The sequence below is a fragment of the Lycorma delicatula genome, chromosome 12, assembly GCF_047948215.1.
Source record: "Lycorma delicatula isolate Av1 chromosome 12, ASM4794821v1, whole genome shotgun sequence".
Classification (NCBI taxonomy): domain Eukaryota; kingdom Metazoa; phylum Arthropoda; class Insecta; order Hemiptera; family Fulgoridae; genus Lycorma; species Lycorma delicatula.
Genome location: NC_134466.1, coordinates 8,960,697 through 9,104,875, shown reverse-complemented (window position 1 = coordinate 9,104,875; position 144,179 = coordinate 8,960,697). Strand labels below are relative to the sequence as shown.

Below are 144,179 nucleotides of genomic sequence, written 5' to 3'. Positions count from 1 at the left end.
GGCTCCCCCCCCCCCAACACCAACATAGCAAAAGAAAAAATTCAAGGCCGGCAGTAGGAGTTCCCTGTCCTGCTGGGAGGACGCCTCCGATCTCGAACGTGGTTCTGTCTCCCGCATGGAAGAGGGGCTAAGAGAAGCCGGAGGGTGGTGCAAGTACGGACCTTCGGAAACGGAAGAAATGTTTGGTGTTTGACACTGGAGTTTTACTCCGGTATGTCAAAGAAACTGAGCTTACTTGTCCGCCAAAACGCGACCACTAAACTGGAAATAAAGGTCCATCTACTTCAAGTAACGTAATGGTGTCTTTGAGGGGCAGCGCCACCGGGATGGGTGGGAGGCTTCGGTCTTCCACCTTCAATGATCAGGTGAGAACTCCTTTGGAATGCCATTGGAGGGAATGTAAAACCGTAGTCCCGGTGGGGATCCTTTTGAGGGTTCCCCACTAGAAGCGAGGCGTCAAGACCAGAGTCCTGGTGAGAGTTTCCTTTTGGGAACTCCTCATTTGAGGCATTGCATGCAAAAAGATCGAGCTCTGGCTGTGTGGGGGGGGGGGGGGCTTTGGATTCGAGGTAGTTTGAGCACCCCCTCAGGGCTGAGTTTATGCTTAATTGTGTCTCCAGCTCTGGGGAGTGGGGAAACCTACAAAAAATTTCTCTTCTCCTAAAAAAGAAGAATAATGAAGGTTTCTTTATTTCAAATTCTATTATTTTATCTAATTGTTATCAACATCCTTGTAATGCCACATTTCAAATGAAAAGTAATTTATTTTCCTTTCTGTTTTTTCTCAACCTTATTCCCTGACCAGAAAGTTTTACAACTTCACACAAGCATTTTTAAGAATATCTTGATAAATACCACTCTGCTGTTTTCAATAGTGGAATTATAGCACCTCAAACTTTTGCCCAATAGTTCCTTCATTCAAATCCCCGTCTGATTAGGCACGGTATTTTTATATATTACAAAATTTAGATTCCATAGTCCCATGCACAAACTTGAGCTTATGTGATGAATTATTCAGCCAAAAATAATTTTAGGATATTAATTATGTTGTACGTACATTCTAAGAACATTGAATATGATTAATTTATAACTAGTAGAAAGGAGATGCTTCTGCGGCAAAAAAATAAGTTTATGAAAACTAGTGATTCTTGATTTATCATAAGAATAAGGATTTGATAGTATTTCAGGAACAATGTAATGTTATACAATAGTAAGTGAACAATTTCAGACTAGAATAAAACATTAATATACATCCACTAAAAGACAAACTGAAAATGGGGTGATCAATGTCAGGTATAACTTAGTTATTAGTTTTCTGATATCAACTTGCCCTTCATATCATATCTCTCCTTCCTTCTATTTGCCCTAAATATGGAAAATAGCAGATACAGTTTTGAAATATGAAAAATTATTATAATAATAAATCATATTACTTTATATCAAAGAACCTTACTGTAAAATTTTGTAAAAATCAATTGACCAAAAAACAACAATTTTGTTCATAATTGTAACAAAAACAGATGAAATGGTACAGCCAATTGAAATAGAACCTTGCTTTGTTCAGTTTATGGATCACATTTTATGTATTCAAATCAACTTCCAATATGTTAAAACTTCTAAAGAGTGGTTTTCAAAGCAGAAATAATGAATACAAAAAAGATATTGAAGATAAATTTTTTTTTGGTGTTTAGACAACTATCGGCAATACAAATATAATTTCTTCCATTTTCCTTTTTCTTTTCTCCCAATATTTTTTCATTCTTTCCATATGTGTTTGGTCTTTGTCTCTTCTGAACATTTTGTTTTGGCATGATTCTGTTCCTTCCTTACCATTTCAAACTCAACTTTGTGTATTTTTTGTCTGAATAGTTTTCTATCTTTCATTTCCTCTTCTTGGATCCCTAGTTTCTATAATTCTTTCTTCGCTTGGTTTTTGGTACCCATATTTACTCTTTTATCAAAGTTTAATGAATTTTTTTTTATTTAGACACCTTCTTATTACTTTTTTGATAATCTCTATTTCCTTCATACAGTTCTTGATTGGATTTCATTCATTTTGTATCCTTCTGCTGTTTTCTCAAAGTTTTCTTCTGCTGTATTCTGCAGTTTTCTTCAAGTTCTCAAAGTTCTCTCTATTTCCTTTATGGTTACAAGTCAGTAAAGAGTGTAAGGTTTCTCGTCTGTACAGCACCAATCGTCTTAGCAATCTGATGTAATGTCTGAGTTTGAGTGGTGTTTTTTATTGTAGATATTTTTGTTCGTGGAATGTAATTTATCCAGTTTGTTTCTTCTCTCTTCTGCTGTTGCTGTATCCATACTGTTGTATTTTATTTTTTCATCTCATTTGAACTACACGCCATTATGTTCTGTGCTAATTTTCTTTTTGTTGGAGTTTTTAATGCTGGGCATTATTTCTGATTTTTTAAAAGGATTATCTATAGGCCTTCTTTCTCAGCCAACTGTTTTAGACAGTTTACTTTTTGAATCTCTTCTTCCTCTGTTTTGCCGGCAAAGCCAGATCATCTGCAAAGACCGTACATCTGAGATAGATTCTGTTATTTTTTGTCCCTATCCGTATCTGTTATTCCTTTTTTGTTCTTTTCCCAGGTCATCAGTATTTTGTTTAGGATAAGTTTGAAAACCAAGGGAGAGAATCCGTTTCCTTGTCTTAAACCAGTTTTAATTTTAAAGAGAGCGCATGGTAGTCCTCTGAATTTAACTTTCAATATTGTGTTTGTAAGGGTTAGCTTAAAAATTTAATGATTAGTTTTTTTAAATTTAAGTTAAAGGTATTATCTAACAAAAATAAAGTTAAATTGATTCAACAAAAAAGTGACACTGATGACAAAATAAAAATTTAATGTTTCTCTAAGTGTGATACCATTTCTTGAGTTGATTTTTTGCGTGCATTACAGATCTGTAAATACAATTTTGGTGGTAAAAATATTTTTTTGGATTCAACTAAAGACTCATGAATAATATTTTTCCCATTTGGAGTTAAGTTGTCTCGTTTCTTCCACTCTTTGGTAACATAATGTTTATCCCTAGCTCAAATGTCCTATTCACAAAGAAAACACATGTACTTAGTATAGCCTAACTGCACGCCTAACAAAATAGTTATAAACTTAAAATCACCATATATGTTCCAGCTGTGTGTTTTATAATATATCTTTTCAAGAACGTCTTTCATCACATCGATGTCTCTTTCAAATTAATACCATAAGCGATCGGTATCAAAGGATATTTGTTACCGTTATGTAGTAGAACCACTTTTAAACTATACTTGGACGAATCTATGAAAAGGTGCCAGTTCTCAGGTTTACGAACTTGTATTAAGTGCAACATAAGCTCCTCAGTGCAATAAACCAAATTATTTTAATCAATAAAGTACCGAGAAAGTTCTTTATGTCGGCTTCGAAAGCCTGAAATTTCTGTATTTTTTTAAAAGTAAATTCCAACCTTGCAATCTTGATCCTAACAGTTTAAGCTTGATTTTTTGATAAATTTAAACCTTTAACAGAGTCATTTAATTCACCTTGTGATATAAGATATGGCTTATCGGAAGATAATTCAAAATCAAATCATTGTCTTCTTCAGTACTGCCTGATTCTTAATCGCTGCTTTCAAAACATACATTCACTGGTGCCTCAGGAACTGGAATAATTTCACTGAGGGGTACAGACCTGATTGCAGATTGTAGTGAAGGATATTTTAAAGTACGTTAAGATATTTTATAAATTCCAGACACAATTGTTAAACAAAAGTAACAATCGGTTACATGATCCTTTAGTTGACGCCAAACCATAGGTACACCAAAAGGCAAAGCCATCTGTGTACCTTTCAGCTACCCTCTTAAATATACAGAAAAATCAGTGCATACTATACGAGGAGCCGATGTCTTATCCTGATCACCAATTTTACACTGAAAGTACAAACGATATGCTTTTTTAATTAAAGGTATAATGATTTTTCTATTTGATTTCACGGTAAATTCACCACATGTATAAAAAGGCATCCACATCATTTACACAATTTCAAGGCATTAAGACACTGCACTGTTAACAAACTTAAGACAGCAATAAGACTGAACAAAATTAATTCATTCCTAAATACTGTGATTAATACAAACAACACACCTGTGTTTTCAGCTACATGTTTTGACCCGCACAGATATGATTAATCATGTCCATGAAGGCTCATTCTTCAGTATTAGATATGATGTCATAATATGTACTGTGATATAATTTAATGCTTTGTCTAGTATTGTTTATTTACAGCTTACAAATTACGTTAACAAAGTTAAACGATAAAAAGTGAGCTAACAAAATACAGTATAGGAGATTAAAATGCTAACTATATGTTGAAAAATGAAAAAAGTCATTTAATTAAAATTTAAACATTTTTCAAAAATGGTGGGTGATAGAAACATTCTGAGTTCATATTCATTTTCAGCATCAAAAAACAGATTAAAATCATGTATCCCATGTTAGGAAACAAAAATTATGTTTATCAGTGTAACTAACGATATTCATATTGACTGGGTCTGGTAAGAATTACTATGAATAAAACAACATAAGACACCTTTTTTTAAGTAGACAAGACCCATACTGTAGGCACAATTAAAGAATAAGAAGAAATTTATTAAGCAGTCTTCTATTACACCCTTATAATAATTGCTATATTTTTTATTTTTATGGTACAGTTAAGTTTCTCCATTAGTTTCTGCGTTAACATTTTAAATGAACATTATACTTCATCTTTCTTTCCTATCTAATATGTACATATTTTATGTACATGAACCGGTAGCGTATACTAAAGCAATTCTCATAAGATGTTTCTTCTAACTTAAGTCCCTTTTATTACCGTGCTATAATTTATTTATATTACGTACTTACTTTGCCTCTTTCATTACACTTTTTTTTTATCTCATGTTTACTTTTCTAGTATTCAATTAAGTGTGCTTTCTAAATATCTGCACTGCTTACTACATATCTTGTAACTTTTAATTTTCATCTTTTAAATTACATATATATATTCCTTCCCTGCCTACATGAAATTATTATCTAATTTCTGATTTACAATTTATTTAACGTTTTTTAAAATAACAATTTTTTTATTTAACAATTGTTTTTAAAAATATTTTATCTGATTGATGATTTTTTATTTACGAATAGATTAACAGAATTACTAGGTTATACACCATGGTGGTGGATCATTAGAGATCAGTATATAATTTACCTATTAAGGGTGGCTGATATGTCAATAGAAAGTGATAAAAAATACCCCTTCCCAATATAATTCTCCAAATTTCGGCATCATGTCACAACATTGTTTTATAGATGTGAGAAAAGCATTCAATGGTGTCAAATTGGATAAACAAATGAAATTTTAAAGAAATTAAAGAGTAGATTTAAAATTTAATAGATTCATTAAAGAATTGTACCTATATGAGAAAATAGATTTGAAAATAAAGGATATTAAAACTGAGTGGTTCGATCTAGAAAGAGTAACATAGGATGTTGCCTTAGGAACTATATATATATATATATATGTGAGTGTGCGCGCGCGCGCGCGCGCGCGTGTGTGTGTGTGTGTGTGCATATATACATATACATACATCCACAGTCACTTGTCCCAGGAGTAAGTTCTCAAATTTAAAAATGTGATTCAGGGCAAGATGAACGTAAACAAAAAACTTCATTAAACAGATTACCTATCTCACTTTGTTATCTCATTTGCCTTTTTCCAATATTTTTAAACAAAACTTTTTAACTCAAAGAACAAACGTGATTGAAAGTATGTATTGATGGTAACACATCGTTTCATACCAACAATTTTTGTAGAATTTGTACGATATGTAAGAAGATATAACCAGATTGAAAGAATTAAGAACTAATTTAAATACAGAGCGTTTCATAATGTTCTTCGAAGTTTCGAAAATTCATTAACAAAAAACTATTTCACTCATAAGAATAAATCAAGTACTGTACGAAAGAGTACGTCGAATAGTTTTTTCCACATAGGCAGTTAGTAAACCATTTGCTCGCTAGGCGTCGACAGTAGAGAAAATGGCTGTCACGGGAAGCGAGAAGTCGTTTTGTGTGTTAGAATTTCACTTGTCAAAGTCAGTAATTTCTGTGCAACGTGCGTTTCGGTTGAACTTTCATATGGAGCCACCAAGTGACATTCAATTCGTGCACGGTATAAACAATTCAGTGAAACCGGTTACTTTTTTCTTTTTTTTTTTAACAGTGTTGCAGAGAAATACCATTTACGTACTCCCACAAAGTGGGGGAGTGTCGGGCTCGTACAGGTTCGGCTTATCAGAACCTATGTATGCCAGTACCCTACCGACTAAAACTCCTATTTTACCCTATCTTCCCACCCGAGGCCGGATCAACAGTCAAGCATAGCACAACATCGGGGGTGACTTTTGAGCTCAGGGGGTCAAGAGTCCCCGTGCCTCATCACCAGCATCCATCCGCTCAGGTGCAGACGAGTGATGGCTCTGCAGAGGGCTGTCCTTTACCCCATTCGCTCTCTGTTTAGTTTGTCTTGTGGTCTTCCTAACCACCAGTAGTGTACGTTACAGGTCAGTTCTCTGTTCTGTTGGTTGCCTCTAGCTCCTAGAGTGAAGCGGCCAGCTCCTAGAGTGAAGTGAAACCGGTTGCTTGTGCAAGCGAGAATCAACCGGTCGTCCATCAACCTCAGAAGTCAATGTCGAACGTGCGAGTGCAAGTTTCATTCGTAGCCCGTCAAAATCGACTGCGGCTGCAGGCAGAGAATTAGGAATTCCGAAAACAACAGTGTGGAGAGTCCTCCGTAAACGTTTATTATGCAAACCGTACAGTCTTCAATTAATCCAGCGTCTTTCTGATGGAGATAAAACACGTAGGCTCGATTTTTGTTTACGGTTACAGGAAAAGATGTTGTTAGATGAAGGTTTTCTAAAGAAGATCATTTTCAGCGATGAAGCTACTTTCCATATTAGGGACAAAGTAAACCGTCATAACGTGCGAGTTTGGGAAACTGAAACCCCACACGCTTATGCGAAACGCATTCGGGATTCTCCGAAAGTAAACATTTTTTGTGCGATCTCTCGTGAGACAGTGTACGGGCCGTTCTTTTTTATGGAAATGACAGTAACCGGCACGATATACCTGGATATGTTACAATTATTTGCTTACGCCTCAGCTACTCAACGACTTCATTTTCCAGCAAGACGGTTGTCCTGCCCGTTTTCATAACGAGGTTCGACAGAACCTTAACACAACATTACCTCGGCGCTGAAGGAGACGTGCGTACGGACGTTCGTCTGAAGAATACCAACACATTATGCTGTGGCCACCAAGATCACCAGACCTCAAGCCATGTGATTTCTTTCTCTGGGGTTACGTGAAAGATAAGGTGTTTATCCCGCCGATGCCGCACGATATCGCTGAGCTAAGTGATCGCATAATCGATACGATCAACTCTATCGAAAATGACGTGTTAGAACGAGTTTGACAAGAGCTAGACCTTCGTTTTGATGTGTGCCGTGTCACCAGGGACATTTATAGATTTTTGAGTCCCTGCATCACCTCGTACAACTTTCATTTAGGTAAGAGAAATAGTTTTTTGTACGGAATTTTTTTAACTCCTAAGAACATTATGAAACACTCTGTATATTAATATTGGATACATACATTAACACCCCCGTTTTCACAATAAGTTTTTCTTTAAGTAAAAAGAAGCTAACAAAGTATTGCTTGAAATTTCTGGCTATTAATAATAAAAATTAAAAGAAAAAGCCAAAAAGTTTCCGTACTTAAAAATCACCCGGTATATTCCGTAGAAGAAATCCCTTAAATTTTGATAATTTATATTTAATTTTAAAAATTAAGTTTTTTTGAGTATCAAATGTGTTCACGCTTAGTTTTCCCAGTGTTCCATGTGTACCAAATTGTGTACATACTTGTTTAATTGAATGTACTAAATACACACTACTTTGTAATATCCGTTATTTTATTCCTTTTTGTACATTACTTCACAATGTTACTAACGTACACAAATCGGTTTGAAGTTTTGCGGTTGCAAAAGTAATTACTTAAACGGGTGAAAAACAAGCTAATGATCTAATGAACGTTTACCGTCGTAATCCAAGATGGTATATAACTTTTAATTAGTTTTACATAAATGTTTATAAAATTTATAGTTTACCTGGTAAATATAAACGATTTCTGTCTCGTAGCGAAGAATAATTTTACAGTAGCAAACGTTATCTTTGAGAAAAATAATTGCACGATTATATTTATTCCTGCTTTATTTTTTTGAACAATTTGGGATACCAGCTACCTTACAATTACGTTAATATTGTCGATAGTAAATCAGTTCCTTTTAGTTTTCATTTTTTCTGTCGTTTGTAAAAATTACTGTCTTATCTTTTAAAAATAAAAAACGGATAAAAAAGAAATCTAGTGATGAAGATACTGGCCGTGATGTACTTAAAAATAATTTTAATTTCTTTTTAGGTCTGCAAAATTTCATACGCAGTCATACTAAATACCGTATATTTCCGCAGATAGGACTATAGTTGAATCGTAAAAAAAGACCCTCAAAGTCCGAGGTCGTCTTATAGGACAGATACAAAAAAAATGAGATTGAAATTTATATAAATTGAAACAGTTATAAAATAGAACCGCAAAATCCTCGCAGTCATCATCTTAGGCAAATAGCACCACAAGTACATCCTCACTTATGTTGTCGAGAAGCTGGTCGTACTGGTCCCATTCTGTACCTAGCGAGTCGATTTACACTTCATCAGTATCCCGTAACAAATCGTCCTCAGCGCCATCCAAGCATCAGGAATCCCACGCTTTTTGAAGGATTTGATTATTGTTTCCGGTTTCACTTTTTTCCACGATTTAATCGTGAAATCGCATGGCACATTAACTGCTGCAGCCCGCATAGCTCCACCGTTCGTATACAACTTTTGGCCGCTCATCATCCAGTTATTCCGTTGTTCATGTGTGCGATCTTTGAACGGTTTATTCAAGAGACGTCTAAAGGTTGTAGCATCGAAGATAAACCATCCGGTATAACAGCGATCTTAGTATTGTTCCGTGCTAAGCGATTTTTAGCGTTCTCAATTACGCGACTGCGAAACATATCCCACACCGACAAACCGTGTTTCTTTATATTTCTTAGGGCATCTGGTCGCCTCTGCCGTACATTTTCCATTCACACTTTTACACCACTCCCATCCCTTTTCATGAAAACGTACGAAAATGCCTGGCGAGAATTTTATTTTAGGAGTAGTTTTCCTCTTGAAAATGACCGTGTGTTTTAATTTTGTTCCATCTGCCGTGCACGTTAAAATACTCTAAACTTGGTCTTTTCATCGTCTGTTCTTACTTTAACGGTTTTGACGCCCTTTTTTCCGCAGTTCTATTGCTTATCGCGTCGAAGGTAATCGGCGTATTAGATAATGGAAAACTGTATTTCTGCCTCATACAATAGCAAACTTGTGAAAAGTCGTGACTTTACGGTCAAGATCTTGTGGTAATTTACGCGAAATTTTTGTTTTCTGTCGTATTACCAGATTTTTTCCGTTCATGAAACGTTTGCACCGACCTACTGTCGCTTAAAATTCTTTGCTTTGTTCTGGATCGGCCCGTGGCCACTTCAATGAGTAAACCCTAATCGTATTTCTTGTAACAACATAACAGTTCTGCCTCTGTTCTTATACCCCGTTCTACAACGGTATTTTCTAAATCCGGCCTGCAAGCTATTCCTCTCCTTATAGAACGCTTTTTTAATAGCACCTTCATTCTTTCTCCAATAGTAGTACGGAAATGGTGGTACTGTCGCCTTTTTCCAAGATGGCGGCTGTCCGCCATCTTGGATTGGCGACTGTACCACGTCAGTGTTGCCAACATGATTTATTTTGTGTCGACAGCGAGTCAGTGTTACCAACTTGATTTATTTTTTGTTGACATGTTTATATATTGAAGAAATATTTCAAAGGTTGGTATCACTGTTGTGTGGCGGTCGATTTGAATTAAATAAATAATATTTAAAGTGAAAAAAAAATTCTGTCGGCTAGAGGATTCGAACCCGGTCATGACGGGACGCGACCGACTGACGCCTTAAACCAATCGGCTGCGGTGACTCCCTGATGTAATGAGTGAAAAATGTTCTACGTAAGCTGTGAATTTTAACGTAACATCAGTCTGTACACACACACAAACACACATGCACACACACACGCGCACACACGTACATATATATACACACAAGTGAATATAGACGTACCTCGAAGATGATCCTGGTCGTCCAGGCGATGGCGTCGGGAGGCGTTACCTCGAAGGAGAGAGGTTCTCGTCGTAGATCGTGCACCGGGAGGCGGTGGCGGCGATGTCTGCTGCAACACACAAACACACACACACACACACATACATATACACACAAGTGAATATAGACGTACCTCGAGGATGATCCTGGTCGTCCAGGCGATGGCGTCGGGAGGCGTTACCGCGACGGAGAGAGGTTCTCGTCGTGGATCGTGCACCGGGAGGCGGTGGCGGCGGTGGCGGCGGTGTCTGCTGCGCGTGTGTTTGCGTGCGTGCGTCAGCGGAGTGACGCAGACGTGTTTACCGTGCGAGATGCGGCGCTCGACTGAAGAATTGTGGGACCGACGTGGTCTGAAGTTGTCCGATTGACCAATCGCAGCGTTGGAATTCGAATCGGCGCATGCGCACTAGCCGGTAGTGCGTACGTGCCCACACATCTGCTTATCAACATCCGCAATCGGTATTCCAAGAATCGACAATTAATATTTATTTTAATTGCTTAACAACATCTGGTTGAGCCAATTATTTTTTCTTATCAAAGCCATAAATTATTATTATCAATATTTATTTTAATTGCTTAACAACATCTGGTTGAGTCAATTATTTTTCTTATAAAAGCCATAAATTATTTTTATTTTAATTTCTTATCTACTAATCACATCCGGTCGAGCCAATTATTTCTTATCAACGCTATAAATAATTTTTTATTGTTATCGTCATTATAATTAATTCCGCGAATTGAGCCAATTATTTTTTTTATCAGCCATAAATTATTCTTATCGTCACGAAAAATAATTCCAAGAATCGTATTTGCTATGGTACAGTAATATTAATACACACACATAGCCACCGTTTCTATACCATCGTTGCAGTCTCCGATACACGAATGCCTATCCTGCCCCTTCCCTCTTCATTTTCTCTCTTCTCTCTTTCGGACCGTTTTTGTATATGAATCGGCGCATGCGCACTAGCCGTTAGTGCGCACGTGCGAACTGGAACGTCGTCTCTAATAAGAGCGGATGCGATAAGGAAAATGTTTTTTTTTTTTTTTAATAATTAAAACCACAAGCCAATTATTTTTTTTTTGTTCTTATCGACACGACAAATAATTCCACGAATCGTATTTATTTTAATTTCTTATCTATAACTTGCGTTGGTTAAATCCGGTTGTGTTTGTATATAAGTGAAAAAATTTGTGTAATTTCATCATTCGCAATCTGTTATTGAAAGTGAATACATCGATCGCAGAGAGATCATTTGATTTCATCATTCGCAATCTGTTATTGAAAGTGAATTTTAATTTCTTACCTATAACTTGCGTCGGTTAAATCCGGTTGTGTTTGTAAATAAGTGAAAAAATTTGTGTGATTTCATCATTCGCAATCTGTTATTGAAAGTGAATACATCGATCGCAGAGAGATCATTTGATTTCATCATTCGCAATCTGTTATTGAAAGTGAATACATCGATCGGAGAGAGATCATTACATTTTCATCTTAATTAGCAAGGTAAGTTTTACTTTAATTAATTAAAAAAAGAAATACTAATGGAACAGTATGGTATTATCAAATAACTTTCAATCAAATCAAATCAAATAAATTATTTAATTAAATTTAAAAAAAAATACTTTATAAATTAAAAAAAATAAATACTTTTAAAATAAATACAATTAAAAAAATACTTTTTACAATTAAAATAAATACAATAAAAAATACTTTTAAACAAAAAAAAAATAAATAATATATATAATGAAAAAATGTCTTCTTCTTCTTCTGTTGTTATTCACTGAAACACACAAAAAAAACAATGTTACGATATATGTTATTTTAATTTGTTTCAGATATTACAAAAAAAATGGTATCACCGGTAGTTATCCATGCAATAAATAACAACGTCATCCGTCTTCGATGGGACCTGTCTGACTCTGAGGAGTTGTATCTCCTTTCAACCCTTCTACGGTATCAGAAGAACATCCTGAACTGTTTGAAGGAAGAAGGCAGACGCTTTGATGGCAACATAAAATGGTAATTAAAAAAAACGTTAATATTTTTTTGTAAATGTACTGATTTTTTTAAAGTAGTCAATATGTACTAAAATTATTCTGTTTCTACAGGTACGTTGCAGCAAATGTTGAATTGATGAAGCGGACACAACTCGAAGACGGAGTAGAAACAACATTCACAAATTTGTACTTGCATGGAAAAACTAGAACGGTGATAAATTTGGACGATAACACCGACGTTGTTGAAGAATCATGGATAGAATCAGTGGAGAAAATTATAGAGACACTGACCAAATTCATCAACAACGGCAGCGGATGGGTAATGAATAAAATAATTTATATTGATTTAAATATTATCCGTTACCGTCCGTTATATGGCGCCTCTAGCACATTCATAAAAACACCAAAAAAACTTGTAAAAAGAAAGGCAATAGTTAATGTAAAAAATCCGCATGATGAAAAATGTTTCCTATGGTCCGTACTAGCATACCTCTACAATCAACCTGGCAAACACCAAAGAACGGTTTGGTATGCAAGGTACGAACATGAAATTAACATGAACGGGATATCATACCCAGTAAAGGTAAAAGACATTGATCGCTTCGAGGTGTTGAACCCCACAATAAGCATCAATGTCTACGGCTATGAGGAAGATAACGATCGCGTGTACCCGGTGCGTGTTACCGAAAACCGCGATCGTACCCACTGCATACATCTATTGCTGCTTGCAGGGGAGACGAGAGATAAATTTCACTACTGTCTTATAAATACCAAACCAGGTAAAAATGGGCTATCTCGTCTCCTTTCAGGTCTTACAAAACATGAAGGTAGCAGCCAATATTGCCCTTACTGTTTGCACCGTTTCAGTTCATCAGACCCACATGTCGCTACACAAAACCTAAACCAACATTTGATCGAGTGTAAGCGACACGGTGCACAAAGGATAAGAGTACCCGATCCCGCTAAAGAAAAGGAATGCGTGATGAAGTTCAGGGACTACTCGTCCACGCTACGCGTTCCGTATACGGTGTATGCAGACTTTGAATCATTTGTACATCCGATGGACACTGCCACCCCTAAACCCAACACTAGTTTTACCGATAAGGTAGCCCATCATCTTCCGTCCGGTTACGCCTATGTAATCGTCGACGAGGTAGGGGAGATTTGTGAAGGTCCTGTAGTCTACCGAACGAGAACCGATGGTGAAAATATCGTTGAAAAGATGCTGGATGAATTGCTCGATCACGCCGATAGATTGCACAAAATTATGATTACCGAAAAACCGATGGTGATGACTCCCGAAGACACTGAAACATTTCAAAGGGCTACCGAGTGTTTTCTTTGTCATTGTGAGTTGAACGACGATCGTGTACGTCATCACTCGCATACCACAGGACGGTTTCTCGGTGCATGTCATAACGAGTGCAATTTAAATTGTAAGCGCACCGAGCATATTCCAGTATTTTTTCATAACCTCCGCGGTTACGATAGTCATCATATAGTTCAAGCTCTGGGAAAATATAAGGACGATGTAAAAATAAACTGTATCGCCAACACGTCCGAGCGATTACAGTCACTGTCCGTCGGTCCGTTGAGGTTCTTGGACTCTTTACAATTTCTTTCGTCGTCACTCGAAAAACTTGTGGAAAATCTTGTAAAAGATTGTCAGGACAAAGACACCGTATTTAAACGTCTCACAAACTGTTACCCGCTACCCGAGAAAAGAGATTGTTTAATCCGTAAAGGCGTTTACCCGTACGAGTACATGACCCATATAAACAAGTTTTTCGAAACCCAACTTCCTCCGCAGACGGCATTTTACAGTACGCTAAGAAGAGAGAACATAACGGACGATGATTACGTCCACGCTCAAAACGTGTGGGAATCGTTTGACTGCAATACGTTAGGCGATTACCACGACCTTTATCTTCTTAGCGACGTATTATTGTTGGCAGACGTCTTTGAAAATTTCCGAAGTACGTCTATGCAATATTACGGTTTGGACCCCTGTCACTTTTACTCCACCCCCCATTTCACGTGGAATGCCATGTTAAAATTTACCCGACAAAAATTGGAACTGTTGACCGACATAGATATGCATCTGTTTGTCGAAAAAGGAACACGAGGTGGTGTAGCCATGATTTCAAACAGGTACGCCAAGGCGAACAATCCCAACATTCCAGATCAGTATGACCCATCCGAACCCACATCCTGGGTTCAATATTACGATTGCAACAACCTTTACGGGACAGCCATGGTTGAGTCCTTGCCACATGCTAATTTTAGGTGGTTGAGTACTGAAGAGATTGACAATCTCGATATTAACAGCGTTTGCGATCGTGGTGAAAACGGCTACATCTTAGAAGTGGATCTTGAGTATCCACAAGAATTGCACGATCGTCACAAGGATTACCCTCTCGCACCAGAACGATTAGTACCAACCGATGATATGCTGTCCCCCTATTTGAAGGACATAAAGAGATGTCCCGTAAAGAAATTATTGACTACATTGTACGACAAACAAAAATACGTTTTACATTACAGAAACCTAAAGTTGTACACTCGACTAGGACTGAAAGTGAAAAACATTCACAGAGTTCTGGAATTCTCCCAGTCGCCTTGGTTGAAACCGTACATCGACTTCAATACTGAAAAGCGTGCACAAGCACGAAACAGTTTTGAAAAGGACTTTTTTAAGTTGATGAACAACGCGGTGTACGGTAAGTCCTTAGAAAACGTACGAAACAGAATAGACTTCCAACTGGTCACTAACGAACGTAAATTGGATAAGGTGATTGCAAAACCGAGAGTTAAGGCTTGGTACATCTATAACAAGGATGTCGTTGGGGTAAGTCTGAAGAAAACGGAGATATTCCTTAATCGTCCGATCTACATCGGATTTACCGTATTGGACATTAGCAAAATGATCATGTACGAATTCCACTATGACTACATGGTGGAAAAGTACGGTCATAATATAAATCTTCTAATGACCGATACGGACAGTCTGATGTATCATATCGTGACCGATAACGTTTACAACGATATTCTTCACGATATCGATCGGTTCGATACTTCAGATTACCCTCGTGATCACGCATGTTTTAGTAATACCAATAAGAAACAACTTGGTAAATTCAAAGACGAAATGAATGGAAAAGCTATTCGTGAATTTGTCGGACTTCGTGCTAAGATGTATAGCATTCTCGAATTCGACAAGAAAGAGAAGAATGTAGCAAAGGGTATTCCTCGAGTATCCATTGCAAAGGATCTTAGACACGATCTGTACAAAAAAAGTCTTTTTAATGATTCCGTTACGTATACAAGCGCGTACGGAATCATAAGCACTTTGCACAATATATTTTCCATTAACAAGTCAAAGAAATCGCTTTCACCTTACGACGATAAACGTTACATATTAGAAAATAAAATCAACACAGTTCCATACGGACATTACAGTATAAACAAAAAGAAACGTAAACTCCCACTCAACAATAACGACAACACTCCCCAAAAGAGGCCAAGAACTGTAAACGAAGTGCTCATAGCCCACGGTCATGACTATTGTAGACCAAGAACCGTAAACGAAACCCTAATAGCCCACGATCATGACTATTGTTAATAATTTTTATCATGCGGATATATATTGCCTTTCTTTTATTTAAAATAAAACCATTATGTAATAAATTATTGTAAGTGAAAAAAAAATTATATGTAAAAAATATGAAATAAAGTATATATCTAATAATATAAATGACTTTTTAATAATTATTACATAAATCACTTTTTTCAAAAAAAATTTAATGTAAAAAAATATGAAATAATATAAATGACTTTTCTTTAAAAAAATTATAATTACTTACATCAATTACTGCCGTCGTCTCCCTCTCTAATCCGATGGTATCCACACATATCCCGTCGACAGACGGGACAATTCCTGCTATATCTTGCTAATTTCCTCACACAGTCTTCACAGTATCGATGACCGCAACCCGACAACTCAACAGTAACCGATTCTGTTAAACAGATCGGACATCTGTCGGTTGTCGGGTTACCATCATCGGTAAAACGGTCCTTTTCAGGACCACCCTAAACCCCCCGAATCGATCACACATTAAATCTTTAACCGATCTGCACATGTGCAGATCGATTAATGATTTATCATTGTTATCGATACGGCCGGTGCCAAGGCCGGGATATAAGAGTGGTGAGGCGGGTAAAAAAAAAAATAAAGAAATAAAGATCCTTTTTTTCTCTTCCTATTCCTATCCAATCAAACACATACGAAATACGGTCAGTACAACAATGAACGTCAAGGTGTCAATAGCTAAAGAGCTCCATCGACAGGCGCGTCGAAACTACCCCACAAGACGCGTTGAACTTAAAGGTATTTCAGACCTATATCAAGCTGACCTTGTTGAGATGATACCGTATGCTAAATCGAACAAAAGTTATCGTTACATACTGACGATGATAAATTGTTTTTCTAAACTAGCATTTGCCGTACCGATTAAAACCAAAACCGGTACGGAGATCGCTAAAGCCCTCAAACCCATATTGGATAAACACAAGATGCGACATTTTCAAACCGATTTGGGTAAAGAGTTTTACAATCCGTCGGTTAAACGACTATTACAGTCGTACAATATAAATCACTATTCCACACATTCGGATAAAAAAGCGTCGATAGTCGAACGGTTTAATCGAACACTGAAAACGATGATGTGGAGAAAATTTACCGAACAAGGAACCTACAAGTGGTTAGAATTACTACCGAAATTGATCGCAAAATACAACAACACTAGTCATCGTACTATCGGAATGAAACCGAAAGATGTAAATAAGCGAAACCAAGCCGCTGTTTTACAGCGGTTAAATACGGTACTCTATCGAAAACCTACTTTACCGAAATACAATGTCGGTGATCGAGTGCGTATAAGCAAATTTAAAAAGACATTCGCCAAAGGCTATCTACCGAATTGGACGAATGAAATATTTATCGTACATAAGGTACATGATAATACGCGTCCGTGTACTTACACGTTGATCGATGTTCACGGTGAGGTGGTGAGCGGTAAATTTTACGCTGAAGAGCTCACTAAAACTAACGTTACAAATAATGTGTATTTGGTCGAGAAAGTCTTGCGAAGAAAAGGCGATAGGCTATTTGTAAAGTGGCAAGGGTTCGATGGAAAACACAACAGTTGGATACATAAGGCGGATTTGGTGTAGTGAATCGATCAGTCATAAACATGAAGTTGGAACGTCAACAGGTCGGTAATATTACGCTAGAAAACTTCGACGATTATACAGGAGCCGGGTGTGGAGAGGGGAAAAGGTCTCGTCATGGACCTCTTCTACCGAATACAATCAGATGTATTATCTGCGGACCGTCTAATTGCGGAAAAACAAATGTCCTATTCAACTTGCTGTTCTCACCGGACGGTTTACGATTCAGAAATATTTACGTGTTTTCTAAATCGCTGTACCAACCGAAATATAAGTTTCTAGAACAAGTCATGACTGGTGTCCCGGAGATCGGCTTTTTTGCATACTCAGAAAACGATCATGTGATGGCACCCGACGAAGCGGAACCGAACTCGATAATGATTTTCGACGATGTGGCTTGCGAAAAGCAACATAATATTCGCAAGTACTTTGCGATGGGGCGACACAACAACATCGATAGCTTTTATTTGACTCAGACATATTCCAGTGCCGGGAAGCACCTTGTACGGGACAACGCAAATCTCCTTCTTATATTCAAACAAGACGATCTCAACTTACGTCACATATATCAAGATCACGTAAATACCGATATGAAGTTCGATCGGTTTAAAAGTCTGTGTGGTGTTGCATGGAGAAAACCTCATGGATTTTTGGTTGTGGATAAGGAGAGCGATATCGATGCTGGACGATATAGAGTAGGCTTCGATGTTTTTGTAAAAGAGATCAGTTGATAGTCGGTAACAATGGCAAGCATACACACCTATGAGGACGGAACACCGTACGCTAACGCGAAACGTTTTAGGCAAAAACCGCAAAACAACTTGTGTTCCAAATATTTTAGCGACCGTCAGAAGTTTTGCGGTAACTACGTCTGTCGTAAAGTGAACTACTGTGAAAATAAAGACCGACGATGTTGGCGACATGTAAAAAGAATGAATCGTGACTATCCGTTGGTCGTTCTGTTGATGATTACTAGCGAAGGTACGATTTTCAATAAGCGTATATGGTTAAAATTTTTAGAAGAATGTGACAAATACGAGATGCCAATTGAACTGGTGATATACGATAAAAACATGTTCAACACCACAATTCGACACGGATGGAACTTTATTTCAAGATTTAGACCCTCTCCGCTCGTGTACAAAAAGCCTTTATTGGAACTTCGAAACCGACATGCATCTATGGACTACACAAACGTTTACATGCACATGTTGGAATACGGTAGTCGTCTAGAAGGAGCGAGATGCTGTATAGTGATCACGGAACGAACTATTCCGATCAGGTCGCCAAAAACGTTGTACCGCTTAGCGTTATCATACGGTAGAAAATGTTTTGTGGATACGGCTTACGGAGTACAATTTACCGACGACGTACCGGAAACATTACCGATAAGACGAGGAGGATTACCGTTCGACATCGTGAACAACAGGGCGCAGGCGCTCTTTTCTGGCGAATTTCTAAACGAAGCGCTACCTACGTTGCGATTATACGCCGATTCGTTCGGATTGAGGTACAACGAACGACGCGAACTGTTTGAAATCCAAAACGAAGATCTGCTGCGAAAATGGTGCGAATATGCAGGAGCGAAACCGGACGAATTTTGGTTGTTGAATAGCTATCTGTTGCATTTACATTCGGAAGGTGACCGTCATCCGATCAGACGACTTTCCACACGGTACTTGACAAAGGTACCACAACGCGATCACTCAACGGTTGTGGATATTCCGCTGTGGGTTGGAAATGTAAAAAGGGCTGTTGTCTTTAAAGACACAAGCACGAAACTCATGATACCGTCTATCGATCAGGGTGTGACACAATATTACCGCGAATTGTGCAATACCAATCGTCGTCTGACAAGAATGAATGTTTCGTTAATCGATGTTATACGTTTTCTACGCAGAACCAAAAAACATGCAGTGTTCTTTAGATCGGTGGAACTAGGATGGTGATGTGATCGACTGTTTTCCGATCATTCGTAACCACGATGTCGAACAAGAACGAGGTCGATATGCCATCCTCGTCATCGTCTGCGAAGTTGGTAATGGAAATCGATAGAATACGAGATTCGATTAAACGAAAACATCGCGCTATTACGCAAGGAATAACAGAATCGGAACAAGATATTGAAAAGCAATTTAAGCCTATTGTCGAACCGCTCCGAGAACTTAATCAATCGTTTAAACAAAAGTACGATGTTAAAAAAGAACAAGAAGAGAATGCAAAGGAGGAGGTGGAAGAGACACCAACGGTTATGAGAAGACTCTTTAAAACACCGACGTCGGAAAAACAGTTCGTGAAACCTGTAGACCCGTCGACACCGAAAACGATGGGGTTTCGTGCAAAACATTTCTTGGATCTTACCGTAACGGATAAAGGTAAAAAAATAGACAACGTCTACGGAGTTAAAAACATTGACGATCAATGGATGATCGGAACAAAACCACTCCAGTTCAAAGGAAATAAAATAGTTATCGACAACAAGACGTATAGCGGTTCCAAAGGTTTATATCAATTGATTTTTTTGAATGAGCCTGTAGATTATACAACCAAAGATTTAAATAACTATAAGAAAATATTAGAAACTACTGAGGCGCATAAAAGTCAAAATACCGGTCGCATAATTTCCAGTCGATCGTTAAAGTACAAGAATATTATCAAAAGACTGTTTCCTCGTACGCATCTTTCGTCGGAAAGCGGTCATGACGACGAAAGTCCAATAACTGGATCGGGTCTGTTGATGAGAGCGAAGAAAACGGTTAGACCGGATTACGTTTACTGGGACGATCCGAATGAACTGTGCGATAGACTGCGACTTTTATTGGCTTCGAAACGTGCGGGTCATACCGGTCATAATAACGAAATAGTTTCAATCGTAGAAGAACTGCAAGAAGGCGGATACATAAAGGAAGGTAGTACAGGGAACCTTTTATTTTAAACAGTCTGAAGATGAGTATCGACAAGTTCGGACGTTCTCGCGTTGGGAGTGCAACCGCCCAACCACCACCAACTCGGATTGTTGAAACGTTTGACAAAACCGCCGATGGAGATTTCGATATCAAAAAAAGACGTTTGTGCAACGTCGGACCGCCTGTTGAAGATGATGATGGTGCAACAATCGGTCACGTTAAGAAAATGTTCGTAAAGCAAAGCGAGTTGAATAATAAATTCTTACCAACGGTTTCACCGATGGACAACAACGCACTCTCCTTTTCAAAGAGGCGATTGTGCGATATCGCCGATCCAATTGTAAAAACAGACGCCGTAACTGTCGACTATTTACGGAAAAACCTTTTCGGTACAAATGAGAGGATTAACGCGAGAGGGTGCGTTATCGCAAATGCTGGTGCACCAATTAATACCACAGATCTCACTACAAAGTCATACGTAGACAAATTGACAAATGGGATTTTAACGATTAAAAACGGTGTTGTGGATATCCAAAATAAGCGAATATGTAGAGTCGGTGATCCTGTCGAAAAGACGGACGTCGTTACTGTCAACTATTTACAAAAAAAACTTTTCGATGAAAAGCAAATAATTAATTTGCTTTTAACACGCGCACTATTTAATTTTTACAAATTTGTATTAAACATTAATGACAGCGCTAACAGAAACTTAAATCAAATATCGCTTATGCGTATATTAACCGCTGACAATCATCACCAAAGCGATTCTGCAAACACAATCTAAATAGTAAAGATACAAAGGAGAATGAGGATGCGACAAAAAATATGGTGCGTCCTCCAATCGCTGATAAGACAATGAAGAATGATGATGTGAATAAAAATATGATACGTCTCCCGGTTTCGGAGGACGAGGATGTGACAAAAAATATGGTGCGTCCTCCGATCACTGATAAGACATTGAAGAATGAGGATGTGAATAAAAATATGATACGTCCCCCGGTCTCGGATGATGTGAATAAAAATATGGTATGATTGTCGAACATGGATCCAATGTAAGATGGTAGAATGTTGTAAACAAGTTCATTGTCTATCCGACATGGCAAGAGTGAGGAGGTCAAAATGTTCTCCCGTTCAAAAGGGTAAGGTGAGAAGATCTAAACGAATAGCCAGTCTTAAACGAGGCGGTGGACTGTTAACAACTCTAACAGCAGGAGCTGCAGGAGCGTTAGGATCCTATATCGGTGATAAAGCATTAAAAGGTGTCAAAAAGGTGGTGGGTACGGTCGTAAACAAAGGGGTCGATTTATTACCGATAGAGTTACATATTCCGGGATATCAGTACTGCGGACCTGGAACGAATTTAAAAAAACGATTAAAGAGAGGCGATCCCGGTGTAAACAAGTTGGACGCCGCTTGTAAAGAACACGATATCGCATACGCAACGTACAGCGATAACGAAAGAAGAGCGGCAGCAGATCGTAAATTAGCCGATAGCGCTTGGGAAAGAGTTAAAGCTAAGGATTCGAGTATCGCGGAAAAAGCTACGGCATTGACGGTTACAAACGCGATGAAATTAAAAGCAAAGTTCGGCGGTGGAAGAGTACGAAGACGAAGAAGACGAACAAAAAGGAATAATATAAAACGCCTTGTCGAAATGATGAAACGAAAAGCGGGCGCTGCAGGGCAGGGATTATACCTTAAGCCCTACCCTTTGACCGGATCGGGGATGGGCGGTAAAAAAAAACGTCGTCGCCGTCGTCTCCAATAAAGGGAATACCAGTGCGACCGCTATCGAACATAGAACTAATGTGGTACGCGAGAAGACTAAATATAACCGATTTTCGAGGGGTCTTCATGTTGGACGCATTACCTACACAACCGAAGATTAACGAAACTGCGATAGTTAATCTTGACCGCAGTACTGGTCATGGAACACACTGGGTATGTTATAGAAAACGTGGACGGATGGTGGACTATTTCGACAGTTTCGGTAATCTTCGTCCACCTAACGAATTGATACGTTATTTTCCACTCGATTCGATTATAAATTTCAATTATAACGCCAGACAGAGTATAAACACGGTTATCTGCGGTCATTTATGTCTTGAATTTCTCAGTCGTGATTCGTCAGCCTACAGGTAAACATGTTTTGCATAAGTGGAAATACGTCGTTCTTACACGCTACATTCTTTCCGCCATTGGATTTGTCTGATGGCGATTGGGAATTGGCGTTGATAAACTTAACCACATACAACTCGATTCCAAATGTCGAAGAGGGAATCAACAACACATTTACTGTTATACCAAAGAAACCTCAAAAACCGATTAAGCTGACACTAGCGACCGGATCGTACGAAGTGGATGATATCGCCAAACGCTTGAGCTATGAACTCAAAGACAAAAGCAAAATAGATTTACTTATGCGTCCGAATAACAACACGTTAAAATGCGAACTTAAATGCAGCGCTGCCATCGATTTGACATCAACGGATAGTTTAGCACCGTTGTTGGGGTTCGAGAAAACTAATCTGACGGCGAATATATGGCACGAGTCATCGAAGCCAGTTGCCATTAACAACGTGAACACCGTACGGGTCGAATGCAACCTTATACGAGGCTCCTACACGAACGGATCAGAGGGACACGTGTTGCACGAATTCACGCTAAGCGTACCGCCTGGTTTCAAAATAATCGAATCGCCGAAGAATATAATCTATCTACCGGTGAATACGAAGAGCTTAGACGATATCGCTATAAAGTTTACCGATCAAGACGGAAAACCGATTAATTTTCGCGGTGAAACCGTTACGGTGAGATTGCATTTACAAAGGAAAACGAAGTAAAAAAGAAAGCCAATAGATGGGGTTAATATACAACAGCGTTGGTACTAGTAGCGAAACGACACGCAAACCGATCAGTCGACGTGCAAACACCAAAGCGTTAACATCGCGTAACGTGTTGTTTCTTCGTAAACTTGGTTTTACAGTTTTGGTGAACAGTAATGGCAGGAGCGAATATGTTGGACGTCGGTGAAAGTGTTTCGTTCGATAACACGATCACACAGTACGAATATCATACCCATCTACCGTACGCTTCGTCGACTTACAACAACAACGATGAAATCCGGATTCCGATACACCAACAAGATGTGTACACTTTACCGCATAAAAGCTATTTGATGGTCGAAGGTGCGTTAACTACTAAAGCAGGCGATAAAAAGGCAACGGAATCGTGGTTAACAAACAACGCGATACCGTTTCTCTTCGAAGAGATACGATACGAGATAAACGGTACGGAAATGTGTCGCGTACAAAAGCTAGGAATAACGACAACGATAAAGAATATTCTTTCGTTGCGTAAAAGCGAAGAAAATATTTTGGAAAATTTCGGGTGGAAGTTCAAAGCGTCGGATAAGTTCGATTTGGAAGAAAACACGGGAAGATTTTGCTTCTACGTACCGCTGCGTATGCTTATGGGTTTCGCCGAAGACTACAGACACATAATATTGAACGTCAAACAAGAATTGGTTTTGCTTAGATCTTCCAACGACGTGAACGCATTAGTGTCTTCAAAAGAGGCGCCTGATTCCAAGTTGAAAGTGACTAAGATAGCGTGGAAAATTCCGTATGTTCACGTTGCCGATACGATGCGATTGCATTTGTTGAAGGTAGTAGAACGAGATAGACCGTTAGCTATTGCTTTTCGTACATGGCAGATCCACGAATATCCGGCTCTACCACAAACAAACATACATTCATGGACGGTAAAAACATGTGCGCAAACGGAGAGACCGAGATACGTGATATTCGGTTTACAGACCGACAGAAAAGATAAAGCTACAAAATCATTGACGAACTTCGATATGTGCGAGTTGGTAAACGTTCGTCTGTATTTGAATTCGCAGTACTATCCGTACGACAATCTACAGGGAGATGTGAATATGATGTATGAAATGTTCGCCAGCTTTCGGTCCGGGTATTATAACAAACCGCAGGACGAATGTCCCGCTTACAGTTTGGCGGATTTCAAGACCAGTGTACCGTTAATAGTTATCGACTGTTCCCGTCAGAACGAATCGCTTAAAACAGGAACAGTAGATGTACGTATCGATTTCGATACTAAAAACAATATACCGGCCAACACGACTGCCTACTGTCTCATTATACATGATAGCATCGTCACGTACACTCCGCTCAGTGGAATAGTGAAAAAACGTATGTAATGCCGGTGGTATTTGAGATGGATCAATTAGGTGGTGGACGGGGAGAGGAAGGTAAAAAGCAAATATTAGCTACGTGGCGACAGTTTACGAAATTGTTGATAACATTTAGCATATTTAAAACGGGTATTGCAGTTGGAATAATCGTAACACTGTTACTGGGTGACTTTTCGCATGAATCTTGTACAACGATCAAACCGATACGGTGTAGAGTGACTTTTTCTACACAATCACCGGTTAACATACCGTTAGTATGGTGTAATTCATCGTCTGTGGAGGTGTTGTCCATTTTTTACAACGCTACCGTATCACCACCATCATCTTCAAAAAACCTGTCTGCTGACGTAGTTAGCAACATCACTACATCGTTACCTTCAGCGAAGACTACAGTATTACCTAAGGTAAACATCGACAAAACCGCATTGAAGAGGAAAAACATAGTGAATGTAACGACATCATTACCTTCAGCGAGGACAACAGTGTTACCAAAGGTAAACGCTACCAAAATCTCATTACGTAACATGACGTTACATGCACATGGTGATGATGACTATGATGGTCCTCTAAACGAGGAAGAAGAAGATGTGGAGGGGGTAACCCCCACCACTTCTACTTTGAAAGTATAAAAAGGCTTAACCCGACTGCACGCATACAAATCAGTAGTTGTTGAGCATCCGTCATGGAAGGAAGTGGTGTATATTCGCCAGACGACGTTCAATCGTTTCTATTCATGAACGATTCTTTGCATAACATCAATCACCATCCTGAAGTTACGAAACCGACTGAGAAGGAGGTTAAATCGAAACCAACGAAGATCCGCAAAAGGAGAAATCCGCGTAAAAAATCTTATGATAAACCTTCTTCAGTTGAACACACGATCACAAAGACCAAGACCAATAAGAAGCAGAAGAAAAAGGAGAAAAAGAAGGTGGATAAGGGGAACGAAGGGATATCCCCCACCAACATTGTGATTTCATAGACATCGTTGGTGGTTACATATCGCCATCCTCATACACGGATGAGCGATCGTCATGGAAGGAGTTATCGAGTATCACGGCTTTCTCGGCAAACGAGGTGAGTTTATAGTTAAAGAACTTGCTGTTGTCGGTGATGGAAACTATATGATTCTTCACTTTCGATCACCGTACCCAAAGTCTGAGTTGACATCTAAATACAAACGGATGGTCGGATGGTTGGAGAGGAATTTTCACAAAATCGATTGGAATTACGGCGAAGTCGTATACAACGACGATATCATGAAGGCGTTATGTTCGCAGTTTGCCACAATACACACCAAAGGGTTGGAGAAAGTGGAATTTTTGCGACGGTTTCATAACGATGTTCGTCAGATACCGGACGGCGCACCGAAACCTAATTCAAATTATATCGTAAATTGTCCGTACCACACGCACAAGGAGAGTGGAAAATGTGCGTTACAAACCGGTTGTTTCTACATGGAGTGGTTGAAGATGTGTAAAAAGCCGTTGGATCTGGTGAGAGAAGCCGATCGATTGCGATCGTTTGCGAACACAAACGCGGAAAACAAAGAGGAATTGGCAAAAAACGGTTATTACTATTCCTTCAACGAATTGTGTGTAAAATGTTGTTGGTGTAACGAAAGGGTGGATGTGCATCACCACTCAACTCGTTGTCAAAACTGCATCAAGGAAAACGTACCGCTTTCGTTTGAACATGTTGTTCCACGTCGAATACCGCTGTAGAGCTCAGTCTGCTGCAAGATGTTGATGAAAAAAAAAAAAAAAAAAAAAAAAAAAATTAAAATAAAAAATATAAAAAAAGATTCGAGTGTTTTACAGTAGGCCTATTGGGGAGAGATTTCACTCATGTAAAAAAAAAATCTCAACGCGCCATGGTTGCTACCTCGTGGGTGGTGTGGAAACGTAACCGTTTTTTTAAATTTAAAATAACAAGCGGGAAATAACAGGAAGTACAGGGTCCATAGCACTGATAAGGTATATATATTTGTCGCTCTGCTCATTACATCATTCATTTCACAACACAGCTGCACATCAGACGAACATGGGTGAGAGAACATCGACATCATTCGAACTTGCTAAAGCAAGAGTGGTTACCAGTATTAGAAACTTGGTGCGTAGTATCTCAAGTGTGAAGGGTGCAGATGTACCCTTTTTAGAATCGCTTAGTGAGGCATTAAGAAATGTGAAATGTGCAGTAGAACGAGGTGTTATACGGGATGAAGATTTGACCAGTACACTGCGATGTAAAATATGTCTGATTGCACGTGTAGGAGCAACGATACTACCGTGTGGTCACACATTCTGCATAGATTGTGTACGGTATTTAATACAACACAACCTTCCATGTGGGATGTGTAGACAAGCGGTGACTGGCTATATAAAAATCTATTTCAACTAGTCACCTCATCGTCTTTCCCAAACTGTCCTTTTCAGGACAACAACACATTACACAAACAACACAAATTTACACGCGTAGACAAAACAAAAAACACTTTAAACCCCCATACAATAAATTGTAACTAATTATTGTTTTTTTAATTTAAAAAAAACGATATTTATTTACATTTATTGAATGTAGTGGTTCCAAGGCCCGTGACACGATATGATATTGGATTTATCCACTATCAATTGTGTTACAAACGGTGAGGAGAGTGTTTTATAGTAAACCTATTTTTTCCCCTTAAAAAACCTTCCGATGTGTAATTCCATCCGCAGTTTAGCGATGGACGTTGACATAGCCGCATCGGTGTGGACGATTAGATTTTTTCCAAATCGTCGCGTAAGAACGTTGCGTCATCTTATGAAACTTACAATTGCTGCGTTTCCTCACGCAACAAGTATTACCGCAGACATACACCGTTTCAATACGGTTAGAGTGGTTTTCAATTACGACGCCACTTACGCTGAACTTCACGACGGTTTACAAGAATATTTAGACAGTTTAAAAATAGATACTGTAGACGGATTGTGTAGACATTATATTCACTATAGTGACGACCCGATATAGCAGCGATGAAAACGTTTAGCGATTCGGTAAACGAATTGAGGTTTATTGCATCGTATATTTGCAAATATTGTTTTATGATGCTTACCACCCACTACGATGTTAATGATGAAATACATGCTTTCGATTGTAAGAAATTCGACTACTGCGGTCGTGGTCTACCAGAATACTTATGTTCGTGCGAATTGATTATTGAAAACGTGAAAAGAATGCACGCTATGGTACGTGCAAATAAATACGAAGTGTTATGGGAAAGTCCGTTTGCCTGTACAGTTATCGATCGTAACGAACTCTATCGGTTGTTTTGCAAAATTGTCGTGGAAATAGGGGGTAAGAAGGTAAATCACACTTGCAATTGCCATTCGAGTGTGAGCACTGCGAATGTTAAGATGGACACCGTAGCATTTATTAACGTTTTCAACGATGAATATTGTTTTCTAAAGAAGATACCGTTCAGGAGGTTGACCGATCTTGATATCGGTGTGAGCTACGTACTGTTGGAAATGAGAAAGATATTTACTCAATACGGCGAACTCCGTATTTGCGTAATATTGTTCGACGGCGAATCGGATGAACCGGATAGCTTTCAAACCTTATTACCAAAGACGTATACAAACAGATTTACCGACGATGAATTGAACGTTGTAAAAAATCATTCGATGAAATTAACTTATTATGGAAAGAAAAAACTCGCCAACGGTGACGTTGACGAGTTCAACGAGGATATAAAAATCAGTTTGTAAAATTTTGCACGAGTGTTTGTAGGCCTATTGGGGAGAGATATCACTCGCATAAAAAAAATCTCAACGCGCTGCAGTTGCTACCTCTTGGGTGGTGTGGAAACGCAACTCAAACAAATGTATTTTTTTTTTTGGTGGTGGTAAATGTTTGTTTATTTGTGATTACTGTTTTATAAGGAAAATATAATTTTTAATTGGCACGTGGGATTATTTATCGTGACGATAACAATAAAAAAATATTTATAGCGTTGATAAGAAATAAAAATAATTTATGGCTTTGATAAGAAAAATAATTGGCTCAACCAGATGTTGTTAAGCAATTAAAATAAATATTGATAAGAATAATTTATGGCTTTGATAAAAAAAATAATTGGTTCAATTCGTGGAATTAATTATCGTGACGATAATTTTAATTGGCACGTGGGATTAATTATCATGACGATAACAATAAAAAATTATTTATAGCGTTGATAAGAAATAATTGGCTCGACCGGATGTGATTAGTAGATAAGAACTTAAAATAAAAATAATTGGCTCAACCAGATGTTGTTAAGCAATTAAAATAAATATTGATAAGAATAATTTATGACTTTGATAAAAAAAATAATTGGTTCAATTCGTGGAATTAATTATCGTGACGATAATTTTAATTGACACGTGGGATTATTTATCGTGACAATAACAATAAAAAATTATTTATAGCGTTGATAAGAAATAATTGGCTCGACCGGATGTTGTTAAGCAATTAAAATAAATATTAATTGTCGATTCTTGGAATACCGATTGCGGATGTTGATAAGCAGATGTGTGGGTATAAATAGCCATTTGTAATCGCCGTAGTCTCATTCTAAAGCTAACTCTTGGACAAACAACATCATCATGACTGACGGTAACAGAAAAGATTTTATTCATCATTTGAATAAGCGACTTGTTGCTACCAACTTCGAAACAAAAAGCGTTGGTGATCTCACTATCGATAAACCTTATGAAATTGTATGGTTAAGGAAAATCGCTACACGTTATGGGAAGAGCATAGTATGTCGTTTACGAGATGGTGAAGAAGAACAACCATTTAACGTTTATTTACCAAGACGTTTTACCGAAATGCTTAATGAGGATGAATTAGAAAAAATGGTATCTATGAAATTAAAACTCGTATATAAAGGACTAATTGGTAAAGCTTTCGATGTAGCATTCGAGTAATACCAGGTAGCTATTTAAACTGTCCTTTTCAGGACAACAACACATTAAACAAACAACACAAAATTACACATACATACACAAAACAAAAAACACTTTAAACCCCCATCAATAAATTTGTAACTAATTATTGTTTTTTAAAAAATGTTTTCTTTTAAAGTAAACAAGATAGAAAACGATATTTAGTTACGTTTATTGAATGTAGTGGTTCCAAGGCCCGCGACACGATCTGGTAATAGATTTATCTACTATCGGATTTTGTTGCAAATGGTGAGGAGAGTGTTTTACAATAAATTGAAAAATTGTAGCTTCAAATCATACAAAATGCACTTGTCAGGATATCACCATACCTATCAGATGAATTTTTTTCGAATTGTGGAGGGGAGGTTGTGACATTCTGATTCGTTGATAGCAGGGTGTGGTAGTTGTGGTGGTGGGGAGGAGCTTATAAATACAGTGTAACTGAGTGAAGCAGTTTATTCGTTGAGAAACGTTCGAGTTGTAAACATGATTCAGTTTAGTGAAGAAGATGTACGCGTGCGCGTTGGTGACCAACAACTGACGACTATGTGTTTTAAATTAAAACACAGTTACGTATATATTGTCGATTTATCTGATTATGATTTTGATAAAAACGGTGATAACTTGACCATAAGAGTGGTTTTCAATGATGATGATTTCGGATATGGACGAAAATATTATTGCGAATTTGAATGCGGTGAACAAGCTATCGCACTTATTCACAGCAAAGAAGTACTGTTTTCTGGATTCTACGGTGACGACGGTAATGTAAAGGCGTTCAAATTAAATCGTTCGTCGAATATGAATTTGAATGCGTCCGTGTTAAAAAATCTCAATACGTCGCATCGAAAAAATAACGTACTCGCTGTAAACGTGTATGCCGCAAACGAAAGAAGAAGAGTAACAGCTAATGTAGCGACGGACGGAGGACTTTTCTTCAGAGGTCGTGATGAGGTAGATTGTTCCGCCGATGGTTGTGATGATGATACCCAACCGCTGTTGGTGGCGTACGACACAAATGAAAATTCAGAATTCGATTACGTTAAAACCAATCGATATATGAAAGGACGTCACATCGCTTCTCTTTATTTTATTTTATACAAGAATACGAAACGCAAAGAAGAGGATAAAGAAAACCGTCAACGAATATTTTAATTTCTACGATGTTTAAATAAGTCCTTTTAAGGACTACAACATAAATTAGAGTTATCTTGGGATTTTTTTTTTGTTTAACATAGATGTTCTTTCTTGTAAAGATATATATAGTCGAGTGTTTTGTAGGCCTACTGGGGAGAGATATCACTCTAAAAAAAAAAAAAAAAAAAAATCTCAACGCGCCGCTGTTGCTACCTCCAGGGTGGTGCGGAAACGCAACAACACTCTAAACCCCCATACAGTAATGAAAAACTATTTTTTAGAAATAAAATTTAGTTGATTGGCATTACTGGATGAAGGTTCCAAGGTCTGCGGTGTAACCCGACGTCAGATTCACCATCTGTTGTCGAATTACACCTGCGAATGGTGAGGAGAGTGTTCCAACACATAAATTCATTTCATAACTTTTTTTTTCCTTTTACAGATCCAGACACAACCGGATTTAACCAGTTACAACAACTCAAGTCACTTTTGTATTAGTGATCCGATAATTATTAAAAAAAACATTTTCCTTATCGCATCCGCTCTTATTAGAGACGACGTTCGAGTTCGCACGTACGCACTACCGGCTAGTGCGCATGCGCCGATTCGAATTCCAACGCTGCGATTGGTCAATCGGACAACTTCAGACCACGTCGGTCCCACAATTCTTCAGTCGAGCGCCGCATCTCGCACGGTAAACACGTCTGCGTCACTCCGCTGACGCACGCACGCAAACACAGCCGCCACCGCCTCCCGGTGCACGATCCACGACGAGAACCTCTCTCCGTCGCGGTAACGCCTCCCGACGCCATCGCCTGGACGACCAGGATCATCCTCGAGGTACGTCTATATTCACTTGTGTGTATATGTATGTATGTGCGCGTGTGTGTGTGTGTGTGTTTGTGTGTTGCAGCAGACATCGCCGCCACCGCCTCCCGGTGCACGATCCACGACGAGAACCTGTAACGCCTCCCGACGCCATCGCCTGGACGACCAGGATCATCCTCGAGGTACGTCTATATTCACTTGTGTGTATATATATGTATGTGTGTGCGCGTGTGTGTGTGCGTGTGTGTTTGTGTGTGTGTGTCGTAGCAGACATTACCGCCACCGCCTCCCGGTGCACGATCTACGACGAGAACCTGTAACGCCTCCCGACGCCATCGCCTGGACGACCAGGATCATCCTCGAGGTACGTCTATATTCACTTGTGTGTATATATGTATGTGTGTGCGCGTGTGTATGTGTGCATGTGTGTTTGTGTATGTGTGTGTGTGTACAGACTGATGTTACGTTAAAATTCACAGCTTACGTAGAACATTTTTCACTCATTACATCAGGGAGTCACCGCAGCCGATTGGTTTAAGGCGTCAGTCGGTCGCGTCCCGTCATGACCGGGTTCGAATCCTCTAGCCGACAGAATTTTTTTTCACTTTAAATATTATTTATTTAATTCAAATCGACCGCCACACAACAGTGATACCAACCTTTGAAATATTTCTTCAATATATAAACATGTCAACAAAAAATAAATCAAGTTGGTAACACTGACTCGCTGTCGACACAAAATAAATCATGTTGGCAACACTGACGTGGTACTTGCGCCAATCCAAGATGGCCGACCACCGCCATCTTGAATTAATGACGTCAGTAGTGACGTTTCAAGATGGCGGACGGTCGCCATCTTGGAATCCAAGATGGCGGACAGCCGCCATCTTGGAAAAAGGCGACAGTACCACCATTTCCGTACTACTTCCAATCTCTTACCGTTTTCTCTTTTATATCGAAAGCCCTTACTGTAGCACAGTTGTTCGATTCTTTAGCCTATTTTACGACTATTAACTTGAAGCGTACTTCATATTTCCTTCTTTTCCTTACGAAAATATGATATTCCACCTGTAGACACTGCACCTCTATGCACGAGCCGGGACTTCTCCAACCGCTTACCTCGAGCTCGCTACAAACTGAAAAACCGTTCGACACCAAAGTACGCCTCCTCACAACATGTATTGAAGCGGCTAGCCCTAAAAACCATCCGTGTGGAATTTCCGGAGGACGAGTGGATTCGTATCTACACTGACGGGTCTTAAGTTTCAGACGGTCGAGAAGCAGGGGCTGGGTAGTACTGCCGGCAGTTGTACCCAGCCCGTGGGACGTATAGCCGTAGGTGCCCCCCTCAGCAACTACGATGGCGAAGTTGAAACAGTACACGCCGCTGCTGCCGAACTGAAGAAGCTAGCTTCTTCTTTGAAAGCAGTGTTTTTGGTCGACTCCCAAACCACTACACATAATCTATCGCGCAACACCCGAACGGACTGCCAGAGGACGGTTGGGTGTACAAGAACACCGGAAAGCCTGGGAAATCGCGGGTGGACACTGATGTTACAGCGGATAACCGGTCATGTCAACATCCTTGAAAATGAGGAAGCCTATAAACCGGCCAAGTTAGGAACGACTATACGCCAACCAAGTTGCCCCGCGTCCTTGCGTTCATCCAGGACGCTGGTCGAAGCGGCGATCAACAGATGGAACGAACAACGTCTCTCCGAGACGGCTGCTGGTAGGAGGTGGAAGGAAGACCTTGGTCTCTGACGGCCCTATAAACCTCCCGATAAGTAAGTATATTTCCTTCTTTTCGTTGGTTCCATGATAGCCAATAGTTTACGCATTTTACGCTGATTACACTTATAGTATAAACTGTTTGAACACAAAACACAACCTAAAACGTAACAATGCTAAAGAAGTATTTTTCTTTACGCGTGCAACCATCGACTGCGAAAAATTATTGAAAATTATTATGACTTTCGAAAACTCTATCGTATTATTTAAATACGCTGTATCATAATACATTACATTGCAATAGTAAAAAAAAATAAATAAAAAAATTATGTTTATTGAGCTATTGAGGAAAAAACGATTAAATCATAATTATTTACTAGTACGGAGTAGGGTATGTCCACAAAATAGAATAGCCCAAACGACGCTTTTGTGAATAGTCAACGTCATTACCCGAGTGCCGCCGAATTAGTGCGAATAGGACATCGTACGTAAACGTTCAAATTGAAAAAAACGAGTAAATAATTATAATTTATTAACGTATACCAGGTTACAGAGCAACAGTACAGTGACATGATGAGTCAACAGTACTCTGCACAGATGCCAAGGCATCTGTGCGCAGTGTAGCGTGTTAAGTATAAATGTACCGGTAAATGTATAGTCTTGAAAGATTCAGGCTGACCGTTCCTGAGACGCGTGGTTAATTGAAATCCGACCGCCAAAGAACACCGGTAGCACAGTATAGAATTTAGATTCGTATAAAAGCCTTTACAAGGACTCGAACCTTAAAACTCTCGACTTCGAAAATCAACTGATATGCGATGACGAGTTTAACCGCTTGTTCGACCCGGCGTCTAGCGACTGATTAGTGATAACCTTGCTTCGCTTTCTTGTATAAACATTTAATTTGTTAAAATAGGATTTACGACCAAACAAAAAGTTAAATATTGCGCGTACAATCTAGCAGAGTCCATCCGAAATTTCACAGGTAGATTTCCTTATGTTCATCCACCGACTAAAATGTCAATTTCTAAGTGGAAGTGTTTGTTATTGGAAACTGGCAGTGCGGTTAAAAAATACAGCCCATCTACTGATGAAGGAAATGAGGAAATCATGAGCGCTTCATTACTGCGATCTCCGGTTAAAATTTTCATCAGCTAGATGAAAACTCTAATTTCCATTTTTATTTGTATCAATACGTAGCTTAGATCGGGAGATATTCAGCATTAAAGACAAAAATGTCCTTTTATTTTTAAAGTGGAATATTTTGGTCGAGAAAAATCGTAGAGATATACAGAAAAGAAACTAAATCTAAGCTTTAAGCGATTTTAATGCAGTTTTCTGAAAAAATTCGTTTCTCACATGCCTCGAACAAACACGAAGAAAAACTTTCAAATTTTTAAAACTTTTCTTGTCACCGATATTTTTTTTAATTTAATGATTTTTGAAATCTGAAGTATACCGCCAAAAAGTAGAGGTATTCAAACTTGATTTTTTTTTTATTCGTCTCTCTAAGCCTCTTGGTCGCAAAGTTAAAGCGGGTTGAATACAATCATTTTTTATCGTGAAATATAAATGTCCGTTTAATCTTTTGTACTAGTGTAGCAGGTATTTAATTTTAGTTTGAAATATCAGGAAAACATAATTTTTGCCTTTTTTTAATCAGCCATCGCCTTCCTAGACCACCGGAACGCCCCCAATTTTCTGTGGGCCTTCTACTTCCCCCCCCCCCACACTGATAAGTGCCCACAAGGAAGCGGTATCGCTCGCTTTGAGAACGAATGCTATACACTATACACTACTACATAAAAAGGAAGAAGGTTTTTGTTTGTTCGGAATAAACAAAAAAAAAAACTACCCGATCGATCGCAACCAAATATTTGCCCGTGTTTCTTGACAACCGAGAAGGTTTTTTAAATATATTTCATCTGGAAAAAAAAAATATATATATGTAGTAATGGAGATTTACCGGTTGAAGTACACACTTTAATGAATTGAATTAATGAAATATGAACTGTGAGTCACTGTGTGAGCTGGATTTGTACTGAACGATTCGAATCAATCGAAAGAATAATAGTACAAAAATGGTAGAGTTAAATTTACGTTAAATATCAAATAATTTTTAAAAAAATCTGTTGTAACAATAACGGGCTTCCCGTGAGGATTGTGTGTGAGGCTAGTGTGTTGAGGTACGCGAGCAGCTAGTGAGAGGCTAGACCGATAATCACCATCAACTGGTAACAAACGGGGTGCCTCTGGGGCGCTGTTTTGGGAAGTGCAACGGGATGCTCTTATAATATCTCTGCAAACAATAGTCCGATATTCAAAATTCAAACGGGGTATTTGTTAGTAGGTTGAAGGCTAACTTTTGCCGGTACAGTCTCGATCTAACCTATTACGGTTATTCGGAAATGTATATACTCGTAAATATATATATATATATATATTTAGGGAAGCTAAGTTAATATTTATTGCATTATTTAAATCAATCTCAATATTAACAGAGCTAAAATCATATTGATAATCACATTGATCTCTACTGGTTGCGTTTTAAGCCGTAGACCGAGAACCTAACTCTCTTGAAGGTTAAGATATTAAAAATACTCATTATTTCTTCACTCCCAAGGAAAGTGAAATCGTAAATTAAAGATTCATCCTCCGAAGTTCATACCTACGATAGTTCCAGAGGTTAAACAGAAAAAAGAGAGTTACTATTATTTTATCTTTTTTTTAATTTAGTTTCTTTTTCGGGTTTCTATAAAGTCTGAATAGTATAATTATTATTTATCAGTATTATTCTCACAACCGTGAGGTTGTGAGAATAATTACTAGAATAATAAAAAAATATTTTTATTTTATTTCATCATCAATTACAAAAAATATTGTGAGAAAAGGGTGTATCTCAAATTATCTAGTAACCACTCGGTTAACAGTTCTGATCACTTTTAAATTTATAACGAAGTTTTGAAAAAAAATCGTGCATCATTATTTTCAGCGAAGCGAGGTGATAGGTGATAAAGGTTGTAGATTGTTTACGTTTGTGGAGTTTAAACGATCATATTATAAATTTACTGATTCACCGTATTCATATTCAGATTATAAAAACAAATATCCCTTATACGCGATCGATTGTTCACGACAAGATGAATCGGTAAACCTAATTCAGTGAGAAAAGCTCCTTTAGATACTGGTGTGCCAAAATCGACTCTCCAAAGAATAGCAATAAGGAATAAAGTAAAATTTTTTAAAAGCACCCGGTTCATAATCTTTTGGAAGACGACCTGGATAGGAGAGTTTATTTTTGTTCGCTTAATATCGAGCATTATGAAGTCGATACAGACCGGCGTGAACGTGTATTCTCAAACGAATCTACTTTCTACCTCAACGGTACGACAACCAGGCATAACTGTAATTACTACAACACCGAAAACCCTCATATTCTTGAGCCGAAGCGGCTTAAATCAAAAGCCATTAGCGTCTGAGCAGCTGTTACCGTCAATGTTGTATCTTCCATTACAACATATCAGACAATACGATGACCGGAAGCAACACCTACAAATGTTAAATCGACACATAATGCCTCATTTTAGCGTTCCAGAAATGAGATACGCTATTTCTCATCGAGCTAGAGCCGCACCTCATTTTGCACCCGGTTAAACAGCTACTAAATACTCACTTTGAGGGTCACCGATCCGGTGACCCTCAAAAATTCCCTTCCACGGCCGGATCGGCCGTGGAAGGGAATTTTTGGACTGGCCACCGAGATCGCCAGACTTTACTGTCTGTGACTTTTTCTTGTGGGGTTATTTAAAGAAATTCCTGTAGCCAAGAGTTGAAGAGGCTCGTTGAAGAAGTATTTATACGAATTCCAACACATTTCTTTACGAATGCGTACACAGGATTTATAAAACAGCAACCGGAGTGTCGCTGTTATGGATTTCAGATTGAATAATTTCTTTATTAATCGATACAAAAATTTCTCATAATTTTACGAGTTGTTTTTATTTTGTAATCGGTCTGTTTTTAATCGTTTTTACTAGCGAATAAAAAAATGTGGTTTATCTGAAATCGATGTTTTTATTTGAAAGCCGGCATTTTGTTTCTATAAATCCTAGAAAGCTGAAATTTTCCAGAACATTCGTTAAAAGGTCTGTCAAGTTTAAGTAGAATCGGTGGGGGAATGGGCTCAAAAGCGTACACATCTTCCTGAGACGCATTTTTATATATTATCATGTACACAGAATGAGATCGCAGTAATCGTGTACGTCAATCAGGTCACCTAAATTAAAAAGAAATTGCATTTTTGTCCGATGAACGTAAATATGTCTGGTAAATAGTTTTTTTTGTAAAAAAAACTTCTGGTCCAAACGCGACTGAAAATTCGGGTAGTAAATTTAAAATTCGATAATTTATTAAAGCTACTTATAATGCAAATAATTATAGCGCAATACTGTAAATATTCCATTAAGCGCGTCTTTGATCGATACTTGTCAAAAAGTGTTACTTCAGTATTTATCTTTTGTCGGTAGGGAAATGTTAAAAAGCGAGTTAAATGAAAACCGATAAAATACTTTGTATTTAATAGCGTAATGAGAACGGTACGATGTTATAAAATTGTAGAACGGTCTCAGAAAGAAATGTTAGGCTTAAATATACAGAATAACATGAAAGAATGACATATGCGGTTACATGTTTTTAATGCTAAAACATGTAACAGTTGGAATACAGACCGGAAACGGTGGGTTATATCGGAATTAGGTCGAGCATCAATGGCGGCAGACCGCATGTTCATTCTGTCAACTGTAGCGACTCGATGACAGACATTCGCTATTATATGATTTCTATACCTCTTTTAACCTAATCCACCGTTTTTTCACAGAGAATTTTATAAAAAAAAAAATAAATCTTGCGATTAGCAAAACGGCATCTAGATATTTTAAAAATCGATAAAAGAAAATAAATTTTGAACTAAGATGAATTCACGAAGACATTAATTAAAATGGAATTTAGATAAACTTAAAGAAGCTTGGAACAAGATAGAAAGAGGCAAATCAATCGTAACATGAACGAATTTTTAGAGAGAAAAATTCTGTTTGAAGGGTCCTCAGCCGGTTTTTAAAAAAAAGAAAAAAACTTTTATTCTGTACATAATAATTTATTTCATAGATTATGTCAGAAAAGGGTAGGTATTAATCCGGAGACAGACATAAAAGAAATTGACTCAGCATTTGCCTGGCTTAATCAAGGGAAACCGTCGATGAAACCTTGATGAGAATGTTTTTAAATTTCCTAATTTACATACAATATATATATATATATATATATATATATATATATATATATAACCTATGACACTCCGGGTAATGAAAGGATTCCAACACGGGGTTATACAACTAAATCGGTTCAGCCGTTCACCTGCTACGGTGGAACAAATATACATACTTACATACACCCTAAATACAATACACTCTTTTTTGGGCAGTCGTGTAATTATTAGAGCATAAACCACAGTGAGTATTTTTTTAATGTAAATTACAAATATTTTAATTTTTTAAAGATCTAAATTTATTGTATTAGAAACAGTTAATTTTTACAAATTTTTAAGATTTTTTTTTTTTTTTGTTTTTCATAGACTTTATCGAATCAATTTTCTCAGAATAAAATTTTCCACATGTTTTCATAATAAAATTTATGCATTTAACGAAGATATTGAACTTCAAACCTAAAACGATGTTTTTGGTCACCAATTTTTCTCTTTTACGTTGGATATTATGAAAAGACGGTAATATAGTTCTGGAACCTGTTTTATTCGATTTTTAGGTCAAAAAACATATGAAACCGTCAGTTTTACCTGTAACATACTGAAATTTCACCGGATTAACTGAAATCCGTGCGAAATTTTTCCTTAGCCGTAACTCGATAACAAAGCGTTTTCGGGGTATTTTTTGGTTTTACGCCCCCCACTTTTTTCGCATTTTTTCACATAAAAATTACTTAATATAGCATTTTTTATAATAACCGGTAAAAAAACATTAGAGAATACGCAGTAACATGCTGTTTTATAACGGTCATTTTAAACATTCTCCGTATTAACGTATTTTACGTATTAGAAATATAAACTTTATTGCTTATAATTATAAATTATAAAGATAATCTTATCAAATTAAAGAACGCTCGCTTCGTTCGCTAACTTTCAGTAATTAACAGTAATGTTCTGATTATTTAAACGATAAATAATTGCAATAATTACTGAATCACTGCATCTACTTTTTTTTAACTTCCGGGTCAACCGTTAGATATTGCTTCAGAGGATGAGATGAATGATTTGTAGCGTGTGTGAAAATGCCATGCCTGACCGGGATTCGAACCCGGGACTATTGTTCGAACACGAAATCTATTATTTAAATAATCAAAACATTACTACTCAATGTTAACGAGCGAATCGAACGTAGGTTAAGTTTGGTTAGATTATATTTGTAATTTCTCTGCAAATACCAACCGATTTGGAAGAATTCTGCCTCTTTATTACTTTCTTTTTGAAAATGAGAACTCGTCTATTTCTACCGTCATTCCTGGACCACCTTTTTAATAAATGATCAGCACACACAAACACACACACACACACACCTCAGGTACATTTTACAATCCGTTATCGCTTGCCATTAACCTACGCTCGCTTTGCTCGCTCACTTAGACTAATTAGCCTGTCATATGTAAAATATGTTGTTTATATCTTTAAAATGACCGGTATAAAGCAGATGTTAGTGTGTTTTCTCTGATGTTTTGTTCATCGATTATTATAAAACATGCTACATTAAGTAATTTTTATGTGAAAAAAATGCAAAAAGTGAGGGGGCGTAAAATGAAAAAGTACCGTTTTCAGACTATGTTGGTATGAACTTCTTTCTTTATTTCAAGCTCTAGAATCAGTATCCAGATTATTTCCCTTCCCTTTTGAATCACCTGAATACATACATGCATGTGTGTATGTATACCGCTATACATATTTATATAGCTTATGACAACCCCAGAAACGTAAGGATTCCTACGCGGGGTCATACATCTAAATCGGTTCAGCCGTTGAGCTGCTACGGTAGAACAAAGATACATACATACGTACTCCTTTTTGGGCACTCTTGTAATAACCACTATACAAAAATGTTATATATATAAAAAAAGTGTAGTGTGGTTTTTGTAGTTAGTATTCTATTTAATTGCGATTGAATATTAAAAAGGCGTCAGTGAAAATTATTTGATCGCATATTATGTACACAGATAAACAAAGATGCAGAAAATTATGGGTTTTTTTATCAAATTTTAGTTAATATTATTTAAAAATTAATTCGAGTAATATTGTTTACGTAAAAAAGTTTTTTATTTTTTTTTTAATTAATCGGGAGACAATTTTCTAAACGGTCCGATAGCAATGGAAACGTAATTCCCTTTCTAGTAAGATGAAAAAGTATTTTGTTAGATAAAATGAAAACAGCTGTCATTATGATAGATTTTAAATGAAATAAAATTACATTTTAAATAAAAAATCTGATGTGGACATCACACGACTTCCTTGTACTGTATAAGTTGCATATACACAATTTTTCTGGTTAATTTAAACTTATTTCATTCAAAAGTGAGGTACGATCCTCCCCAGTTCTTTAATAAAAGTGCACAGATACACGATCGCTAAAATATTAGTTTTTATTAACGTCAAATATTTATACGATTATTAATTGAACAATCTTACCTGAAATATTAGGTTAGAGTAAAAGGCCCTTGATTATTCTAAATAAATCTTTTACCAAATAATCCAATAATAAAAACTGATTATTCTACACCGTAAGATCAAAATTAATATTTGTAACCGGTATAGAGGAGTTCACTAAACAGAATTGTTTAATTACTCGTATTACGACACACCAGATATCTGAAATACACACCAGAATTCTTGTGCATATTATTCACAAGTGAAAAAAAAATTCAATAATCACTTTAAATCGAATGCAATTTGAAAATGTATTTTATTTTTCTGTCAAATAATTAAATAAAATGATTATTTTTTAAATAAATATCAATTTTTGTAAGAATTTGTTAAGAAAATCCAAAAATAACACGATTATAATTTTCAATCGATATTAAATAATCAGATGTTTCACCAAATCTATTACATATACACATATGTAATAATGCATATTAAATTACATTTACACATTTTTAAAAATACATTAAATTTTATTTCACTAATAACTTCTGATTTTTTTTTATTATTACTGAATTATTACTTACTGTGAACGTTTTTTACAATCACGGGTTAAGAATTATTAAATCAATATATTTAAATTGAAAAAAAAGGAGATGTGCCTAATTAAAATTTTAATTTCGATTGCAATCAAAAAGGGAGGTGTACAACTAGACGTTATAACAGTGATAAATCAAAAATTTCAACATCCTACGGCTAATCGTTTTTTAGTTATGCGAGATACATACGTACGTACAGACGTCACGCCGAAACTAATCAAAATGAATTCCGGGATGATGAAAATGGATATTTCCGTTGAAATATGAAAACCGAAACGTTTCGCAATCACAATACATCCTTTACTTCGTACAACGAAGTAAAAACAATCGATTAAAGGATTAACCTAAATAATATCCATTTAGGTTTTAATTCAATTTTTTTAATCAAATAGTACATACCGGTACGGTACACAGCCTACATGTGTTTCACGCTTTGGTCGGTTCAGTTATGTCGAATCTATGAAAATATTTGGTTTAATGAATTTCTGATACTTTAATTTTTTTTTTTAATGCTCTTTATTTAAAATAATTACAAAACCTTACTCTACATAAATTACAGCGACAAATATTGGAAGCGGTTCGATACGTTTTAAGAACGACCCGTAAATATTTATTAGAGTTTTTCACCTGATATCTGTACAGACGCTTGTTAAACACTCTTAAGTTTTCAGGGTAGTCGATACTTCTAGGTAAGTTTTTTTTGTTAAGGTAACCCCATAAAAAACGGTCTACTGTAGTAATGTCGGGGGAATGCTCAGGCCGATGAACCAGACCAGCTCGACCGATCCGTCGATCAATGTATTCGCGGTCCAAAATTACTCTGGTGATATCGAATAACGTACAGGAAAGCCATCATGATGAAACCGCATCGTTCTGCTCTTCTGCAAGGGTAGTTCGTCGAGTAGTAAAGGCGACTGATTTTCTAGAAATTCTGTTTATGTTTCTCCTTTCAAATTTCCATCGGAAAAATGCTGTCCGATTAATATACAGCCTATGATTCTGTACCGAACATTGACAGACCGTGGATGTTGGTATTCTACTTCCGTAACCACCGTGGGTGTTTCACCGCCCAATAATGCATATTATATCTGTTTACTGCTCCACGATTAGTACAACCTGATTCGTAGGAAAATAGAACATTAAGAAAAAAATGTCGATCTGTACTTTTTCCAGCACCCATCGACAAAACGCTACTCTTAATTCAAAGTCGTTTCCGTGCGATTCCTGATGCAGTGAAATACGGTACGGATGGAATTTCAGGCGTTTTAATACCCTGGTTTTTGACATCCCACAGTCACGCAAAATTCTCGTTGAACTAACATGAGGATCTACAATGACCGCAGCAGCCACCGCTATCGCATTGTTTTTTGTCGTCACAGTATTTTGACGGTTCCTATTTTTGGTACCCGCACTTCCAGCATCGTTAAACCGTTTTACAATTCTGAACACAGAAGGACTGTAGTATTTCTACCGGGGAATCGTAGAGCACACAAAGTTACTGTCTGATCAACATTTCGGTAACAAACAAAATTACCTCCTAGGTAATTTTGTTTAATAAGAGAAAACCCCGTTTTTTCTCTTATTGTAAATCGTTCCGATAAATAAAAACTAAATAGTTTAGTATTTATTAACAGTCGGCGAGTAACAAAGTAATAAAAAAATTAATCGAAGACACTGATAAAGTTCACTTAGACAAATGTCATTTGCATGTTGAACATCACTTTTAAGCTACTTTAAAAATTACGCTGGTGTCTACACGCTTAACTTCTTTTTCTTCTTCATTATTGTTAGCATTGATCGTTTTTGATTTAAAATTTTAACATTAGCTGGATGTAACTCGACAGCTGGGACAGAATTAATGAAACTAAAAGCACCGGTTTACAGGCTTACAGAATATTTGAGGATGAATAACTAAAAACCCTGAATGATTCTGAATGAAATTTCAATTTTTTTGCAAAGAATTCTATCCTACAACAAAAAATATAGGTTCCTATTTAAAAAATATTAAATCGTTCTTGAAATGACCTTTATTTCCCCTTATCAAGGACAGCAATTCTCCTTTAGTGTCGTCGGGGTGGTTCCAGATTTTAAGTTTTTGAGGTTTCCTCTCGAAATATGTGGATTTCGAGATTAGGTTGTGGTTTCTGCAGAGATCGATGAGTCTCTGTTCGTTTTCATTTGTTCTCATTTAGGCGGGCCATTTTCCGATGATCATAGTATCTTCTTTCTTTGCTTAGTTTAGCGTTGAAACCTCCGATTAATTGTTTAACGTGATTTTCGGGGATGTTATTTTTGGTCTGTCGAGAAGGTCCCAGAACTTTTCTGTTTCTTTATGGTCTTTTGGAAATTAGATTTAATTATTAACGGGGGTGTAGTTGTTTATTACGGTGTAAATTTTATTAGATGCTTTTACGGTGAGCGTTGAGAAATTTTTGGGAGTTGTGACTTGAATTCATGTGCGAGTTTATTATTTTGAGATTGACCGAAAAGCCTGCTCCAGACTGTGAGACATTTTTCATCAGTCTCTAGGAATTTCTTTATAGAGCATATATTCTTGAGATTTCATGGCGTTTATACTGACGTTTCTAATTTACTGCAGTCCCATGATGAGAATTTTGTGTCGGTTGATTAGGTCAGTTATTATTTTTAGTTTACCGGTCTGTATAATTGAGTTTGCAGTGTATGCGGAAGTGTAGGTGATTTGCTTCGGTTTGATTTTGATCTTGTTCATGTGTGCAGTGTTGGGGCGTTTTAAGTGGCAGCCCATCACATCCAAGTATTGCATTCTCTGAACTCTGATGTTGCTTGGTTCAGTCGGTGGACTGAACCACCTTAAGTCCTTTCATGCTTGACTGACAAGGAGTCACCTGCAGTGGAATTAGGTCCCAAGTTACAACAGTAGATGTGATCTAGTAACGTGATCGTGGGGTATGATTTGATGATAGATGAAGTTGCGAAGTTTGTTTAGATTCGGTTCACTGAATCTTATTTTGAAGAAAAGTCAAAAAGTCCGATCCTAAAAATTATATCCTCTTTATTGTTTATTAAATTAGAAAACGGGTTTATTTTTAAAAGGAAAAGGAATCTGAAAATTTATTTTAATAAAAGATTTTACTTAACTAAATACTTAGTGATTTCTTTTCTTTTTTTAATAACGAATCTTTTTTAATAGGTAAAAGTCGACTTTGTTTGAACCGTTAATACTTAGTTTTTAAAATGCGATTTACAATATAATCAATAATTATTATATTAATATAAAAATTATGCAGAATTTAATTGTAGTCGAGCATAACAATTTGTCAATATGTAAGCAACCATAATATGTTGTTATGTATGCATATCTTAAGCGCTTTGATTAAGTGGTATTGTCTGTAATAGAGAATTAGGTAATAACACAACACTGTAATACTAAACAGGGCATATATATATACTCAACCTTCTGTAAAGTCAATTACATCAAATCCCATCAGTGTTTAACAGTGAATCTTGTTATTACTAATTTAACAATTACGTATTTATAACGATTACATTATTTTATTAATTAACTTTGCGATAATAGTAATTATTTAGAAACTGACATTTTGAAAATAAAATAAAAGAAATAAAGACAAACTTTCAAAATTTTATTTTTAAAACAATTCTCTTTTAATAAATTACTTAACCCTAATAAATAATTACAAAGTGATCCTCATCGACTACTGATTTTCAATTTGCTAGTAAAATACACAAGGTCTCTCTCTCTCTCTCTCTCTCTCTCTCTCTCTCTCTCTCTCTCTCTCTCTCTCTCTCTCTCTCTCTCTCTCTATCCTTGTAAACCCCTTAGCGACTAAAAGGGCTGTCTATGAAATACTAATAAGTAAATAATAAAGTCCTTTTCATCGGTTAAAGTATTCTAAGTAGTATTAAGTAGTTTTCTAAGTAGTATTTAATATTGTATGAAATATAAACCGCCAAAAAAAATATGTAATTAGATAGGTTAAACATACCGTATTAATTTCCACTAGTTTTCACAGATCCTGCATCTTCAGTCCGTATTAAATTTTACGTATCAACTTTTTTCATTTTATTTTAAATTTTGAAATTTTTTTTTAAATTAAAAGGATATGTTTTAATGTAATAGATATTGAATTTAATACCGACTAAAGATGCAGGATTTTGCAAAAACTAAACTTAACTTAGTTATTGAAAATTAATATGATAAGTTTAACTTATCTAATTACTGGGTTTTGATAATAGATATATATTTGGGTTTGAGGTAAAGGTTTCTTCATATTCTCCCAGGGATTTAGGATTACCCACCAGGTTGGTCTAGTGGTGAACGCGTCTTCCCAAATCAGCTGATTTGGAAGTCGAGAATTCCAGCGTTCAAATCCTAGTAAAGCCAGCTATTTTTACACGGACTTGAATACTAGATCGTGGATACCGGTGTTCTTTGGTGGTTGGGTTTCAATTAACCACACATCTCAGGTATGGTCGAACTGAGAATGTACAAGACTACACTTCATTTACACTCATACATATCATCTTCATTCATCCTCTGAAGTATTATCTAAACGGTAGTTACCGGAGGCTAAACAGGAAAAAAAAAGGCTTTAGGATTGCATAACTCTGATAATATTAATAGATCTGGCAACACTTGCATGCTTTTCAAAGGTGAATATCACCGAGTATTTTTTGAAAAGGTTATGATTATATTTGTTTATTTATTTTAAAATTATTGCGAATTAAAAACGGGTTAAAATAATTCTGCGCCTATTACAGATTTATCAAAAGAATGATTGGCCTGAGCCTTAAAAAACTGAAACCGACTAACTATTCATGAGATGTGTGGTTAATTGAACCCCGATTACCTAAGTACATCGATACCCGCTATCTAGTATTCAATTCTGTACAAATATAACTTAATTTTACTAAGATTTGTACCTAAGAATATTCAACTTCAAAAATCAGATGTTAAACGGCCGATTTGCTAAAATGATTTTACCGTTAGACCTACCCCGATGATTTTACTGTTAGCGGGTTCTACTAACTAATTAATTAATTTTTATAGAATCAACCATAAAATTACACTACAGACACTGTTTACACAATTTGTTAATTACTATGTGTGGGGTTAAACAACTCAGAACCCTAACAGCAAATCACCGCTTTAATAATGCAGAGTGTGGAGTGCCACCTCTTTTTAGCAGCCAATCTATCTGAAAAGTGTGGCTTGTTTATGCTGTATTGTAGAGCTCATAGAGTTCTTGCCTAATCAATTCTTTCTTATGATAAATCAAACCAGATTTATATTTTCAAATTTTTTTAAACCTTTTTTTTTAACTTTTAAGGCCCCAAAGGACCACTTTAGTCAGAATAATTGAAGTCTTTTTTCCCGATCTTTTGGCCTTTAAGTTCTTAGCTTTTTACTTTCTCCCGGTATTTAGTCATTCTTAATGATCTTACTTTACGATCCTCTTTTGAATAAACCCTTTTTGTATAATTAAAATTTCTTACTTTAAAGTCGGTATTCGGATCTTTAATAACAAATTTTAATTTTTCGGATTTATTAAGTAAATCTTCGTAAGTCAAATTTAATTCTTGCATGTCTTCTTTAATTTCTTTTATCCATAATGGCGGATTTTTTTAAGACCAAAATCTATCGATAATTCTTTTAGTAATCTATCCTGCGGTAATCTTAACGAGTGTGCGCAGAAAGAAATTCGCTTCTTTTTCATAGTATCGATTAAGGATTCCAAGTTTTCGTATAGAAATTTATTAGGCGATAATCTGTACCGATTTTCGTGTTTATATTTTTTGTTTATGCGGGTTCTAAGAATCCTGCGTTCGACTTTAACCAAAGGTTCGGTCCTATTTTTCTAATTTAATCTAAATAAAGTCTCGCTCGCGTAAGTAATTACCGGTTTAACCGCGGTTTTGTAACGTCTAATTTTAGTGTTAATCGAGAGCGATTTTTTGTTGTAATTATTTTTGGTTACTTGTAGCACTTTAAATAATTTATTAAGTCTTTCGGTCCGATTTTGTTTTTCGCTACGATTACAAGTAATGATGTCTTCAAGATATTTAAATTTTTCTACAAGTTCTACTTGGTTTCCGTTAATATTCACAGAATTAATAACTAAAAGATCTATAGCAATCATTTTAGTCTTTTCGTAAGAAATTTTAAGTCCAATTTTATTCGAAAGTTCTTTTATACTTGTTATTTGTATTCTGGCTTCTGCGATACTATTAGCTAATAAAGCTAAGTCGTCGGCAAATCCTAGGTGATTTAAATTTAAGTTATCTCTTTTGTATCCTATGTGAATATTTTTTGGATTAATTTTAAACCGTTCGCGCATCAGAAATTCTAGTGCAAGATTAAATAATAAAGGCGAAAGTCCGTCGCCTTGTTTCAGTCCGGATTTTACGTAAAAAGGTTCGGAAAATTTGCCACGAAATTTAATTTTAGATTTTGTATTTGTCAATGTTAAACCGATCATTACCGATTAAGGATCCAATCCGAGATTTCTCAAAATTTTTAACATCGAAGGCCTATGTATGCGATCGTACGCTTTTTCTAAATCGATAAAAGAAATAATCATATATTTTTGCTTTCTATTATAAATATCTATAAGTAATTTCAAAGTAATAATTTGACCTGGACAACTGCGTCAAGGCCGAAAACCACCTTGGTAATCGCCTAGCTCGCTTTCTAGTCGGTCCTTAATTCTATTGTAAATAATTCTAGATAAAATTTTATACGTACAATCTAATAACGAAATTCCACGATAATTGTCCGGATTTGTCATGTCGCCTTTTTTGTGTAAAGGATGTATAACAGCTGTCGTCCAATGTTCTGGAAGTTTTTCGGATTCCCAAATTTTAACCAGAGAATTATGCAAAGATTTCTTAAATGATTTTAAAAACTTTATATATTACTTTATATTTTAAAAACTCTATATATTTTTATATTTATATTTGTATAGTTTTTATTATTTTTTTTATTTTTATTTATACTTATATTTTTATAATTATATCAATTTTTTCTATTGTACTTCATCAGTTATTTATCAATATTATTGTTTAAATATGGTTCCAGCCAAAGTTATATCGGCATTTTTTTTTTCAATAGGAAGTGCATTTTATTAGAATTGAGTCTGTTCATTTAGCGTATCTTTGTTTTTTTGTTAGAATTTTAAGTTACATCTTGCGCAAATTAATGTGAACAAGAGTATATATTCAAAAATAATTAAATTTACACTGTATAAATATTATACAGTGTTTATTACTTTATTTTTTAGTATTTAATATGTCCTCCTCGGTCTTTAATAACTATTTCAATTCTCTTAAATATTGAATCGATAAGACTTTTACATATTTATTCAATTTCTTGGTTGTAAAACCACGCCTTTATCGCAGCATAAACCATCTTCTCTTTGGTAGTGCAGTCCATTTTTCTCGGTCTTTTTCTTCACAATCGCCCGCTTTTCAATCGGGTTCAGGTTTAGTGAATTTCCAGGCCAGTCCAAAGATTGAATCCCTTTTTGAGAAGTGAAAAGCTTTTATGAGTGGCAGGAAGACAAATCTTGTTGAAAAACAGCCATAACTAACTAAAAATTATCGCTTATTCACATTAATTTGCACAAGACTGTATAGCACTTTTTTATCCGCGCGTAGTACATCAAAGGTTTTTTTATACTGGTACATGCTGACCGTATTACTCTCAAAGATTTTCAATTGTTCATTGTATCTTGATTTAAATCATTTTATATGTATATCCACCGTGTTGATGATAAGAAACTTTAATTTTCTATGCGTACACAAAATATGATCGCATTTTAACAGTATTGAACATTATGAAGCGTGGAAACACACAGCACTTAAATAAAAAACCACGATTCAAATCCATTGCTATTTTCAACTATAATCCAAATTCTGCCTGTATAATAAAAAAAAACCGCCAATAATATCATAAGTCGATGCCAGGATAGATAGCGGCAAAGGTCACTGAAGATGTTCATAAAAGCGACTAGAAATGTTTTGAAATATATTAGTAAAAAAATAATTTTTTAAATTTAGTTCGGTTTGTCATTTTAAAAGTAAAAAGTTTTACATTATTTTTCACAGAATATTGCGGATAAAAAAGGAAATATTTACCTTAAGAGTCACACACTTTAAGGTAATAAATTAAATAAATACAAACTCTGCAGCGCCAATATTCTAAATCAGATCTAATACGTGTAAATAAATCTTTATTCTGATCTGAACATTATGTAGATTACATCATTGTAATTTAAATTATAAATATTAAAAAAAATTGTAAGATAAAAAATAGTAGTTTTTAAATATTGCTAATTTAAATACAAACACAGGAAATAACGGTATAGTAAATAGATAAAATATAAAAATTACTACAAAATAATTCACAAATCAGAAGCCAGCGCTGAAAATTATTTGTAACATATTTATGTACACGTTGAAAGGCATGCAGATAATTCGTTTTTCCTATTTTGTTGGTGTTGTTTAAAAATTCATCGGTAGAGTAATATTTTTTCCCTAAAAGAAAATTTTTTAATTATAGGAAGGTAAATTTGTGGGAAGATGTTTCAGATGGTTCGACAATTTATTAAAAATTACAAAGGACAAAATAAGGGCCTTTCTCATAAACCAAAGAATTGTACTGAGTTACACAAAAACAGTTCCATTGTTTGGTTTACTAAGTAGATATTGTTAGTTTTTAAAATAAGCGACCAAAAATTTTTACATTTTAGTAAAGATTTCACATTCATAAATATAAACACAAGAATGTTATTAAATATTAACTTAATTAATTAACTTAACTTTAATTTTCTATATGTAGTTCTAAACAGTTCATATTTATGAGCACCAGATAATGATCTTTACATTCATACATATCCAGTGGCGGCTTGTAGCTAAAATTAGTGGGGATGCTGCTCCAGAAATTTTTTTCTGGGCCTTTTGAAGTGCATGGTTAAAGTTTTCTGTAAAATAAAAGAACAAAAAAAAAATCAAATAGAATAGCTGGAAGCAGGATCATAATGTAATTCTACACTTTATCGCATTCAACAATATGGTACACAGTTTTTAAATGCATTGTACTTAATACACATAATATTTTTCAGTATTATTTGATAATAACTTAATAAACTGTCCGCTTAAAAACACTGTAGTCCAATGGTGCTTAATTTAAATTTCTATGAACACAGAAACAAATATATAATTACTTTTTACTAATTACCTTCTCTTTCGCCCTTCCAGAATATTTTTCGACAGATTTGGCAATCAAAGATCTCTTGTTTTCCGCCATCTTCTGAAAACTAAAAAAAGGGAACAAACCATACACATGTGGAGTAAAAAAAACTAACTACCTTCCACCAGTATACCAGGTCGGCACTGCAGAAGTAACACTACTCTCTCTCCCTCACAGCCTCGCATTCAGCTTCCTATGTATGCATGCACACAACAGCCTAACACCACACTGGTATAACTGTAAAGCGCCTAGCTCCATACAAAGATTTTTGTATATTTTTCTTAGACTGGGGAATGGCTACGGACATTTAGCTTAAGGATTATATATTGTACAAATATAAAGAAAGAATTAAAGAAAAAAAGACTCATTATATTAAATGTTATCAGTAATATCGAGTAGAAATAGGAAGTGCTGCAGTTCCACAGTGCCTATACGCAAGCTACCACTGTACATATCATTCTCATTCTTCCTCTGAAGTACACCTCACGTGGTTCCTGAGGCTAAACAGAAAGAGAGAAAAGATAATGAATAAAATAAAAAAAACGAGGCAATAATAATTATAAATGGGGCGTCAGTGCCCCATTTTTGTCTTAAAAACTAGTCTGATTTTAGCTAATGGCGGATTTTGGTTAATGGCATCACTGGATTAATTTTGCTTTAAACGAAATCAATTTGATCATTCCAAATGAAGTTGTCATCTAATAACACACCCAGAAATATTGCTTTATAGACAAAAGAAATGCTATCACTTTCATTGATAGGAATTTTGTCCACACAATCGCAATGTTAAATCAGCCTGAGAAGCACAATACAACAGTTTTATCCACATTTAATGTTAGATGGCTGCAAATTCATCCAGTGAATAATTTTTTTCATACAATCATATAATTTTTAATTCCTTTTAAAAAATTATATTCAGATATAGATATAATCCTCCTCTATGAATCATGAGACCTTGCCGTTGGTGAGGGGGCTTGAGTGCTCAGGGATACAGAGTAGCTGGACCGAAGGTGCAACCATATCGGAGAGGTATCTGTTGAGAGCCAGACGAAGGAATGATTCCTGAAAGAGGGCAGCAGCTCTTTCAGTAGTTGTTAGGGGCGTGAGTCAGAATGACTTAAACGGCCATATCAACATCACTCAGTCCTCTGAGTACTGCGCAGCCGAAAGCAATGGAAAACTACATCTGCTTTTTTTCCAAGAAAATGTGGCTCTCTGCATTTTCATATAGCAATGATGGAGGCGCCTTCCTTGGTAAAATATTCCGGAGGTAAACTAGTCCCCCGTTCGGATCTCCGGGTGGGGACTACTAAGGAAGGGGTCACCAGAAAATAAAAAAATAACATTCTACGAGTCGGAGTGTGGAATGTTAGAAGTTTAAAAAAGGTTGGTAGGCTAGAAAATTTAAAAAGGGAAATGGATAGGATAAATGTGGATGTAGTAGGAATTAGTAAGGTTCAGTGGGAAGAGGAAGGCGACTTTTGGTCAGGTGATTTTAGAATAATTAACTCAGCTTCAAATAATGGGCAGGCAGGAGTAGGTTTCATAATGAACAAGAAGATAGGGAAGAGAGTAGAGTATTTCAAAACACATAGCGATAGAATCATTGTAATAAGGATAAAATCAAAACCTAAACCGACAACGATTGTTAACGTCTATATGCCTACAAGCGCCCATGATGATGATGAGGAAAAGTGTGTATATGAAGAAATTGATGAAGCAATTAAACACGTAAAAGGAGATGAAAATTTAATAATAGTTGGAGATTGGAATGCAAGCATTGGAAAAGGCAAGGAAGGAAATATAGTGGGTGAATACAGGCTGGGCAAAAGGAATGAAAGAGGGGACCAACTTATAGAGTTTTGCACGAAGTATAATTTAGTAATTGCCAACACCCAATTTAAAAATCATAATAGAAGAATATACACTTGGAAAAAGCCAGGCGATACTGCAAGGTATCAGATAGATTATATCATGGTTAAGCAAAGATTTAGAAATCAACTCGTTGACTGCAAAACTTACCTTGGAGCAGACATTGATAGCGACCATAATTTGGTGATAATGAAATGTAGATTGGGGTTTAAAAACCTGAAGAAAAGGTGTCAGATGAATCGGTGGAATTTAGAGAAGCTTGAGGAAGAGGAGGTAAAGATGATTTTTGAGGAGGACATCGCAAGAGGTCTGAGTAAAAAGATAAGGTAGAAAATGTAGAAGAAGAATGGGAGAATGTTAAAAAGGAAATTCTTAAATCAGCAGAAGCAAACTTAGGTGGAATAAAGAGAACTAGTAGAAAACCTTGGGTTTCAGACGATATATTGCAGCTGATGAATGACGTAGAAAATATAAGAATGCTAGTGATGAAGAAAGTAAAAGGAACTATTGGCAATTAAGAAATGCTATAAACAGGAAGTGCAAACTGGCGAAAGAAGAGTGGATTAAAGAAAAGTGTTCAGAAGTGGAAAGAGAAATGGACATTGGTAAAATAGACGGAGCATACAGGAAAGTTAAGGAAAATTTTGGGGTACATAAATTAAAATCTAATAATGTGTTAAACAAAGATGGTACACCAATATATAATACGAAAGGTAAAGTGGATAGGTAGGTGGAATATATTGAAGTTATACGGAGGAAATGAATTAGAAAATGGTGTTATAGAGGAAGAAGAGGAAGTTGAGGTGGATGAAATGGGAGAAATAATACTGAGATCTGAATTTAAGAGAGCATTAAAAGATTTAAATGGCAGAAAGGCTCCTGGAATAGACGGAATACCTGTAGAATTACTGCGCAGTGCAGGTGAGGAAGCGATTGATCGATTATACAAACTGGTGTGTAATATTTATGAAAAAGGGGAATTTCCGTCAGACTTCAAAAAAAGTGTTATAGTCATGATACCAAAGAAAGCAGGGCAGATAAATGTGAAGAATACAGAACAATTAGTTTAACTAGTCATGCACCAAAAATCTTAACTAGAATTCTATACAGAAGAATTGAGAGGAGAGTGGAATAAGTGTTAGGAGAAAACCAATTTGGTTTCAGGAAAAGTATAGGGACAAGGGAAGCAATTTTAGGCCTCAGATTAATAGTAGAAGGAAGATTAAAGAAAAACAAACCATCATACTTGGCGTTTATAGACCTAGAAAAGGCATTCGATAACGTAGACTGGAATATAATGTTCAGCATTTAAAAAAAATTAGGGTTCAAATACAGAGATAGAAGAACAATTGCTAACATTTAGAGGAACCAAACAGCAACAGTAATAATTGAAGAACATAAGAAAGAAGCCGTAATAAGAAAGGGAGTCCGACAAGGATGTTCCCTATCTCCGTTACTTTTTAATCTTTACATGGAACTAGCAGTTAATGATGTTAAAGAACAATTTAGATTCGGAGTAACAGTACAAGGTGAAAAGATAAAGATGCTACGATTTGCTGATGATATAGTAATTCTAGCCGAGAGTAAAAAGAAGAAACAATGAACGGCATAGATGAAGTCCTACGCAAGAACTATCGCATGAAAATAAACAAGAACAAAACAAAAGTAATGAAATGTAGTAGAAATAACAAAGATGGACCACTGAATGTGAAAATAGGAGGAGAAAAGATTATGGAGGTAGAAGAATTTTGTTATTTGGGAAGTAGAATTACTAAAGAAGGACGAAGCAGGAACGATATAAAATGCCGAATAGCATAAGCGAAACGAGCCTTCAGTAAGAAATATAATTTGTTTATATCAAAAATTAATTTAAATGTCAGGAAAAGATTTTTGAAAGTATATGTTTGGAGTGTCGCTTTATATGGAAGTGAAACTTGGACAATCGGAGTATCTGAGAAGAAAAGATTAGAAGCTTTTGAAATGTGGTGCTATAGGAGAATGTTAAAAATCAGATGGGTGGATAAAGTGACAAATGAAGAGGTATTGCGACAAATAGATGAAGAAAGAAGCATTTGGAAAAATATAGTTAAAAGAAGAGACAGACTTATAGGCCACACACTAAGGCATCCTGGAATAGTCGCTTTAATATTGAAAGGACAGGTAGAAGGAAAAAATTGTGTAGGCAGGCCATGTTTGGAATATGTAAAACAAATTATTAGGGATGTAGTATGTAGAGGGTATACTGAAATGAAACGACTAGCACTAGATAGGGAATCTTGGAGAGCTGCATCAAACCAGTCAAATGACTGAAGACAAAAAAAAAAATAGATATAATTATGTCATCTGTGAATACGGTTGCGATGAATTGCTCATGATTTTGAGACAGGTCATTAATAAACAATAAAAAATACAGAATCTAAAAACCTCTGTGGCACTCCTTGTTGTACATCTAAAAGTTGGGATCTAAATTTTACACATGTATTTATATCAAAATATGAAATTTCAAGTACTTGTTTATGGTCGGTAAGATTTTAACCGACTGTAAGTAACTCCTCTGTTACCATAGCAATTAAGCTTTTTTTCATCAGTAAATGCGGATCTAAATTGGGAATGCTTTACTGAGATTACAAAGAATTGAAAACGGGTTCTTTGTTATCTAAAGAATTAAAAATATTTTCTAAAAACTGGGAATGGCTTGTGATGGTAGGCAATCTTTTCCTAAAATCTTTATGATCGCGTTGTAAATACATTTTACAACTAATTATTCTTGTGAAACGAAGATTAAAAATTATCATAAAAGTTTGAATGTAAATAAAAAGACTTAATTAATGCTTTAATTCACATTCTACTCTCCTTTTCTATTGTTACAGCCCTTGACCACCTTTGGCCTCCTTAAAAACAACACTACAAGCCTTCATTGTCAGAAATAGTCTCTTTTCTGTATTTGTATTTCTCATGTACCCAATTTGCATTCCAAGGATGTCGCACTGGTTTCACAAGTAAATTTTTATACGATAAATCCTTACACTCAATTTCCTGACAAGGAGAACCAGGGATTCTTCAGTTAGGGTTACCGTATGTTATCCAAAACTACATCATTTTTAGGTGCTAGTTACTCATCTTTTCAATCTTCTTCCGTCCTGCTATATAATAACAATCTACATACTGCCATTCATTTCCCACAAGTCGGTCCAAAGAATTATGGAAATAAAATCTGCTGGCAGAGCTGACCAGCTGCATAAACAAAAGGTCTGCCCCCTTCGACAGAAAACAGTAAGCATTTACTGGAATTTATTGATGAAACTTATTTATATCAGTTTTCCTACAAGTGCTATTTACCAGCCTTGAACTCTTTTAGTTCATCATTTAAATTATAATTTTTACGTGATTTTTATAGATATACATATAAAATTACAGGAAAACAGTTGTAGTGGCAAAACTGCTTTCTCTCTGCACCACTTTATTGCTATTACATCTCAACATTTATTAATTTATTTGTTTAAAATTTACCAAACAAAAGACCAAACAATAATTATGATTAAATATTTTAAAAAGCCTCACAAATTTAACAGAGCATTTTTGTGTGCAGTTTTAAAATTACTTAGAATTCAGTTATATCCATAATTTTACTTTGTCAATGATTTTTTAAATATTACCGATTAAAAAAATTAAATAAGAAACCCTGAATTTTCTTCAACTCATTCAGCGTATATAAATATGTGCTCACATAATTTTCAATAACGCTTCTTGAATGGTGAGTTATTTTTTATATTTAATGTCTTCATATTAACCTTAATATTATTTCATGTTTGCCCCTACTTTTTTTTTAATAATTAATTATTTTACTTTGTGATGCTACTCTGATCAAGGTCTGATTATGATTTCCATTCATCCATCCAGGCAAATGTTGGGGAGTTCTTATTTTTATCTATGGAGTAACATATCGACCCATTCCTTATGTGATCTCATATAATGTACTCGTATTATGTACCGATCAGAATAAAAAATTGATTTATTTATTGAATAAATGTTATTACTTCTTCTTGCTATTCTGGGTAGGCATTACATCTGTACCAACTTTTAAGCAGAAATCATAAACACCTCTTCAGCAGTCTCCCCACATTTCTCTTTCCTCTTTGTTTATAATTAATCGCTTGCTTAACCCATCTATCATTATCTAATCTAGATATATGCTGAAGCCGATTCTCTTTGAAATGCACAGTTTGTTCATTAAGAGAGACTATATCTAATTCTCTTCATATATCATCATTCTTAAATTGGTCCCATCTAGAACAACCTTTTACTGATCTAAGAAATCACATCTCTGCTGCCTGAACCTTTGACTTAGTCCTCACACGATCAACCCATACCTCACTTTCATGCACTATCAGAGGGACAGCCATTACTTTGGTATGACTTCATCATTACATCTGTTCTAACTTTATTGCAAAGGGATCTTCATATTGTCCCACACGTATTTTGAAAACTCTGAATTTTATTTTCTGCGTCTATATCTGTTCAATCAGCTTGTTTTCCAAACTAATTTTTGATCTTATTGGATCCTTGCCCCAGAAAGTTGTATGTAAGGCCTTTGTTTTATTCATTAATATTTTTAAATTATACTGACCGCATATTGTTTTCAATTCACATAAAGATCTCTCTATAGCTTCTTCTGAGGCTGTATAAACAGCTGATCATCTGCAAAGAGCAATTACTCTTAAAACATTATTTAAAACAGTTCTTCTTGGACTGAATGTTATACAATAATAAATATTACTTTTCCATCATCTCAAACATCGCCAATGTGAATATTGAAAAGTGTATACGATAAACTACATCCTTGTCTAATACATATATTAGTATCTACCAGTCCATTGTTGTTAAGGCCATCATTTATTACAACTTTTGTTTTAATATATAGATCTTTAATCACTTTCATTAGATGGAGCAGATAACCCTTTTTTATTACAATTTCCCAGAGCTTCTGCCTTAAAACGCAATCAAAAGATTTTTCATAGTCAACAAATGCAATATGTGATTCCAAACCAAACTCTCTCCTCTTTTCAGTTACTTATTTAGGTATAGTTACATTATCAATGCAAGATCTACCTCTACAAAAACCATTTTGTTCCTTTCTAAACAAAGCCTCAGAAATCCATTGAAGACACACATTTAAGATGTTACCATACACTTTATAAACAGAGTTTAATAGGCTTATTGCTGTGTAATTTTTGCATTTTGTTCTGTCGCCTTTCTTAAAAAAATGTATAACCTCTGCAAAATTCCAAGATTCAGGTCTTGTGCAGGACTTCTAGCAAATATTATAATTATGCAACAAACTAAAATGAAGTATCGCTCCATCATACTTAGCAACTGGACATTTATACTCTCTATACCATCTGCCTTTCTATTTCGAGTTAGTCTCAATGCGATACAAAGTTCCTTAAAAGTTATATCATCCCAATTATAAGCATATTCCAATTCATCAGTTTCCTCTATTACATCATCTCTGTACCATAAATCACAATATTGGGGGATCCACTGTTCAAGCTTAACTGAATCTGGGCAACGTCCTTCTCAGATTTATTGAGAAGTTTCATCATCTTAAACCCAAAAGTTTTCTTCCATGCAGATTGCTTTCCACTGCGCTTACAAATCTATCCTGACTCCTGGTGTGCTTTAGGAACTACTGCCTTACAATGATTTGATTTCCTTATAAATTTCCTCATTTTCTTCTGTTATATTTTGTAACATCAACAGGTATGCATGTCTTTTCCCTGGAATGTTCTATCTAAATCTTACAAAATACAATATTCCAAATTACACTATTCCTGATTTACATCCTTAATTGTTTCAAATGCCATCAAACATTCTTTCAGCTGGCCTCTGGTAAAAATCATGAATAGAAACCTGCAAAAAATGTACTTTAAAAACTTTTTTTTTTAATTTTATTACTTCACTGATATAATTCACACATGCATAAATATTAACAACTATGTGAATATCTTATATACATAGAGGATGTAAATTGAAACATTTGAGTAATTAAAACTCTATGAACATACATCAAAATTTTCTAAATAATGAACAAAATTTAAATCATACTCACTCTTTAAAGATATTATAAAAAACAAATATTTTTTCACAGATAGCTGACACAGATATTGATTTATTAATTTCTTCTAAAACATGTAAGAGAATATTTTAAAAATCTATAAATTTTCTTAAAACATCCTACATCATGGATATCAAAATTTAAAACTATTCATATTACTACATACAATTTTGTATTTATATATTTTTTTCTATATTTCAGGTGATTATCAAGTGTCAAATTTGATAAAAGCTGCAGTCATATTTCCTCCAACGAAAGGCTCACGACAAGACGCCAACATTTCTTTCTCAAGTTTTAAACAGTCTTTCACTTCTAATGTCAATTACTTGAAACGAAGGTAATTCAAATTGTTAATCAAGTGTTATCTTATAATTTAAAAAAATTATTCCTAATTAATTTAGAGAGAACAATCAATTAATTAACTCAAATCTTGGCATAATCTACTGTAATCAATTTTTCAAATTGCATACATTATTTACATTATAAAATAATAATTGCCTTTCTTTACTTAGATGATTACAGATTTTTCCATGTACAACACACCATGAAATTTTATAAGTTGTATTTATCTTCTAATGTAGAACTAGATGTCAATACAAAATTCTATCTAAAAATTCACGAAAAGGTTTTTTAAGTAATGTTAAGTCTGTTTTTACTTGGTAGATAGCATCACTAAAAACTATCTAATTACAGTACTAACTTCTTTTATTTTTTAATTTTATTTTTTTCTTTTTTTTTTTAGCTTTGACAATTAATTTAAAACAATCATTACGTTGCATATGGCTTCATATATCAGACAATAATCATTTACTTTAAATATTTAGACTAGATAGTGACTACTTTAGCGATAACATTTTTAGTTTTAAAATTTTGTAATATAGATTTTAGAAAATTTACTGATTATGATTTTCATCCTATTTTAAAATGTCCTACTTATGTATTGTTTTAATGACATCATATTTACTTGGTAGATAACAGCACCGAAATATCTAGTTAAATTAATTTCTATAAAACTGAAATTAAATTAATATTTAATTAAATTTCTGATTTATGATTTTATTTGATGAAACTATATCATTAAATAATAAGTATGGCAATCTTTTTCAAGTTGACTGTCACTCTGAAAAATGCACATTTCCAAGGCTGCTATACTTATTTTGGTAAAAATATCCACCAGTGCTGCCATTTTTTTTTTCTATTTCAATAAAAATTTTGTACCTTATTACTAATCTTTGGTACCAATTTCATTTTGCAACTTTATTTTTGAATATTTCAAAAAGTAAAGAGGTCAATTTGTGTCTATAGCAACCATGGATAACAAGACACCAGTTGATGTATCAGAATGTTTAACATATTTAAATTGAATTATAATATCTTTTACTTACTAACAGCTGATTGTATTTATTTTTAATTCTACGACTCCAGATATGTTTGAATACTATTTGTATTAGTTATACTTTTTTTTAACATAAATTACTAAAGTCACTCTCTTCTGTAATAAAATCACATTTTATTGATAATTATACTCTGAATTGAGATTTTTAATGTAAAATTTGAATTTAATATTTTTAAGAGTACTTGTTATTAAAATCTAACTAAACTTTGTCAGGAAACAATGAAAATTAATTCTCATCTTATCATAACACTTTTCAATTACCTTTATTTTGCTTTTATTTGGTAATTTTCAAAATATACATACTTTAATTTCAAATTTAAAGAAAAATGTCTATGCTACATACAACATAAAAATATACAGAATTTTATCTTTAAAATAATACGTAATTTAATACAAAGAAATTAAAAATAAACTATAATATTTCATCTTAAGTGTGGCATTACACTGAGACATCATTTGATGTCTCACAGCAGTATTGGATTGTGAAAATGAGACATCAAATGATGTCTCATGGCAGTCAACCTGTTAAATAACAATTTTTTCACTCCAGTTATATTATTTAAATATTAATTTTAAAAAATCGGAAAAATCACACGATAAGGTATACAGAACATATCAAAAGAGTAAATTAAACTTGATTATCCTAGAATTTCTTGATTACTCAAATATAAGAAAAAAATTCATTGCTTGTTGATCCAGATTATAAAAATTTTATGTTAATGTAAGGTCCTCCATAAATGTATTTTCATTAGCATTAATTGGGGTGCAAGTCGATTTATATTCTTGCTCCAGAAGTTGATCACCAGAGCATATAATTTCATAATTACATAATTAATTATAAACTGAAAAGTTTTTTTAATTTAATTATAGTAAACTTTATTTTAAGAAAAGAGTTAGAAAAATTTAACATATGTAACAACTACCTTTTATTATCATTAAAAACCTTTCAGTCCCCAAGTTCTTAAATATTATCACAACTTGCTGCCGCGAATAATTCTTATTCCAAGAGCTGAATATCCATTTTTTTGTTTTTTTTTTCTTTATTACAAGTTATAAGTTATGCTTTTCCACATTTTAGATCCAGGGCTACAATTTAAAAAAATTGTACACATTTCTTGATAGTTGTACCTATGAACTTTCGAAAAAAAATTATTGAAAAATATTTAAAATGAAGAAGATGGAGCAAAAGAACAAAGAAATATGCACTTTTTGTTGTATAAAAAAGAAATATGCACTTTATTTTGAAAGTGGGAGTTGATTTAAAAAAAAGAATTTTTTGGATTATTATATATATTCATTCAAAAATTCACTTTAATAAAGTTTTCTTTAAACTATTCTGAAGAAAATCAAAATTGGCTTTTACATGATATCCCCACACCCAGAACAAAGTTTGAAAAAAAAATGAATATGATCAATGCCAAAATATAGAAATATTTGAGCCAAATCTGAAGAAAATCGGTTTGGTCAATTCTAATATAAAGCTAAAAACAGTGTGACACACATATGCATATGTTTTTTTGGTCTAGATGAATTAACTGGCTTCTAAAATTTAAAGATCAGCAAAAAAGCCAATACACCATTTTTGACATGATCACCATACGTTCCCCTTTAATATTGCTTTTCTAGCTATATTAAGGAAAGTAAAATCATTTAAATAATAATTCGGTTTTATTATAAAATTATTTTGAAAGAAGTAGAAATAACCTTTTTATTTATTTTCCTAATGTGTATGTTGCAAACGGTTTAACTAGGGAACAATAACAACCCCTTGCTATGGCCCGATGAGATGAGGACGATATATATGACATGTAAATGAGGTGCAGTCTTGTACAGGCTCAGGTTGACCATTCCTGAGATATGTGGTTAACTGAACCCCAACCACCAAAGTACACCAGTATCCACTGTCTAGTATTCAAAAGTAACATCCATATAAAAGCAACTAACTTTTACTAGGCTTAAACCTCAGAACCTTTGACTTCAAAAATCAGCTGTTAAACAACAGATTTGCAATGTAACCTTTAATTCATTATTTATAGCATTATTAGTTTATTGAAAATGAAAATGGATTTTTTAGAAACACATTATTGAATTTTGAATTGATTTCAATTGAATCAGAATTAAACTCTTTTAAAATTGTATATTACACATTTATTTTGTTATTAAAAATTTAACAAAATATTTTTATTTTGTGTTTTCAACTCCCAAGTCTTTGGGTTTTACACCAATTTTCTTGGAAATTAACGAAGATACTGTTCTAAGATCCATTTTTTCAACTTTCTATGTTTGATTACATATAAATCATTAAATTTGCTCAATAATTTGTATTCATACAGCTTTAATATAATATTATTTGAACTTAAAAGTAGAAATCTAATAAAATATTTTGTTTTACCATAACTCAAAAACTGAGTGTTTCGATACATGAAAGTTTTTCATTATAAATAAATAAATCCTTTCTTTATTCTGATCAGTAAACAATAATACAAATTACTTAATTACTTAGATCACATTACCCATGAATAGATTACAAGTCCATAGATAAAGAAAAGAAACTTCCCAAACGTTTGCCTCAAACATTAATATTGTAAATTATTTGTAGATATATCACCTATAAAATTTTTTTGTTAGATGTAGAAAAATTAATAGCTAAAAAAAAAATTTTTTAATTATTTTATTACAATATTTATGTAAATTGTAATAATGTATTGAAATAAAACTATTTAAATTTCTTTAAATAGCTTCTCCTGTGCAAGGCTCTGGCTGTTTGTCCTCAATAAATCATCCTTACATCTTTTTTTGTGGTCTGCCTATTCTTATAAATGGAATATATCTATTTATTATTGTAGTAATAGTATTTTATCGACTTTGGAAACTAATCACCTTCCATGCATTCTACATGATTATTCCAGTTCTGTTTATACTGCATAATCGATTTCTAGATACTCCACTCAACAGCTCTGTTAGATATTCTGTCTCTAAATTTAAAACATCCTTTGACTTAATCTTTGGAACATCATTTCACCCATCACTTTCCTCAAAAAAATCTTTTTTTCTAGTACCAAATTTTTAAGTCAGATACCATTAACAGAATAAATTTACAATTTAAAAAATTTTAATCGAGTTTCCTTTGATAATTTTTCTTTAAGAGTATTTTAATATGTATATATTAATTGTTTGACTTAGTTCAATATTTTTATAGATTTCATAAGAAATATTACAGACAGAATTATTGAAATGTGTATTTATTTATTTTTAGCAACTGCTGGCTAACCATCTGATTATAGTTACTAATGAGTGATGAATTTTATAGCGAATGAAAATACCATGCTTGAACAGGATTTGACCTGGGACCTTCAGATGAATGACTGAGACATTACCACTCTGCCATGGATGTACCTCTTGTTTCAGTCACCAGTCTTCTTCTAGTCTTTCTGGAGAAAATTAATTATTTGCAATCCTCAAACAGTTATTGATTAAATATATATACATACATACTGTATCACAAGGTTTTCCCGGGGCTTTTGTAATTTATTCTATTCATGAAAATAACAGAAAAAGTTCACATAAACATATAACTGAAAATGTTTAGTTTCCAAGTTACAGCTTCTGAACGATTTCGTTCAAATTTGAGTTACCCCTATAAAATGAGATCATAATGAAATTTGTAGGACGATCATATTGAAATTTGTAAGGTGCAAACTAGTCATTTCTTATTGTTTTTTACCTGAAAAATCAATTTAAATAGTTCCTAGAACCATATCTGCCATAGTTTTTGGAAATCTGGAGTGAAAAACAATAAATTGGGTTAAAAACCTTGTTTTTTTATGTTTGACATACTTTGTTAAATGGATAATAAACACATTAAACTTACAAACTAAACTTGTAGAGAATTTAATTCCAAACAAAATAGTGTAATATAAGCAGAATAAAACGAAGAAACGTTAGAAAATTTCGAATTTTATTTAGAAACAGTACACTAGACCAAAGTGAATTATACGTACCAGTTAATAAATGTTCAAAAATGAATCCACCATTTTCATGACATTTCTTGCCACACATCTAAGCTGCTTTTGTTGCTCTTTTTAGTTCTTCAGAGCTGTCCTTAGTTGCTCAGCCGCATCCGTAATGCAGACAAATATTCCTCATGAGAATATATTTTTATTTTGTATTCAATATTTTTCATCCATTCCCAAACACAAAAATCTAAAGGTGTTAGATCAGGCAATCTTGGTGGCCGGGAGTGTGGACCTCCATAACCATTTCTCAGGAAAGTGATGATGTTAAGTGAGTAGAAACGACACAAGAGAAGTGGGGAGGCGTGCCATTGTACTGGAAGTATACTTTGCGTTGCAGCGCTAGAAGAACATGTTTAAGCAGCTGCGCTAATTCTTGTTGAAGTAAGTACAAGTAGATCTCAGCACTTACGTAGTATGGACAGTCCAAACAGCTGATTACAAAGAAGGCCGCACCATACATTGATGCTAAATCAGTGTTGAAAATTACTTTCCACTGTTTCATGAAGATTTCTTTCTTTCTGCCCATTTACGAGTGTGCTCATTGAGTAAATGTTTGACACCATGTCGAGTGAAATTTGCCTATCTTGTAAAGTTGCTGATTTGTACTTTACTAGTTGTGGAAACTGCAAATAAAGCGGACTGTCTCCTCGGTGTAGGTTTTGAATTTACTGTTTATGATAAGGATAAAACTAATAAATAAATTTTCTTTATTGATTTTCATTTTACATTGTTATATTTCCACTTTTTTTTCTTTTTTTTTAACAGTAAATTCTGTTTTTACAAAATTTTCTCATCACCAACAAAGAATTTAGTTTTTGTTTTCATCAAATAAGTGTTTTTCTGACAAATCTAGTAATGTACTGTTTCTAAATAAAATCTGACTTTTCTAACTTTTCTTTGTTTTATTTAACTTATCTTACACAGTTTTGTTCAGAATTAAATTCTCTGCAAGTTTTGCTTAAAAGGTTTAGGTGTTTATTTCTCATTTAACAACGTTATTGTACATGAAACATAAAAAACAGAGTTTTTTACCTCAATCTGTTGGTTTTCATCCAATATTTCTGAAAAACATTTGCAGATACTCTTCTGGGATCTATTTTATACAATATATATATATATATATGTATATATATATATATATATATATATACAGAGTGTTTATAAAAATCAATTCAAGAATTCAGGGAATGGTTCCAAACACCAAAATAAAGAAAAAAACTTTATCAACATATATCCGGAAACGCTTAGTTGACCACCTACCTGTCATTTTGTATATTTAAAATAACAATTTCTCTCTCAAGAATGGATAATTGTATCAGGCTAAAATTTCATACACAGCTAGGGCACCTATAGGTTCACTTGTATTAATATAATAATCTGATCTCTCAATTCTACTTCAAAATGGTGGCATTGTAAACTGTTTAATTGTTAATATCATTGCATTTGCTGGTTTATTTAAATGTTATGTTAGAGAAAAAAATGTTAAGCGTTTTTCGACAGAGAAAATGACACCTTATTTATCAAATCTGTTCATAAATAACAATGTTATGACAAAACTTCTTGAAGTGAGTGAGCGCTCTAGATTAAGAAGTAGTTTTCATTTCATTTCCTCCCGAATTAAGTTAAATAACTCGGCACGATCTCAACTGGAATAATTTTATTAATGCTATCATGTAATAAATTATAATAATTTAATACCATTGCAATCATGAAAATATTATTTTTACCATTTTTTTTTTTTTTAATTTATTAAAGGATTTGATTAAATAGGTTTCAATTTCTTTGTCATAAAACCCTTAACATGTTTTGTTATTGCATAATATTTCAATACACCAAAATATTAACAATTAAACAGTTTACATGGCCACCATTTTGAAATGGATTGAGAGACCAAGTTCATTATTTTTATAGAAGTAAACCTCTAGATACCCTAGCAGTAGATGAAATTTCAACTTGATACAATTAACTGTTTCTGAGAAATACATTTTTACATTAAAAATACAAAATGGCGGATAGCCGGTAAAATAAGCGTTTTTGGACATATGTTGATAAAAGGTTTTTCTTTATTTTGGTGTGGAAAACCCATCCCCTGAGTTCTTGAAACGGGTTTCATAAACACTCTGTATATTGTAGACTTTTATAGTACATAAAAGTGTAAATCTATATGATATTTCTTGATAATTATTTTTATATGTCGTTGTGAGTTGTCTTATTTAAGAGTTTAGTGCAATCAGGTTTTCATCCGGTGATTTGTCATCGGAACTAGACGATGTACCGGATGGACCGACTCAAACTGCACCGACTGCCCCTGGGGTCGGTCCACAACCACCTGCGCCTACAGGACCGCCGCCGACGCAAAGTTCTACAGATCTTTCACTTAACTTAACAAAGCAAAGTTCAAAGACGACTAGCGCGCCAACAAGTCCAGCTAAAACTCGTGAATCATTATTACAACGGGTTCAAAGTTTAACTGGTGTTGCTCGGGATCAAGGAGCATCGCTCATCGGTAAGTTTTTTTAAATATAAGTTTTCCCTTATTTTTTATCCAGACGTTAAGTAAATTTTTTCTGTAGGAAAAAAATTTAATATTATAAGTCAGGAGTGGACAACCTGTGGCCCGCGAGCTTGTTCAAAGTATATTTAGTAACTTGTATCCAAGCTGTACACGTCGTAAATCGCAACCACTTATCGAAATTGAACTTACGCAAGTAAAGACTATAGTTACAGCGAGTGATTTTAATATTAAAAAAGTAGTTATAATTACTAGTATATTTCTTTGGATTTTGAATTGTGAACAAGATGAATTTTTATCAGAATCAAAAGGTAATCTCGATTTTTTACACACTACTATTATTTTCATAACCTTAAATTTTTATGCTAGAATGGCAACCAGTAAATTAAGAAAAGTTTTTTATATTTTTTTGGCTTAATAATATCGCCACTGAAGCTGAAGTGGTTTAGAAAATCGCGTATTTCAAGAAAACTGCAAAGAAAGCATTTTTGGTTTCTTTAGGATTGATTTCAAATTGATTCATTTCAAACTGAAAATCATCTCTTTTTCCCTGATTTAGTATTTAGGTGTTATGATCCATTCTTACATTTACTTCAACATACATGAAATATTTCCTCCTTGTTCAAAGCTACATCCTCCAAAGTATATCGTTTAATATATACATATGCCCATTTAAATTCCCCTGGAATATTTACTTGTTCACAATTTTTATTAATGCATTAAATAATTTACATGATAAAAGACTTCCACACTTTATTCCTTTATCTACCTCAACTCTTACATTTATTTTAACCTAAGTAAATAAGAAATAACCCCAATTTTCCTTCCACACTAGATACCGAATAATAATGTTAAATATTGTATTTTTAGGTGCTGCCGTGTCCGGTGCTGCTGGTCGTCCACAGTATAATAAAGATCGTTGTTTTACACTTCTTGTCATCGATGATCAGAATACGGACTGGTCAGTTTTGTAATTTTTTCATTCAAATTTATTTTTTCTGATTGTAAATAATTTGTTTAAAATGAATAATATTAATAATAATGAAGTAAGAAGTTAAATCACTGATCATCACACATAGATGCACAGTAAGACATATGGAGAAAAGATTTATTTTCTTTTTTCGATCTTCAGAGGGGAACTTTTTGTAGGCTTCATGCAGTCTCAAATCTCATGGTAGTGACTACCAGAAAACTTTTCCCCTTCTACTACATGGGATGCTGTGCTCACCTTGCAGTATTATCATAGCACAACCATGTATCTTATGCCCATCCACATCGCCATTGCTGGCCCTGTGCCTCAAATCCATCGAGGTCTGGGTTTTTTGTTTATCTCAACTTTGGAGCCAGAACTGCCTAATATGAATGTAGCCTCAAAAGAGACTCAGGGATTCTTTACCCATGGATTTTTTCCACTGTCTTTGTTCAGATGGTCTTAAACAACATTTTGGACACCACATATCATGATTGTTTGGTCTACTGCATAGTCCCAGTGATGTTCAATCTAGAAATACTGAAGATAAATAATAATAATAATAATAATAATAAAAACTTGAATATTTAGAAAGATATTATATTTACAGATCAACATAATAAATAATTGCATATGAAATTATAAAAAGTTAATTTTGAACATGATGTAACTATTTTAAAATTGATATTAACTGTATTCAGCATTTAATTCAGTTGATCATGACAATTATTAGATTTAAATGTAATAATAATACATTTCTTATTCTAGTATTTTATAACTTTACATAAAGACTTGGATTTGAAAAATTTATTGATGTTCATATTAAGCTTACTGTTGATTACTGTTATATAATATTAAACTACTGAGAGTCTGCTTTACTAATAATTAATTAGTCCAAAAACAAAATAAATATATACATTTTATTGTTAAGTGATCATATATCTCTACATCTTTCGTGAAATAATGCAGTAAACTTGTCACAATTCAAACTGTGTCTGACAATAGAATTGATAATAAAATAGAATTCCTTGGTATCTATTTGATGCCGATTTAAATTGAAAAGTCAAATCAATTACATCAATTTAAAAATGCTTCGTTACCTAAGAAGTTTTTATGTGCTCAGAACTCTTTGTGATATTGATCTATCTAGAACTCTCTGTTTTGCATTTATTAGTTCAAATTTGATTATGGATTAGTGATTTAGGGAGGCACTTATTATACAAGATTAAAGTGAATAAATTTACAATTTATTCAAAAAAATTATTTATTCAAATTATAATGAATAAACATAGAATTGAGCAACCTTATTTAAGTGTTTTTGATCCAGATTAATTGTTTATAAAACATTTTATTCACATTTAGCTCCAAAATTTTTTAATCTTCTACCTTTAAATATTAAAAAAATTGTTGATAGGACTAAGTTTTTGAAAATGGTTAGCAATTTAATATTTCACAGGATGATGACTCTTCTTTGTATAATACCGTAGAATAAGCGCAAAAGAATTTTCCAATCTATAACTACTATTATCAGTAATAATTTATCTATAATAGATTGTAAACCGATAGTGTTTTCCTATGTATTTTATATTTTACTTTAATATCAATATTATTATACAAGTTCAAATTTATATTGTATTGTTTGTTTATTTATGTATTTTGTACTTTACTATTATTACAATATTATTATCAACATAAGTTTAAGCCTATTACTGTGAATCACTGTGTTACTGAAATTCTGTAACCAAATTCAAATTTTTTAGGAAGACAAAAAGAAAAAGTCTAAGAACGTAATTTTAAGATTGTGTAAATAGGTTAAACCGGTTGATTAGCTTCTGGCTCTTTACAGCAGATTGGAAAATACATCCTAAACAGGTTTTGACCTGATGTCTTCTTATTAATCCTTAGCAAAAATGTATGTAATAGATAGTTATGGGTTTTGCAATTGTTATATTGTATTAATATTAGAAGATATTACGTAAAATATGTATTTTAAAAATATGGATTATTAAAAACGTATTATTTATTATTATTGATTTATTAATTATTGATGTATTTGTAGGTGAATTTTTTTTATTATTTATTAATCAATATTAAAAAACAGGCTGACACCCAATAACAGTTACCGAAATCAATTTTGTTGAATATAAAAAATAACATGCCTGACCAGGATTTTACTCCAGAACCTCCAAATTAAAGGCTGAAATGCTAACACTCCGCCACATAGATCAATGTTGTATATTTATTAAGAAAAATGAACTACTAAAACATAAAGTATAAAAATACTTCACTTATTAAATATTATTTTAAATGTTTGACATAAAATAAATAAATATTTTATTCCAGTCAATACATAATAGTAGATTATATAGATCACATCAGGAATGGGTAGATGTGCTACTATACAGGATAAAAATAAAAGGAATTGCCTAGATAAACCAATGGAAGTTGTAGTCTTTGATGTGACAGGCATAAAAAAATACACAAATAGTATTATAAGATAAAAAATTGATGCGATTAAAGTTATATTAATTATTTAAAATATAAAGACTTGAAGTTACTAAATATAAAAAAAATAACTACAGAATAAATCAGAGGTATGACTGAAAATTTTTTGAGGTCACATTTATGTATTTGCTGAATGGGATGTAGAAAATTCAAGTTTTTTTAATTTTTTAAAAATGTATTTATATAACACTTCTAAATGGTAAAAGACATTCTATTCAGAGCTAACAGAACAGTAAGATGAACATAAAATTTAGTGTACTTGTTATTCTAACAGTATACCTTTCTTGTAAAGTGGGATAATAAAAAGGTGTTACTTGTAGGATTCTCCTTATATTTCCTCCACTTTGATGGACTTGACATGTAAAAACACTAGTATAATTTTCAGCTGCAGGAAGATGGCAACAAGAAACAATTTTAACTACATTTTTCCAAGTAAATTTGGCATGAGATGCTTTACATTCTTGAAAATGGTAATGCTATTTTTAGGCATGTCTTATGTCTGGTTATCTATAATCATTTTGTTATTTTATCTAATATATATATATATATTTAAAATAGTGCACAGTTACTGCATGACACACATGCAGACAGATATGTGGAACTATGTCAGCAGGAGCACATGCTAGAGGAGAAGTGATGAAGCCAGTACTTTTAAATATAATTGGAAAAGTGGCAGCTGTGGCTGTTGTGGGAAACATTTTCATCCATGTAATTTACCGATGTAAATTATCATGTAATCTAAATTGATAGCCCCATGACACGATGGTCCATTGTAGATTAATTTGCTTGTTTTGAAGTTTGAGTTTGACAACTGAATAAGATTTTGTTTTGTTGTTTAATTTTTGCAACTTTGACAGCTCTCTCTCTCTCTCTCTCTCTCTCTCTCTCTCTCTCTCTATATATATATATATATATATATATATATATATATATTCAAAAAACCAAAAAACAACAATTTAACCATGAAACACAGTAACAGAAAAACCTAAAAAAAAATTAATACCGGTAGTCAACTTTTACCAGACCCTGCATCATCAGTCATTACATAATTGTATAATTACATCTACAAATAACAAGAACAAAAAATTAAAAAAAAAACTTGAAAATTTAGAAAACATAAACTCTAACAACGACAAAATTTGTAACAACACAACTTCACCCAAGTGAAGTTGAATGTCGACTACTGGTGTTAGTTTTTTTAGGTTTTTATGTTACTGTGTTTGGTGTTGAAGTTATTTTTTTCAGTTTAATTGATACGGTGGTCAGTATGTTGAATTATTTGAATTTTCAGAAAGTTTTATTTATATATTAATTGTTCGGTATTCAATTTAATAAGTACTTTTTAAATTACGAATAAAGTATCATTCATACGAATGTTTAAAATAAATACTTTTTTTAGGTCAAAATATTTCCGTGGAAAACGTCTTCATGGAGATTTTGATATAAGGGTTGAACAAGCTGAATTTAAGGAACTTTCATTAGCAGCTAGTGTAGAAACTGGAACTACAGTCAGTATGGCTGTTTATCGCAATGGAACAAAGGTTGTGAGGTAAATATTTTTTGTTAATTTGTATTTTATTCATTATTACTCCTCTCCTCTTTTTTACGTAATTTCATAGCTACATTATATTTTATACAAAACATTTTTAAATCAGCTTAATTGTTAATTGTACTTAAAAACTAGTAACGTTATTAAAGTTTCTTATATTTCTAGTTCTGACACAGTTTCTTTTAAAAGTGAAGAGAAATTAGGTACTCCCGAGAAAAAACCTGTATGGGAATTATCATCGCATATTTTAATTGCATTAAATGAATAAAAACATTAAAAAAATATAACAAAGTCTCTGTGCTGCCTATAACAATAATACTGTATTGTAATAATACTCGCTTATTATTTACAATAAGAATTAACATCCATCCTATGCCTGTAAACCCTGATACCATTAGAATTGCATAACAATAGAAGAAGTTTCGAGTATTTTAACACTCCATTCTAAGTATTTTTCTCTCCGTTAACTGCATATCTTCACCCAGTTCCTTTTTATTTATTTCTGTGGATGGTGAATGTATTTGTAGCATGCGAAAAAAATGCCATGCTTCACAGGATTCAAGACCAGAATTTTCTGAATGAAAGGCAGGCTGTACTATCACATCAATGTGGAGGTCAGATTATCTATTTTCATCCTGATTTTACCCTATTTTTCAAATACTTTCACTTTTCAAAACATTTTTTTAACTTTTTTTTTAATGAAATATAGCCTTAATTTTTTTCTATCTCTTACTTTTTTCCATCATTACAAAATCTTTTCCCAATTTCTCTTACTAAATATTCTATGACATCCTTCCTTTCTTCAGCAACCTTAGAATCCAGAAATCACTCTTTTTTTTATTTCAAGCATCCTTCTAGCAAATAAGTTTTGGATTATATATAAAGGGGTTGTAATCAGATTCAAACGGTTCATACAGAGTATTAAAATTTTACATTATAATGAATTAATTGTAACCTATTGAATTTTTTCATTATTTATTAATTTATAAAGAAAATAACTGTATTTTATCCTTGTTTGAAATTTTGAATAATATAATAAATGTTTTAAGAAAAAAAATCTGTATTTTAATATACTAAAATAAACTCTAGGTAATGAATTTTATTACAGATATTAATTTGTTCCCCTATCAAGTTAAAGCAGTATACATATATAAGTGTAATGCATTATTTTATTACAGAAAGAGAAACATCTGTAGCTTTACACTATCTGTCCTGTCTTTCTTATAGTTAACACAATCTGAGATAAAAAAGAAAACAGTCAGAGTTTCTTTCACTTAAATTAACGATATTCATGAGTCCCAGTGGTGAACTCACTTGTAAAACTGAAATAAATAAATCTTTCATTCTGATCAGTAAATAATACATTATATAGATCATATTGTGAACGGATAGGTATCTTTCTGCACGGTTAAAACAGAATTGCCCCAACATTTGCTTGGATGGATTAAGGGAGACCATAGTAAAACCTTGATCAGAACAGCCTCATAAAACACACATTTAATTATATAATAAAATAAAAAATATGTGTAATTAAAGTCTATATTAATTATTTAAATTACAAGTATGTGAAATTATTAAACACATGAAGATACTAAATACAAAAAATGTTTACAAAATAATTCACAATTAAGAAGTTTTTAATAATAATGATTTGAGTACATATTTATGTACACCTTCAATGGCTTACAGAGAATTTAGGAATTTAAAAAAAATTAAAATACTACCATTTAAAAATTCAGTGACAGTAATATTGTTTTTTTTTGAAGAAGAAGATCTTTGAATTGTATTTTAAATAAATTGGGGATACGATTTTTTATAATGGTTTGGTAAATTATTAAAGCATAATAAAAGCTCTTTCTTTTGAAAGACAAAGTATTGTATTGACTCATAAGAAAACAGAACTGTTGTCTGGTTTGATAGAGGTGGAGTTGTGTACTTTTTTAACTGACTATTTTTTTTTTTAGCAAAGATTGCACTTTCATAAATGTTCAGATATAATGTTAAGACTCATGTTTCATGTCATCCTTATTATTTGTAAAAGTAAATAAATATATAATCTGTATAGTTCTTCTTATTCATTGTAGAATAAATAAATTTTTATATATTCAACTAGCCTTGTTAACAGCTGATATATACTCTCACAACTCAGCCATTCTTGAGCAAGTGAGATTGTGATAGCTAGCATGCGAGTTACTAGTTATCTCACCCTTTAACTGGAAGATTATGTATTTGAATTTAGATACATTTAACGTAATTCCATTTTTGATTAACCACAACCTAATTTTAAATAAATCCTCATCAGTAGATTTCAAAACTCGGTGAAAACTTTTTTCTGTATAAAAAAGGGCAGTTTCATCTGCATATGAGGTCAAATGACCTTGAAATTTGCTAGAACAAGTCTGAAATTAATATCTATTCATCATTTAAGACAATTGAAAATATAATTTTATTAACAGCTATATGTAACATGAATGATATATATGGTAATTTTCATTCATGTAGAATCTTATTAGGTTCTGGTAGCCAGGCAAATTTTTGCACATATAATTTTGCCCGAAAATTAAACTTAAACTTATTAAATTTTATCTTCCTATTTTAGGTATAAACAACTCATTATCGCAAGCTGAATACAGTATTTAACCTACATTGCAGTCTCAGTATAAGAACTTTTTATTCAAACTGCAATGTACTGTTTTATCAGATTAACTGACAGCCTTCCCTCATCCACATTTCAATCTACCTCATAATATATTCCTAGCAGATCCCTATTTCAACATATCAGATAGCATTGATATCCTGATTGGAGCTCAATTCTATTTGAATCTTATCTTTCCAGGGAAATTCATTCAAAATTCCAGATATCCTGTTTTAGAAACCAAGTTAGGATACATAGTTAGTGGTTGCCTTCCTAATAATGTCAAGGGCAATAATACTGTTGCATCTTTTCTTGCTCATATATAAAAATCTCTGAACTATACTCGAGAAATTTTCAAAAATTGAAGAAATTAACATTGATGTGTCAGTTAATGAAAGTTGTACATGGGAAAAAGATTTTCATTCTAACACCACTCGAAATAATCAAGGCAGATGTGTCGTATCGTTATTATGCAAGGCTAGTAATATTCAACTAGGTGATTCTTCTGTTAATGCTAAAAATAGATTCTTATCTTTAGATCCAACCTTAAAAAAGACTATTCTGCTTTCATTCAGGAATATTTAGAACTAGGTTACATGTCTTTACTCAATTCTGATGATTTGTGAATTAACAAATTGAACATATGCTATTTACCCCATCACCCAGTATTTAAGCCTTTCAGCATGACAACTAAATTACGAGTTGAGTTCAACAAGATTTATTTTCCATCATGCTTAGATTCAGAATCTATAATTATGTCATTGCTTCGAACATAGCTAAAGTGTATTGACAGGTATTAGTTAAACTTAGCGATTCCATTTTACAACGTATTCTTTAGCGTGATTCTCCAGATCAAAAGATAAAACACTTCGCATTATGAACTGTAACACCACTATTGCATCATACTTAGCTACAAGATGTTTATTTCATATAGCAAGTGAAAATGAAACATGATTTTCCATTAGTTTGTAAGGCCATTTGAAATGACTTTTACGTTGATAACCTCATAACGGGTTCAGGTAACTTAAATGAAGTTATTCAACTGAAAATTAATATTTCTAAATTATTACAACATTATAGATTTTAACTCCATAAATGGTTCTCAAATAATCACTTCATTTCTTCTTCTGATCTCAATTCTTCCATACTTTCAAATCAAGAACAGAATTTACAGACTTTAGGAATTCTATGGAATAATTCTACACACACACATTACTTTTTCAAATTACTTATTCTAATGATTCTAAAATTCACACTAAAAGAAAGATTCTTTCTATTATAGCAGGTGTGTTTGATCCTATAGGACTCATCGGTTCTACACTGTTTCCTATAAACATTTTATGCAATTATTGTGGCGACTTAAAATTGATTGGGACAAAATATTACCCAACACAATATTATCACAATGGCTCAATTTATACAATCAGTTGTATTTAATTGAGTCGATTAAATTAAGTCGATCCATGAAACCTAACGATGATAGTAAGGTTAATTCAATTCAAATTCATGAATTTTCTGATGCCTCCGTTAAGGGTTATGACTGCTGCATCAACATACGAACTGTATTTGCCAAACCGTACAATTTCATCTAATCTACTTTGTTCTAAATCAAAACTTGCCCTTTAAAACAAATAACATTACCAAGACTTGAACTATGTAGTTAGTTACTACTTAGTAGTTTATTATAGAAGACAATTAATGCCTTAAATGTACATTTTGATGGTACATTTATATACATTTTCTACAATAGCACACTTTATTACATTCATGGACAACCATCTAATTGGAAAGTATTTATAAGTAATAGAATTTCTGAAATTCAAAGAAATACTTCAAATGCTAATCGGCATTACGTCAAATCTTATGAAAATCCAGCTGAAGTATTGTCTAGAGGTTGTACCCCAAGTAAATTAATTAATATGTCACTTTGGTGGGATGGGCCTTATTGGCTTTTTCAATCTTCATCCAGTGGCCAAATAATAATATTACTTATAATAACTATAATATGAATTCTGAATGTTTAATAGAAAATACAGTACCCGTGAAGAAAAGATTAGAAGCTTTTGAAATGCAGTGCTACAGAAAAATTAAAAAAATCAGACGGGTAGATAAAGTGACAAATGAAGAGGTAGTGCGGCAAATAGATGAAGAAAGAAGCGTTTGGAAAAATATAGTTAAAAGATGAGATAGACTTATAGGCCACATATTAAGGCATCCTGGAATAGTCGCTTTAATATTGGAGGGACAGGTAGAAGGAAAGAATTGTGCAGGCAGGCAATGTTTGGAGTATGTAAAACAAATTGTTAGGAATGTAAGATGTAGGGGGTATACCGAGATGAAACGACTAGCACTAGATAGGGAATCTTGGAGAATTGCATCAAACCAGTGTAATGACTGAACACAAAAAAAAAATACATTTTTAACTCAAATTGAAGCCTGTCTCAATTCCCGTCCTATTTTCGCTAATTCCACAGATCACAGAGATTCAGAACCCCTATCACCGGGACACTTTCTCATTGGTTGTCCACTCGCCTCTTTGCCTCAACATAATTACCAAAGAATTGAAATTAATTGCTTAGGCCACCAACAACTACACCAAAAATTTGTGCAGTCTATTTGGAGACAACAGTCTAAAGACTATCTATATTATCTTCAACGATGCAATAAATGACATTTCCCTTCCCATAACCTTTGTGTTGAATATTTAGTATTAATTGCCGATGAAAACTCCTTACCCGTGTATTGGAACTTGGAATTGTCACCCAGGAATATCTAGGTTTTGACACCTAGTACGAGTTGTTGATTTAAATGCAGTTAATGGTCAATTAAGAAGACCTGTGCATAAATTATATTTGCTATCAATCTCCAGCGATTGACTTAAATAATATTTTTAAATAAACATCGATAACATATTTTTTTAAATGATAATGATATTCTGATCGATTTAATTATTTATACGCTATTGTTATTGTGATTTGCTCTCTCATAATATGATTGTTAATATATTCATAATTATTGTATTACTATTTTTAACCTAATTTGCATATTTGTATTAATTTAATTGTATTTTCACATTTATGTCGCTCTTACAGATTAATTACTATACTACATACATTCATACACACATATATACTACATACATGCACACATGCATATAACGTATATACATACATTATAAGATTATTTATTTATATATATTAGGTGCGATAGACACCAGTGATAATTTATCGATTGATCTTGAGAAAAAGATTTCCCTAGATTTATTTTTTATTAATTCTATTTTTAATAATTATATTCATGAATCTGTAAGGAGCGTGAGTTATATACCGGCCATTGGATACATCTTCACAAGACCCACGAACAACATAATAGAAGAAATCCTAGATCTATATGATTGTAGATATAATTGAAAATATTCAGATCATTAACTCTGATCAATATATATATATACTGTTAAATGAACAAGAAAACTTGTTTGGTAAACCAAGTTTAGATATTTATGACCATTGTAACTATTATTTATTACATTTTTGTATAATTATTTTAATACTTATGATAATTGAATGTGAATATAATTTTAAACCGATTATAATTTGTTATTTATTAATTTAGTTATATTATTGTTACTGGAGTGATATGCGTAATTATTGAAGTCATGTAAGGTGAAGTATACGATAATTACATAAACTAACATTTGTTATTATCATTAAGATGCAATATTGTAGATTTTATTATGTACTTATTATCCACAATTTGTGTGATTCATTTATTTAGAATTATATTGTTATAATAAAATAATCAATCATTTATGAAGCTCATTGTGATTACAAATCGGTATTTATTAATGTTATTATTTATCATATTTCATTGTTATTATATAAAATAAAAAAATCAGATGATTTTTTTTGACAGGCAGTATATGTTAACATATTTCATTTCATTATTATTTGTAAAAATAAATAAATATGTAATCTGTGTAGTTCTTCTTACTCATTGTAAAATAAATAAATTTGTCTATATTCAGCTAGCCTTGTTGACAGTTGGATGGTTTGTTAACAACCAGATTGGTTTGTTATTCAATGAATCTTTAACACATGGATAAATTAACATTTATAATCGTCTAAGTATCACTACATAATTTATACTTATAGGTATCAAACAGTGATCTGACATAATTGTATTTAATATATAAAAAAAACCACCAACAATTGAATTCGACACGTTCAAGCGCTTTCAGAAATTCCATCTTTAGAAACTCTTACATTCATTTTATTTACAACATTAGTTAAAACTTGTAATGTAAAATTATAAGAAAATTGGGATATTTGCTTAAAACATAACAGTTGGTTGTCACATGTTTTAAAATTATGTCAACATAAACATCCTGTCAATTTGGCGGTCTCAACTGTTGTGTTAAAAGGGAGGTGGATCATCAGTCTTTCAGTCTGTTTTGCAACTTGAAAACTCATTCTTAGATTTTGAGGGAGATCAAAGAGATGATATTATATGGGAGTATTCATAAACATAGTAGATATTTAATAATGATAGCAAGTTTAGCATTTAATAAAACACTTCACAGCAAAGCAGTATAATTTGATTTTATTGAAAACGAAATCAATTTGTTCATACCAAAAAAATTTATCGTCTAATAAAACACCCGTAAGTTTTTCTGCATTTCCATCGCTATTATATACATATAAACACAGCAGTATATCTGTCAACTGAGGGAAGATAATGAGTATCAATTGCACTCCCCATATTCCCTAGTAAGCCTGGCATTAGTATTGTCTTGTAACATATATCATTTTATCTAAAACCTTTACAGTTTAATATAAAGTATGAAGTTAACAGAACCGGTTTGAACATTTTAAAATTAAATTGTTGGTATAATCGCTGTTAAATAGCAAGTTAAATAAAATTTTTTCTGTATTTCAGTTCTATAAATAAGTTATGATTTCAACGACTTGATACAAACTTGGTGTAGTCATTCAAAATAACTATTGTCAGGATATAGTTATTGTATTGCAACTTGGCAAGAATTACTTGTAAAAGATTCATTTAACTTGATTTATCTCTGTACATTTTTTCAAAACAGATTGAGGTTTTATTAACATGGTGTAAATGTAATTAGTTTTTTAAGTATAAAATTAATATAATTAGAAAAAACAAGATTGCACTTAAATATTATTTAAATACACTTTTTTTTAAACTTAAAATCTAAAACTAAATAGTTATTTCAACTTGTTAGATGATCATCTTCAGTAAACACTGGGGAAAGAGTATATAAAAAAAAATGAATAACTGAAAAAAGAAAAAAAATAATAGTATAAGGAACATTAATTGGTAAATGAAATACCGTAAAACAAGTAATTTTAGAATATAGTAAAAAATAAAAATAAAAAATACAAACTGATGTTGTTTTAGGTAAACCTAGTAGTGACTGTTAAATTACCTTAAAACATATAAACTGCTTAAATCTCCAGTTCAGTTCACCCGCTATCATTTGATTCATATTGGTCAGATAAATAAAATATATTTTGAGAAAGATAAAGATGATATGAACCTTAAACTAATCAAAGAGATATTCCCAACCGCAAACAAAATTTTAATGGTAGAAATGATAGTTTAATGTTTTTATAATTGCTAAGGATTGAATGGATTTTTAAATCCTTTTGATCAGAATTTCAGTGATATAAAAATTTTAATTAAGAATTAAAAAACTAAAATGAGAAGAGCCTTCTTTAAAACAAAATAATATAATGAACTAATAAAGATTGTTAGTTCACTAATGTAGTTATTAATATCAGTAACTAATGAAGGTCACAAATATATTTTTAATGTAAATAAAGATGCTACTTATACTTGTTAGATAATGTACCTATGTAATTCATATATTATATTGCAGCAGTAATGCAAAAAAAATTACATGTTGTTCGTTTTATGTTATCAACTCATTAATCCATTAATAACTACATATACGGTTTTGTGATTGATTTTAAATTTTAAAAATGTGTTATTATTTGTTTTTGAAGTATATGAATTTTATTTATATATATATATATATATTCTTTTAAATACTATTTCAGATCATTTCGGCCTGACTTTGTTCTTATGCGTCAAAATTTACGAGATGCTGGTGAAGACTACAAAAATCTTCTTTTAGGTTTCAAATTCGGTTGCGTACCGAGTATTAATTCTCTTCATGCTATTTATAATTTTCAGGTAATTATAAAATTTAAAAAGTTTATGCCGGTTTTGTTCAATAAATTTTTTCTCAGTTTTGTTCAATAAAGGGGTTACTTAAAGACAAAATATTATTTGTTTAATTTATGTAAATAACTTATTAATATATATAATAAAATATGTTAAAAAAAGAGATCAATCTGGTATAATAAAAACTTTACAATCAACAACTTTATAATCGGCTTATACCCTTCAAAGAAATCCCCATTGCTGACAATTTTTCCCAATTATGGAAGAATGTTTCCTGAAAGCATTTTTGGAGATGGCATGCAGCTGTTGGATTGTATTTTACTCAGTCTTGTTCATGTTTTGAAAATGACATCCTTTCAAGGTTACCTTCAAGTTGAAAGACAAAAACGTGTGCTGAGGCCAAATCTGGAGAGTAGGATAGGTGAGGTACATTTGTTGTCCTGTATTTTACCAGATAATAGCAGATAAGAAATTGGTAATGAGTTGGAATATTATGGTTTTGGTTTTCAGCCGTAATTCAATTCTAGTTTTCCCATAGCCTAGGCCGCTTTCTTCAAACACCACCCCTCAGTGCTGTAAAATTTCCATGTAGAACTCCTTGTTTTCTGTCTGACTGTGTGGAACAAATTCATAATGGATCGAGACTTTCGCCAAGTAAAAAGTCATGTAGATTTTTTTTTAGTCAGAATGATCATTTCCTGATTCACTATAAAAATTAAGATCTTGGTTACTGTATCTTAACTATAAACCGAAGTGTCATTTCCTGCTTTATTGTTATTCAGAAGTTTTCATCATTTTCACCAGTTATTATTTTACTCTTCTCCAGAAAGTTGATAAAGGTTATGTCACTAGCGTACCAAAAGACAATAGCCATAGCTGTCCCTGCTGTTAAAATGGTTTTCATTTTCGTTGGAGCTAACTCTCTGATAGAATCCTATGTTTTTGACTGTTCCTTGGTTTCTGGTTCAAAACATAAACCTTGGTTCTGATGAAATAAGAGTATAAAATCTTATTTTCACTAGCTGTTATGAAACGGTATAAACATTCCTCACAATTAAATCAAAACAGATCCAAATCATGTAATAATAGATATGTTTACTCATCCAAAACACATGTTTGATTGACTGTGAGAAAATGCGATTCCCATCTTCCCGGATACTTTTGGCTTGCGTAAATATTTGTATAAAATATGATACACTCTTTCAAACTTCTGAAGTCTCTATTATAATATAATGAACTTTTATTTCAATATTTTCTGCAATTATAACCTCAATACACAGTCCAAAATGTTCAGCATCATTTGAACTTATATGACCGTACAAATAACTAACTAAATTGTTTGTAAATTGTACTAATTAATAGAGCAATCTCATCGTAATGTTTATTTATCTCAACTTTAGTTTCCTGTGCTGTTTTTTCTCTCAAAAAAAAATATTTGGTCTCCATACAAAATTGTTTTTCATCCATTTTTTTCCAAATCCATAATACTAATCAGCTCAAATGGCTGCCAACAACCGAATTATGAATGTATCTTGCTGTAACATGATGCATGCTCTTAGTGGCAATGCAGAAAGCTAAGAATGATCTCAGCAATATACTATGAGCGCCATTTCTAGACTTTGAACAGGTTTGTCAAACACCTCTTGTATAGCGTATGAAAAGTGTATAGCCTTACCAGAATTCAGACCTAGAATTCGGGATGAAACACTGAGCTGCTATCAATTCATCATGAAGACTATCAAATAAGAAAAATAGTAATGGGTGTTTTTTGCCAATCCAAAGTCAGCCACAGTTGTTATAAAAAAAGTTATGTATTAGATTAAATTATTTTGATTACATTTATAAAATAATGTGAATAGAAAAACAATAATAATAAAATTAGTAATATTGGAATTGCTACAACAATAATGGATGAGGTAATAATTTTATGTAATTAAATCTATTTTCCTAATCTGTATGTTTCAATCTGTTCAACTAGTGAACAATAGGCAACCCCCCCTGGCCCAATGAGATGAGAATGATATTTATGACATGTAAATGAGGTGTAGTCTTATTCAGATTCAGGCCGACCACTCCTGAAACTTGTGGTTAATTGAACCGCAACCACCAAAGTACACTGGTATTTACTATCTAGTATGCATATCCGTACGTAAAAGCAACTAACCTTTACTAGGATTTGAACCTCAGAACCTCTGACTTGAAAAACAGCTGTTAGACAGCTGATTTGTTACAAGCTAACAACTACATTAGCCTGCGAGCTAATTAAATATGTATAACATTTTTTACATGCATGAAATATGTCAATTCAGCCTGCAAACAGTTATCTTATAAACGCAGTTCATTCAACCAGATAAATTCAGCAGTACCTTGTGCATCACTGTAGTACATAATTTGTTTTAATCATATTTTACCATATGTTAATTATCTATAACTATATATACAAAGAGGAAATGACAGCATTTATTACTATTCTTTCTCAGTGTCGTTATCTGATAAGGTGATTAACTTTATAATAACTTATACTTTTAATTTCTTTTCAATCACTTCAGGTAAATTGGGTTTTCTCTTTGCAAATTTATTTTCAGATTCTGTATCTTTATTTCATAATTTTAAATAATAGTAATGTGTGCATTAAAACAAAAAAAGATAAAATATTGACTTTTTTACAAATTAATTACACTATGTAATAACTTAAATAAAATATTGATTTTTTTTTTACAGGATAAACCGTGGGTTTTTGCCCATTTGATATTAATACAACGACGTTTAGGAAAAGAAAATTTCCCATTAATTGATCAAACCTACTACCCTAATTACAAAGAAATGGTAAGTTTAATTTTTTCTTATCGGTGTTAATATTTAACGTAATTTGCTGTTTTATTTATTTTAATATAAAGATTGTTGTTAACAGAACACAAAATTCACAGCTAGAGTTTTTTAAGTTGTTTAATAATGTAATTAAAAAAACATTGTTTAACTTAAATATACAATTTATTATTTATTTTATATTTTTGGAGTTGTGTGACCTTCAGATTGTCTAATACTTCACAGAATTAATAACCGATTTCAACCCAAAAATACTAGCGTATAATATTATACATAAAGCACATCTGGAAAGTAAGTAACATTTTCTTCTACCACCAACACAGCTATGAGCATGCATGTCATATTCTTTCATTCGTTAGCTTTGACATCATTACAGATACAATGACATTTATTTTCAGTCGATTAAACATCATTTAAAATGTTCAAGTCAGTTGAGAATCCCACCGATTTTGGAAATAGGGCATTTATCCAATTTTTAAATGCAAGAAATGTAAAAATATCAGATTTTATCAGCAAATTGGTGAAGAAGCTATGAGTAGTGGAATACTTAGAAAGCTGGTGGGACAGTCAACGAGGAACTCAGTAATGTGCATGACAAACAAAGGTGTGGATGCTCTTCTGTCGTGAATAACGATTTGATTATACAATTGGATGAAAAACTTAAAGAAAATCAATGGTTTTCAATTTCTTCATTATGTATCGAGTTCCCTAAAATTTCACTAACAGTTTTTCATGAAATCATTACAAAAATTCTTGGGTATCACAAATTCTGTCCCATTTTGTGCTGAAAATGTTGACGGAAGTTCACAAAACCAAACGATTAGACCCTGCTCAGTCTTTTCTTATCCGATACAAAAATGAAGGTGATAGTTCTTTGAGTCAAACAGCGATCGGTGATGAGAAACTTTGGTTTCTCACATCGATGCAGAATTCAAGCAGCAGTCTATGGAAAGGCAACACAATCATTTCCAAAATAACAGATGTTCTAAAACCACCACCTCAACACAAAAGTTTGTCTTCTCAGATAAGAAAGGGTTTTGTTGGTCGACTTCTGGCCAAAAGGTGAGACTACAAATGCTTTGCTTTATTGTGAAAACTATCAAAAAAAATTTGCTGTGCGATCCAAAACAACAGGAGAGGCATGCCGTTTAGGAGAGTCATAGGGTTTTATTGCTTCACAAAAGTGCTCGTCCACATATTGTCAGTAAAACTCAAAGTCTGATTGAACAATTTGGCTGGAAGCTATTGAAACACCCACCGTAGAGTCATGACTGCCATGTGTCTTTCCATCTCAAACGATTCCTTGCTAGTCAGCGCTACGATGATGTTGTCGATGTAAAAAATTGTGTTCACAGAGATTATCTTCATTAACAAACTGTTCTTTAAAGAAGGAATATAAAAACTGATTACCAGTTATGAAAAGTTCCTTAAAAATGGCAGAAGTTTTGTAGAAAAGCTGTTTAAGGTATGGTCTACCATGTAATAATGAAATTATTCTGTTGAAAAGTATGTGTATTTTTAAAAAAAAAACCAGTACTTACTTTCTAGATATGCCTCGTATCTTATTAATGATAATGTCAAGTCAATACACATATACAGAATAATGTATATTGTATAATACAATACACAGAAAGTTCTGTATACTTTCTAGTTTAAAGCATCCTTTGTATTTAATATAAACTGTTATATAGATAATATTGTTTTTTTTTTTTGACAATTTAATTGGGTTCTAAACACAATCAATGTGAATATATGTAAAAAGTAAGAAATCAATACATTAAAAATATTCTATTTACTATTAGTTTTACAATTTGTTATTTTAATTTCAGCTTTGCGCACCACGTTTTCCAGTTGTATTTAAAATAGGACATGCACATAGTGGCCTGGGAAAAGTTAAAGTAGAATCGAATACCGATTTTCAAGATATGTCATCTGTAGTTGCTGTCGCCAATACGTATTGCACCACAGAGCCGTACATAGATAGTAAATATGATATACATGTCCAGAAAATTGGGCAAAACTACAAAGCATTTATGTGAGTATTTACTGTGTATTAATTATTTTTATGTATATAATTCCTGTTATTGTGTTTTCTGGATTTGGTGATCGATCATAGATCTCTATTCTGTTCTACACCTCCATTACTTCTGTTCAGTAATCATTTCCTTCTCTATATTGCTACTTAAAATATCTTCCCATTTTCCCTAACATCTTTTCCTTGGTCTTCCTATTCGTATCTTTCAGTTTACATTCTAATTTAACATTTCAACGCTGTTTTTTTTTAACTCGTCTAGACCGTGATCGTCATGTTTTCCATAACCCATCCAATACATTTTCATAATATTTGAAAGCCCTAACTGTAACATAATTTACGTGATGCTTCTTTATTTAGCCTATTATCCTTCTAAGAATTTCATTTATAAATAAATAAATCCTTTATTCTGATCAGCACGGAAAATAGATCGTATAGGAATGGATACATATCTTACTTCATGGATAAAAACATCTATTTGCTTGGATGGATCAAGGGAAACCATGATAAAACCTTGATAATAACAGCGTTACAAAATATTCAGTTAATTATAAAATTAAAATAATTGTGATTAAATTCCATAATAATTATGTTTAAAATACAAATATTGCATGAAAATACTAAGTATAAAAAATTCTTCTGCAGTTCTGCGAAAGAACAACTTTTCATTGGTTTTAAAATATTTTTTTAATCTGGCTTAATATTACTAACAATAGATACCACAGATAAAGAAAAGGCAACGTTCTAACTTGCAGCATCACACCAAAGCACGCTTCAAATGCCCTGCTCAAATTTGTTTGATCTTAAATTGAGCGTAACTCAAGAATGACTCAACCAATCGTAATAACATTTTTATACACACAATTACAGATGCACTACTAGAGCGTATCTAAATTTCAATAAAATTTATTTAATAGTTTTGTAGATTTTTGAGCCGCAAAATTTTATACATAGTCCTACAATTATGTATTAAAATATATAAGGAAATCCCAATTTAAGTAAATGTTATTTTTGTACTCAAATCTCAAAACATAAAGTAAATTCATTTTCACCTTTGATTTTAATCCATTTATGCAACCAAATTACTTTTGCATGCAACCAAAAGTAATGCTATACTTTTTTTTTTGAAAAGTCTGAAAATAATTCACAATTCATAAGATTTTTGAAATTATTTCAGTACATATTTATATACACATTTAAACAAAGATGCAGAAAATTAAAGGTTGTTTTATTTTTAATTAATTCCGGGCGAGTGGGAATTAACTCCATATTGAAAATTGCTTATAACTTTTTTAATACTTAATTAATTTTAAAAAATCATAAGTAATTACCACTCGAAGTTAATGGACACAGGTTCTGTATCAGATGTTAGGAGATGCGGTCGCCCCTCAACATCCAGGACGGAGGAAAATGTTCAAGTGGTTCAGGAAATGTTCACTCAAAGTCCTTAGAAATCACAAAGACAGGCATCTTACAAAAGCGGTTTAACCCGACACACAATCCAAACTGTTCTGAAGAAAGAGTTGAATTTTCGTCCATGGAAACCATATTACTGCCAGGAATTATTGCCAGAAGACTGTGATAATTGGTTGGAATATGGGGAGATGATGCTTGCTTGGTATGCTACTGGTTCGATATTTTCAATAATATCCTATGGTCAGATGAAGCCATGTTTCACGTTGGGGGGTTTGTTAACCAGTACAGTTGTTATTATTAGGAAACAGAGGATCTGAGGATGGCTGTTGAAAAAAGCCAAGGTGGCCCAAAGGTCACAGTGTGGTGAGGTATGACATCCATGTAAGTTGTGAGTCCATTTCTCATTTGGGACACAATGAATGCTGAACAGTACCTTTATATACTTGAAGATTATGTTCACAGTATTGTATCCACATAGGACAGTTACAATGACTAATCTTTATGCAAGATGGCACCCCACCTCCTGTCTGTGTTTTTCCAGCATCCTGGAAAATTGGTATCAAGCCAGTTTTCCAGGATGATACCAATCCTGGAAAATTGGCTCCACACCAATTTTCCAGATACTGGTTGGGATCTCGTGGTCAGCAAGGAGTCCTGATCTAACACCCTGTGACTTCTTATTCTGGAGCTGAGTGAAAGAGGAAGTTTATCCCACAACACCAAAAATTCTTGATGAATTGGAGGAGCAAATTCACCAAGTTCTTGGAAACGTACCACTGGATTATCTGTAGAAGTCTGTCACAAACATTTCCATTCGTTTACAGAAACTGGTGGATAATGATGGTGCTTATGTAAAATTTTAACAATGCATAACAATTCTATCGTTGTAATGAACAAATTTTTTTTTTGTTTCATGAAAATTAGTTAAGTATTAAAAAAGTTATAAATGATTTTCAATAGGGATTTAATTCCCACCCTCTCTATTATTTAAAAATTCATTGATAGAGTAATGTCATCACTGTAAAATAAAATTTTTTAATTATATTTTAAATGGTTCAGTAATTTAATAAAGTATAATAAGTCCCTTTCTTGTTGTTGGACTACACGAAAACAGTTCTGTTATCTGGTTTGATAGAAGTGAATATTGTTATTTTTTGAAAAGAATTTTTTTTTTTTTAGCAAACAGAAAAATTAATGGACTTTTTAAGCCACAGTATTAGTCTCAATACTTTACAATTATTTTAAAATTGTTTATAATGTGAATATATAGAAAGTGTGGCTGATAAGAAAGTAATGTTTAATATTATTACAAATAGTATGCCAGAAAAATGTTATAATGAAAATAAATCTAAGGAAAATATAAAAAAAAAATTTTGTCATTCTGTTTTTGGTAAAAAAAATTACCAGTAGTTTAAAACTTTTTTTGCATGTTTGTAATCTACTTTGTTTTTAATATTTTTTTACTTAAATTGGGGTTATAGGTTACATATATTTATATATGTATGTAACAATTAGAAATTGGTTAAATCACGATGAAAAACAATCAGCATGCTGGGAATAACTGTATATAATTGATTATAAAGACATTAAAATAATAAATATCTTTCTTTTATTCAGGAGGAAATCGATTTCTGGTAATTGGAAAACAAATACAGGTTCAGCGATGTTAGAACAGATACAAATGACCGATCGATACAAAATGTGGATTGATGAAGTTTCATCATTATTTGGTGGATTAGACATGTGTGCATTAGAAATGATAACATCACGTGATGGCCGTGAATATATTATTGAAGTTAATGATAGTGCTCTAAATTTGATGGGTGATTCACAAGAAGAAGATCGAAGACACATCGCCGAATTAGTAACACAAAAAATGCAGGTTTGTACGCTATTTAAATCCTTTATTTTAAACTTTATTTTTGACTTTTAATGGTGTCTGTGTAATTTGTTAAGTGCACAGATATCATTACTTTAGATAATTATTTTATTTACAGAAATAATGCTTAATAATGGACCCACCTCTAAGTAGCATGATGTCCGAAATACTTTTGTTATTTTCATAATATGAGGATCATTCAGTAACTAAAGACGCAAATAACAGTTAGACATTATGATACTTTCAGAACAGTAAGTTGGTAACTGTGTAATGACTTTTGATACTGTTAAAGTAAAGTGTTTTATGACCTCAAAATTTCATTTTACGATCACAAGTTCTTTTGAGGTTTGTGAATTAGTTGAAGAATGTGCAGCGATCCATTTTCTGCTTTTCAGAGGTAAAAAACTGGTTAACATTTACCCTTACATGATCAGATAATATGGACAAAGTTATATAAACTGCAGAAATTTAAAAAAACAAGTAAAAAAATTTAAAGATATTCGAACTTCAGCGACTGACAAGCACTATTCTGGACATCAAATTGATGTTTCTATTCCAGTGTTTGAAACTTTCATAGACTCTCTTATCCAAGAAGATCAATAGATTACAGTTGAGCTAATAACTGAAAAGTTACAATTGTCAGTATACCAACAAGCTCGAGTTTTGTAAAACATCCACAAAATAGGTTCCAAGAGAGTTGACAGATGACCATAAGGAGATAAGATTTTGCATGTGCACAGAGCTGAAACAATCGTAGCAGGGAAAGATAATGATTTTTTGTACAGTATTCTAACCTGTGCATGGATTTACCATTATGAATCCAAATCAAAACCAAATAGACAAAACTTGGAGTGAAAGTTCACATGTTCACCTATCAAGAAATAATTCTAAATCCAATCATCAGCAGGAAAGATTGTGATAACTGCCTCCAGGTTGCAAAAGGCCCAGTTTTTGTCAGATATCTAGATCGTGAACAGTAAACAGTGCATACTATTTCGATATGCTTAAGTGAATCCAGCTGTGTGGAAAAAATGCCCTGGATCTCAGCTCAAACATGTCATTCTGCTTTACAAAAGCACCTGGCCTTACACAGCTCAAATAATTCAAAAAACAGTTGATAAATTGCATTGAGAAATAATTATTTACTGCCCACCATTCAATTGTGACATGACCACATCAAATTTTCACTTTTTTGGTCCACTCAAGGAAGCAGTTTGTAATAAGATGTGTAAGGCAACTACTTCAAAGAAAATGTTCTAAACTGACTTGATATCAAGACAAAAATTTCTTTGCAACAAGCATAAATAAGCGGATTCAGAGGTAGGACAAGATTACTAATATTGCTGATGATTATGTTGAAAAGGGATAAAAATGTTGCATTAATTAAATAAACCGCTTTAGCTCCAGAGCAATTTGCATCTTTATTAAATTACTCTCTTATATGGAATACATTATAAACAACCAATATTAAAAACATGTGTAATACAAAGTGATACATTAAATATGTCGATAAAATTTTTGTAATGTAAAAGAAAAAATTTATTGTTGATTTAAGTTTACAACAAGCTAATGCCCTATAACAGCTGCCGATGGATGATAATGATTTTTTTGTATTGTGTGAAAAACAGCATACCTTACATGTCTTTTACAATCATACCTTACAACTTCGAACCTTCGAATAAAAAGCAGAAGTTGCTAACATTCTACTGTGGATATCAACGCAATCTAATTTAAAGTGAAATAGAATAATTTAAAAAATTATATAGTTTTCTTAGTAATATATTAGACACACTCTGGAAATTGAAAATGATAATGAATTTCACTTTTTGGATAAAAACATAAAAAAAGGAAAAATTAACACCAGATATTTATCAAAAACTAATATAATATTGAGAAATAAAGAATTAAATTTGATAAAATACTTACTAATTGATAAAGGTTATATATAAAAGACTAATAAATATCAATTTATATACAAAAATAGAAAAGAAATAAATTTACCACATAAAAAGAGATGATAAATAATTTTTATTTTCCTTTAAATTATAAAATTGTATTATCAAACCAAATAAATTATAAAAATAAATAAATTTTTTATTTATCTGTAATAAGTTATTCAAATTTATTATAATTAAATAATTATAAAACAAATAAATTATAAAAACTAATAATGAAAAATTAAGATAAAGTAATTAATTATAAATCTAATTATGTTTATAATAAAGTTTTGCCAATGACTTGGCAAAATATCACTGCCTTTGTGATATCAACAAAGTTAAATCACAGATATTAGAACTTCAAAACATTGCAAATAAAATGGGCCTCAAAATATCATTCAAAAAGACAGAAATAATGCCCCAAAAACCAACACGATTAAAAGAAGTAAACATAAACAAAAATAAAATCAAAATATTAACTCGATTTAAATACTTGAAAAAAATAATAACAAACAATCTAAATGAAAAAACCTTGATTCAAATAATAAGAAACAAACAACAAACTAGCTAAATCTCAAAAATGAACCTGATACACTTAGAATAAAAAATGCCTGTCAATAAACACAAACATAAGGCACTACAACACAGTTATAAAACCAGAAGCCACTTATGCAGCAGAATCACAATAGTACAGTACAATTTCAATTCGAATAAAACTGAGACAGGATGCAGATGGATTAGAGAAATAAGAGAGAATCTGACACCACAGAGAAAATAAAATTAAAACAAGAAAATCAAGAACAAAAACACTAGCTTTAGACTCACAAGAAAAAACTCACAACATGAACATTATCAACACACACACACACACACACACACACACACACACACACACACACACACACACATACACACAAACATTTTCAACTAGAAAGGACACAAAGATCAGAATGTATGAAAAAGTACAGGGAGGACTGCAAGGCCCAAACAATCCCATCAAAGAGACTTAGATAATGGACTGACTAAATCCTATGCGGTCATAAAAGGTAATAATAATAATAATAATGAAGTAGGTATTTACAAAAAAAAACAGAATGTAGAAAATAAAATTGAAAAAATTCTTTATAGGAATCAGAAATAGAAATTTACAAAATTGTTTTTGGAAATATTTACTAGTTATAAATATAGAAAATGTTTAAATTAATTAATGCAAGTCTGTTTGTTTTCAGTATGTTTTTATAATTTTTAATATATATGAAGTGTGATAAAAAAATAAGAATTTTTGTATTTTGCTCACATCTTTTCGACAAAATTCATCTTTTTTCCCATAGTATGGTAATTTTGTTTTACTATTTTCAGCCACATTAGATGTGTAGTTCAAATTTTATATATATTTTGTTATTGGTGGTAATTTATTTAGTTTAAGATGGAACAAAGGATTTGCTTTAAATTTTGCAATAAAAATGGAATAAAGTGCGTTGAAGTGGTGAGGATATTAGAAAAGACTTTTGGTAAGATTGTTATATTGACATTGATGGTACAAACGGTTTTAAGAAGACCATGAAGATTTCAAAAAGGTTGAAAGTCATAACACATCAATAAACAGTAAAAATATTTACATAATAAACAACATTGCAATCAGTAATTGTTGAAAACTTGGTGGAGAACTTGGAATCTCTTACGGCTCATGTAAAACAACTTTGACTAACATTTTTAATATGAAAAAATTACAGCAAAATTTGTTTCAAAACTATTTAATTTTTAAAAAAAGCGACATCGTAGAACAATTCTTAGCTGATATTGCTGATGATTCAGAATCGATCAAATGTATCATAGTATGTAACAATACTTGGATGTACATTTATAAACCACTGAATTGGTCTAGCGGTGAACTCATTATCGCAAATCAGCTGATTTCGAAGTCAAGAGTCCTAAGGTTTAAATCCTATTAAAGGCAGTTACTTTTATTCAGATTTGAGTAGTAGATCAGGGATACCGGTGTTCTTTGGTGAGTGGGTTTCAATTAACCATACTTTTCAGGAAGGGTCAACCTGAGACTGTACAAGACTACACTTCATTGCACTTCAAGGCTAAACAGGAAAAAAGGGTGTATGTTTATGATATTGAAACCAAAGTTTGATCATCTTGATGGAAGCTTCCTGAAGAACTGAGACTGAGGAAAGCTTACTGAGTTTGATAGAATATGAAGGCTTATATTACTCTTTTTTTTTATTACAATGGTAGCGTCAATTATGAATTCTTATTGCATTGTTGTATGGTCAACAAACACTACTATTTAGCAGTTTTATGCTATTTATATGAGACAGATTGAAGAGAATGATCACAAATATAAGCAATTCTTGGATTTTGCATCACAGTAATGTTCCAGCTCACACTTCACTATTAACTTGCGATTACTTAGCTAAAAGTAATACCATATTGATGCCACACCTTCATATTCTCCAGACATGACATCCCGCAGTATTTTCTTGTTTCCATTATTTTCAAATATTAATATAAGTGGAATATAAATATTCCATACTTTCAAATGCAGAAAAGACATAAATTAGTAAAGTAAAATTAAATACCAATCTCCATGGCAGAGCGGTAGCAGTTTAGTTTTTTATATGTTCATCCTAGGTTCCAATCTCGGTCAGGTATGGAATTTTTTATATAGTAAAAAATGTCTATTCCATATTCTTACACACAAACTTAAAACTTATGTAACCTATAACTTATTCTTCAGTTAGCTTAGAGTTCAAGTAAACAAACTGCGCTTATTGAGTCACAAGCATTCGACTCACAAGCATCTCCTGTAAATCCTGATTCATATAAAAGAAACTAAAAGGACATTAATATTCAATAACCGCGTGCTGTTATATTTTAAATTATTATACATTTTTTAAATTTAAATAAATTATGTCATTTTATTTGAGTTATTTTAAGAGTTATGAAATCGTCAATTGTCTACAAACATTAAAATTTCACTAATATCTTAGATTAAATTTCTATGACAATAAACCAATAATAAATTCAATTCAGTTTTTGTCATCTGATTGCAAGAAATCCATAGTGCTGTCAGTATTAAGAGATACAGTGGGACACTCAATTTTGTTTTCTATTATATTATCCAATTCCCAATTGATCTGCAGGGTTTTGTTTTTTTTAGGAAACCATTATTTATTAGTAGATTGTACACTGAAGCAGTACAACTTTCACTTAAGTTAACAGTTCATTACCGACATCTGAAATCAACCCATTGGATTATTTTGTAATTCGCTGTTGTAACCGTTTAAAAATGATGTGTTTTTACGCACAACTTAAGGGCTTTTTTGTGTTTTTTTTTCAGAGGGGACATTAGAAATCTCGCACTATTATCAGTTGAACCAGTATCAGACATGGTGTCGAAATAATGATACAACTCAAACCATACAGACATAAATCTAGGAATACACTATACTCAAATCCCAGTAAACTTAAAAAAATTGCATTATATTAACTTTAAATAACATTAGAGCAAATAAATAACAGAAACACAAAAATTTAAACACGAGAACAAAAGAGCAATCATATGAAAAGATCAAGGGTTTTAATAGAACTGAGAAAGCATAATGTTGTATAAACTTTTAGTTACACAGACTACTATATAACAAATTAATTATACGGTGACTGCATATATGAGTAATGATTATAGTTATGTACATAAATATGGCCGTGTTGTGAATCGGTACTGATGCAAGGGATGTGATTCAGCAGAATCATGGCAAAGTCACTCATACAAAGGCAACAATTGTTTATTCTTCATTCTATAAGCTAAATAAATACAGTATAAATTAATCAACCGCTAAAATAAATCACACTTACTTGTAAGAAAATACACCAGTGAAAAGAGCAATAAAAATATTAGTTGATAAATAAAACCTAAACATGTCGATTAAATTAGAAAAATAATATATTTAATTTAAATTATTCATATTATACCGTAATTTCAAATTATGGTGCAGTAGTTCCATTACCTGAAAACAGCTTGAAAGAACAATAGAATAGTATATTTTATATCAGTTATTGAGTCGGTAAACATACCTCTATGTAATTTTAAAGTAAGTTTTTGATTAAATTATTTATATATATATATATATAAATAAAATTTAGCAAATGCTCCTCCTACCTCAAAACATCATTTTTTATGAGACGCTCTTGAAAAAGCTCCCTAACTCTTGAGGAGAAACTCAAAATTTTAAATGACACATTCAGTTAAAGAACATTAAATAATAAAAAATTTGATTTAAAAAGCTTAAAGCTACAACTCTAACCAAAATGGCAGCCATTTAATGTTTTTTTATTTTATATTTAGTTTCAAAAGTAGTCTACATTGCCTAAGTAGTGACATTATACCAAAAAAAAATAGATTGTTTTGAGGTAGAAGGATTTACTAGATTATATTTTTTACTTTTACATTATTAAGTTGTTATTTTCAGGTATTATAGATCGCTTTTGAAATTAATTTGAAAAACTTTAAATAATGACTACCATTCTGGTTAGGGCTGGTGTACCATGAAGTTTTTTATGTCAAAATTTTTGTTTTTAAATATCTTAAAATGATGTGTCACCGTCTTTTCCATTTAAAATTTTTGAATTGCTCTCCCATTTTTGAAATGTAGTAGCCTCAATAAAAAAAAAATAGATTGTTTTGAGATAGGAGCATTTGATATTATTATTGTAAGTTTTAACTAAAAAAATGATTTAAGGAGGCTACTTTAGAAAGACTTTTACTGTATTTTTTTACAGGCTTGTTGTCGTCCAGGTAGTACAATGACAAAAACTACATCTCGAAGTTCTGTTTCAAGTACAACTGGTATTATTGGAGGTTCTGTTAGCGGTACTGAATCTCAGGATGAAGAACGTCCTGGTCTTCCTGATTTACCAGCAACAAGCACTAGCCCTCAACCGCGTCGAGATTCTCAAGGTAATAAACCACGACGTTATAGTTTACAACCACAACGAAATATTAATTATTAAATCTGATTTAACTTTTTAATTATATTTTTTCAGATTCAGTTTTAATTATTTTTTAATTTTATTGTTACGTCATATAACAAATTAAAAGTTTTTGTGTTTCACGTAATGTTCCCATCATTATTATAATTTTTATGGAAAATTTTAATTCTTTTTTATGCTCCCCTACTATTTAATGTTAGAGAAAACATGTTAAATAAATATTTTATTGTTTTTTATTTTTAACTATATTTGTTTTATATGTTGATGTAAAACATTTAATATTGTGTATGACTTTCCTGTCAAAACTAATTTCAATCTGTATCTTTCAGTAAAAATAGACTTTTAGCAAGTAACTAATTCGAGGCAGAATGAAATTTTTGGAAAATTTTTTTGGCATCTAATTTAAGAAACTAAAGTGTTTGTTTAAGTTCCAGACAGGGTTGGTTTTTTTTTTATTAATGGTTGAAGGATCAAAAATTCATTTTTATGGATAACTCAAAAACTCTATAAATCCTAGGTATTCAATTTTTTTGTGTGAAAAGTAGATCAAATTCCTAACAAAGCAGTTTTTGGAGTAACTTTCTACAGCCAAAGTTGGTCAAGTATTAAAATTTCCCTTTAAAACACTATCCATTTTTTAACCCTTTTGAAAAGGTCACATTTTCACAAATAGATTTTTAACAAAGCCTCTGAGAAAATAAAAGTTATAAGGTTTCTCCCTATAATTTAGATTCTTTCTTAACCTAACTCTTAGAGATAACTCTAGAGTTAGGGAAATAACTCTTGAGATAACTCTAGAGTTAGGGAAATAACTCTTGAGATAACTCAAGAGTTAGGGAAGAAAGAATCTAAAGAGTTAGGTTATCTAAGATTTATCTCTTTCTTAACTTCCTATCTTTAACAGTTACTGGGATATAGTATTTTAAAAGGTTTTTAAGGCTTGAAAGTAGTAATAATATTGTTTTCTTCTCTTCTTCATTACCGGGATTCTTCCATCATTTCTTCAGTTTCCCTACAGCTCTTTTTCCTACAGTTTGATAAGCTAAGGTAGCTGCTACTATCCTCTCTCATGCCATCTTAGTCAAGCGGCTGGACCACCTTTGTCTACTTTGTTTTATTCTGTCATATAAAGGTTGTACTGAAAGCTCTCTTCGTATATCCTCATTCCTGATCCTATCCCTTCATACGAACTCGTATGGCACACCACTGCCCAGATATTTAAAATGCTTTACTTGCTCAATTACTATCTTTGTACATCTTGGACACTTCTTTAAAGACCATAATTTTAGTTATCGTTGGTGATATCCTTAAATTATATTGCTTTCCACTTTTTTCGACATAAATACTGCTTTCTGCAATTTGTCTTCGCTTTCCTGTGTCAAACTTTATCATCAGCATACATTATAAAGAATTTATCCAAGTGTTGACCAAGAGCTGTTTTCCAGATTTTACCCGCAATTTCCATGTACAATATCTTATCAACATATATATTAAATAATGTTGGCGATATCAGCAACCCAGTCAAACACCTTTATTTATTGGGATGGCCTCCATTAGAAGGGCACCATCCACATCAACCACAATCATTGTCTCCTCATATAGACCATTCAAAACCTGAATTAAGAGTGGTGGGAATCCTCTCACTTCAAATCTAAAGTTTACTATTTTGGAAATGGAAACCACCTATCAAAAAAATTGGCTTATACAGTTATAATTGTAAAAAAATCAAAGGACATAGATTCTGATCTATTTAATGCAGTAGGTTTCATTAAGTATAAAGATCTTATTCAAAGGTAATTTACAATTACAAGTACCTTTTTGTTGGATGAAATACGGTAATTTTTTTTTTTTCAGTTTAAAAGTTCTGTAAGTTTTTCTATTTTATCATGAAGAGATGGTTTAAAATTAAAATTAAAAAAAAAAATATTTTATCAGTTTGATATTTTAAAAATTTCTTTGTAAAATCAATATTTATTTGACTTATTAAAAAGGATTAAAATATCTTGATTTTCCCAAAATGTCAAAAATTGAAAACCAGTTCCCTAATCTCTTTTGTATATATGGCAATATAAAGTATAATCAATACGCTTCAAAAGAACCCATCAGATTGTTCTAGTGGTGAACTCTTTATCATAGATCAGCTGATTTTGAAATCAAGAGTTGTAAGGTTCAAATCCTAGTAAAGGCAGTTACTTTTATGTTGATTTGAATAGTAGATCGTGGATACCAGTGTTCTTTGGTGGTTGGGTTTAATTAACCACATATCTCAGGAGAAGATTTAAAAACTTGGTAATATTTCAAATGACCTCAAGTCACTTTAAAAATAGTTTTGTATGGGAATTGATCTATTTAGCAGAAAAATTACTTAAATAACCAAGGATTTATTGTTTTTGAGTTATTAAAAAAAACACCTCTACAACTACGATTCTTTAGTTTCTTAAATTACAAGCCAAAAGAAACATTAATGTTTGGAAAAATTCTGTTAATTAATTAAATCTTTATACCACAACTTTATACTACTTTTACTTTACTACATGTAGTTAATGAATTTGCTGGAAATTGGGAGTCTGTTTTTATATATAGTACTTTAATTTTATTTGTATATTTGTCAGAGAATTATATAAATCTATATTATATTTCTCAGTTTCTTATACTTTATTAAAGAAGTAATCGACCGATTGAATCTAAATAATATATTTTTAATAAATGATTAAATAGTAAATGAATGTCTTATAATTTAAAAAAGAGTCTTATAATTTAAAAATTTGAAATCAGTTTTTTCTCAGTTTCAAATGTATTATAAAGATTGTATGATTGTATTATTTTTTAATAGTCTTACTAGAAAACAGTTGTTGACAGCAGTAGTATCTAAAGTGAAGACAGTTAACATAATTGCCCATCTTTGTAATAGGCACTTTGAAGAACAATTAAGACCATTCATCTATTGGATATTGAGCGTTACAGATTATGTAATTTCTCAGTTGGAATATAACAGAAAAGGTGAGCTAACTCAAGGGTAGCAGAATGGTGACTGATTATAGCAAAGATTATTGTTATAAAAGTTGGTAAAACTGTTGAGGGGCATTGGACTACGAACATTGTTTGGAGGGAAGGAAATGTGGAAGAGGTATATATTACGGCTAACTTGGAGTTTACATCGTTAATGATGATAAAGTAAAGATTATTAATAACAGATCCCAAAAAGCAGAGTCTGTCTTTTGATAATTTTAATTCAGATAATTTGGGTTAACAAGAGATCTAATAAAACAAAGGTACCAAATATACTAATTAGTATTGCTATCTAGCCAATAGTACTAGACATCAGAATTATATAACTAGTGCTGATATGAAATATTTGAAAAGAATAATCGGGAAGATGTGAAGAGATGACAAGAAATATAGTAGTCAGAAGGGTACTTGGAAAGACTCCCTCCATTAATTGATATTTCTAAAATAAAAGAGCTGAAATAATTTGGGCATGTGTATATATAAATGAAGAATGGCTATGTAATGAAGGTAATTAAATGAGACACCTGTGAAAAATAAAAGTAGGGAAAGACCAGATCACATCTGAGAGAATATTGCAGATGGCCGTCGGAAGAGCTTGGTTGGAGACTATTAATTAATTATAAGTATAGAGAATAGTTGGAAAATCCAATGACTAGTTGTACATAAGGAGCGGATAAAGAATATTAAGTAATTCCCTAGCTGTGCCACTATAATTTTTATTTTTAACATTCCATATATTTCTATTTATGAAAATATATTATTATAATACAAGAAAAAGCAATTTGAGCTCAGAAATATTTTAAAAAAAGTTAAGTCTAGGATAACTGCTATTAATTTTGGCCTGCAGTCAACATTTCAATACATATTTATTACAACAAATTTTTATTATAGTTAATACATTTTTTGAACATATTCAATTTTCCAAATTTCTAAAATTTGGAAGTAGTATAAAAAGTTTAATGAAGGTGATTTTACACTTAAATTATTTTTTATGGTTAAAAAGTTTTAATTAAAACAAATTTTCTATATTTTTAAATTTTTGTATAAGAAATTCTGCTGAGATTATTTTCATTTTCCTAAGAAAAGAAGCTTAATTTAAAAAAAAAATAATTATGACAAATTGTAGGATATATTTATAAAAAAAGTGTATCACAAAGTTCTCCCAAGGCTTTCAGAACCTATTCTACTTGTGAAAATAATAAAAAAAGTTCATATAAACATATGTAAGAAAATGCTTTGTTTGTGAGTTACAGCTAATAAAAGATTTTCTTAGATTTCTGTAATTCTGGTGAAATGAGGCGTAATAAAATTTGTAGGACATTAAGGGGCATTAGTGACATCTTATGGTTTTTGACCTGAAAATTGGATAAAATAGGTCCCAGAACCGTATCTGCAGTACTTTTTAGAAATCTGAGGTGAAAACCAATAAATTGGAGATAATTTATTGCTTTTTATGTTTGACATACAATAACTTTGTTAAACGGGTAATAAATACAAAAAAAACTTTAAATAAAACTTGTAGAGAATTTAATTCTGAACAAAATAGTATAAGTTGAATAAAACAAAGAAAAATTCTAATTTTATTTAGAAACAGTACATTAGACCAAAGTGCATTATGTGTACCAGTTTATTAATAAATGTTCAAAAATGAACCCGCCATTTTCACCACATTTCTTAGCGTGCTTCTGAACTGCTTTTGTTGCCCTTTTTAGTTCTTCAGAGCTGTCCTTAAGTTGCTCAGCCTCATTTTTCAGGAAAATGATAATGTTAAGCGAGTAGAAACAACACAACAGAAGTGAGAAGGTGCGCCACCATGCTGAAAGTATACTTTGCATCTTGTCACTTCAAGCTACTGTGGCAATTCTACTTGAAGAAAATGCCAGTAGATCTCAGTATTTAAGCGGCTGGGTAATATAAACAGTCCAAACAGTTGACTGTGAAGGTCACACCATACGTTGATGCTTAATTGGTATATGTTGATGCTTAATCGGTGTTGAAAATTCCCTTCCAATGTTTCATGAAGATTTACTTTTACCCATGTATGCCCATTGAGTTAGTTGTTGACGCCATCTCATGAAATTTGCCTCGTCGGTAAACAAAACATACTTGTACAGTTGTCACTTTGTATTCCACCATCTGCAGAACTCCAAGTGAAGCAGACCATTTCCTGGGTGTAGATGTTGAACTGGCTGTCTATGATAAGATTGAAACTTGTTTTCTTTAAGTGTCCTCCAAACCATCTAATGCAAAACTCCAATCGGCTTAGAAAGACATTGTACACTGATGCCTGGACTACACTGACAAGCAATGATAATAATTTCATCCATAACAACGTCGTGTTGGACAGGTAGTTTGTAGCCGGTATGAATACTAGATAGGGAACCTGTTTCCCAAAGATTGCGAAAAATCATGCTAATTGTTTTGGGATCTGGAATCCTGCGATTTGGAAAACGTACCTCATATTCTACTGTAGGAGGATTAGCATTACCATTACACACATTATGGTTAAAACAATAAGATATCACTAATGCCCCTTAATGTCCTAAAAATTTTATTACGCCTCATTTCACCAGAGTTACAGAAATCCAAGAAAATCTTTTATTAGTTGTAAATACTCGTAAGTATGACATTACTTCAATAGCAAACCAATCACGTTTAAATTAAACTTCACTGAAAACCCTTGCAAACAACACCACAGTTCATGTACCTGATATGTTTAATGTACCTTACAGAATGATTTAAACACTAATACGGTATTGCACATTGCTGATCAGCTATTGTTATTTTATTACAGACTTTTAAATAATTTTTCAAAAATTTATTGTACATCTGTCATTAATAAAAAATTATTATCTAAGTAAATTTTATTTATTTATTTTACAATTGTGTAATTCCCATGTTTTTTTTTTTAATTTTTTTAACAGTAAACTTTGATTTTAAAAATTTTCACATCAAAAAAATTTGTTTTGTTTACATTAAATTAATACTTTTCTGAAAATGTAGTAATGTAGTAAATAAAATTTGAATATTTCCAACTTTTCTGTGTTGCATTCAACGCATCTTACACCATTTTGTTCATAATTAAATTCTCAACAAGTTTTGTTTGTTGTATAAGTTTTGTAAGTTTATTACCCGTTTATCAAAGTTATTATATGTCAAACATTAAAAATAGGGTTTATTAACAGAGTTTATTGTTTTCATCCCTGATTTCTCAAAAAATACTGAAATACAATTCTGGAACCTATTTTATTCTTTTTTCAGGTCAAAAACCATAAGAAATCAATAATTCTGCTCCTTAATTAACGTCATCAAAATTTCAGTATGACCTCATTTCTTTTACTAACCATAAATCATAAACCATGCATTTTGGGATATATGTTATTTGGTTCTTCTCCTTATTTTCACGAGTAGAAAAGATTATAAAAGTCTCAAGAGAACTTTATGATAGACCTGTTTATAGAGTGTCTCATAAAGAAACAGAAAGAATTTCAAAACATATTCTACAAGTGAAAAGAAAGAAAAAATCTTGTATAGATATGGATTCCACAAACACTTCGTTTTTGAGTTGGAGCTTGCAAAAAAATTTCTTTGATTTCTGCACCAATGGCAAAATAAAGCAATTTAAACTTAAATTGAGTAGTAAATTAATGGTTTCATATGGTTTTTGATTTAAAAAGAAATGAATAGAACAGTTGAAAAAATGTAACTTCAATAATTTATGAGAAAATTGTTGTTAAACTAAATTTTTTTAAGGCTTTAAGTACAATAAGTTCATTAAATATTGCTAGTAAACAAATAAAATTTGTAGATAATTTATTTTGTAGAAAAAGGTTTATTAACTGAACATGAAGAAGACTTTAAGAAATTTGATTATTATTAAAAATTAAATATATTGATACATGTTAGAACTTTATTTAAAAAGTTATTGTACTTAATCCTACAAAATTGTATTTTGTGATACCAGTTTTTTGTTTCACAATAATTCTCTCAAATATTACAATAGATATAGTTTTTTATCCATTTTTTAGATCAGAAACCGTAACAAAACCATTAAATTTACCTGTTAATTTAAGTTCTATTGCTTCATTTCATCCTTAGAGCAGAAATCATGGACATTTTCACAAACTTGAAAACAAGGCGTTTCCAGACTCATGTATGAACTTTTTTCTTTATTTTCACTTGTGGAATTTATCCAGAAATTATTTAGGATTGTTCGTGAGAAACAGTATATATATATATATAAAACATGCTGACTATAATATTTTATTTGACTCAATAAAGAGAAAGTAGTACACCATATTTTAATGCACTGTAACTTTTAGCAGTGTGGGCATGAAAAGAGAATGGATGCCTTATTTTGTAACACAAACTTTCTTTAATATTAGTTTTCCAATTTGTGATCAGCTTGCATGCTATTAGCATCAATACAAACCTGTAATCGCAGACACATTTTCACACGATTTTGCACACTGTTCATGTGAAACAGCAGTAAATTCCTTCATGTCCTTTAGATCCTGTAGGGTATTGTCATTGTGGCAATAAATTTTGTCCTTTAAATAGCCCTATAGGAAAAAGTCTAGCGGGGTGAGGTCAGAAAGCAGGCCGGCCATTCAATTACCCTGCGACGTCTGATTCAACGTCCAGGGAATGCTTGGTCCAACCGATTCCGTACTGTTGTGGCATAATGAGGGGGAGCTCCATCCTGCTGCCACCACCGCCGATCAAAGAAGTTTCTCTTGGAATAAAGGGTAAACAGTGTCCCTAATGAGCTTCAGATAATTCTCACCGTTGACGCCAACTTCAAAGAAGAAAGGGCTGATGACTCCTTGGTACATAACACTTCACCAGACCGTGATGCTGGGACTTTTATCGTCATACTCGATTACTGTATTTGGATTCTACATATATCAGTAAACACAATTATGTCTGTTTACACTTCCAGACTGGTGAAATTTGGCTCCATCAATCCACACCAGACTCTGTTACAATTGTAGGTTCTTTTCCGACTTGGTGAGCCACTCTTCAGCAAACTGCAGATGGCAATCAGTAAAAAAAAAACCCTTATGGAACATTGCAATATGAAATGTCTGCTATACATTAAAAGTTAAACTCTTCAGAAAATGCATTTCCACTAGAGGTTATGGTGATTTAAACTGTGGTCTACTACTTATAGGCCACCGATATATGAAAGTTTTTAAAATGAGATTATATATTAATTAATGTATTTTTTTAATATGAAAAAACAAATAGTTATAAGTGTATTTGTATATTGTAAATTATTATGACTAGTTTGACCGATTCCACTAAAACAACTAACACGATAGATATTGATTGATGTTGCTTTAAGAGTTCAAAGTAACTCTAATAATGTATATTTATATTCACACGTACCTAAGATAAAAGAGATTAAAAAAAATATTAGTTATTAGATTTTAAGTGTAATAAATATATATATATATATATATATATATATATATATATATATATATATATATATATATGCAATATTGCACAAAAATAAGTTTACTAATTATTATTATTTTGGAGTCATTTATAAATTATGTCATGGATCTAAGTTTGAAATGGATTCAATGGCAATTTTTTCAAAAATGTGTCAAAAAAGGTTAAAATTTATCTCTTTTAATATTATTTTCCTGGCAGCAGCAATGGCTATAAGGAAAAGTACGGTGATCGGTTAAAGTTTTGGGTATCAGTTTTATTAATCACAATGTTTCATAACCCTCTTTAACCGAAATAAAAAGTTAAAAAAAAAAAATTAGTAGAAAACTTTTCAAAAGAATGTATGTATGTTGGCCTACATTTTGATAAATATCTCTAGACTGTCTGAAATTAAAACTTGAAATATCAATAAAATATTTTTATATATGGAGAAATAACGGCATTAAATTTTAAACTTAATCAAAGAAGGTGAGAGTACAGCCATTTTAAACTTTCACTTTTTGGGGATGGTAATATTTTAAGTACAGAGATAGTAAATACTACATGAATTGTTTACAGTCCTGAAATTTTATATTAGAGGAGAAAAAATAATTAGCATAATTGTTTTAGAAGTTTTTTAAGTACTTTTTTAAAATGAATTATTAAAGTCTCACGAAGCACGGAAATAATATTTGCTACATAAGTTCTAACTTATGTTAAATTAACGAATGAAACGCAATCCTTTCTTTTCTTTACGTTAGAGGAAGGGCTCTGGCAATCCTCCACCCCTGTTGCTTCTGAGCCAATGGCTTTTGCTAGTAGTTCTCTATAGCCCTCATACCTTTTTTAGTACGATACTGCACTTGGCACTGGGCAGAGATGATCCCCCTCAGCCTTCATTAAAACCACGACTCGTATTTGCATATCAGCTGCTGATTCTCTGGCCTCCTCAGGTATTTTTATGCGTGGTTATTGCGTTTGATTTCGCCTTCCTTTCAGACTTTTCTCGATTGTCTTCATTCTTCATCTTCGGCGGTCGTTGATATTTTCGTTCTTCTTTTTTTGCATTCAACTTTACGTTTCGCCGTGTGTGATCCTGTTCACAATTTTTTTTAGGGCTTATCCTGTTTTTAACTAACTAGTTATTTCTACACGTCCTGTTATTTCCTTTCTAACCTACTTCTTTCTACTTGTCTATATTTTATATCATCTGCCTAACGTAAGAGATTTCTTCTTTAATTGCCTGCCCGAGTTTATAACTATCCGTTTAATCGTTTAAGTCTACCTCGTATTTTACATCTAATTCTAACAAAGGGGACCCCGATTCGGAAATCGTTCTTTAAATGGAAATTTTCTCAGATTGTCGTTCCCTCACGCCCTCGGACAATCTTCCTCTGTTATCTATCATATTCTTTATTTATTAGAATTTGCGTAACGAATAACTAAACTTATATCGGATATCCTATATAACTTATATGCAGATATCTTCTAATCCAAACCGTACATTTACGTCCCATAATTGCCGCATGGACTGCCGTCTTTCTTCTTCGAAACCTTCGCAACAAGAAGCACGTATGTTCGACGGTGTCCTCTAATCCACATCGCACACGGTTCAGACTCGCCACCGATCCAAACCCGCGCTGAGCTTACTATTGAAATCCCCATGTCCAGTCAGCGTCGTGTATTAGTCTACCGTGAACTGTGGGCCGCTTTTTCCTACATCTTTTTGTTACATCTGGGAAAATCGATTACGTGTACCGATCCTTCCTTGAGTTATCCCATCTGGTTTGCCGTTCATCTTATCCTTTTTCGATGATTCCATTTTCCCTTCGTCAGAGTATCTTCTCATCCTTACACGCTCATATTTTCTTTCGTTCTCTTGCTGTTATATCAGTCGGCTTCACACCATCCACCACACGTACCCCGCATCACCTGAAATTGTTCAGGTTTGTTATGACGATCTATAGAATCGATCGTTGTACACTCAACAGGATTTTCCTGAAGCGTATCAACTCCGTTGTTTGTGCCCAGATCGACGCTCCGTACAACATGATTCCTTCCGCCAAGCCTCAATATACAATTGTCAGCGTCTGGAAATCAAGTCCCCGCTTGTAGTTAACTACTCGCCGGGTTTTTTTGAACGCATCGAAAGCTCTTCCGCGGACCTGTTTCACGTGCTCCTTGTACTCTCTCTTCTCGTCCGTTTCCATTCCTAAGCGTCTGGGTTTTGGCATATCTTATATTTCTCCCCCAATCTTCACCAACGGCTTTCTTTGCATCGTACCCTTCATCATCATCGTCGTAGTCTTCTCAGCACTGAAACTTATCTCGTGCTGTACACTCGATCTCTTCAATATCTCAATCGCTTTCCCGGCTCGTTCTTCTAATTTGTTCCGCAAATCGGCCACAGCGAGCCGGGCATCGCCCGCGTAGGCTCTTAATTTACGTCCTTCCGACAACCGTAGTCACAGGAAAGAGTTGAATTCTACGATCTACAAAAGTGGACCCACGACGCTTCCTTAGGACACCCTTTACGCAAATGTTTCTTCCATTCGGCCGAACCATGCCTCAGTACCCCTCACCCCGTAGAGGAAGACACCCTCCATGTGACGGTTACGGTTGCCACGCCACAACTCCGTTCCTAGCCCTGATGGACTATACTGGAGGTCATCTTCAAAACCTCGGCAAAAGGCAACTCTCAGCCTTGATCTTGCCTCAGTCAGAATGCCACATGTGACATTCCTATCGGTGTATTACTACCTAAAGAACACGTTGAAAACAAAACACATCTTGTCATAGTCTTGAACAAGACTAATCTGATAACCGAAGGAACGTTTCTACTCCCCAATGTCGGTATATAAGTTCAACACGCAACTTCGTTGAACTAAACGAAAACAAAACTAATAACTAAACAAAAAAAAACATAAAACAAAAAATATTAACAAATCAGAAAAACATAAAACAACAAAAACTTAGATCCTAAAACACCGTAAACCCAGGCGGAACCCTAGGCCCCTTCCGCAATTCTCTCCTTTTCCAAGTAGACAATAAAGTTTTCCACAATTGTGATTCGGCCTGGTTCCTCCAATTCGCACCGAGATCAAACGTCGACCCGATAATATCGAGCCAACAAATAGTCTCCGTGCGTATTTACTCGTACTTTTCTCAGTCATATAGCGCATGGAAAGCGTGAGTCAACTGGTATGGACGCATACCAGAATCTCAGACCGAATCGTTGCAACAATTTGTCCCTGAAGGCGCCATGCCTAGAAAGAAATTGCGTCACATACTTGTTCAGGATCACCCAAAAAGCGACCCGCAAACTGGCATCTGAAAAGAGATCGTGTGTGTAGCCTCCCCACCTTCCGGCTGTAAGTCCGGTATGACAGGTCGGCCCGCCGGTTCCGGATCTTTTCTCCTTCACCCTTTGCCTCAAACCCCCGGTGATGGAATTGACCCCAGCTACGCTGTTCCCAGGAACCATCATCAGGACCCGGGACTATCTTTTCGGTTTTTTAACATTTCTTTTTTGTTGTATTTAACTTCCGCCGCTGTAATAGCTCCCTGCCCCTTATGTAGCTCTTGGTAGGGGGAGCCCGGCCCGGCTACGCCGTTCTTGGGACCCATACGTCGGACCAGAGCGATCGTCACTTTCCATTCCAGATTGCAGGTATCTATGTAGTTTATCGTCGTGTCTCCCTTCGAATTGACGCTCCTCACGTTCTCAGTCAGGTATTCCCTAACGCCTCTGCGGACCAGAGTCTATAATCCTCCCCCTTTGTCGCAATGATGTGGATAACTAGGCCTTCAACTTATCTCCACTGTTGGGGGTCGGCTACCATACAGGCGACTTTATTCTCTGGCGTCAGAGTTAGTAGACAGCTATCCCTTCGCACATCCGACCATTTAGGACATCGGAAAAACGTGTTTTTCGGGGAATCCCATTCCCCGCAGTATATACACTCACCAACCGGCCGCCTGTTAAAGCAGTGCCAAATTCTCCGTGTCCTGATAACATTTGGGTCACGTGATAGTAAGTCTTCCTGTGTCTACGCTTGAGCCATATGTTCAAATCTGGTATTAATGCGTGTGTCCACATTCCCTTCGTAGTAACAGACCAGCTTTCTTGCCATTCCTGACAGAGGAGTTGACTGGCTGTGTTCTTGGCTATCCCTCCGTACACTTGTTTCCTACACAACGCCTGGAGGTATATTGGGGGCATTCTAGTGATTACATTTGCCGCCTCCATGGAGATGGTTCTATACCCTAAGATCACCTTCAAGGCCACTCGATGCTGTAGTGCCTCCAGCTTCTTCACGTTCTGTTTTATATTCAACGCCGCAAACAATTTCGGCACTGCATACAGTATAATGGCCCTGACTGCTAACATTTTTAGTTTGTCTGGCGTTTCTCCCACTACCACCCCATTTGGTCGCCCTAAAGCATAAGACCGAATATATGCACCACAAACGGCTATTGTTCCTTAAAACGGTTTAGCGACCAATATCCATACTTCCCCGGGTTCGTACGCCTATTTCGCCAGACTTGAATTGCCTGCTTGTCACCTGACAGCAACTAAGATTGTGTGTTTTTCAAATTCCCCTAGTAGCCAGCTTTTTGAGAGATGTAACATCGTACTATTGCAGTAACAGCAATTTTCTAACTGTTGCACATTCTTGATTAAGCTAAACACTACTACACTTTGCATTCTGCATTCTTATGCTCAAAAAATTACAGATTTTTTACAAGATCACACAGTTACCACAGTACAGCTAATACGAGTATGCATGTCCCCTTACTTCAGGCAGTATCGACGAGTTATACCAGCGACACACTGCACACCAGGATCTCCCAGATATGCAGGTCCACTTACTGACATAACCTGGACCCTGAAACCTACAACCAAGGTCCCCCAGGATGGATGTTTAACACAATTACACACTACCATTTACACCATAATGTTTATGGGAATCGCCCAGCTTAAACAAAACCGCATCTGCCCCAGAGGAGGAACAAACAGTAGTGTTGAGCTCTCAGCTACTAAAACCCCGCTCTGTTAATACAGTGTGCCCCAATACCGTCCCACAACATTACTCAGGGGTATGCTGCACTTGCCACAGGACTTCAGACTAGCTCAGGGAACCCTAGATATCTCAACATAATCCAAGAAGGGAATACAGCCATAAAATAATCTTTTATATTTTTATTAATATCTCTAAAGCGACTTTACCATTAAATTAAACAAAATATTTCTGCGCATAAACTCTTAATTATATTCAGGTTTTGGTGTTTTTCAAATAAAAATTTGTCAAAGATAAAACCAAGAAGTTATGCAACCCTCTGCTGGCTTTATTTTCTGATTATAATTGGCTGTTAGGATTATTTGAGTGCAACAGCAATAACTAAATATATAAATTATACAATATTTTTAACGGTTGCTTTATTATAGATTTATTTATAAAGTAATAATTAATTTTCAGATGACAGATTTTAAAAGAGATTTAGTACGATGAAATTCATAACATTACATGTATCATGCCATTACATAACTTTTAAAAAATAAGTTTGCCTCTTCATATTAATACAAAAAATATTTTTAATTTATTATATAGAGTATTCAAAAAGTGACACAACCATATGGAAAAATGAGTAAGTTACAATACTTGTTGGAAGTGGCCTCCGATGTGTGATTGACATAATTGAATAAAACGTTGCATGCTCTTAAACACATGTAATGTATGTTGAGGAATTACAGCAACACATCATTCAATTTCATTCTGCATTTCAGGATTTGTGTGAGGATGAGTTTTGTAAGCAGCATCCTTAGGGTATCCATACAAGAAAACATCTGTAGGGGATAAAATCAGGAGACCGAGGGAGCCACAACTCCTTCAAAATCACTTTTCCATGAAAACACAGATCCAAGAAAGTCATATTGTTGTTGACTGTATAAGCCATAACATCGTCCTGGTGAGACTACATGTACTGCAGCCGATCTGCAGTTATAGTATTTACAGATTGTTGCACCATCTGTATGTAGTGCTCACTGTTCACTGTGCCATGAAAGTACGTCATGAAGATTTGTCTACATAATATTGCACACCAAACACTTTTTGCCCGTCCAGAAGAGACTCGTGCAGCTGATATTCCTTACACCAAATGTGTGAATTCTGTGCATTCACGTATCCATCAAGATAATGGTATGTGGCATTACAGATGATATGAACCACTGGCATAAATCTACACATTTTCCAGTGTCTGCAGGTAACAAATCATGTATCTTTAAACAATGTTATGCATCTTTATACACTTGTGCAATGCCGTGTGGGCACTGCCAACAGAGAGACCAGACTGGCTAGATAGGCATCGCACAGACTTCTTGGGACTAACAGAATATGCAACTTGCATGTGACCAACTATTTCTGTGTTAGCACATTCTAGTGTTGCCACAATCCCTGTCTCTTGGAACTTCTTGTACACCCGCTTGAGGAGGACCTGTTTGGTGCGTCTCACCATACTTATCTGTGAAGGCACTCTGGGTCTGGACATAACTGGCACATTTAATGTTTGAGAGATAATGAATATAATCTGCTGCTTTGTATACCCCATTTTTCCTCTGTTAAACCTGCAACAAAAGAAGAAAACATTCTTCCATATGGTGCGTCACTTTTTGAACTCCTGTTATATCCTTTTCTGACATAATAATTCATAATTTAGATCAATAGGGGGATTAAAAGAGTTTGATACACATGTATTAAATTAACTATTTTATGAACAAGAATGTCAATTGCTCATTTTATGAAATTTTTTTTAAGTACGTATATTACAAAATTAAAATAAATATACACTGGTTTTTATGGTTTTGAGAAGTTTATATTATTTAAATTCTGTTATTTAGCAGTGTTAAATTTATTGAATTAAAAGGATCATTTGTTTAATGTATCAGGTACTTTAATCATCAGCAGTTTAATGTAGAGGAATAGTACCATAAGAATAGGTTTTTAACAAGGAATAAATTAGAGGCAAATGAAACTTTGAAATAATGTTTGTTTTAGTATGAAATTTAAGAAATTGAAGACTCCCAAGTGTCAGATTGGGATGGTTTTTTTCTATAAACAACTGAAAAACTATAAATCGTGTATTTTTTGTGCAAGTGGATTAAAATTCTCAACAAAACCTTTTTTTGAACAAGTTTCTGCAACCAAAATTGAATCTCTGAGGTATTAAACCCTTTCAGAAACTCACATTTTCACAAATAATTTTTTAACAAAAACTTGGATCTAAAAATATGATAAATAAAAGTTGTTAGACTTTTAATTCTTTATAATCTGTTTTTTGTATGACTTTTTACATCCAAAACACTGATGAACATCTATGTTGAAACAAACATTTTTAGTAATTTTTACTTCTACTCATTTCATTTTATGGTTGAGGAAGTTTATATGATTGTTATTATTATTAAACTTGACCTGCAGATGGTCTTCAGCTACATAAAAAAATAAATACGTATTTATTTTTTTTTATGTTTAGAATCCTTGGATTCTAAATATGATTTAACATGATCCTGTTCTAAACATCATATAACATGATATAAAATTATTTAATGGTCTGAATAAAAAATGTTCTTATTTAAAAGGATAAAATAAGTTAGTTGTTTTAACAAAAAAGAATAATTGAATTATTACAAGTAAATATTTGAAAATTTAAAACAGGATTGAGGTATAAAAATGTTTTTATAAATATGACATGACATAATCTGTAGATCACCTGTTTTAACAATTAATCTGCGACTTTTTTTTTAAATTAAAATTTTACAAGCAGTAGTTTTTCTTAGAATTGTTAATATTTAGCAATATATATGATTATTTATATAAATAATCATATATTTGTCTTATATCTTATATATATATATAGTTTAATATTAATAAAATTGCAATATTCTATTGATATATTAAATTTTAGATTAAGTTTTACACAGTGTTCCAAAGGGTGTTGGCAAACTTAAGGGACTTAAGTTCAAGTGAAGAATGACCTATCTTCCTTCATTTTTCTCTGTCTGCCATTTTGTGTTTTTTTGTTTTTTTTTTAAATAAAAATTTATACATAAGATCAGATTGGTGTACATGATGTTAACATCATCTACAAAATAAATTTATAAAATGTTAAAAATTTATAAGTTAAAAATTATAAAATGGTACGATTTAAAAATTTAAATCCTTTAATCATTAATATTTTCAAAAATATTAGTTTTAAAAGAAATGTTTTATTAGATAAAATGATAGCCTTTTATGAACAAAATGATACATTATTGGTTCAAATCGGTTGATAAAACTGGATGTAGCTGAAATTGTTAAATTGGATAGTATTATAAGATCTAACAATTTTTTGGCTCTTTAACTTACTAATTATAAAGATATTATTTATTATTTTGAGTTCAGTTAATGAAGGAATTAAAAATAGATGTAAGCAAATTGTCAGACTGCATAATTTTTACGATCCTCTTTTAACAAGTTCTGCCAATATCTCGGTTATTTATCAACCGATTTAATGAAGAGATGTCATTTTGTTTACAATAAAAGGCTTAACATTTTATCTAACAAAATATAATTTAATATAATTAATATTTGTGAAGCTATTAATGATTATAAACTTTAAGTAGGTGCCATTTTATAATTTTATAATTTATTTATTTTGTAGATGTTTCACCCACTGGGTTGGTCTAGTGGTAAACTCGTCATCGCAAATCAGCTGATTTCAAAGTCGAGAGTATGAACATTCAAATCCTAGTAAAGACGGTTACTTTTATACGGATTTGAACACTAGGTTGTGGATATCTTTGGTGGCTGGGTTTCAGTTAACCACACATCTCAGGAACGGTCGACTTGAGACTGTACAAGACTACACTTCATTTACATTCATACATATCATCTTCATTCATCCTCTGAAGTAATATCTTACGACGGTTCCAGAGGCTAAACAGAAAAAGAGAGAGATGTTGTACGTAACATGTACACCAAATCTCGTTAAAATTTCTCTCAATCCATTCTTAAGATATACAATTTATCTTAAAGCAGAGAGAAGAAAAATGAAGCAAGAATGGGCAATTTGTCTGCATGTACTGTTTTTTGTTTATTTTCATGTCCTGAATCAGTCCCTTCAAATTTGGCCAAAATCTACCGGTTCACTCTGTATACATATCCTTGTATGTTAAATGTTAATAATTGGATTATTTTATTTTTAAGTATTATGTATTCATATAAATTAAGTTATGTGAGACAAATTTTTATAATGGTCTGTGTTTTTGCTGGTTTTTATAAATTATTTTATTCTGTTTTATAACTAAAAATAATCAGATCTGTAATAAAATATTTGTCGTATTGTAAAGTAGTTTCATATAAACAGTTAGTATTATTATCCGTGTTTAAACTTTGCTTACAGGTGAACTGTAAGTTCTTTGAAAACTTGCTGGTATTATATTAATATATCATTAATTTATTTAATTGATAATACTTGTGTTTTTTTAAAGATCAAAGTATTTATGTCAAATGTATGTGTAGGTGTATGTATAAGGGAAATCCATAAAATAATGGTAGGTTTTTAAACGGTCATAAACCTTGGAACAAATCATGACATGATTAAGTATATGTTAAAATGTAGAGAAACACCACAAATAAAAATCCATTTTTGATAAGATCTAAAGCCATGGAGGAAAGGTGAGAATTCCATTCTTCTTGTCTCAATTATCGCTGAGGAAACGTTTCATTTACTTGTAAGTAATTCCCCGATTATGCAAGAGAAGCTGCATTTGAATGAATGAATAAATGTTTATTTCCCTTGTACAAAGTATGACATAAAAAAATTACAATTTATAATCAGGAAACATAATACCTGCAAACAATAACCTGTCCACAGGTATGAACCACTTAATATAATATTTCTAAACAGGGAATATAAAAATTAAAACTATTTTTAAAATAAATAGTAGTAACTAAAAGTTCTTACATAAATAAATAAAAGTTCTTATAAACAAAAACTTAATTATTAAAGATTGAGATAAATTAAAATTTAAACTTATTATCTTAGAAAAATAACAAAAGAATAAAACAAAAATTGAACATCATAATACTATAACAAATGAACACCTGCGCATCCATCCATTAAAATTCACATTCTGGATTTAGTAATATCAAGAACATGATGTAAATAATGTTTATATTATACATTTTTATAAATAACACCAATAACTCTTGTCTCATTTGATTGTAAACTACAAATTAATTGTTGGGTTTTCGTGTTTGTGTTCCATAATAGGTGGAATTTAGTGCACCATGTTTAAATAATATGCCTTTGTACTCATTCTGAATCATTAATTGTAGCTTTATCGTGGAAAATAAACTAGTTTAAAAATTCTCCATTATGATCTATCCAGATTGCCTGTAGTGAATTCAAATCATTTAATTTTGTCTATCTACAGTTTAATTTTATGTTATTCCTGAATTTTACAACTGGTAAAGCATAGTTGTTTTTTTAAAACTTCATTAATAGTTGTTTTTGGAACATCTAAAACATTACAGAACACTTCCACCCCATTTTTTTTGGGTCTTACAAATAATTTATTCATGGCTTTAGTGGTCTTGATAGACTCATGATAGATGGTCATGCTGGATATGATCGCTTCAGCAGGTCGCCCATTTCTTTGAGTCGTTTGTTCCTTCGAAAAATGTTTTCATGTGGTTGTTCTTCATTGAACACATGATGGTATTCACGTCTAAAAACTGTATTCGACCTAAACTTAGCAAGCCACAAAACACATTATGTATCGTAATCATGGTAACTAAGAACCTTCATGCAACTACCACTCTTTTAAGTGAAAATTACTCTGTTGTTAGAACTTGTTTTTATCTCAAAAGCTTAGAGAGTTTCTCTCTGTTTTGACATATATTTCATGTCTCGTATCATGCTCGTTCCAAAACTATGATTGATTAAAACCCTACCGTTATCTTATGATCATATTGTATATAAATTAGAATTACTATTATTATTATAATAATGTGTGTAACAGATTGTTATTTACGTAAGAAAATTTTCAGTTTATTTTCTTTTATACAAAAATCCCGTCTTCTAACTGTGATCTTATTTTAATTATTTCAACATACATCAAAAGAATAAAAAGTTATGTTTTTGTAAAAAGACTAAACTATATAATTTGTACTAGGATTCTTGTGCTTCTGAGTGGGATTTGCCTTTTTGGGCTTCATAAATACTAAACATTTTTTTATTCATGAAAATTCAAAATATTACTTTAGAAAATTAAATTTTCCACCTAAAAGTAGATCCACAATTTCATTTAAATAATTATTACTGTATTGCCTTCTGTGGCAGAGTGATATTCATTCATTAAGAAGGTTCTCAGTTTGAATCCTGGTAAGGCTTGGTTAATTTTTAAATACAAAGTCATTTCCCTTAAAGTAACCATAAATTGGCATAAACTTGTTATTATTGTTCCTTTCAGATGAAATAGATAAATTATTGTTTATAAATATAGAGAAATTAGTACACTATACGTAAATATAAATATAAAAATTATATTAATCAAACGATTATAAAAGATTTACTTATGATAAAAAAGATTTTTAAATAAATTGCTTTTTAAGAAATAAAATAAATTTCAAAAACCACCCAAAATTGTAAAACAAAAAATAATAATAATTTTGAATTCGACTTAAATTTTTAAACAAAACCAAATAATATATGTACTCTTAATTTGGTGCTAACTTTACAAAAAAAAAGAAAAGAAAATTTAAATCGAATTGAAAATTTCTCGATCTCCATGCCATAGTAGTAGCATGTCAGCCTTTCATCCAGAAGCCTTGGGTTCAAAATTCAGTCAAGCATGGCGTTTTTCATACACCAGATTTCTTTTTCATATTCCCATGTATAAGCTTTTGCGGTGAAGTAATTCATCAAAATATAAGAAGTTATTGCGTTTTTTACTTTTTAGGACTATTTCATAAGTTAAATGTTTTTATTATTTTTTTTTACAATTCTTTCATTTGATTTTTATTAAAAGTATAGATAAGCATATAAAGAGTTATTATTATAACAACTACGATTTTAGTATAACAGCTGTTCCCAAGAAAAGAAAAAAATCAGAAACCTGTATCTTAAAAAAGTAAGAAAACAATGCAGAGAAATTACTTAAAATAATTTGCTAACTAACATATGTAAACTAACCCGTATAAAATTTGGAAATACTCGTATATCACTTTCTTACTTAATAATAATTAATTTGTTTACCAAAGTTTTACTAATATTTGTTTGAAATTATAGTCTGCAATAAATATTGCAAAAGTTGCTTCTCATTTCGTACTATTTGGCTGTTTCACCACTTAATTCACTATAGGTAGTAAAAAATTCAATTAAAAATCTTCCAAATGGAGATGGCTAATATTTTACACTGAATTTTTAAAGATTCCCTAAGTACAAAAATATCACAGCCAAACTATTTCTGTCGTGACAAGATGGGGCCAGACTGGGGTTAACCGTTACTTCATTAGGAAAATTACAAATTATTTTATACCAGTTTGCATTTTTTAATCTGATTGTTTTAGTCATTTCAAGTACAAACATACCACTGCCAAACTGTTTTAGCGGTGACAGGAGAATCAGACTGGCATAAACTTTTTTGTTGGAAATTTCATTTTATACTAGACCTTGTTATTCTTGGGAATATTTATATTATCTTTATCACTGAACTGTATCTTGTATGAGGTAGAGAGCTGTATCAGATCACCTGATATACCTACAAAGTTATAACATTAACTGTCCTTGTATTAATTTGTTCATATTAATTAGATTGCATTGTATATTATAAACTATAGACATATGTATGTCCATGTCTTTATTCAATTATATTTACTTTTATTACTGGAATTAAAAATAGGTTTTTTATATTTTTTCATGTATACATGATACACTCTTTTTGGTTCTTTTGTGTAATTTTGTATATATTAGTTTAGTAGTTTTCATTTTGTATATTGTAGTTGATGTCATAATTAATGCCTTATCATTATTTATTTTTATTTTATACTTTAGCTGCACATGCATATTATATCACATTTTAATAATTGTTTTTTTCTTATATAAATATTTTTTTAATATATATTTGTATATAGAAGAATGATAAAAACATAATTTAAGCATTTAAAGAGTGGTGGATAATTTAGGTTTTATTTAGTCTGTATATATTTATACTGTGTATAAATATATATATATATTTATATATTATATAGAAAAATATGTATAGTGTTTCATTTTAATCGCCCCAGGAAATTATCTTGTAAACTATGCAAATGTAAAAAATTACCTAAACAAAAGTTTCAGATTGAGGTGGTACACCTTATTGTGGCCTTTGATTTGATGTTGAACTTATGTTTCAGAGTTAATACAATTTTTTTCAAATGAAATGACCTATTTTTGAACCCATCGTTGAAAAGAGCAGAAACTTTTACATTGTAATATGTTGTCGTGCGTAAGACCACCTTGAAGGGAGTGGTCTTACGCACCCCATACACAAGAGTACTTCACAATTTTCTCACATCTTCAGTCGGTCCAATCTTTTAATTTTTCACATAAAATTACATATTATAAATACACAACATTAACAAAATAAAATTTTGATAAATACAGTAAAATAAAATTTGTTAAAACTTTGGATGACATAGTAATATAATATTGACTAAACAAACCACACATACACATATTCATTCTTTTTTTAAATATTTATAATTTTAACTTTTAATTAATATTTTTATTATTTGATGACATATTTTTATATATGGAAATTTTAACTTTAACTTTTAGTTTGATTTTTAATCTTAAATATTAATTTAAAAGGGAAAATTTTTTTTTTAAATTTTAATTCCGTTTTGAGTTGATTTTAAAGTTAATATCCAAAGTTTTAACAACGTTTGTTTTATTGTATTTACCAAGATTTTATTTTATTAATAATGTGTATTAATAATATATAATTTTACGTGAACAATTAAAAGATTGGATCCACTGAAGATACGAGAAAATTGTGAAAGTACTCGTGTGTATCTAATGATATAAAGTGTCATCCTACCTGATTTAATTTTATTCTGTATTTGGTGGATCAAGTTATTGATTCATATTTGTATAACAGTACAGAGGAATATTAGTCTTAAAATTGACTTTTAAAAAACCTTTATACATAAACATTTATATATAAAACCTCCTTAGTTATGCCAAGAAACATGGATAAAAATTTGCTTGCGATTTATCAAGTAGTTTTTTTTCTTTATCCCGAACAAACAAAAATCCTCTTTCTCTTTATGTAATAGTGTATATAATATAATATATATACGTGTGTGTGTGTGTGTGCGTGTGCACGCGCGTCTGTGTGTGTACAACCACATTCAATGACACACTGCTGCACAAAATAAATATCAATAAAAAAATTCTACAACAATTCTTCTATTGAATTTCAATAGCTTAACTGTTGAAATTGGTAACCTGAGTAACTTTCTTTGAAAAAGTGATTCCAAATTTTAATAACATCAGTAATCCATATAATAACATAATTTTTGAATAAAAATTTGGTTTAATTCACAGATTTTTCATGGTTTTTACAGAGCGGGGTGGTGGAAAATAATAAAGATTTGGTAGGATTTTTAATTGAAAATGAGGAATGATGGAACTAATAAATCCATAAGAAAACCTTGTTAACTAGGATTCAGAACTCAGAATTATATATAGATGAATGGGAGAGATATTGCCACTCATTAAGAGTAGTACATATTCAGAATATATATTTTTTGTTAATTAGCAATATTTTTAGATCTAACTTTACCTATTGTACTAATGTTATTAAAATTACTCTTATTATTTAAAGTATTAAAAATAAAAATAGACTTACAAATTGCATTCAAAGAGCAGAATATTCATGGAAAATAAATATCACTTATTTAAGGCTTTACGTTTTTATATTTTTTTCACGTTTAGCCATTTTGCAGATATATCTATTTCATTAGAAAATATAAAATTATTTATGTTAACTTAAAAACATATTTTGAAAAATTAAAAAAAATAGAGTTAAGATTACCGTTATCAACACAGTAACTTGTAAATAATTTTTTCAGCAGTAAAATACTGAAAAATAAAATTTAACAAACGTACCTACCTCAAAACAATCTATTTTTTCGGTATAAGATTATTAATTACAGTGATTTACTGTAGGCCACTTTTGTAACTGTGAAAAATATTAAATGACTGTCATTTCAATTAGGGTTATTATAGCCTGAAGTTTTTTGTCAAAATTTTTGTTTTTCCTTTACCCTTTAGAATAATATGTCGTAACCCTATTCTTTTCATTTAAAACTTTTAACTTTGTCTTTCCTACCGTGGGGATTTGGAATATGGTTTTTTCATATCAATAAATAAATTGTTTTAGATAAGAACATTTTTTTTTAAACTTCATTCTTTTTTATATTTAACAGTTCCGGTTCCCATTTTAAAAATTTATATAAAATTTTGCAAAACTTACTGAGATGGTAAACACTCCTACATATATTCAAATTATTTAAGATATATATTTAATTTTATCGTTCTGCTGAAACAGAGATGTTTGCAAAAGAACTAACTGTAAAAAAAGAGAAAAAATAAGCAGTAAGTAAATGGTAATTAATTTTTATAAATTATATAAAAGTATTTAATTTCCATAGAGCATTGTTATTTACACATTTGCCGTACATTTTTTTATAAAAAATAACCGTTTATTTTAAAAATAGTGTGAAGTTTGAAGTATATAGGTATTACATACGTAAAATAAATGAATTCGTTAAAAAATTAATTTTTATTAGTTTTTTATGCAGAGAAAGTATAGGAAACCTTAATTAACTTTTCTACAGTTAAACATATAAAACTGAAATTTAGCAGATGCTGCTACCTCAAAACATTTTGGTATAAAACTATTCTGCAGGGAGTGGATACAACTTAAAAATTTTAAATGGAATGATAATAAATCAGTTGTGATGTATTATTTTAAAGAGCATTGAAAAACAAAAATGTTTACAACAAAACCTTCAGGTTACAACAACTGTAACCAAGATGTTAAACATTTAATATTTTTCACAATTAGTAATCTCATACAAAAGAAAAGAAAAAGATCCTTTTGAATTAGAATCGTTTGATAAATTTTATATTTTTTATTGGGTATTTTTGAGAATTATTTAAAATGTTTAGTAAACTAATACTGAAACTACAAATGAAATAAATATTAAATGGCTGCTACATTTGTTAGGGTTGATGTAGTTTAATTTTTTTTACACTAGATTTTTTTTTTTTTGTTTTCATTGTCCTTTAAAATGTTTTGTCACAATCCTACCATTTCCATTTAAAAATTTTTGAGTTGCCCTTCTTCCAAGGCGCTTGGGGGTGTGGTCATCTAATATAAAAAAACATTATTTAACTAAGAAAATTTGTTAAATTTCATTTTTCTATATTTAACTATTGAAAACTTTACACACACACACACACACACACACACACACACACACACACACACACATATATATATATATATATATAAACAATTTATTTTTTTCTATTTTTTTATCTTGTTATAAATGGAGTACAATGTGTGACTATTAAATAATAAAACTGATACAGTAATTTACCTTTATTTATATGTATCCTCTTCAATACAGACCCCATTCACAATAATACATTGATGAAGTCTTGTTTACGGAACAGATCAACTTGTTCTAAGTTATCTTCTTTACTATATTAACTGACTCAAAACAAATTTCTGTAAGCACAGATTCCACATTAGAAAAAAGAAAGGTCACATGATGCTAAATCTGAAAATATGGGAATGTTCCAAAATAGTAAAGTGTTTGTAAGCCTGCTTCATAGAAAGTGATTTGTGAATAGATGCATTATCCTGATAAAAAATAAAAACATTTTTCCACAGTTCTTGTCATTTTTTTTTATTCTTTTTCTTAAGTTTGTTAAAACTTCTTTATAATAGTCTATTTATTGTGAGGCTTTCTGAAATCCATTCTTCCAAAATTACATCCTTGACATCAAAGAACACAATGAGTATGGCTTTGAATTTGGATTCGCTTTGACAAGTTTCTTTTATTCTTGGTATCCAATTGCTGCAGTATATCGATCCAAAATGCTTGTGGCATTCATTTTACCTTGATATAAAATCCCTGGGAACCATCTCATCGCAAACCTTTTCCTATTGAAATCCTCTCACAAACCTTTTTTACAGTGTTTTATTTATGGCTTCATATCATTCAGGCTAGTTATTGGTTTCAGCCGAGCTGGTGGTCTTCTCAAACAGACCGGCTACTTTTTCAACATTTTCTTTGGTTCTTAAAAAGAAAAGTATCTAGAGCATTTATCTTCTATGTTCTGATCCTTTGCCGTATCTTTTGTGCCGCTAGATGAGACATCTAGTTTTCCCTGTAAGTCTTGGTAATCATTTGAAAACATTCTGTCAACTTTTAAATTTACGATTATTCTGGCAACTTCTTAATGACTGTAATGTGACTCACAATTATTTGAATGGCTGAGAGTATTTATGTTTATAACATAGGTCTAAACATTTTTAATGTAAATTCAGAAACATCTGAAGTCTCTGTCAAAGAGCTGCAATCAGTTCTCATTGTTTTCTCTAAGAGGTGAAAACATAGTATTGTTGTTTAATAGATAAATCTTGTATTTTCAGATTTTGTTTTCACATTCATATTAAACTGTAACTTAAGTATATCCTCTAAAATTATTGAAATTTTTCTTAAATTTTTTTTCTTTATAAATAAATTGTTTTATTCATAAGTTGTTTAAATTTAAATTTGTTATACCTTTTTTTTATTCTATTAAAATTATTGGGTTGTCGACAATCTTAAGCGTTTGTTAATTTTTTTTTAAATATTTTTTATATGAGTATTTTATGTTTATTAAAAACTAAATGTTCTTAATTAATTAATTTTAAAATTTCAATTTTTTTTAGATTCTAATGTATTTGGAAAATTACATTATAAAAAAGGTTTCTTAAAAGATAACTTATAAAAAATATTTAGATTAACAGGTAGTGTTGATATTGAAACTCTTGAGCGTATTCATCACCAGGTTACTTTCCAAGTAGATGCTATTTTTACCAATGTTGTATGCATTTATAAAAAAAAAATAATAAGTATTACACTGACTTAAGTCGGTGTTTCTAAGCGATCAGAGAGTTTACCTGTACATAATATTTGATCACCGACTTATTCATTAAATCCACCACCCTGTTTTTTTTTTATCATTCAGTCCTGCATTTAAATAATTACTTTTTATCGCCAAAGGTATTCAGAAAATCATTTAATTGTTTTTCATCATTAGTTGTGTTGACATAAAATTACAAAATTGAATAATATGTATCGTCCCAAAACCGTTATTTTACGTTTAAAAACTGGAATGAAAACTGTAGACTTATTGACGTAAATTATTATTTTTACAGAAACATTAATTTATATGATATTTGAAAACTTTTTTATATAAGTTAATGATAATTTTTTGTAAGTTAAATCACATAAACAATATTGTCATGGTAAGTGTTTAAAAAATGTTGCTAGAAAATATTTTAGCATATATGTTTATAAATGTAAACCTTTATTGCTATAAGCTATACTAAATAAATATTAATGAACAGTGATTTGAATTATTTGTACAATTATTAAGTATACATATACACTATTTTTTAAATTATTTTTTCCATATTATTATATATATTAATATTTTACATATATATGTACTATGAAACTATTCTTATACAATATTTATGATTTAGTTGGATACAGTGGCGGCTCGTAGCTAAAATTAGTGGGGGTGCTGTTTCAGAAAATCCTTTTCTGGGCCTTTTCAAGGCCACGGTTAAAGATTTCTGTAAAATAAAAGAAAAAAAAATGAATGAAATAGAATAGCTGGAAGCAGGATAATAATCTAATTCTACACTTTATCACATTAAAGAATATGGTACATGGTTTTTAAGCACAATGTGCTTAAAAGCCATATTCGGTTTAACCAAATAAATAATAAAGTATCATACAGATAATAGTTTTTAGTATTATTAGATAATAACTTAAAAAAATGTCCACTTAAAAGCAATGATGCTTAATTTAAATTTCTATGTACACAGAAACAAATACATAATTACTTTTTACTAATTACCTTCTCTTTCACTCTTCCAGCTTGTTTTTGGACAGATTTGGCAATTAAAGATCCCTTGTTTTCCGCCATCTTCTGATCACTACTGAAAAAACAGCTAAACCGCTTTCATATTTCTTCCACCGACTAAACTAGAAAATGGAACAAACAAGAAACATTCCATACACATGTGCAAAGTAAAAAAAAAACTACCTTCCACCAGTATAGCAGGGTTGGCACTGTGGGAGTGACAGTGCTCTCTTTCCCTTACAGCCTCGTGTGCAGCTTCCTTTGTACACAACAGCCAAACACCACACCGCTAGAACTGTGAAGCACACAGTTCTATACAAAGATTTTTGTATCTTTTTCATAAACTGGGGGATGGCTACTAACATTAAGCTTAAGGATTATATATTGTACAAGTATAAAGAAAGAATTAAATAAAAAAGGACTCATTATATTAAATGTTGTTGTTGATCAAGTGGAAATAGGGGTGCTGCAGTTCCACAGTACTTATATGCGAGCTGCCACTGGTTGGATACATCCATATGCAACTCTATATCAGGGATAAACGAGGTTATTTGTTAAAAAACAAATTTGAATTATTTTCTTAAAGAAAAAGATAAGCAATTTTTATTGAGACATATATTTAACCCGGTCTGTCTGTATCATTTAATTAGTAATATACTTCTTTATTATGTGTACAAATGCTCTTATCCCTGAGGAACTGTGGAAAAACAGATGTCTATTGCCTGGAAGGGATCAGGTCATTTTGTCTTTTACTGTAGTCCTTCAGAGGATAGCTTATTTTTTCATTCCGCTTTCTTTGATTCCCTTCTTTTATTTTGTATCCTATCATTATGCATTTGTCATAGTTTCATGCAGAAGATGTTCTTGGTGCCATTTGATGAGGACTACTTGTAGGCTTATTAGGAGGCACCATTTACCGTCCTTAATGGCCGAAATGCCAGTCAAATGAAGCCAAATTATATAGCCTTGATTGAAAATAAAACAGAAATAATATTTTTGGTATAGTCTAGGGAAGTAAATTAACCTGACTAATGTTAGTCCTTTCATCATTAATGAACCGCTTTCTACTATTCTCCTTTTCCTTGGAAGGAAGGGATATACCATAATTTCTTCCTCAAATTGGTTTCTAATTCCATCTGAAGTACCATATTAAACCTTATAGTGGTGGTTAGGACAGACATGTCTTTAATAGAACTAAGTGGAGAAGTAATTCTATTGGTGAGATTATCCTTGATGAATCCAATTTCCTGTTAATTTTCTTATTGGGTGTGAATTAAAAATAACGTTAACATATCTGCTGAATTTTACCGATTAATTATATGAATATTATTAAATGAACCATTATATATATAAATTATTGTATTACATGGTTCATTTTTGTAAATTATGTTAACATATTTGTACAGAAACAATTAATTATTAATAAAAGATGGTAGAATGTGAACTTTTGTCTAATTGGATTCAGCAGACTTTCTTCTTTGACAATAATTCAGTAATTTTAAACTATCAGAATAATTGTACTTGTTTATGGCACAATGAATCCACCTTTTGATATATAATTTCAAAAATTGGTTCAGCTGTTAGGCATTTCAAGGAATAAAGTAAAGTATATGTACACAATGCATTTTTTTCTGTTAATGTTTTTTTTGGCAACAACAGCGCAACAAAGCTATTAATTAAAAATTTAGAGCTGTGCCTGAATTAACTCACTTCTATGAATTTTTTAACATCACTAGATTTTAAAAATATACGTATATATTTCAAATGTAGACTTTGAACAACAACCTGAACTAATTATAATAAATATAAACATTTTAAAACTAATTTTATAACTTCAATCACTGGTACTGTTGTTACAACTGCAATTGATGTTATTGCTGACGATTTTTTTTTTTTTTACTAAGGCATATATGTATGACTCTAAATAAATTAAATATGATGTACTATCAACGAACAAACATCATACCCCTGGAATATATTAAACTGCTCCAATCATATATTGTTCATAAAGATGCAATTATATTTATTTTATAAATAAAGATACAATTAACGTTTCCTCCATAATAACATAAAATCAATATTTGCTGACCGTCATACGGATACAAATAATAAATCCACTGACATTATAAAAAAAATCCAACATAACTTTCCTGGCTTTGTCCGATTTTTATTTTAAATATTAATGACTTATGCAGTATGCATAATAAATTTCAACAAATCTTTTAATGAAATTATAGCTGTGTCTCTCCTTAACCCAAAATAACTGTCATTAATAAAATAATATCAGTTGATTCTAATATGAAAATAGCAACACCAGTCACTCAATATGATCGCAGGAATGACTGAAAGCATTATGAAACAGTTTTAAAATCTTTAAATTTATTGAGGTTAGTTCGGTTTTTATTTTAAAAAGTTTACATATTCTTATTTACTCCTTTGTCAGTCAAACCCTAGTAGTTTTTGGCCTCATCAACAAGCTGTCTCCATCTTCTTTTCATCTCATCCATCTCAGCAGCCACTTTTCTTGTGTCTGCCTTCACCTGATCTAACTATTTCAAACGGAGTCTTCCCAGGGGCCAATTGGCCATTTTGTCCATATGTTTTTAACCTAGCCATCTTAATCTTCTACTTTTAATCAGCACGATTATGACTGGGTCCCTGTACTTGTTCTTTTATCTCTTTGTTATGATTGATTTTCCAGCTACCTCTTTTTCTAGTTCATCCATATACATTCCTTAACATTTTATTTTCAAAGGTAATTAGCTTTCTTTCTTTCAGCTGCTTTAATTAATGTACACATTTCACACCCGTACAGTATTACAGTTTGGTTTAATGATTTATACATTCTTATCTTCGTATTTTTTGACAATATTTTGTTGTTCAGTAGTTTTGTCACTCCCCCTCAGTTCTCTCTGCTTGCCACGGCCTGCTTGGCTTGTATCTCACTTTCTCTTTTGTTGTCTCTTGGTATTGTTAACCTTAAGTATTTAAATTCATTTGTTATTTCTAATTTCTATTCGCCGACTTCCAAAAAGGAATTTTCCTGCTTCGGCATTCTCATAACTAATCTGTAGCCCTATTTTTCCTGCTTCATTCATTGCCATTTCTTCCTCATTTTTCCTGCTATGACAGCAATATCATCAGCAAAGACCAGGACATTTATCTTTTCTCCTATATTTGTTCCTCATAGAGCTCCTTCTGCCGTTCTAATAATTTTCTTTGGAATATTATATCGTTTTATTTGTTTCCAAATTTCTCATCTTATGATACTGTCGTATGCTTTTTTAAAATCCACACCGTCATTAATCTGCCTTGCATAAATTCAGCTTGGTGACCTCTAATCATTTTTACGCATGTACTTTTATACTTTCAAGTAAAACTTTTGATAGTATTTTGTAAGTTGTATTCAGGAGTGATATCCCTCGAAAATTTGTGGAATCTAGTTTGTTCTCTTGTTTTGAGTAGTGATATTATAGTTGCTTCCTTCCATTCTTCTGACAGCATTCCGCTCTCCACTTTAATAATGTGTTCATAATTGCCTTTGCATAGTGGCTCCTCCATTTTTTAACAATTCCATTGGTATTGCATCCTCTTCAGGTGCTTTCCCATTCTTAAAGTGTATCTGTTACTTCCTCAAATGTTGATTTTGGTTTGTCAAGGATCATCTTCCTCTATTTCCTACTCCTCCATTTCCTCTGGTGTGCTATCACCATTTAGTAAATTTCTAAAATTCCATATGTTCAAAACTTTTCCTGGTTCATTTGTTGTTGCCCCATTCATCCTTTATTTCAAACGCTCTTGGTTGGTATCCTTTCTTAAAAAAACCTAACTGTTCTGCAAAAGTCTTTATTATTGTGTTTGGTGCAGTTCTCCTCTGCTACCTGTGGTTTCTTTTTGATATACCTTTTTCTGTTCTTAGTGTTTTATTCACTTTTCTATTATATACCTGCCTTATATACTTGTTTTGTTTCTTATATTTGAACTGTTGGCTTTCTTTTTTGTTTTTTTTTCCTTCTGATGACCATTCTTATCTGCCATGACAACCATTTTTTATCTGCATTCTTCACTGAACCAGTGACTTCTTGGGTATTTCTTGTTTGCCACTTCCTTCACAGCTGCCTTGATATTATTCCAATTTTTCTCTATTTCATCCCTCTTATCCCTGACTCCTTCACCTGTATTTTCAACATCTGATAATGCAAAATGGTTTTATATTTCAATTCTGAATTCATATATTTTATCTTCCTCAAAGCTTATTCTTTACTGCCTTCTTTTCTTTTTTTTTTCTAGTTTCAGACTCTGTCTAAGGTTTAGTTAAAACCAGGTAATGGTCTCTCTGCACCCTTAGACAAAGTCTAGCACTGCACTTTCATTTATCTTGTCAATCAGGGTGTGGTCTATTTTATTACTTATATCTTCATCCAGTGATGTCCATGTTTTTTTATGGATGTCCTTCTAAGTGAATTTTGTGTTTGCAATGTAAAAATTCAAGACACAAAACTTAAGTCTTACACCATTATTATTTGTGTAGCTGTGTAAAATTTTTTTTGCCGGCTACAACCTTCCAGATATTTTTTCTCTCAATTTTAGCATTAGCATCCCCAAGCAGTAGCTTTATGTCATAGTTTGGTAAATTTTTGACCACCGCTAGTCGGGCATAAAAGGATTCTTTGTCTTCGACATTGCTCTCTTCTGTAGGAGTATAGAAACTTATTATTGACAAGTTTTTGAATCTCACTTTAAGTCTAATCACACACACTCTCACGCTTAAAGCTTCAAAATTTATCTCAAATTTCTTATCGCTTTATTTACTGCAAACGCTACTCGAGCATAGTGTTTGCCATCCTAACAGCCACTATAGTACATTTGGTAACTTTTGGTGTTTATTTTGCCACAGAATGGCCATTTGGTCTCTTGTATCACTACTAGCTCCATTTCATATGATTCTAACTCTTTACTAATTATATCTACTTTTATCAGCACTGCAAGGGTTCTAACGTTCCATGTTCGTAATCTTATCAGTTTGTTTTTTATCCTGGTTCTTTTACTTAAATTCCTGTCTAGTTCTGAGGCTTGCTGATTTTTCATAAAAGATGTTCTTTTTCCGGGGTAAGGTTGTTAGTCCTTCACCCAACCTCCTGACCTGGAAGACCAGTCCATAGCAATCTCCAATGGCAGTTTCAGGTAGTCTGGTTTTAGCCTACCTCATCAGCACCAAGCCTGCTGAAGAAGCGTTTCCCATCCTGCACTATGGGAAAGTGCCAGAACCATCCTTAACAACAGCTTCACTTCTGTCATCATTAGTTCTCAGGCAGTTCAGTGACTTCCATTACTTGTAGAGGAGGAATCTCTACTCTGTGTTGCCCATTTGCAGGACTTGAAAAAGTTTACAATTTTAAACATATTTCATGATGTAAAAACAGTTACAATTTTTTTATTGTTAATAATGTTTGTGTGTTTTATGTTAGTTTAATTAATATATATGTATTATATTTTGTATTGATGTACTCTGTTTTGCCTTTTAGATGTAGTATTTGATATTTGAATTAATTTTTTTGTATTCTGCCTACTTAGCTATGTATGTTTTGGCTACATAGAGATGCTTTGGCAGAATAATTTTATTGTTGCATTTATTTTTTCATTGTTATTGCTTTCCTTTATTTCCTATTTATCCTTTAATATATTTGTTTACTATTTATAATATTTTGAGTTCATATTGGTTTTTTTTTATTTACGCATACTTATTAATAACCATTTTTTAATGATTTATAAAATAATTACACTTTTAAAGAAGTTATTTCGGCTTATGGTCATTAAACAAGTGTACTGTAGTGTAATAAACCTTTATATTTCATTAAGCTTAATTTTTTCAACATATAAATCAAAATAAAACTATAAAGAAAAAGATAAAATTTATACCTTTTTATTATGACATTTAAAATACATGTATAAAATATTACCTTAGATTTAGATTTTTTTTGTTGGAGGCTACTCATTTGATACTTCAACAACTAGTTTTTTTTTCAAATCACTAACCTGTGATAGGAAACAAGGTCTTTATCCTGCTGAATCACAATAAAGAAGCCAAGTTATTAGAAGTACATGACATATATAACAAGGAAAACTCCTGACAAAATTTCTACTGTTACCTATTGGATAGAGATAAAATAAAGAGTTAGATTTCAATCTGGATAAATTGAATTGAAAGCCTATATTTATTTTCTTTTGTGTAATTACATGTATTAGACTCACCCAGGACAAAGAACCATTTTTCTTTTGTATTTTCAAGACTCATGCTATAACTTTTCTCTGATAATTATCAGAGAAAAATTTGTCAAAAAGTTCATTATTAATTAGAAACCGTTGCCGACATAACAAATTTTGATGAAAAAAGCTTTTTGAATATAAAACTCATCATCTAGTACTCCCTGTTGGTAATTTATGAATCATAAAATACATAACTTATGAGGTTCTGATTGATAATAAAATTATATATGAAGTTTTTACTGACAATCAAAAGTTTTTTATTTGCATTAATACTGCCTCCATCCTATGATTTAGCTTAATGATTTACATATTAAAATCTTTAAAAACTATTTTGTGAAATTTAATAAGATAATGTTGAAATTAATCAATCTATTTTAAGTTTTGACGTTACAGATATTAAAATAAATTAATCACGTGTCTGCTCCATTCGTTTGAATTTAATCACAGCCATATGATTACAATTTATGATTGTACAATCTTTGTTAAAAAAAAGAAAAGGCAGCTTTATTACTGTATTTTAATAAATTTCTGAATTATTTAAAATAGAATTAATCCAAAAAATTTTAAAATGAATAACTCTTGAGCGTGATTTATGTTTTATTATAAAAATACGCTATAGAATAGGAATAAAAAAAAATTCCAGAATTTCTTATAACTCGTTCAACACCTATATAAATATGTGCTCAAATAATTCTAATTAACACCTGAATTGTGAATTATTTTGTAAATATTTAATTGTATTTAGTATCATCGTGTATTTTTTTTTTTTTTTGCTTGATGGGTTAATTCACTACAGAAGCCTAAAAGAAAATTTTAATTAATTATTTCAAATATAAACTCTACATAAAGAAACTAAATATAAAAAAATAACTACAAAATATTAAAGCATAATAAGTTGCTTTCTCATAAGTCAAATTACTGTGTTGAATTACATGTAAACACTGTAATATCTTGTTCAACATAGGTAGATATAAGTAACTTATATTTTTATCAGTGTTGTACATCAATAAATATAAAACAAGAACAGTTTAAACATTTTGATTTTATTACTTATTGGTTTTCATGATTCGTATTTATGGGTGCTGTAAACGTAAATCCATTCTTACTGTCTGCAATATTAATGTAGGAATGATACAGTATAGTTTCTACAAATACAGATACAACAGTTTTTAAAAGCTGTCGACCACATTTTGTTTCAGTAATAGTAAATAAAAAATTTACTAAATTATTTTTTAGCATTTGCAGTTACAGCACAATTATTACCCGCTAATTCTAAACTTCATTGCTACCAGTTATTCAGTAATCAGTTAATTAATTATAATACCGCTTCAGACATCAGAAAAAAAAATATTATGAAAATTACTTTAATATTATTTTTATCTATCCGTTTACCAAATATCCATTAATAATCCCATTTTATGTATTTATTATTTACTTGACCTTAAACCTTTCTTTATAACCGTATATAACGAGCTTACTAGTTCCACTGGCATGAGGGGACTGGTCTCTGGAGTTATTTACAGTCGATCTTACGATTCATTCAGTCGTCCGATTGATAGATAGATCAATTGATCGATCATTCACTCGATCAAAACATGAGTCGTCATCATCAAACTGTAGAGTTTCATCAAGACTTTCTCTACTCAATGCCAGGGGTTTTAAGGTAAGCTACACCTCCTTACCCTAACCCTCCTTTTTATATATACTCCTTGTAGTTGAATTTTATGTATATAAATATATATATACTTTTTGTAGATTTTTGAATTATTTTATAAATTAGTAATTATGAGTAATAGTTAATGCATAAGTAGAGATTCAATTTTAAATTGTGTTGTAATTAATTTAGTAATTCCAATAGAATTTAGAGTTGGTAATTCCTTAAGAATATTTTTTTGTAAATATACATATATATAAAAAATAACTAAACTTTTTCCTAATTACTGCAATAAAAGTTGACAAAAAATTGGGTGTAATTAAAAAAAATTAGAGCGATTGACTTTTTTGTTTAATATATACAGTTATATTTATTTATCGTGACACTGGAGAACACTGTTGAAGTGTTAACTGAACTTTACTGTGCAAATTAATTAACAAAGTAACAAAGAACTCTTTTTCAAAAAACTATGCTTTTATTCATTCTATGCCTTTATATACACTGATAAATACATGTACTAGTATGAAATATGCCCTTCTTTAGCAGAAATGACCTTTTGAAGATGTTTTGTCACTGACTCCACTATCTTAGTGAAGATATTATATTCGCATATTCTTGACTTCATCATCATGGAACCACACCTTTATAGTGGTAGTTATCATGCATTTTCTTGTCATATAGTCTATCTTATCCAAATGTTTCTTCAAAATATTCCACAAGTTCTCAATGGGATTTAAGTCTGATAAATTTCCAGGCCAATCAAGCACATTTATTTGATTTTTCAGCATGAAGGTCTTGACCGACTTTGAATTATGAAAAAGGGCCAAGTCATGTTGAAATGTCCCGTCAAAAATTTGCATGAATGGAAAAATCCTATGCCATAATATTTCTATACGCTCGGTTGAATTCATCATACCTTTATCAGGAACTAAGCTTCCAGTGCCATTTGTCATGAAAAAACTCCAAAACATTTGTTACAGAGAGTGTTCTACAGTTTGTTTGCTCAGGTCTCAAAGGTTCACTGTCACCTCATCTCGCAACATTTGCTTTGTAACCCTGCACAAATAAATGAGTCTCATCACTAAAATTTACCTTCTTCCTGTCATCAGCAGTCTGTGATTTATATTTTTGGACCCATGCTAAACGTTTTTTCTTCATTTTAGGCGTTAAAAATTGTTTTTTCATTGATCTTCTTGCCTTCCGGCCAACTTCCAGAAGCCTATGGCATACAGTTGAATTACTAGCATCAAAACTAGTTGCCGGTAGATCTCTTTTAAGGTCTGAGCTTGTTTTCCTTGGATTAATTTTACTATTTTTTATTAGAATTTTATCAGTTCTTGGTATAGTTTTCCTGTTTGTGCCTACATTTTCTTTTCCTTTTTTGGAGACCATGATCAGATTCTTTGAATGTTGTCAGAATTCTTGATACGCTTGATTTGCCTACATCAACTGCAGAAGCGATATCTCTTGACGTCATAGAAGTGTGATCTTTAAGGCAATAATTCTTACACCTTTCCTCAGAGTAATATCCATTTTTAAACACACAAAAGCAATACGTAAACTAACATCCACCTGCCACACTCAAATGCTTACAGCTAAAGCTAAGGTGACTACTTTCACTTTAAAACCGGTCAAACCGCTTTCTTATTGTCAAGGTCAAGCAGATACACCATCTCAATGCAGATAAAACCGGATTAAGGCTGTTTCATATATAACTGGCAATGGCAATCGCATAACAATTTAGAGAAAAAATAGCTTGTCCCAATTAATTTACACAGTATAGTAGACTGATAGAGGAGAAGACAGAGTAAAATGCAGTTATTTAGAAATTTCGTCAAAACTATTGATTTTAGGAGATGAAAAATATAAGATTTTCTTTTCAAAAAACAAAATTTCTAGAAATTATTCTTTTTTACATTTTTATAATGAGAAATAACCGATATTTTTACCGTGTTCTTCACCTAATATTTAGTATGCTGACCTTTCTTTTAGAATTCCCCAAAATAAAAATTGTAGTAAATAAGCAAAATCAAATATTTATTTATTTTTTCCTAATCAGTACTTTGCAATCTGTTCAACTAGTGAACAATAAGCAACCCCCCCCCCCAACCACAGCCCCATGTGATGAAGATGAAATAAATGAGATGTAGTCTTGCACAAACTCAGGCTGACCATTACTGAGACATGTGGTTAATTGGACCCCAACCACCAATGTATACCCTGGTATCCACTGTCTAGTATTCAAATCCGTATAAAAGCAATTAGTTTTTACTAGGATTTGAACCTAAGAATCTTCTACTTCAAAAATCAGCTATTAAACAATTGGTTTGTGACAAGTTAACCATTAGATCGGCCCAGTGGGCTAAAAACCAATATGGCAAACAGAAAAGTTAATGGCCTTTAATTACTTTTTTTATTCAATATCTATTTTTAATAGTTTTATTTAAAAAATAAGTCTCGCTCTTTTCTTTTAAAACAATTAATTAATATTTTTAACAAAGTATGGTATCCTTAATAAAACATTGAAAAATTAAATTTAACAAGTACTCCCATCTCCAAATGATTAATGTTTTAGTATGAGACCAACATCTATCCATTCAAACACCGCAAAGTGGAGGGGCAACTCAAAAGTAAGTTTTAAATAGAAAGGGTAGAATTGTGATATATATATTTTTAAATTATTATCTTAACCAAAATTGCAATCATTTAATTTTTTTATTACTTGTTTTAAAAATGGTACTTCTTAAATAACTGTTCATTAAAAAACACAAAAAAAATAAAACTTAGCATTACTTCTACTTTGAAATGACCTATTTTTCAATTTGAGAGCACTGTTTGAGGGTACGTCACTTTTGATATTAGTTGTGAAAGAGATTAAATGCCCACTATTCTAGTTAGAATTATCATAGCCTTAAGTTTTCATGTCAAAGTTTTTCAGTGACCTTTAAAATGACATATATCATAACCCTACTCTTTCTTTTTAAAATTTTTGAGTTCCCATACCATACCATGGGTTGCTCTCATACTAAAAATTAGACCGTTTCAAAGTAGGAGACTTTACTAAATTTCATGTTTCTACATTTTAGAATATCTAAGGTTACTTTGTTAACAAAATACATGTAAAAAAAAAGAAAAAAGAGAATATTTTACTTTATATGATAACCAGCATTCATATATTATTAGTATGAGTTTAACCAGTATGTTATACCTTTTCATATTTATAGTTGCAATTGATTATTTATTGATTTTAAATCTGTATAAATTGGAGTGAAATCGCATGAATTTTTTTTAAATTTAAAATTAATAAATATAAATTAATTTTACAATATTTTTATACAAAATGTTATTTTTCATGTATAAGTGACAAACTCTTTATCTCTGCTTTGATTGTCAATAGGTGCATGCCGATTATAAAATAATAAATATTATAATAATAATAATAATAAATAAAAAGTTAAAAAAATATTTTCATTTATGAAGATTCTACAACTATTTAAATGCTACAGAAATCCAGTTTTCCATTGTAAATTTTGAATTTTGTTATCCATGATTAACTGTTTTTTAAAACTGTTCTTTACTCTAGTTAATTTTTCATTTTCTTTTATTAAAAAAAAAATAATAAATAATTAAAATACTTATTTTTTTTCAAAAATAAGTATTTAAAAGTAAGTTTTCAAAAGAAGAATGTTGATTTGATTTGTTGATCTCTATAGCAAACTGTAAAATATCTATTTCATCTGGAAAGTTTTGGATTCATATTTCAAATCAGGTGGCTTAATATTATCCTTAGGTTAAATACTACAAAATTAATTTTTTATTTAAAAAAATATGCATTAGCCTGTAGGTATCAGAAACTGTTTGCTCTTCTCGATTCTCTCTTTTTTATACTTTCTACTAATTCACCTAGCACAATTTCAATTAAACATTCTTCACTAGCGTCCCTGCCAATTATAAGTAGTTTTCCTATTCTGAATTGTTTGACTAAGCTTCTACTCTTGTTCTCATTTACACTCCTCTAATTTAATTATCACTGATCTTTTCATTATTTTCTACAATTTTTCTTTATCATGTTTCCTATTCATACAGAAATACACGTATTTCAGATATAATTTCATCTTAAAACATAAAAATCATTTAATTTTATTAAACGTTTGATTCTATATTTCTGTTTGTTTGGAGCTATAACACATAAATAAAAACAAAGAATCTGTCAAGCATTCATGATATCACCTGAAATACTACCCGCTCAAAAGGAGTAACTTTGAATCAATTCAAATCCGTAGGTCTGTTTGTTTACCGTTTGATAAGTTCAAAATATAAAATTCAACCAAATTATATATCAAGAACAATTGAATTGTATATTGAGTAAACCGTAATCTATACTAATATAAAAAAATGGGATTTTATTTAAATACCTTCATATTTACTGAATATATTTGTCCAGGTGTAACCTGATTAAGCCAGTTTTACCTTATTTTATGGATTTTCCTAATTCCTTTTTGTGAATACAGTGGAAATTATATCAGTTACTACCTTTGCTCCCTATATAGCAAAATAATATTATCTTCTAGCGAAGTGGCAAGGCAGCCAAGGGATTCTTACTATTACATGTAACTGTTAAGTGTATCAATAGTTGAAAGACTTAAAATATTCATATTTAGTTACATGTTTGAAAAATGTACAAAATAACTCTAATGAATCTATTTTCTTTATTCCTTAAATAGGTATATATATGTAATGTATGTGTGTTTTGAATAATTTGAATAAATATTATTGAATGAGCCTCATAATGGAGTAATAAAACAAAATTCACCATTTGAAAGTCATTTTTTTTATTATTAGAAAATCTTAAGAATCGATTATTAACTGTTATAATTATAACTGAGGGGGAATTCTTGTATTATATCGGCATCTTTGGAAAAGAAAAAGAGTTTTAGATTTTTTGAATGCGTATATTATGTAAATAAAAGGGGAGAAGTTATGGTATTTCTTATAAGGAAGAGGAGGGCCAAAATAATTTAAAAAAAACTGCATAATTAGTACTTAAATGGCTCCTTTAAAGATTAAAACATTATCTTTAAAACATTAAAGATTAAAAAATTATCATTATTTTTAATTGTTATTATCATCATTGAAATAATAATAAACAAGTAAAATTTAAAAAAAATAATAAATAATTTTTTTATTAGATTTTGAGTACGATAACTACTGTTATTTACCAAAGATTTATAATGTAAAGTAAATAAAATCGAAGTAACAGATTGAAATTTCTGTTGGTATTATACTAAATTAAAAAGTTTTGTACTGTTCATAAACTGTCTGATGGTTAATAATTACATTTTTTTTCTTCTAAATGTGTACGTTGCAATCTGTTCAACTAATGAGCAATAAGCAACCCCCCACCCTATGGCTCAATGGGGTAAGGATGATGTGTATGACGTAAATGAGTGTAGTGTTTGTAAGACTCAGGACAACCATTCCTGAGACATGTGGTTAATTGAACCCCAACCACCAAAATACACCGTTATCCACTGTCTAGTTTTCAAATCTGTATAAAAGCAATTAACTTTTACTAGGATTTGAACCTCAGAACCTTCTTCGACTTTGAAAATCAGCTGTTAAACAACTGATTTGCGACTACAAGTTAACCAGTAGACCAACCCAGTGGTCTATATAATTTTATATATAATAATATGGATTAAAAATTTATAAATGTGGAAAACTTTTCTTAATTAAAAATTAAAAAAAAAAAAAAATATTTTTTAAAATATTAAAAATAATTAAGATATTTAGTAAAATACTATATTTTAACAAAAAATTAATTAAAAATAAATTACTGTTCTCCATGGTGGAGTGATAACATCTTGGCCTTTCGTCCTAGGGTCCCAGATTCAAATCCTAGTCAGGCGTGGAATATTTCATACACTACAAAATTCCATTTACATATACAAGCTTCAAAACTTCTGTGGTGAATTAATTCATCAAACAAAAAAGAAAAAAAAATCAAAACTGTTTTTGTTTTTTTTATTATTATAAATTATAATAATTAAAGTTCAAAAAATTAAATAATTGAAAGAAATATCAAAATTAATTTTTTGTTTTGTTACTCTATTTATTTTTTATTATATAACTTTTTTTTATTTAAGTTAAAATAAAAATTAATTTATTTTGTTTAATTATGATTGTTTAGCTTCACAAAGCAGCACAGTGAGTAGCGTAAGTCAGCAATCAAGTCGAAGAGCTGAAGAATCAGCACAAGGTCAACGTGCTGCATTTGGTCGTCAAGGTTCAACAACTGGTAGTATTACTGGAGGAGAAGATACTGAAGATACTATGAAAAATCTACGTAAAACATTTGCTGGTATATTTGGTGATATGTAAACACTATACAATAATTTATTATTATTATTATTATTATCGTGTTTATTATTGTTAATAATATTATTCACTGCAAAACTCTCCATTATTATAAATAATAAACTGAATATAAATATATATTATACTCACGTAAATAGTAGTCGCTTAGATTTCATTATTCTCTGCATATATGCTGTTGTTAATTAATGCATTATTTTTTACTATTACATCTCTTATGGTCTTAATCATATTTTTTTGATGAACAGAGCAGGTCAAACAATAACAATTAAACCTAATAATGAACTGTACTTCTGAATGTCTTTGCTATATAAATTAAAAATTAAAAAATATAATTGAAAGTTGTTCTTTGCTTTATAATAAGGGTTGTTGGCCACCCATCTTATGTAATTACATAAATATTAGTTTTTATTATTTTTGGGGGATTAGGGATTTCTTTAATCAATTTTAAGTTTGATGAAAACAAAATTGGTTTTGATTTATTGATAATAATTTTTTTTTAAATTTTAAATAAAAATAAATTACATATTTATTTATACAAAGGTAGAAGTTGAACAACAATGTAATTTTTACACACAGTAATCTTCTTTTTCGATGCACTTGGTCCAGTGATCCACAAATTTGCATATTCCCACAAAGAAGTTTTTAGGTTGATCTTACGATCATTTGTGCACTGCTTCTCACACTTCTTTCTTCATAGAAAATCAGCAACCTCGTAAAGCATTTTTGCTTTATGAGGTGTTTTTTCAAGTGATGAAGTGTGGGCAGTAGGCAGGGTATTTCAACACATTGATACCCAAAAAAAAAAAAAAATGTTTTCAATGATCTCGCTGGTCGACTATGAGTGTGCATTGACATGTAACAACACCACTTTCTTTGACAGTAGGTCTCAGCATTTGATTCAAATTGCTGATTGATGACCAGTAAATGTAGTGCAAATCTTGCATTGTTGATGATAATTCTGTGGTTTGCCAGTACAATTTCTTGAACTGGCTGAATCTTCCCTCACCAGTGAGAAAAGTTGGTAGGTGTCATGCAGCCTCTTTGTGAATCAAGCTTGTCCGGTCATTTTTCTTCTCAGTTCTCTCTTGGAGTGAATTGAGAAGAAAATTCTCGAATTTCACTCGTACAAACTACTATATGATAAAGATACTACATGGATCTCCATATCTACATACAATATAATATAGAGACAAACTGTCTCCATATTATATTGTAAGCTTCCAATGAATTTCAGCTTTTGGCACACCTCCCAATCAGAGAAATCGGATCGCTGATCTTTGTTCTTCTGTGGTGCATACTACTTGTGGAGCAGACAAGGTTATACTGAAACAGAAACAAAAAAGATTACTTTAACAAGGTTAAAATTTTGATAAAATGACTGCAGTAGTCATCAACTATGCATGTATGCACAAAATATAAACCTAAAAGGTGTGTTAAGCTGAATGTGCTTGTAATTTTTGACTCGCCTGTTTACATAATAGATTAATTTTTTTTTATTTAAAAAGGATGAGTTTAAAAACGATTTTATAGTTTTTAAAAAGGTCTAATTAAAAAAGTATATACTTATAAACATAAATTACATTTTAACAGTTGTTTTTTTTATTATACATTCATACATAAATTAAAAATATAACAACATATTTATACAAATGTATACTTTATTTAATTCTATTATGTTAATTTATTCTTTTTCTTTAATTTAAGATTTTTACTCTTACCTTTTTTCAAAGTGAAATTTTCTTTATTTCGTGTATATTTATACATGTTAGTAACTATTATACATATTTATAAATATATGTATGTATGCTTTTAAAATTATTTGGTCTTTCATAAAGTAATATATAACTAACGTAATAAAAATAACATTTATGATAATAATTAAATTAACATAGATATTCTAGTAATTTTTAGTATAGATAACTGAAAATGTAGCTGAATTTAGGTATTTATTTATATATACATGATGTATGATGTTTCTAGTCCAGTTGATATATGTGTTAATGAATAAAAATAATAATTTAACTATAATGTGTATTAAATCAATATTCAATATTACACTTAAATTATGTATGTAGGTGTGATTTGTATGCTTGTATATTTGTAATTTATGAATCGCTGAATGATATTTATGTTATAAATAAAAAATTATTATACGTATATTTAAATCTAATTATTTGATGCACAATAATATTTGTTAATTATGTTATTTATATGTTTTTTTATTGTTAAAAATAACTTCATAAAAAAAAATCAATTTTTCCATAAATTTTCATTACAATAATAATTATATTTTAATATAATATACCCAATAATTACTGAAATTTATTGTTATAATTATTACAGTAATAACAACTTGATAAAGTATATATACTGAGTATTCATTTTAAGTGCGACACCATTGAGATGTCATAAACATTGAAGAACTTTAAAAGAACTTCCTCAATTTTGTAGTACATTAAAAATCAATTTTTATAACATTTTGAAACATAACACATAATTCTAATACCCTTTTATCCAATCGTTAAGAAGTTATTATTTATCATCTCCATTTATATTTAACAACAATAATTATTGTAAGGCACATTTTTCAAGGATGGTTGTGAATCTATTTTCTTAAATTTTAATTATGTAATAATTAAATTATTTTTTTAGTATATAGTATTACCGTCAGTGGTAGCATCTTGACCTTTTATTCGGAGGCCCTGGATCCGAATCCCAGTGAGGCATGGCATTTTTCATACGCTACAAAAATTGCATTTCATATTCCTATGCACAAGTTTTGAGCTTCTGTAGTGAATTCCATCAAGCAAAAAAAAAATAAAAGATTTTTTGGTAATATCTTTTTATTGACTAAAATAATGGTTGTTTGGTACTTTCTGATTAAATGGAGGCCACCTGTTTTCAGAAGGAAGAATGATGGAAAAATTCCTTATTCATAATTTTTATATAAGTTTTCTAGTTTATAAGATCCAGTGGTGGCATACTTAAAATAAACACTGTGTATATCATTTTTTTTTTTTACATGAATTTTTATTTTTTTTAATTTACTATGTTTACTAGGATATGTGACACTTGATGTTGGTGGCTAGAATCTGAAATCTGTTTTTATACATTTTTAAGTAATTTTAAAAAAGTTAATCAAGTTTATGATTAAAAAAAGAAAACAAAAAAGTTAGTGTATTATCCTCACCGCTTCTTCCTTGAAGATTTTTTTTTATTTTAAAAGATATTATAATAGATAATTTGTAAACTGATATCTTTAGACTATAGATATCTAATTTTGATTTTTATCGCTCAGTAAAAATTCATTAAAATTTCAGGGGAACTATATAGTGGAAATTTGATTGTAATTTGGGTGATGATAACAGGAAGGCATTTTTTGCCTTCAATTATCTGAACTAAGATGACGGAAGAAGTTCAGGGATGAGTACCCCTGATTGATTTTTCCTTGGGGTTACGGTTGCAATTAAAGCAGGCAATTTTAATTAATATAACTTTTATATTTAAATTCTTATTATCAATGTTCAACTTATTAATAAAACATAAGTAGTGAAATTTTATTGATCCAGAATAGTGATTGTGCCATTATTAACCTTGTTTTCACCTTTATAAAGTTAGAAAATGTACTTAATTTTGTAATGGAGTGTACACATTTTTTTAAATGTTAAAGTATTCAGAAATTTATAACCGATATTAATTGGTAAAATTGCCGTTCTATTCCAGTTTTACCATTACTGTTGAAAAGAAAACTCAAAATGAATAACTATTTGTTTATTGATTGCATATCATATCAGAAGATGTGCAAAAAGGGCTGATATAAATCTTAAATTAATCCTGGAAAAATGTAAAAATGAAAATCTCTTACTTTTTTTAAATTGTCTGACATGGGACAATTGTTAATGTTGAATGTAACTACATCATTTGCTGGTGATAATTTTATCATGCATAGATTGTCAATGGCAGATGCTGTTCCTTGAGGTACTAAATATTACACTAACAAGGGTTTTTTTTTAATTATCTTTTTTTTTAATGATGGCATCAACCTGATTAGGCCATTATCCAAATCATAAATTGCATTATAAATCTACGGTTTGATAATAAGTCACACATGTGTGTGCGCACATGCACACACACACATACACACAGAATATAAATTAAAACTTATAATTAAATAAAAAGTTACTGCACAAAGTTGAGCAGCGTAGTATAATTATGTAACACAAATATCACAATTGGAATTTTATCACAATTATCAATCTGACAATGCTGTGGAGTATTCCATTTCCGGTGGTGGTTAGTATTAGCGGCAGTATTTTTTCCATGTTTTAAGTGGTTTATATTTTTATATGAATTTAATTATTTTTAATTTTTTTAGTTCTGTGTGGTTTTTAAAATATTTCTCTTCTGGTGATTTTTCATCTCATTTTTTGGGGGTTTTAATTAATCGATTCTGCTTGATTTGAGTATTTCATTTCACCTGTTTCTTCTTTGGTTCATTCTTCAACTTTAGTTACTTCTGGTATTTATTTAATTTAATTAATATTTTCTTTATTTTTGCAGTACCTATTATTTAATAGTTATTTTTTTGATTACTATAATTTTATTGGGGTTTGCTGCTTGTGTTGAGAACAATTTAAAGAAAGTTATTGCATTTTCTACTTTAAGACAATTTTTGTTTTAGGATTTATGTTTTTTGTTCTTTGTTTTGGTTCTTTGCTTCTTTGTTTTCTTCATTTATTAATAATACTATTTTTAAGTCCCTTTTTTTTATGTTCTGAATTTTTTTATTTATTTTGTTTTTGTAATCAGGATGTTTGTTTTACGGGTGGAATAATTAAGCACTATCCTTGTGCAAGTATAATGTTTTTTTAAATTTATTTATGTGGTTTTCCTTTTTGTGGAGATGCTATTTTTATATGACGTAAATATTTTTTTGTGTTTAACTTTTGTTCAAAGATTTGTGTTTATTTTTTCTGATTTTTTCCTTATATTAGTTTTTTTTTCAGTAATTATGTAAATGTTTCTCTTTTTTTATTGAATCTATTTTGTGTTTTTGGGGGGGTCATTTATTTTTTTGTTGAGGATGATTAAAAAACAAAAGAATAATTTTAGATTTAAAATTATTCCTTTGTTTGTTTTTTTATTTCTTTTTATATATCTTTTTATGATAATGTATCATTTGAATTTTTAACAAATTTTACCACACACACAAATAAAACTAAGTATTTATGTTTTAAAGAACGCTATTCATGAAAATCCTTGTTTAAGCATTTCTCTAAAGAGAGTTAAAAACTTCTGTTTCATTAAGGAAATTCATGAGATCAGTGACATTTTCTTTCCCATTTCCTAGGATTGCTCACAAATTTTTTGGCATTACTAGTTTTTTTCACTGTTTTTCATATGTAGCACACTCATTAATGAATGTCTGATCATGATTGTAGCGTAACAGTCAGCTCTTGATCTTTTCTACCAAGATAATTAATACATAGGTATAAGGTTGGTGTTTTCAGTCCTCAGTATCGAGGATCTTTTTAGTATTATCTTACCGTCCATTTAAATAAAAAATCCTTAACAGTATTTAATTTTGTTGTTACATTTCTCCATATCATATTTCATACTTCTCTTCTTGCCGTGTAATAACCTGGAATATAGTAACTGTTGCCTATGTGAGAGATTCAGATGTATAACAGTCTAACATAACAAGCAGAGGACTAAATGAATCAATGCAGATAACAGTTTTCTGTGATATGAAAATTGCGTAAACAAATTTAATTAAAAATTATGTATTAAGTTATCTTACATAAATGTCATTAATTATTTTATCAAATTAAGTAACTTTCATTACAAATGAGTTACCAATCTCCACGGCAGAACGGTAGCATGTCAGTCTTTCATTTGGATATTCTGAGTTTGAATTCCAGTCAGGTGTGATAATTTTCATACGCTACAAAATTCCATCTCCATATGCCGGTATTCAAGCTTCAAGAAGGCTTAATTATTAATGAATTAGTTCATCGATACAAAAATAAAAAAAATTTGGTTCCTCAATCATAGATTACAATCTCAAAGCCCATAATTTAACTATAATGCTATGTAATATTTTTGGTATTGCGTTAAGTTCCTCAAATGTTTAGATTAGATTTGCTTTATTATATATATATTTTTTTTTTACTTAAAATTTACAGAAAAATTAAGTGTCTTGTATTAAAGTAAATATAATATTTCTTGTTATTTTATTACTGTAATAAAAATATAATAATTTATTCAGGCTAATGACTGTAGCAACTAATGCCAATAAAAAAATAAACAAAAAATAATTTATTTTAATATATATAAATAAATAAGTAAAACAGTTGTATTTTATCATCTATTATATATTTTTTTAATATATCTTTTATGTTTATTTAAAATAAAAAATATTTCATTT

General features: G+C 31.9%; 1 protein-coding gene across 1 annotated transcript; it reads left to right on the top strand.

Annotated features, from left to right (window-relative positions):
* The first annotated feature begins 65,793 nt into the window (after positions 1-65,793).
* Syn (synapsin) lies at positions 65,794-137,816 on the top strand. The gene is made up of 10 exons (XM_075380370.1): positions 65,794-65,878; positions 66,507-66,794; positions 67,671-67,761; positions 71,675-71,824; positions 80,546-80,681; positions 83,394-83,498; positions 85,328-85,533; positions 88,564-88,828; positions 95,551-95,728; positions 137,565-137,816. The coding sequence occupies exons 1-10, from the start codon at positions 65,794-65,796 to the stop codon at positions 137,753-137,755; spliced, it is 1,695 nt and encodes a 564-aa protein (XP_075236485.1). The 3' UTR covers positions 137,756-137,816.
* The last annotated feature ends 6,363 nt before the right edge of the window (positions 137,817-144,179 follow it).

Bases quoted from the DNA above. Each gene is read 5' to 3' on its own strand.
- Syn (XM_075380370.1), top strand. From the start codon at position 65,794: ATGACACCTTATTTATCAAATCTGTTCATAAATAACAATGTTATGACA. The intron at 80,682-83,393 runs GTAATTATAAAA...TTTTTTTTACAG, and splicing joins ATGCTATTTATAATTTTCAG to GATAAACCGTGGGTTTTTGC. The intron at 88,829-95,550 runs GTTTGTACGCTA...ATTTTTTTACAG, and splicing joins TAGTAACACAAAAAATGCAG to GCTTGTTGTCGTCCAGGTAG.